At 43.9% G+C, this 142807-nt stretch overlaps 9 protein-coding genes across 9 annotated transcripts in view; 6 read left to right on the top strand and 3 right to left on the bottom strand.

Moving 5' to 3' along the window:
* Positions 1-12218: 12218 nt before the first annotated feature.
* Positions 12219-23748, bottom strand: pip4p1a (phosphatidylinositol-4,5-bisphosphate 4-phosphatase 1a). The gene is made up of 7 exons (XM_053438568.1): positions 23624-23748; positions 22403-22596; positions 20409-20515; positions 18087-18192; positions 16054-16106; positions 14868-14958; positions 12219-12362 (listed from the first exon to the last, which is right to left on the bottom strand). The coding sequence occupies exons 1-7, from the start codon at positions 23739-23741 to the stop codon at positions 12219-12221; spliced, it is 813 nt and encodes a 270-aa protein (XP_053294543.1). The 5' UTR covers positions 23742-23748.
* A 1618-nt stretch (positions 23749-25366) lies between these two features.
* Positions 25367-27518, bottom strand: dnaaf6 (dynein axonemal assembly factor 6). The gene is made up of 6 exons (XM_053438569.1): positions 27321-27518; positions 26713-26779; positions 26522-26627; positions 26303-26399; positions 25801-25886; positions 25367-25585 (listed from the first exon to the last, which is right to left on the bottom strand). Exons 1-6 carry the CDS (start codon positions 27417-27419, stop codon positions 25456-25458), a joined length of 585 nt encoding a protein of 194 aa, XP_053294544.1. The 5' UTR covers positions 27420-27518; the 3' UTR covers positions 25367-25455.
* Positions 27519-28343: 825 nt separating this feature from the next.
* LOC128454957 (MICOS complex subunit MIC26) lies at positions 28344-29210 on the top strand. The gene has a single exon (XM_053438570.1). The coding sequence runs from the start codon at positions 28350-28352 to the stop codon at positions 28956-28958; it is 609 nt and encodes a 202-aa protein (XP_053294545.1). The 5' UTR covers positions 28344-28349; the 3' UTR covers positions 28959-29210.
* Positions 29097-32520, bottom strand: eif3f (eukaryotic translation initiation factor 3, subunit F). The gene is made up of 8 exons (XM_053438566.1): positions 32364-32520; positions 31899-31969; positions 31275-31354; positions 31054-31191; positions 30867-30958; positions 30540-30676; positions 30204-30317; positions 29097-29807 (listed from the first exon to the last, which is right to left on the bottom strand). Exons 1-8 carry the CDS (start codon positions 32473-32475, stop codon positions 29730-29732), a joined length of 822 nt encoding a protein of 273 aa, XP_053294541.1. The 5' UTR covers positions 32476-32520; the 3' UTR covers positions 29097-29729.
* A 2380-nt stretch (positions 32521-34900) lies between these two features.
* On the top strand, positions 34901-43451 carry kcnj9 (potassium inwardly rectifying channel subfamily J member 9). Its single transcript, XM_053438564.1, has 7 exons — positions 34901-35198; positions 36427-36640; positions 37821-38022; positions 39738-39930; positions 40374-40571; positions 42117-42247; positions 42591-43451. The coding sequence occupies exons 1-7, from the start codon at positions 34901-34903 to the stop codon at positions 42855-42857; spliced, it is 1503 nt and encodes a 500-aa protein (XP_053294539.1). The 3' UTR covers positions 42858-43451.
* An 11493-nt stretch (positions 43452-54944) lies between these two features.
* Positions 54945-61277, top strand: LOC128454949 (junctional cadherin 5-associated protein). The gene is made up of 3 exons (XM_053438560.1): positions 54945-55270; positions 57011-60921; positions 61243-61277. The coding sequence occupies exons 1-3, from the start codon at positions 54945-54947 to the stop codon at positions 61275-61277; spliced, it is 4272 nt and encodes a 1423-aa protein (XP_053294535.1).
* A 7365-nt stretch (positions 61278-68642) lies between these two features.
* On the top strand, positions 68643-103332 carry LOC128454948 (supervillin). Its single transcript, XM_053438558.1, has 37 exons — positions 68643-69195; positions 76044-76107; positions 76936-77024; positions 77116-77173; positions 77246-77394; positions 77913-78747; positions 83108-83278; positions 83451-83488; positions 83605-83666; positions 83760-83896; positions 84108-84203; positions 85399-85684; positions 87226-87937; positions 89264-89780; positions 90820-90976; positions 91630-91686; positions 93027-93174; positions 93452-93547; positions 93702-93782; positions 94000-94177; positions 94676-94848; positions 95150-95305; positions 95533-95669; positions 96092-96239; positions 96334-96479; positions 96968-97143; positions 97336-97483; positions 97792-98071; positions 98214-98365; positions 98466-98571; positions 98922-99129; positions 99214-99347; positions 99474-99629; positions 99732-99875; positions 100127-100248; positions 100366-100521; positions 102342-103332. Exons 4-37 carry the CDS (start codon positions 77166-77168, stop codon positions 102426-102428), a joined length of 6357 nt encoding a protein of 2118 aa, XP_053294533.1. The 5' UTR covers positions 68643-69195; positions 76044-76107; positions 76936-77024; positions 77116-77165; the 3' UTR covers positions 102429-103332.
* A 1273-nt stretch (positions 103333-104605) lies between these two features.
* On the top strand, positions 104606-107286 carry LOC128454953 (acyl-coenzyme A thioesterase 1). Its single transcript, XM_053438565.1, has 3 exons — positions 104606-105068; positions 105213-105415; positions 105506-107286. Exons 1-3 carry the CDS (start codon positions 104606-104608, stop codon positions 106115-106117), a joined length of 1278 nt encoding a protein of 425 aa, XP_053294540.1. The 3' UTR covers positions 106118-107286.
* Positions 107287-131449: 24163 nt separating this feature from the next.
* Positions 131450-142807, top strand: part of zeb1a (zinc finger E-box binding homeobox 1a) — a 48780-nt gene continuing 37422 nt past the window's right edge. The window contains exon 1 of the mRNA XM_053438561.1: positions 131450-131566. Coding sequence (XP_053294536.1) covers positions 131509-131566 — 58 coding nt within the window. The 5' untranslated portion in view covers positions 131450-131508. The remainder of the gene's footprint in view (positions 131567-142807) is intronic.

Genomic DNA, 142807 nt, shown 5'->3' with positions numbered 1-142807 from the left:
AACGTCTCCCAGTGCGTCGTGTGCTCGGATTTACATTCACCAGCACAGCAGCTGATGTGATTAGAGCAAATCCCAGTTGTGTGTGGAAAAAGCAAATGTGAGAAAAGCTTTGTACTCCCGACAGAGCGTTTAGAATTTATGTATTTTCTTTTTTTTGTAATCCTGCAAACACACAAACCAGCACACACACATACACACACAAACACAAACACACACACAAACACACACACACACACGAACACACACACACATTGTCCGCCCCCACAGACGCGATGACCTTCCCAGGAAACTGGAAGCAGCAGAGACACCCACCATCTTCCCTGGGAGGCTGAAAACTCATCTCTTGAAAAACTACTTCGTATAACCCCCCCCCCCCCCCCCCCCCCCCCCCCAACTGAATGATGCCCTCTTCCTCAAGCTGTAATGTCCTCTTATCTGGGAGCTAAAAAAAAAGTCTCCTATTTTATTTCCTTCACACACTCACACAGACACACTCACACAGACACACACATTATCCCCAACCAGCTGAGACTAAACTTGTTTTTCTGTTTGTTTATTTGACTCAAGAACCTGATCACAGGGAATCGAACCTGTAACGTCTGAAAAGCCTCGTGTGTCCTTCAAGGCCAAACTGTCTCATCGAATTCTGCATCAAATAGAGACAAATATAAATATTCATTGATTCTCTCAGCGACACATTAGTGGTAGTTACACATTTTTTGTTACTGTGCAGCAGCTGAAAAAAACACAAACACCCTCTGACACCAACGTTAAATCAACTAGATGCAGATTTTTAATTGGAATCTGAACCACAATACACACACACACACACACACAGAGAAATCAGTCCCTTTAATAGGCCTCAGCAAGATCCATGAAACAGAAAACAATAGAAAGCGATAAAAGAAATTCCAAATCCACAAAACACCAACAAACTAATAAACTTAAAGGGATGAAGGCAGAGACTCCTTGATGGGAGGGAGAAGAAAACAACGACTAGAGGACATTCTTCAGAAAGCCGCCTGGTTCTCGACTCATCATTCTGCTCTAACGATATAAACCTGAGAGCAGACGACTGGTTTAACAGATGATTCTCTCTCTCTCTCTCTCTCTCTGTGTTTATTACTCGTCTCTCGATCGATTGTCACCACGAAAGTTTCTCGTCCTTTAGTTTCTGTCCAAATCCTCCAATGACCTCAGAGGCTCCGATTTGTTCTCGAGGCTCAAATCAAAAGGTTTAAATGTGATAAGTGTCAGCTCATCGTGTTTTAAAGTACAAGTCACATTGACCTGTTCATTCTCTGCCTCTCTCTCTTCATACAGGAAGTTCTCTGCTCACACATCCCATCATTTAGCCCGAGGACACTCGGACAAGCTGGAGCCGGGGGATCGAAATGCAGACCTTTTGATTGGTGGAGCACCCGCTGGGCCACAGCCGCCCCCCCCCCCACCCATGCAGCCGGGAGCCAGTTAAAGATCTAAATCCTGCAGGAACAGGACACTTCTCCACCTCCACAACCTGCGAGAGCCTCGGTGACACGTGGTGCAGCTGTAACATGGATTCCTGAGGCTGAACAAGTATTTGCACATTATTCCACTGAGTTCAGTTTGTTTTCCTCCTCTCAGCCCCCCCCCCCCCCCAGTGACCAGTAATTCACTCTGTAACTCAGCCACAGGGTGTTTGTCCCAGTTCCCCACAGCCCGGGCTGTCATCTTAACTTTACTTAGGGAAAACATACAGAGCAGCAAACACAGGCTCCTAATGCCTGTTCTGTCAAAAGAGGAAAAAACAGAATTAAAACATGTGTGCAGAGAAAAACTGACTTCTTCCCTTTTTTGTTTAATGCAAACTTTGGCTCTGTGTGAACTCCTCCCTTCTCCTTTGTTATAAGTTTAACTGCAAATTAAAGTTCACGACCTCAACATGCAAATAACCAGAAGGAGAGAAAAACACTGAACGCTAATGAAACATGGAAAATCAGGATGTGAAGGGTCGACAGAGCGGTGGTTTCTAAAAGGTCGACTCTTTCTTTTTGAACTAATCAGTTAAAATACAGAGCGGCCTGATGAGCGGCTCCTGAGCAAAGTGGAATGAGAATGAAATGTGTCCCGTTACCTTTTCTGGAGCAGGAAGCGTCTTCGTTGGGTGAATCTCAACCATCAGCTCGTCTGTCGGCTGCAGTGAGGGACGGACGCTGGACCGAATCTTAAACCCTCTATCTCATCTCACCCCCCCCCCCCCCACCACCACCACCACCCCCCCTCAAACCACACACTCACCCTCCTACCTCCCTTCTCCTGTGACACCCCCCCCCCCTCCCTCATCCCAGAATTAAGGAGACTAGGTCAAAACTAAAGGATCTTGTACTGATTATGATTTTAACAGGAAAAAGTTTTTGTATAATTGATGAACCAAAGGGCTGCAGCTCCCAAGTATTTTAATCACTGATAAGTGAGTCCATTCATTTCATGATTAACTTATTCACAGTTTATAAAAGCAGCAAATTATTTTTGAATTCGCATTTTAAACTTAAATCATGGACTAATTATGAAAATATTAGTTTTTGTCTCTATGTTTCACTGAAGTCATTAATTAAGAAAAAGGCTCTTGGAGAATCTGTGGTCGTAGTTTTTCAAATCTGCTCTTCTCACTTGATTTCTGTCACTTTTAATTCAATAATTGGACATTTTTTTAACTGTTTGTCAGATAAAAACAAGAAATTTGATGAATTTGAGTTTGAATTTGTGATGATTCCCCTTCAGCCGTGAAGAGTCCGGGTTCAACTGACCATCGTTACAAGTGAGAGATGAAGGGTTTGAAATGAAAAGAGGAAAAGAGGTGAAGTCTTTTGTCCTCTTGTCAGAACAGGAGTGAATCAGAGTCGAGAGGAACAGATGTGATTGAGTGGACTGAAGGTGACGGGAGGTTTTCTGTTGAACTCAACACCGGAGCCGCTCTGTGCTCCTCTCCAGCTGCTGCTCTCCGGACGAGGAGTGACCTTCTCCAAGGTCAACAGGCTGTTCACGGCTCGGCCACACGGGGCTCAGGAGGCCGGCAGAGGTGGAGGGGACGCCGGGGACACGGGGACACGGGGACACGGGGGACAAGGGGGACATGTCCTGCTCCAGCTGACGTCCTCCTGAACTCAGCTCCTCCAGGATTAACCACCTGTGAACTCCTGCAGCCGAGCAGAAGAGCAACACAGCGGCGAACAGTCGTGAAATCAAATCATTTTCATAAATTCTGCCCATTTAAATGAGATGAGTTGAGTGTGTTCATCCTTTGGTGGTGATTTAAACTCACACACACATTCTGTTTGTGCGTTTAATGGCACAATAAATCTTCTTTGAGAGGGACGTTTGGCGATGGAAGCTGAGAATTAACATTTTTTTTTAATGGTTTTAAAATGTCCCGTCCAGAAGAATCATTTGCCTTGATAAACTAATCCCACGTGAACATATGAGCACCTGAATGAGGTTTGAAGTGTAAACACAGATTCTACTTCTCCTCAGAAATAAGACCGGGTATCAAATCTGCAATAGAGGAGCCGGTGCTCATCGTCAAGAGAAGTGAGAACTGTCCGGTAGAGAAAGTTGGCATTTAATGAGGCTGTGTGTGTGTGTGTGTGTGTGTGTGTGTGTGTGTGTGTGTGTGTGTGTGTGTCGGTGGATTAGCAAGTGATTAAGTTTTTCTCTGCAGCCGAAGAGGAGACAAAGAAAAGCTGCAGCAATCCATTTAAGGCTTATGATATGGCTGCGTGTATCTCCCTATACATTCCTGCCTTGCTCACAATCACTTACGCACATGCACACACACACACACACAGACACACACACAGACACACACACTTCTCGTCCCTCAGATGTGATAGCTGACACCGGAGGCTTTTAATTCCAGTGTAAATACAAATACCCTCCCAGACAGCCATCAATTATGGATGCCGCTAATTGAGTTGAATGTTGTGCTTTTAGCAGACCAGGGAGCCAGGGACCCTCGTGCTGGGAGCCTGAAACCAAACACACACACACACACACACACACACACATATATATATACAAACATATTCATATAGTTAGATATTCACACTTAGAAATTCATATTTATTGCACAGACTATTTTCGAACCAAAAAGCAGCCAAACACTTTCCACACTATTGGAGTAAAAGCTCTGGAACCTTGTGTGTAAGATCATTGTGTCAGTTGTTGAGGGGATTCAACACAAAAACCTCCTCTAAAGCAGCGAAGACACACAAAATATTCCCACACAATCACCACACAAGAGAAACTGGTCGTGAAAGATCCAAGAAGTTACACACGATAAAAAAGAGACTTCCGCTTCTCGTGCTGGCTTTAAAGAGTCGTATCTTTTTACACACACACACGACACAGACACACACGACACAGACACACACAACAAAGGAAGAGGCCTCGCAGTGAGTATAAAAGCTGACAGTTTGGAAACTGAGCCCTCGGACTGATGGAGCCGCCCGTGCAGCTTCCAGGACCCGATGACAGAGAGACAGATTTAAACATTCAGGGGAATATTACAGTAAAGATGTAATATAAACACAGAAGTGTGAGAGGAAGAGGAGGAAGAGGAAGAGGAAGAGGAAGAGGAGCCCCCCCCTCCCGCTCTCCCCTGGCCTTATTTACTCCTCAGTGTTCTCCAGATATTAGCCCAGTCTATCACCAGGAGAAGCAGAGGAAGGAGGAGAAGAAGACAAATATAATGAAGGACTTGTGTCTGGGTGTAATAAGACTTCACTTTCCCCCGAGGGGCAATTTAAGAAGCAGTGTATGAAAACAGGCCGAGGGACGGGAAGCTGCTTTCCTCCCAGATCCTCATCCTCTCCTCTGTTTCTCTTTTTTTTCTCCTTTCCTCCTCGTCTCCTTCAGCGAGGGGAATTATCTCCTCTGTGACAAACTGTGTGCATGCAATGAGGAGGATGAGGAGGGAGTGGTGGTGGAAGAGGATGAGGAGGATGAGGAGGAGGAGGAGGAGGGGGGGGTTAAGTCTGGATTTGATCCCCGCTAAAAGGACTGTTTGTTTTACAGCTGACGACCCCGGAGTTTAATCTGGTGCTTAGCCGCCCGCTCAATCTCTCCTCTCCTCCGTCTCCCCTCGTCCTCCGTGCCTCTCTCCTTCATCTCTCGTTCTCACTCACTCAATCGTATCATCCACTCAGAGCGAGCTAAGCCCCCCCACCACCTCTCCATCCTCCTCCCTCTCTCTCTCTCTCTCCATCCTCCATCCCTTGTCATCTCCTTACTTCTCTCCTCTCTCTTTTTATTTGGAGCGCCGGGAGCGGTTGTGCGCAATTTACATTTAACTGGATCCACCAGGTTGTGTGCTAGGCGTAAAATTAAGCAGTGTTACATCACCCAGTACAGTGAGTGCATGTGTGTGTGTGTGTATTGATGTGTGTGTGGTTGTGTGTGGGAGGATGGAGGTTTCAGGCCCTAAAATGTCTCCACACATGTGTGTGTCCGTGTGTGTGTGTGTGTGAGAGAGAGAGACAGGAGAACAATAGTGAGAGTGTATGTTAAACAGGATGATGGAATTGCAGCAGATGAGGGTCATGCTCCAGGTCTTAAGGGTCAAATCCTGTTACAAGTAAGAGGGATCAAGGCTTTAGTGAGGCGCTGACTTTTTATTTTTTTATTATTGCTGCAATATTCACTGACAGTGTGCAAGAGGAGCGTGTGTGTGTGTGTGTGTGTGTGTGTGTGTGTGTGTGTGTGTGTGTGTGTGTGTGTGTGTGTGTGTGTGTGTGCGCTGCTGTGGAATAACTTCAACCTGCTTAGTCAGATTTGGTTGAACCCAGTTAACACACTGGTTGAGCCAGTGAGATAAAAGAATAACCAGTAAAAAAACAAACTTCTCATCATAACCTGCAGACGACCGACCCGCCCAGTTTACCCTCAGTGTGTAAAACCACTTTATTCCTCAGTCGGACACAAAGTGTGTTTGTTTATAATGGGCACACTTAGTCTTTTATTCAAAACCAACAATTGTTTGTGAGACAACAGAAATGTTCTGGATCCAGTGAGAATCATTTGGTTCATTTGATATCTGAGGAAATGGCAGGAAGGCTCAAAGTGAATAATGTTTAGAGAAACAAAAGGAGTTTGCTCCACGACACGTCTCCACTTCCTCTCACTGTCTCTAAAGTGAAGCCAATATTCCAGATGCAGGCGTCGCCATCTTGTTGGTCACATTCCAGAGGCTCCTTTAAATGAACCCGACACGAGGAACCAAGGCTCCATCGGGCGGAACCCTTTAGGAGCCAATGCCGGCCACCAGGGGGCCATCCAGATGTTTGGGTTCCACTTTCCGGGGGCGCTGCCATGTCGTCCATCTTCCTTCACAGTTATTTACCGTGTGACCCACCCACTGTCGGGCTGCTTCTCCGGCTCTGCAGCATTTCATAAGCAGAATAATGGAGGATTTTAAACTTTTCATTGGATGTAATCACGAGACCAAACATCACCGCAGAAGATTGACGACCCGAGCAGAGCCGCAGCAGCTGCTCATAAATCTGTCTCCGAGTCGGGAGGTCCCCCCGAAGTTTTCATATCTGCTTTCACACCAGTGACTGATTCCAATAAATCACATTTCACTATGAAAACAAGACGTCATGAGTCACATGTGAAGATTTACGTCTTTAAACTGGAGAGTAAACATGTAAACAGGAAGTTACAGTTTCATCACAAACTGAGCTAATTTCCCAGATAAGTACAAAACAGGAAACATATATAGATTTTAATATAGTTCACAGTTTGGAACAAGAGGAAACATCTGACTGAACTAATCTATCTCACGCTATTAAGAGATTTGTCATATAAAAGGTTTTATATTATATTAAATGTGATTGAAAATCTCCGAGCTTATTGAGCCCTAATTAAAAAATATATCATTAGCATGAATTCTAATATCGTCATATATTAAAATGGATATTTGAGATAATCCAATAAACTGGAATCGACTCATGATGACGTTTCATCATCATTCAGTCGCTTGGCAGACGCTGCTGCTCAGATCAGCCAATCAGGAGCAAGGATGAGTTCGGTGTCTTTCTGAAGGACGAATGATAAACGACCAGTTCGACCGCCTGAGAAACAAAACCCATCGTAGAGCAAATACATGAGGATTTAATGTTGTCGTCCAAATTACTGATTTGCAGCCAATTTCAATAAATAAAACACATTTTAGTGATTACATAATTTTTCAGACATCGCGCTGGACATTGATTTTAAGAAATCGATTCATAATTTTGTGAAATACATTGAGATATGATGAAAGGAGGAAACAGAGATTATGAAGAGCTTTGTGTTTGTTGAGAGGTTTGAGGGAATTTACAGATAACTACAAAAAGGTGGACGGAATAAACTGAAAAACTAATATTCTTAACATTGTGATTTAACATTAACCACAATGAGAAGCTCTAATTCAACCTCACTCATCTCATTAGGCAGCGTTTTGTCTTCACTTAATTTAAATCCTCTTGGACATTTGTCCTGAAAGTGACTCGATGCATTCAGAATGAAAAAAGCAGCTTTTGTGAAAACGTCGATCACAGAGAAGCCGTTTACCCGTAATGTGTTTACTGAGCTGCTGCGTCCTCACGTCATGCTGTTAGCAGAATAATCATCATCAAAAAGAGCACGTCTCCTAATGACTGGATCAGTCAAACAGAGAGGAACCCGAATTATTCTCAACTGTGAAGTGATTTGCAAAATAATAATAATAAAAAAAAAATGCTTCGGTACATTTCTGCACTTGGCGTTTGTACAAAGGAGAAAGAAATGTAGCACAAATAAAAATATAACAGACAAAGATTTACAGTGTAGGAGATTTCCCCTCCTCCTCCTCCTCCACCTCCTCCTCCCCTCTCCTCCTCCTCCTTCTCCTCCTCCAGTCTTACGAGTCCCACATCAGCCAAACTGTCACCGCAGCGTCTCACCGGGGGAAAACTGTGAAGACGGCACAGAGCGAACGGAAAGGGAGCAGAGACAGCCGCTCTCCCAGAGGAGCTGCTGCTCTATAATATCATGAATGAAAAATTGACTCAATAAAACGACAAAACAATGGACCTGAAGCACTTGGACGGGGGGGGGTTCTGTGTCCGTGTGTGTGTGTGTGTTGTGTTGTGTTACACAATGAAAGGAGGCTAATGCTCCCTCACTTAAAACCAGGAGGTTATGGGACCAATTGTCTTTCTCTTTTTTTTCCCCACCTCCTTCCCTCTCTGGTCTCTCCTCCTCCCTGGTCCACGCTGCCCCCCCCCGGGGAGCTGTGGGTTCTGAAAGGTTTCTCAGTGTCTTTAATCCTTCCATCTCTTTGTGTCCAGGAAAAAATATATCCGCATGAAACTCAAGAGGCCGACAGGGGCTGAGTCGTGTGAGAAAAGAAAGACAGAGAGAAAGACAGGATGAGCTTCTCTCCGGCAGTTTAGTGGAATAATAAAAATAGAAAGTAGAGGTGCTCATTAAAAAAGATAAAAGCTCATTTGGCTTCTTCTGGGCGAGCAGCACCGAGCTTTAAATTAGTGGGTCTATGATTGGAGTCTTCCAGGTTCAGCTGAAAAACTGGAATGGCTCGATTTCTCTCATTTTAATAATTAGGAAACTTCCCCAGTTCAGAGAATGGATCACAGCTTTAATCACAGGGTTCAGCTCCTCACATTATAATAAACCCGCTCTTTAGACATGATGGGTTTTCTGTTTTAAAATCAAGGACATACCTGAGAACCATCACAGAGCGACACTCAGGAGCGGGACATCACACGTTCAGCTGAAGGTCTTCACAGAGCGACTAGAGGAACTCTGATTTGATTTTAAACTTCATCACATCTTTTAATCTGGTGCTCGGGGGGGTGATTCATAAACGAGGTACAGACGACTCCGGCATTAGATGAATGTTCAAACACACGTAATGCTCATTGTGATTGTGTGTTTTTACAATAACCAGTAAAGAGCTACCTAATGGAGATTTTAATAAATAGCTTATAATAGCTAAAAGTAGGTTAACGCATCAGCTGGACTAGCTAAAGATTAAATGGTTTAAATTGTAATGGATACTAGTTTGAAAAGTCAAGATTTGTTTTTATTAAAATGTATTAATTGATCTTATTTGATTGGGAAAATAACTAATATTATAAAGCATCTGCCTCAACAGTAATAACCTGAATACTGACATTTCAACTATAGAAGGTCGGAGCTTCAGGACAGAAGCAGGATACAAAGTACTGAGAAGTAAGTTTGTCCGCACAATGAATTTTGTAACTTTTCCCAAAATATTTATGATTCAACATTTGAGTCGACCTTATTGATCTCTGTCTGTTTTCTTTGAACCGTTGCATCATAGATGTGTTGAGGTAGATTCCTTCTCTACTCTTTAAAACTTTCCTCTATGATAAAGCTTATTTTTTATTTCTCTTTATATTTAGAGTTTAATTTATTTGTTGTAATTTGAATTGACAGTGGTTGTGGCTATAATAATAGAAATGCAGTGGATCTTGTTTGTTGTGGAATAATAAAAAACTCACATCGGCTGTTTTTCACATCATCATCATCATGTCTTTATTTGTGTGTAAACAAACTCTGAAAAGAGAATCAGCCAGGGTCTTGATTATTGGCAATAACATGATGGATTTCTTTTTGCAGTCATGGATAAAACATGATCACTGCAACAAAAAACAAAAAGAAGCTCTTCAACAAGTTGTGTAGCATTGATTCTAACCTAAAATCTGTTGTTACTAGTTTCCCACTTCTTAAAAACGAATGCGCAGAACACAACTTTAAACTGGTGAATCGTCAATTGAGAAAACGAAATGCCCTTTGGTGAAATCATCTCACTGCAGATCAGACTTCATCCACAATAAACACAATTCTTGGGAAATGACACAACTGTTGAAGTGATTCTTTGTTTTTTTGTTGCAGCGTTTATAATAAATAACATGACACTTCCATGTGAACTGCCTGTGAGCTCAGTTCAGTGTAACTTCAGCTCCTCTAACTCGGTGTATGCAGTGTTTCCTCTCTACTGTATAAGGTGCTGTGTGTGTGTGTGTGTCTGTGTGCACGAGCGCCAGAAAGGTCATGGCCTGGGAGCGGGATCCCGTCAGGATGCTTCGTGGGTGCGGTTATGTTGATGTGTTTTTTAAGATGTGGACACGCCCGGGCGTCCAGAGGCTTATTAGGTTAGTAGTTTGTCAAATCATTAAATACGTAACAGGTGAAGAGTTGCAAAAATAACCTTCTTAAAAATAAAACACAAAAAAAAAAAAAAAAACACGTCGGCAGCGATCACAGCAGTTGTGTTAAGCTCGGAGTGCAACGCAATTTCGCTGAGTCACGTCCATCGTACATAAACAACAAATATATTTACAATCAGAACAAAAAAAAATATAGAATTCATAAGAAAAGGAAAATGTCACCACATTCAGAACTACAGATGAGTCATCACGGGAGATATGCAGCGTGAGAATGTAACGTGTAGTGTGTGTGTGTGTGTGTGTTCATGTTACTGACCCACTCTCACTTTGAGCGTTTCCTCTTTTACTTTTGTCAGAGGCCTTTAGGTGAAACACTCAATCTTCAGCCAACCAATCAGAAACCTCGGGACCAGTCTCCGTCTTCAGGGACAATATCAAGACAGATTCTCACTATAGACGTTCCCAGAGACAAACAAAACACTAAAATAATTCAGAGAAAAGGGTATTTTCGTGCCAATTTGAGGAAGTTTGATACATTTTTATGTAAAATCCAAAGTTTTAGGACAGTATAGAAGTACTGGTTCTGTAACATATTCAACCTCGACCAGCAAAACACACAGACAGGCCTGAAAAGGTCTGATCCGAAACAGACAGAGCTGCCAATCTGGAACCCTCCTTATACTCACAGGGTGTGGGAGTATGGGGGGCAGATATCCAATAGCTCTTTGTGATCCGTTTCATGTTTTGCTCTTTTTTCCGAAAATGAAAAACGTGTCTCTCGTGTCAATTCAGGTAGTGAAAATATAAAAATTTAAAATAAAAGGAATCAGAAAAGGTTATTTTTTTTTTTTTTAAGTTTACTTGTTGGGTGAATTTTGGATCAAAGAAAAAGCCGCTGTAGATTCTGTTGCACTCAAACAGGACCAGAATGCAAAGTGGCGTGCATGTCACTTTTTTGTCCTTTTACTGAAATAGGGGGACGCATCGACACGGAGGAAATCTGTTCACTGGTTTGTCTTTGAAGACGGAGGCTGGGACGTCTCCTCTGAAACTGGTTTTCGGAGCTGCTGCAACTCTAAAACACCGTCCTCTTTTTGATGTGTAGAATATGTGTTCAGGTAGCTGCGTGCGTGTGTGTGTGTGTGTGTGTGTGTGTGTGAGCGTGTTGAATCTTCCTATCACACCTCCGTTTAAGGCTTTCAAGCTGCTTTGGATCAAAGTCAGTCCCGGGGGATAATTCAGCATAAACACTGAGTTCAGACACATCAGACGCTACCTTCACATACGGCTGAATTCAATTTTTCAGACACATTTCAACACCTACTTGATCTTTTGATTCACAATAGGAGGCTGATGTCCCGTCAGTTACTCCAGACGTCTGCTGCTGGCGTGGATGTACTTTCTTTTCCCCACAGCTTCATCTGACTTTGCCACGTTTCAGAAAATGTTTTTTCTTTTGTTTAAAAAAATTGCTAAATGCTGGAATATTAAACCAAATGTCAAATCAGGACTGAAAAAAAAAAAAATCGACAGTTGCCTCCTCCCAAAAAACACAAAAGGAGCGGGTTGTTCACGTCTAAGACTTGAACGTGAAGCGTTCCTGGTCTTAGAGGTCGGGAGAGCAACCGATGAGCCACAGACTGAAGCCAAAAGGAATCAACAGCGCCGGGGAAGAGGGAGGAGAAGTGTTAAAAACGCTAAAATGAACCCCACACTGGCCACGAGATTAGAATAGATCGACAGAACATTAGGCTATACGCGTCATCATGATTACCGATGGATACAGCCACCTTTAGAAACACATCTGACTAAAAGGGAGGGAACAGGAGGACAAGATCATTCTCTTTTCCGGAGTTGGATTTAAATAAATATTCTGTTTTTGCAGATTTCTTTTTTTTTTTTAAAGCCATCTTTTTTCCTCCTGCCTGGCGGGTTGAGACGAGGGGGGCCACAGAGTCGGAGGTGGGGGGGGGGGGGGGGGGGGGGGGGGGGGGGGGGCCTCTATGTGAAGTTCTGGAGGGGCTGACTGACCCTCATGCAGGCCCAGTAAAAGGCCCGGGCTAAGGTGATGAGAACCAGGAGCAGCAGCACGGCCCACGAGGCGTAGATCCCCTGGAAGGTCTGAGCCTTCACCCACGTCCCGGCCTGAGGAAGACACAGGAAGACACAGGAGGACACAGGAGGACACAGGAGGACATATTCAGAAGACACTCTTTAAGACTTTTAAAAGACATGAAGGCACATTATGATTTGTTATGAAGCTATAACCAGCACAAATCCAACCAGAAAGACGTGCTTATGTTTGAAAATGTCTTTAAATGTGTTATCAGAGCCATTCATCATGATTTCAACAGCATCATATAACAGCAAATAAGAACAACAATGCAGAAAAGGTGACTGTTTACATTTTACATTATATAATTGTGTTTTATTTTTTATTTATGGTCGTTAACGATAAAGTTTAAGGTTTTTTGTAACTTCCTAATATCAATATCAGCAAAGATAAATGTAAAACAAGGAAACGCAGCCATTCAAACATTTGAGAAGCTGAAACGTTTATATAAAATGATTATTAATTGATCTGCAAAATATTTCTATACAACTCTTAATCCAACACAAAGCACTTAACAAGACAACAGTCCCTCTCCCACATGGATCCACAGAGTGAGATTAATCCACCTGATGAGATGACAGCTCATCTCACGTCTCTAAAGCACATTTTTCATAAGAGAGCTCATCGTCAACACTTAACAGCGAGTGGCTAAGAGAGGAAGCGTCTCTCCCATCAAGTATTAAGTGTGCAGCTGCTCAGAACAAAATTATTTAATGAAGATGGCGAGAATGACTTTGAGAGAACCCACGGGGATTTTCGTGACAATATGGAAATACGAGTTGGAACGGTTTGAAAGTCACAGCACTGGAGCAAAGCTAATACGGATATAAAACATCAGAAGAGTTAATGAACCTTGTTGGATTGAACATATTGTTGCACTGCTCGTATACTGAATATATATTTGGTCCTGTGTTGACAAACAACAGATTATGGTAATATACAGAATGAAACAACAGGCAGGGGATTTAGGGCGAGAGGCAGAGAAGGTTCTGTTGGATTGATGCTTTAAGGTAAAAGACAGACAAAACTAAACAGTGGATTAATTATATATACACGTACAAATACATACATGCTTTATACCATATGTATGTGTATATTTGTAAACACCAAGGTGTCAACCCACAGTGTCGCCCTTTGGTTTGTGAGTTTCTGTTTGGAAGCCTTAGCACCATCTTATTTTTTTTTTTAAAACAGAAGTAACCATATTTGGTGGAGCAAGGGGGTGGAGCCTGACTGAGAGGCCACGCCCTCATACACCACCCGTCGAACCTGCACCTATCGGATGTATCCATGACGTGAAACTAGAGGTTGAGACCATTAACTTCTTAGGAAAATGTTTGACTTTATAAATCAAGTGAGAAGTTGAGTTTTCTCAAATTGTGGAGTCGCCCCCTGCTGGTCATTTCAGAGAATACAGGTTTCACCGGTTTGCACAGCTGTCCTTATAGGGACTGTAAAACCAAAACTTTATTCCTAATCTTCGTTATGTGTTAATGTTAATTTTGTCAATGTGACCTTGGATCAACAGTTTCTATTCAAGGCCGAATCTCATTTTCCCTCCGTGCTTCTGTCTCCTCTAAAAGGTTGAGACATTCAAATTCTTTGGTTATTCAGTTTTGGGTTTGACATTCATCCATTTACTCTCTCTTTGATTTCTGATTTCCTCCCCCCCCCCCCCGGTTCAGGTCAACTGGACTCAACAAAGTCCAGTTGACCTGTTTTTAACACTTGGATTCATTCATGTTTTCCCATTTTTGAACAAAGGTTGAGCAGCTTTTTGTTTGATGAGTTCCGAAAGGCCGTATTTTCAGTTCTACAGTGAGAGAGAAACTGGACGCTCTCCAACACTTCAATTCTGTCGATTTTATGAATTTTGAATATTAAGTTCAACCCTCCCTGTTTGATCCACCTTCATTTAAACCCACTGCTTTCTCATTCCTGATTAAATTCAGCGTGGGGAAGAAGTTTCACCTGTTGAAACATGTAAATCTCTGAGGATTAATCTGTCAGACGCCGGCTCTTGAACCATTCTTATAATTGAAACCTTTTCGTGCCAGGTTGAGATATATATATATTTTTTTTAACCACCGTTATGCAACGTTGTCGACAGCAGCAGATTTATTGTCTTCACAATAAAGGTCACTGTTGTCTCTGCTGGCAGACACGTATCCTGTCATCACTGATTTACGTTGTTTGCTGCTCATCTTGCGCCCTCTGCTGGTCAAAAGCTACTTTTAGACTCTTGCACTCCCCACTTACTCTTTCTGGTGTCTAAAAACAGATCTACTGTAATTTAGATAAGAGCAACAACTATAACAGAAAATATAAAGGGTTCTGACAGGTTGTGTGCATATGAAAGTGGAGAGTACGAGGTGACATATGGCAAAACTGTAGAAGAAGTAAAAAGGGGAGGACAGATTCAGAGTAATTGATGGATATCAGTTGTATTTTCTTCTGTCAGCTTCTGACAGTTATTGATAATCTCTTTTAAAGGCTGAACAGGTCTTAATCTCTCAGATGTCAGTGTGTTGTCTCACCATCAGCCCGGCGGTGGAAATGCTAAAAAGCAAGCAGAGTAGAAAACACCACAAGCTCCGCCTCCGGGGGTACCTCTGACCAATGGAGGAGCTGCAGGACCAAGAGAGAGGAGAGAACTTTATTAGGAGATGAAATTCAAATGAAACTCAAAAGACAGGACCCAAGCGTCCCATTAGACAGGACACTGAGCCAGCATCATAACACAAGGACCCTGAAACTATTATTTACATCTTTGATTTTCTAACTGGGACGTCTGAATTGTGGTTAAAAATTTAACTTGGACCCTTTTTTTTTTTAAAGCACAAAAGTTTCTCCAGGACCAGCGAGTGTGTATATGTTATGGATCTATATTCAGCCTAAAGGAAAGAGCAGGACTGAAAAGACAAACGACGGATGATCGCGATGCACCTGCAGAAATTCAAATTCAAGCCGCACCTGTCGGGGCTCAATCCATCTTGAGGCTATTTTGGATGTGACGAGCTGAAATCTCCTGACTGAAGCTGTTTGTAGAAACTGCTTACGGTCACCTTGTTGCAGGGACACAACTAACACACTGGCACATTTCACTTTGCAGCCATTTTGCTCGTGACGTTAAGAAGCTTATGGAACCGGTGGTTTCGGGGAATGTGATTAGTAGAAGTTAGTTCAAAGACAATTCCTGAGGCGCAAAATATAAATGGAGCTAAATCCTACAGATCAGAAACCTCATGATGTTATAGTCTGGTTGTTGTTGTTGTTTTTTCACATGAACTCCGGCAAATTGGCTCTTGATATTTTGTGGAGTTTGCCTTTCATATATTAAAAATGCAGCAGTTCAGGCGAGAGGTGGTTTCTGGGTAAAGCAGCAGGAGGCAGGACATGATATTTAAATTACGCTGTGATGAAGGTCAATGTTTCATTTACAGCACATTGACACAAAGTTGACGTCTTCATTGGGATCTTCAACATGTATGAGATGTCTTTTTCATCATGAAATGTTTGTAATGTAACAAAAGGATGCCACAGGTTTGATTCCCAAAAAAACGGTGTGTCCTGTCCTTGAGACAACCCGAGGACACTACCTGCTCACTCTTAGGTTTTTCTATTTAAAAAGCTTGAGATAAAAAGTAAAAGACAAAAATCCAATTTATTTAAGTACAGTGAGCATGATGTGGTGAAAGGGATTTATTGCTTATGGCTACTTACACTTTCCTGCAGTGTGGGCATCTGGCCAGCGTCCGGTCTGTGAACTCTGTCCACTGAGAATCACAAAGAGAAAAGATGAGGGATCATTGAAGATGATGATGATGATAACAAAACTTAAACTCTCAGTATCACATTAAATGTAAATGTCAATATCCAGTGTTTCTGCGTCAAACGAGAGAAAGGCAACAACCCTCACGTTTGAGAAGCTGGAACCAAACAATACTAGATAAGTGACTTAAATAATCAAATTGATCAAATGAATAACAACATGTCTCCACTATAAGCCAGTTCAAGGCAAATCTGCACTGATGTGTCTGATACTTTGACTGCACGTACACATGATGCGCAGCCAATACAAATCTTATTTACCTTATTCAAATTCGCCTGCAGCTGCACTTGGATTGATGACACACTTTCAGAAATTTAATACAACTATCCCAGTTCTTGCCAACAGGTGCTGCTTACCATACAAAAAAAAACATGATAAAGAAAAATGGCTTTCTCTCAGGGTGTAGACATTTAGCTCCCTCCCTGACGCTCAGGTGTGTTTATGAGAACACAATCCACGGTGCGTGCTGTACATTCTTCTTATTCTGATGGAGACGCCGTGTGAGGAGCACGGAGAACCTAATCACTAAATCTGTGACAAAGGGTTCAGTGCGACGCCACCCGGGGAGCAGATCTGTATTTTCATTCAGCCACCGTATCTCTGAGCAGGAGGGGAAGGTCCAGCTGAATGCTAAACACTCTGAACCATCTATCTCACATCTGTTTACAGCCCATCTCTTCCCTTTCTCTGGCCTCGCCGCCCTCCTCTCCTTTCAGCAGATATACCAAACCATCTTTATCTGTCCCACACATTGTTAAAGAGGAGTAAGTTAAGACTTTAACTTTCCCTTTAGCACAAAGTGGCCAGAGTATATCAGCTGAGGGTTTATAGGATTATTGATCTCGACCAATAACTCAACATTTATTTACTTGGCCTGGTGCAACGGGGGTTTTTGGCTTTTCAGTTGTGCAGCAAAACATTTAACAACACACACGTCCTGAAACTGTCACAGCATCTTTCAGCTGCTGATAGAAGCCAAAATGTCAAAGCAGTTTTTTATTATTCAGCTACTTTGCACAACGATTCATCAACTCTTCAAAAACACTTCTTATTTGATTTGGGCTTCCTACAGTGAAAGTGATTTTGTTGGTTGTGTCTTTTATAGGTTGTTGTCATTGAGACAGAGGAGGTGGAGACTTGTGCCAGAGACTTTAACTGAGGCTGCACTGATGCCGGAGTTCCTACTGATTGCCAAAGTGGTTGATAATGGTAATCAATTGCTGTCAGTTTAAATAAAAGCAATACTACAAACGCTGAAGTTAGTAATTAGAGTCAATTGTTTTTTTAAACCTACGCTCATTTGCTCTTCTGTATATTAACGATATATCTAAGGTCTTATCTCATAGCGTTTTTTTAACAGCTACCATCTGTCGCTCCAGAGAAAAGGATATCACATTGCTCTAATGTAATATGTTGACTGTCAGAGAAACTAATTATGCGAGTGGATCGAGAGTGAGTCAGGGACCTAGTCAGCTGACGAGCGGCCACTGGGACAGGGAGCCGTCTGCACTTCATCAGTGAAGCACATGCATTTCACCTTCTTTCTAAAGTCTCAAGTCTTTACACGGCTCTAAATCTCAGGGCTGTGAAAAGCATAAGTCTCAAAAGGAAGAAAAGCTCAGACGTGGACATTTGAGCTCAAAGGATTTTGGACCATGTGCTGAACTCTGAGGTCAAGAAGGATTTGGTCTGTGATCCAGATTTGAGATTTTCACCTTCAGGGGATATTTGTTTTGGTTTAGTCTTACAATAAGTTGGGACATTTCTAAGCATTAAATTAAAAAGGACCTGTGCGTCTCTCATTTGTGCAAATTATGCATCAATCTTCCAGCCAATCTGCAAATTTCCCCCAAAATCAAACAATTCCATTAACTCTAGTTTAATTATGTCGAAAAATGTTAAAAACAAAGAAAAGTTGAGTTACCAGGAAGGTGTTGCTGCAGTGTCCACAGGAGACGCGGGCCCCGGCTGGCTGGGGATCAGGACTGGCAGGACCAGGATGAACTGGACCCAGATTTATTATCCTCTTACTGTGAAGAGACAGACACACATTCAGTCGGCGTCCACACCACCGATGAGTCAAGATATTATTCAGTGTTTGACGTGAGCAGCTTCACTCTGCTGATGTGGAAACGACAGCAGCAACAGATCATGCTCATCCTCATCATTACCACTAACGCTGCTTTACTACAACCGACCACAACAGACAACAGACAACCACTCAGCGTCAGTGATCAGGCCACAGCACGTCGATGTGTCTGGTTTAGTCTGACTGACCCGGACTGAATGCAAAACAGTGAAAATGAATTCTACAGAGCAGTTTAAATTGGGAAAGGGGGCCTTTGGGGATTATTTACAGCTTTTAAGGACGTCTTTATTAAAATGGACAACCTGTGGTCGGATGAAGTAAAAACCAGAGCGGGGACAGCTGCATCAGAGTCAAGATAAATCCCACTTCTCAGCTATGAAAGCACAAGTGTGTTTGTCAGATCCAGTGATTTAAAGGAAAGATTAAACAGAAATAAGTGATAAGAACAAGATTCGCACTTTGTTTGAAAGGCATTAAATGTACAATAACATCAAAGAAATGACTGGTTTAAGAGTATAAGTAATATCTTTGTTAAAAATGGCACATTTCATGAAATAATGTCTTGCCACTGATTAACATGCAGACCTCAATTAGCCTCGAGTCCAACCCTGTGATCAGCACTGACGCTGACAGATAAATTATAGATTTCAGATATTTACAATTTACAGTTTAACATGACACAAATTTCAATAGCAGCCGAAGATTAAAGAAAGAAAAAAACAAAAAAGAGAGATGGCTAAAAATGTTGCTCTTGCTCATTTTATGCCTCGAGCATAAACAAGGGAATCTTATCTTTCTGAGCAATTACACCCGACTGCGGCAGCGTGACGTTCAGATGAGCTGCCAGAGCCGAGCATTTCTCTGTGACATCAGCCGTGTGTTTGTGATGATAAAAAACACAACACATTGGCATCTCTTTGACCTGGAAGAATTGATGTGCTGCTTTTCACTCAGCAAGTTTCCCGACAGAGGACAAAGGAAATCTCCCTTTTCTTTCTCAAACTAGATGTGAACTTGTCATCAGCCCTGTGATGTTTTATTTATGTCCCGGAATAATAAAAACAAAACGCTACACAACTGATCTATAGCACGACTTTGGAACTTTCCTGGTTTACTGTGATCTGTGGCTTCTGTGCTCATTCTGCCCTCTGATATGATAATGTGAATGGATTTGCTAAATGTGCATATGGCTGGTAGCTACACAGCAGGAATTTAAAGAATAATTAAAGCAGAACGATACTGAATTAATTACCTCCGCTTAGGAGGTTATGTTTTTGTTTGTTTGTCAGCAGGATTACACAAAATCTACACGACCGATTTCCGTGGAATTTTGTGAAGGGGTGAGGCGTGACCCAAGGAAGAATCTGTTAAATTTGGGAGCGGGTCGGAAACATATAATGGATTTTTATCCCCAACTTACTTTGTCATTATGTTGTTTTTCCACATTTTCGCTGATTTCCCCATGAATAATTCATGGTTCCTGATGAAAATCAGTCAAGTTCTGGGGACTGATATCTGAGTGCGTGCAATTTGGAGAATCAATAAAAATCCAGATCTAGTGAATCAAACCCCTTTAGACCAGATACAAAGCTCAGTCAGATTTTCTCTTTCATGTGTCTATCTGCTTCGGAGGTTGACAAATTAATGTTTTTGTGAACATTGGACGTTCTGTCAGCTCAGGCTTAAGGTGGTTGTTTTAAAACAGTGTTTAGGTTTTACACTGGGTTTTTGAATGTGGGGCTTCAGGTCTTAATGGGAAACTGTTGGGTATGAACTCTACTGAGTGCCCGTTTACTTTTGTGTTTTTTCTGTGTTGACTGTAAATTAAATCTAAATAATTTCCATTTGTGAATAAAATATGGGTGTGAAAAACACACACACAGTGTGTGAACCAGAAAGCTACACCTCTCATAATATGAAGGACATGCAGAAGTGAAACCCATGATGCAGCTGTTCTAATGAGGCTGTTATTTCCTCGTCCCGCTCACTGAGCACTGCATGTAAGCTGCGCAGGGAGCAGAGTCTTAATTGAGGTACTGTTACTCCCACTGCACCTTGTTTCCTCTGCTACACTTCTCTCTCTCTCACACATAGACACACTAATACACAGCATGTACACACACACACGCACACATAGGTTGAGTATGAATTTCCCACCAGTATGGTCGGGGACAGGCGATCCTCTGGGAAGTGACTTTGCAGATGAGCAGACAGTTGCAAGGGCAGCGAACGTACTTCTTCCCTGCTGGGGCGTTCTTAATGGGCTGCAGAGGGAGGCAGAGACACACAAGACAGTAGAGGTGAGACGACAAATACAAAATAGGGGTAAATAACAACCCAATTATTCTTGATAGACCAGAATTATGTGATACGACATGAGGGAGTATGTATCTTAGAGAAACAGCTGTAATGTAGTTGTAGGTTAGGAACAGAGGGATGGGAGTAAAGTACAAGGATACCTAAGTTTCTGCTTGTTACTCCACAAGTGGCCTAGAAGATCTAATTTAACAGCTCCTCCTGAGTCATGGTAGTAGATGAGGTAAAGAAAAGAGGTAAACAGGGATTCTGGAGCTTTCACAGGTTAGATTGAAGACTTTTCAAGACCATAATGGATGGAGGATAAGAAGAAATATCAGAGTCCCAGAATTACTGACACCTTCCTATATTTGAAGATAAGGTGAAGTAGCCGAGTGGAGAATAACCTTCAAAATGAAACATTATCTCTCAGACTACAGACAGAGACAGTTGGTATCCACAGTCTTTCCCACAGCCAAGTGTAGCGAGATAAATTATAACCGGCGTGTTTGTAGACAATCGGTTGTCAGTTCCACAAATTCTGGTAAAATAGCCGTTAGAAAAGTGCTTTGATGCTTCTAATTTCAATAATCACAATAACAACAGAGAGAGAAACAAAGACAAAAGGCTTCAGAAATGTTTAAGCTACCAACTTGGATTTGATAAGGAGAAACTTGTACATTTGAAATCTGCTGTTGCCGTTTGGAATTAAATTTAAAATTCACTACACGAGTTTCACAGGGACTCGAAACAGCTGCTACACCTTCTGTTCAATTTGACAATTCTATTCTTTACAAGGTTTGTGGCCGTTTACAACTGTTGGGGCAACTTTCTCTGTATCACCTCATTAGCTCACATAACACTGCAGGCCAGAGTCGTTTGTAGAGCCCATTGTTCGCTGAGAGAGAATCCGTGTTTTAACATCATACACGTTGCTACTTCCACTGGGCTTTAGATAAGACTGCTGTCTGTCTGGTGATGGGTGTCTCTCCACTGCATCAGTAAACTCTCAGGAACCAGATCTGCTCTGTTATGGACATCACATAAATCTGCTGTGGGAGTGAAAGCTAATATTATGAGTTGGACTGTATTCGATTTTCATTTCATGATTAGCTTTTCACAACATCACCTTCATAATATCTATACTCAAATATCCATTAAATCAAATTTAAACTTTGTTTAGTGTAAATTAGAAATCCAATTAGTTCTGCCATTAATTAGTAAAGTAATTACACGTGCTTCTCCTCTATATGTTGTCTAAGAAAATCTGGAATGAATTTTGCCTTTAAAGTTATAGAAATGTTAATGCAATCATATTATGTGAAGGAGGACCAATAAACCAAATCAGAGCAGTGATTAGTGTCTGTGATGGAAAATCAGCTCTTTGTTTTCAGTCATCAAATGAGCCACTTGATTTCCAACATGGTGGAAACTGACAGAATCCCAATCGCACTAATTACATTGAAGTTCCCCTCACGTTTAAACACTATGCACTGATTATTCAAAGGGTTGGTTAATGAGAACTGTTTTATTGGAACAACTTTTCAAGACAAAGTTTCACAGGGATTACAGAGACCATTAGTGACCTCACTGTGAGCTCTGGGGATTATCCAAAGTAATGTTGATACTGAATCTGTTGGATTTTATTAAAAATGTCAGTCTCCATTACTTTGAGTCATTTATAGCATCATTTGTGACAAGATGGAGGTGGAAGTATTAGAGGATTAACCTAACACACCCTGTGCGACGTTGAAAATGGAAGATACTGGACATGTTTATTTTCCAATACGAGTGTGTTGCATGCAGTATACATGTAGGCTGTGTATGTGTTATACATATTCCATTAAAAAACGTACCGTGGCTTCATTGCAGACCCCACACTTCACCACGTGTTGGTGGATCTTGCCCTCCACGGAGATCAGGCTCTGACACACCCTGCAGTTGATAACAGGGGCACTGCCGCTCTCCGGGGAGGTGAGCGGGGAGTAGGGTGGAGGATCCTCCCCGAGGAGCAACGAGGGCTGAGTTGGGCTGGGGAACGGGGGAAAGCCTGGATGGGACAGGGGACAGGGGACGGGGGACAAGGGAGGAGAAAGACAGTGAATAAAACAGCAGCAGGAGCAGTGAGTGACAAATGAAGGATTGTTGAGAAGGAACCAGCAGTCACAAAGAGTTGCCTCAACTCCCATGACGAGTAACTTCTTACGATACGATTAACTGGGTAATACGATTTCACCTCGAGTTGTACTGAAAGGAGCTTTGGAGGGAAAACACTCCAGGAATGCTGAGCCGTGTTTAGTCTCAACACAAACAGGAGTCTGTGTGTTTGTCAGAGTCAGAGGGAAACTGAGCTGGTCACACTTCTGTCAGCAAATCTGATGCAACACAGAGTCTGATCCCTGCACAGGACACACCAGGCCAGCAGATCTCAGAGCAGCTTGAGGGGGCAAAACATAATTAAGAGTCATATCTCAGGCTTCTTCCATTAACGACACAGTCCCTCCCTCTTTGAGCGGCCATTGGTCGCAGCTGCGTCCTGCAGCCTTCAGCAGCAGCCTCCATCACGGCTCTCATCCCTGTCAATCACATCAGGTGTTTCTGGGATGCTAGCTGCCTGAGCGCTGCACTGAGCTAGCTTGTGTGCACAGTGGGAACCAGCCAGCTGCTGCAAAACGTGCAATGAGTTAAATGTTTGTGAATAAAATACAGTTTAGAGATGATATATCTGAGCTGCTAACCTGAAAGCTGTGCCGGAGATCAGCACAGCTAGCTGGCAAGCTACTAGCTAAGAGCGGCTGCTAGGTTAGCTAGCTAGTTAGCTCAGGGCTGATTCCCTTCAGCATCATTATGATATAAAAACAGTTTATTAAATACACCGGGAGTTGTTCATAAAAACAACCCGACAGCTGGCATCACATCCTGCACGTACACGGACACACGCAGGCGGTTCTTTGTGGCTGTCACAGCTGAGCTAGCCGGGTACCCAGAATGCCCAGTCAGTGCTAGGCTAGGCTAGCTGCAGCTAGGCTAGCTCCGGCTGGGAGTCGGGCGGAGCGCCGGGCACCGGGGATACTCACTCAGGGGTTTGGTGGGCACACCGTAGGGCGCCGCGCCGGGAGACACTCCGCCGTTACCGCTGCCGAGAGCTCCATCTCCCAGGTCGGATAGTAACGGGGACCGCTCGCCGTCCGCCATACCGAGAGCGAGGCGCTGGGGAGGGGGAGCGAGCGAGTGGGAGCGTGGACGCGGACCGACTCGGTGTTTGTATTGTTGTGTCGGAAACGCAGGCGTCACATGATCACACCACCGCCTCGGCGGCTGCTGCTGCTGCTGCTGCGGTAACGGCGCTCCGGGGGGGGGGGCGGCGGCTCCTCTCACTGGTCTGCCCCCCCCCCCAGTCCTCATCGCCAGACTCAACTTTATGCATGTTTAATCAAATGTGTTTTAATGATTTTCACTAAGTCAACAACTGTAGAGTCTTGTTTTACTTGGTGGAAAAGTTTGGTCTTTTCCAGGAAAATTACATATTTTGGAGAGTTTGAAGTGAAAATTCACATTAACTTTAACAATAGGTGAACAAAATGATAATTATGGGATTACACATGTTTAAGATTCACCCACAGAGTTGAGATAATATCAGATAAGATATAGATGTATAGGAAATAGTGAAATAGGTAATAAATATGTAATAAAATACAAACACAAGGAACTAAGCTAATTATGGAATGATACATGTTTAAGATCCACCCACAGAGTTAAGATATAGATAAGATCAGATAGTACTTTATTAATCCCAATATATGGACATTAACCAGGTTATAGCAGCAAAGTTAAATATGTAATACATGTGTAAAAAATACAATACAGACACTAGGAACTATAAGACAAATAAATATGTTCACCATATACCAAATTCATACAGTGCAACAGTATTATATCTGATGTGATATAGAGATGAGTAGAAAATGATTATTAAACTGTTGATTTAGTTAAAATGCAGAGTGAGATATGGTGCACGTGGTCGACTGGGAGCAGAACTGGTTGAGCAGCAGCAGGAGGAGGGATCCACCTGTGATACTGTTACTGGTGCCCAGTGCTGTGATGGTGTCCTGCAGGAGGACTGGTTCTCCAAAAGAAAACCACTCAGCTCTCATTCTCCTCCTCTGGGTCTGTCCAGTCTCTTCCTGTCAGCTGTGGAGATGCTTGTGACTAGAGAAGATATTTACCACCACAGAGTCACAGAGAAGGTCTTCAGGAGCTTGTAGGAGAAGTGATGTTCAGGTCAGGGGTCAGTGAAGACATCAGTGTGTGCATCATCAGGTAGTTTGAGCTTTGATAATAAGAAACTTTCACTTTAACATTCTTGTTTGACTTCAGGACATTTGAATTCAGAGTCTGCAGATATTTAGTGAAAGTTATTCCTGCCTCTATCTGTGCAGTGTTTCCTGAGCCAACTAAAACCACAATTCAGTTTCATCCTGGAATTTAAACACATTTCAAGGTGAAATTATGCAAAAATTTAATTTCAGTATTTATTTAAAAACTGGAGTTGGAAGTTACTTTGCAGATTAAAAGTTATCATGCGTCCATTATATCAGCTGACACAGCCAGCGTATTGCAGGGGAGACAAACACACATAGAGACAAATAACCATTCACTCTCAGTTTAGAAAACTCACTCAGACACAGGGAGAGCATTTTTAATATTTATTGGAAAAACCATCATATAAATATTTCCTACAATCAGTGGTGATACACGTAATAACAGCCTGAACTCAACATTTACATGTGAGACTTTCAGGAATCATACAGGATCTACACTGATCATTTCTCTTCACATAGACAGTTTATGTCTCCATCACTTATTTTCTGTTTCCTCTGAATACTCATGGGGACATTCTCATTCTGTCTTATTGCATGTTGATAAAATCCATGGGCCGTTTCACCATCAGCGTCACCTGCAGCTCCTCTCGCTCGCTGAAGAATTGAGCTTTGCCCTCGTGTCTGTGGACGGCGTTTGGGAGATGGAGACCCAGTTTGCTGGAGGGGGGGGGGTGAGAAGACAAGCAGGTTAATGAGGACGAGAGAGAAAGAGGTTCAGAGCTGAGCAGAGCACCAATCAAAGCTCTAATCAGAATATGTGAAGCTCTGATTAAAAGGAAACGTCTGGGAACTGGAGCGTTTGGTCTGAACTGCAGTTGCCTCCTCTCGGGGGGATTCAAAATTAAAGAGAACATTTTCAAAGCGTCTCTTACTGCTTTGGCGTCCGCAGATCAAGGAACTTCTCTTGTACGTCCAGGACCACATCTGTTGCTTTAGTGTCTGGCAGTTTGATTTTCACCTGCGGGGAGGAAAGAAGTCAGCCTCTTTAATATTTCACACAGCGCAGACTAACTCTAAAGGAGTTCCACATATTACTGGGGTTAAATATCCAAGCAATTCAAATTTGCAAGGTCTGATAAAGAGAATGAAAAACTAGTTAAGGATGAAAACTATAGGGAAACATTTTTTAGTCTTTATTCAATCAGATTTTTAAACAATTAATCTTTCTGTATTTCCCTTCATAATTCTGTTAAAGTTGTTTTTTTGTCTATTTAACATTTTTATACTGTTTATTACTTTTATTTCGCCTATTGGAGAATGAAAGTGAACTTTTTAAATGAATCCACTGAATCCATATTCATGTTATGTCATTCCAGCTTCTCAATCATGTCTCTGCTCCTTTCATTGTAGGTTTTTGTGTTTAGTTTGAAGTACCAGTATGGCTTCACAGCACATGGACGATGGATCCTTTCCACTCAAGCCCAAGAAGACATCCTCTGTCCCCACGCTCTGCTTCAGGATTATTTCATACCTGGACACCAAGGGTACAAGAAAACTATAAGTTCAGGATCCACTTCATTAGAATCCCTCCAGATCGGATAGAACACAAAGAAGAAGCTCAAACAAGCAAACAGAGGAAAGTGATGGTCTCACTCAGGCTGCGGCCGCAGGTCGGTCAGATCATCGAACTGGGAGCCGTCAGCGACCTCCTCCTCGCTCCAGATATCTTTACTGTTCCTCGTCACACAGGCAGTGGTCACTGAATAAACACCAGCACACACATCAATAAACAGTTTGTAACTTGACTCTGTGTTTCTATAACAATACAAATTCAGATGTATTACCTTCTTTATGTTTTGTGGGTGGGGGACCAATGCTTCCAGGACCCAGCTTTGCGAGGGCTGTCCCCTTCTGTGGAGATGAACAGATGATGTCAATTAATCACTGTGTGCAAATTCAAATCCCAATACATGGCATCCAGTCATTCTGGAACTAGAGAGTTCTATAGAGGAAAACTATACTTATTCATCTATTTGAGACGTACACATAATAAATATGAACAACATATCCAGTGGTGTGATGTAGATTTAAACAAGTACATAACTTAATAAGTACTTTAGGACACTTTACTTGAGTATTTTTATTTTCTAGTGGGAGCTTTTACTTATTTTACATTTTTAGTTTTTACTTTGCAGATTAATTATGATGCATCTCTATAAAATAACTACAAGTGTAATAAGTAAATATGAGCTTTGCTTCAACCAACTGTGATGATACAATTCTGCTTGTGTTCATCAGTGATAATAATCCAATAATAATAATGCATCTAAAAGAAGCTGCATTTCACTGATAATACTTTCACCTACATTTAGAATGAAGAAATGTACTTAAAACACAATATTTACACAAATTGGAAACGAGAAGTGACTGATTCTTCCACCACTGAACTTACTCTGCCCTCTTCTTCTTCATCTTCCTCTTCCTCCTGCCCAGTGGATAACAGAGCAGACAGAGCCTGTAAACTCTGAGCGGAGGAAACAAAACCCTCCATTTACAAAACTTCCTTAATCCCAGAAAAATCAATTGACGCTGTTTTAATCCCGGATGAGGAACAGACGCAGAAACGCGTCAGAGCTGTTGACGTTCTCCGTTCCCCTGGCGACGAGCAGGCTCTGGAGTTGTCACGTGAACCAGTGACGTCACAGACCAGAAGAAATGCCCTTCCAAAAAAATTGAAATAAAAACAAAACACTAACATTGGAAATAATGCACTGCGTAGTAAAAATAAATTCTTTAATTAATATATAATAACATGGAATATAAATAAATAAACATAAATAACAAAGTGCTCTTACTCACACACTATACTCAGTATAATTAAATAACTTTAAGAGATAAATAACCGTGTTATACTTATAATTATGTCTTAATTAAGTCTTTTATAAAAATGTAAAAACTATATGGTGACAATTTTATGTAAATCGAAATAATGTTGTAAAATGAAGCTTACCTCCTTCTGGCAGTAGGTGGTGCTATCACTATCACTATCACTACATACACACTTATAGATCTGTTCAGGTCAAACACGTGTCTTTCTCTTCAAATCTTATTAATATTTATCAGAAGACATCAAAGGAATATATGACCACTTACACTGTGACATAAAAGCAGATTGAAAAATAATTATTTGCCCAATTAATGTGTTATTTTATATAAATCATGGTTGAAATTAAATATTAATTAATATTAATATTGTTATTCTTTCACCTGAACAACTAAACTAAATATAATTATTATAGTAACTGTTATAAATTGTCCGGTTCTGTGCTCAGGCCCTAATAACAAGCCCAGACATAATGTTAAGGTCAATGGATGATAAACATTATAAATATCTTTGTGGGACGTGCTCACAGATGAAAGGCGGAGTGATTAGTAGTGACTCCTGCCGGACACCGTAGTGCACGCACGGCCGTGGGGGATCATGTTGAAGGTGACAGGTAGCGGTGTCATGCCGGGGACTCTGGGTCTGTTACCGGTCACCGTCCGTGCTGCTGCCGCCGGGGACCGAGAGAATGAGGCGGAGAGCTGCTCCGTGTTGAACCGGGACGAGCTGTCTCTGTACGCGGATCCCCCGCAGCGACCCGGGTACGAGGAGCCCGAGGCGGGTCAGCTGGAGCAGAGCGTGGCCTCCCTCAGGAAGCTGCTGGAGCCGCACGCCGCCTGGTGGCAGGGCACGTACAGCAGAATCCAGCCCAGAGTTCACAGCGTGTTCCGGCGAGGACACGACGCCTACTCCTACCTGAATGACCCACCGAAGGGCTTCTACCCCCGGGCAGGGGTCATCGGATTGACCGGTGTCCTGGGGCTGCTGCTCGCCCGAGGATCCAGGACCAAGAGGCTCCTGTACCCGGCCGGCCTGGTGACCCTGAGCACCTCCCTCTACTACCCGGAGCGAGCGGCCGCCATCGCCAGGTCCGCCGGGGACTCGGTATACGACCGGGCCGTTCAGGGGTACGCGGCCGTGGAGAAGATGGTGAAGCCGCAGAGCAAAGGGGCGAAGGCCGCAGACTCCGAAGCGAAGCCCCGATGAGCGCAGGACGACCCCGCAGCGTCTCAGCAATCAGAAGCCGGAGAGCAGCTCCTCGCACCGGCTCTAAACTCTGACTCTCATGCCCACTCTTTGCACTAAGCCTCACCGGGGGTTTGCCATCAAATGAGAAACTTCTGCCACTGATTTGAATGTATATTTATGTAAAGAATAAATAGTCTTACAATAAAATGTTGCTGCTCTTAATTCTGTCAAAGGTCACATGTCAATCAAGATTAAAGTGAATCAACTATCTACACCAGTTTCCTATATTACTTGATAGTTTAAAAACCATTTTGCCAGCATTTCTGCCTTAACTTAAAACATTTAGCAGTTCAAGCTTAACAGCAAAAAATTGCAGCTAAATTAAACAATCATCTCTTGATCTGACGAAACAAAAGAAACGGTCAATTTGTTTATACTTTCTGCTTATTGTGATGTTTTACAGTCCAAATAATCCATGAATAGAGAAAAAGTAGAGGCTGAACACCACAGTCAGCAATACATAGAGTTAACAGTGTTCAATATGAGCTGTCTCAAACTGAAATCAGTAACATTCATTCAACGAGCCAGATCAAATTAGCAATATATCCCTTCCTGTAAAGTTCATTAGCCCTTTGTGGAGACTAAACTGTGTTAGTTGTAATAACATTATGATTAAAACAATACCTGGAACCCAGAGGGAAATAGAACGTTATGACTGTTTAACATCTTTATTCTTCATCTCAGTCAAAAAAAAAAAAAAGTGTACAAAAATTAAATTAAGCAATCCCCTCAGAGCAGCACCAGCTTCTCGTTCAGGGCAATCTGTGCCTGGGTCAGATTCGACAGGTAGGTCACCATCAACAGGTCCTGCAATGACAAAACAGAGCATTGGCATTTTGTTATTAAGAAATATGGGTAAAAGAGTAAAATATCCTAACAGCATTGCAAGGAGACACAAGTTAAAGATCACATGGTGACTACAAGTGTCCTAACAACAGCTTTAACAACCACTGCTCCTGCTATTCAAACACAAGTGCTGGGTAAAGTGGGTCGAGAGACAAAGCGCCAGTTGAGCACCGGCGCCCTAAATGCTTCCTGATTAAATGCTTTCTGTAATCAGTGGGAGTGCCACTGTACAAAGAACAAGCCTGAGTGCAGCGATTAAAGAAAAACTGAAGGCTGACGGAGATGCTCTAAATCCAACGAGGAAAAACAACCAGCAGCAACAGCAGCAGGTTTTTCCGGCCGGTGAAAAGAACTTACGTTGATGTTGGAGTTGAGCATGTTCTCAAAGTCCTCCGCTGGGATGGTGGGAACCTTGTTGACCAGGTCCATCAGGAAACGGCCCACACTGTTATCTGCCGCCACCTTACCAGACTGAGACAGATCGAACAACAGTTAAAGCAGCGGTTAGAGTTAAAACTTGAGTACTTCACACAGATCTCCACAGAGACGTCGTATTACTAAATAATTTAACAGCTGGAGTCCGACCAGGAAAACCAACAGCAGCAGGTAACGTCTCATCGTTGGGATTGTGTTATATACATGGGGAGGGTTTGTGTTCTCCCTTACAGACCATACAGGAACTTTAATGCTCACCATCACATCATCGATGTACGCAAGCATGGTGGTCAGCATGTCCTGCACCCGTGAAGCGGACCCAGCGACCTGGGACAGATCGGAGGTCAGCCCCTTGGTGCGACTGGGAGCCAAACGAGTCCTCTGGAGAAGGTCCACTGCAACAGAGAAGGACCGTTAAGACTACTGAACTACTCAGAGCAAAGAAAAAGCTAAAACTCAAGGATGGCTCATAGCATGAAACCACATGACAAGTTGGACAAGGAGTCATTTGAAGATCACAGATATCTCATCAGGAAAGATTTTGTGCTTCAAACTGTGATCCCAATTTATTCGGTGTATTCTTACCGCCTATCCTCTCGGTGTCAAACTGGACGTACTTCACAGAAAGTGGGGTGAACATCACACCAACGGTCTTTCCTGGCACACCCATCTGCGCACTGTACGAGGGAGAACGATGCTGTCAGATTCACCATCAGTGGTAAAAGCAGTGGAGCATTCAAACAAAGAGCCACAGACAGGAAGATCAACCAACCTGACATAGGCGCGGACGTTCATCTTGCCGCTCTGCAGCGCGGTGTCCACGGTCATGTGGATGGGGTTGGTGGCCTCACGGCTGTAGTACTCATGGATGAGCACTGAGTGTTCTGTGATGTCAAAGCCTGTGGCGTACCTGTGAGGAAAGATGTCTCTGTTAGAAAAGCTTTTTCCTCTTAATACACTCTTTGGAATTCCAGATGTGGTTTAGCGACGCACCAGCCGATGATGACCTCAGTGGGTGACACCCTCTTGTGGAGCTCGTACATGTTCTTGGCGAACTCCATGTCCACGGCCACCTGTTGACAAGGAGGATTCAGTTTAAGCATGTGTCATTTAGTGGCAAAGATCTGAACATTTAACGAGTTCAACCACATTTATAATCATCACAACCTGTCTGAACAAAGTATATTTTCTGTTTTTCTTTTGTTTAGATATTGTAGCTACAACTTCTTTTAAAAAGTACGAGAAGAAGAGACCCTGGGGTAATTATACAGGTATTATGGAATCAATGAAAAATGTCAACAAGTCACGATCATCCATGACACTTTGGTTTGTCCATAGTAGAAATCCACTGTCTTACAACTCATCCAGTACAGTCATTCTAGATGTTTATATATTCTTCTCCTAAATGGACAGAATAACTGAATTGTTCTCAAAGGGTTTGGGACATTCCAACTCAATTAACTTGATAACGAACCTCCTGCTGCATAACAACATTTACTGTTTAAACCATGTGCAGATTACCATCAGTGACTTTCCACTGGCGTTCACTACATGTTGAACATGGTAAACAGTATAAAACTCACAACATCACACAGAAGGATTGACTACACAACGCACCTCATCCTCGGACTCATTGTGGGGAACAGAGAAGCAGTTGGTCACTTCGATCGTGTGTTTGTCAACAGTTCCTGAGGAGCAGAAGAGACGCAGGTTAGCACGAGCGCTGTTTGTATTTAGTCATCTTAGCCTGGTTAGCTTCCTAGCTAGGCAACAGACTAAAATCATGACGAACTATCACTGACGGCGATGATAACAACGTCCGGTCCCGGTTGCTTCGTGTTCTAACAACACATGAGTGATGGAAACATATTTAATAAACATAACCAGTTTGATTTTAACCACAGAACAGACATCCAGCTGTTAGCGGGTGGAGCTGCTAGCTGTTTGGCTAGCTGCGCGCGGCTAATGCCAAGGCCAGCGTGCGTTAGCAGCCGAGCTAAAAGATGCTAGCTGCGCATCACCGGGTCCTGACCGAGACGGCCTCACCCACCGGCGGGGTGGAGGTTTGAACGCTCCGCTTACCCAGCAGGGTCCCGATCACACGGCTCGCTCCCTCATTTCTCCGCTCGTACGAGTCGCAGATAGAAGCGAGGACGACGGGGTGAATTTTCACCACTGGCCCGTAAACCGACATCTTGGAAAGGAGGAAGGGACACCGGCTTCACCCGTGACATATACCACCCCCTGGTGGCCGGAGGGAGAATAACGGGTTTTTAATTTAAAGGTCCAGTGTGTAAACTGTAGGTGAAATTAACTAGTGTCAGAAATATAATTAAAAACATGCCGACTGATGTTTTTAATAATCATCTAAATTGTACAAACGGTTGTATTATTGACCTTAGACAGGGGTCTTTATCTTTAAATATACTTTAAATGAACTTCTGGAGCAGGTCCACACTGAACCTTAACATATATATTTTATCACGTAACTGATTCTAATGAGACAATGTGATCAGCAGAAGTTGATGTATCAGTGAATAATATAACTATAAATTACTCTAATCACCATCATTAATATTTATTATTATTCTTTTTATATGTATTCTAATCTTTAATGTGTTGTGTTTTATCTGGACCCTCAGTCTGAATTTTACAAGTAGTCATCACCTAAGCAGCAACACATGATGACTTTGTTAATGAAGAATCCAAACACATCAGTGATGATATTTATTATCCAGCCTCAGGCTCCAGATAAAACACAACAAAACAGATTCAAATACATACAAAGAACAAATATATAAATACTCATGTCTAACATAAAGTAATACATGTTCCAATGCCCTAACATGAATGATGATGCACATTAAAAGAAAACCACATAACAGCAATAACAATAATTGAGGTTTATATCAAAGCTTTAGTCACATTGAGCACAGATTGAATAATTAAAGTGTAATTGCATCATAAGGCCCATTTCCTCCTGGCTGACCTGTGAGCAGCTGCAGAGGAGGGACAGCAGGGAGAGGAGGGAGAGGAGGGTCTGCTCTATGGTGGAGCTGAGGGGAGTGTGAGAGGAGGCAGGGCCGGTAGGGGCTGTTAGGGGCTGGGCTGATGACAGCAGCATCCTCCGCCGCACGGTGGCTTCACACCTGACCGATGATGATGGAGCTCTCCGCGCCGCCGCCGGCTCTCCCTCCCGCCGCCACCATTTCGAACGTCCATCGCCCGACACATGCTCCTCACACGCCGCGGTCGTCGTGATGCTCCATCTCGCACCGGAGCGGGTTTTCGTTCTCAGCGCCTGAAGCCGAGCGGCCGGATCGAGGTGCTCTTTGTTTTTCCTGGAGAAGGAGAGGAAGGAGGAGAAGAAGGAGCAGGGAGCAGGAGCGGGCTGACGCTGCGTCGCTGCTGGCGAACACAAGACATGGGTGGCATCGAACCAAGGCTGCAAACCCCGGGTCGCTCATGGACCACATTTTGGTTTTCCTCCTGATACAACATCTGGTTTGATGCGTCTACAAGTCGCTTCGGTGCGCAGGTAAGATTTGGTTCTTTCTCAGCTGCCGGACATTAATCCACAGACCTGGAGCTTATTGGCTGCTGGCCCCTGATGGAGGCTATTTGTGATCCATCCATCAGTGCGTCATCTTGATTGTCCCCATCAGTCTCCTCTCCCACACCATCCCGGGCTTCAGAGCACCACGACTCCATTTTACTGTGCAAACATTTCCCACAGCCTGTCTCACTGCCCACATGCAGCACATATTCACCCCAGCTCCTCAGACTTGTGTGGGACTTATGTAAGGAACCTCAGCAGGCCTGTAGTGTAAATCCACTACGTTCAGTATAGCTGTTAGAGCACTTACACAACACACATCACACAACACACACACACAGACCACACGCACCTACCCCAAGGCCTCTAATGAAACCATGCAAAGCAGTGAACGTGGCTGTAATGTGCATATGGCCCACAGGGGCTGCAGGGTTAGGTTTCCGTTCAAAGATAAATCACAGATGTATAAATAGTTAATAAACTACGACAGATGACATTTATGAGTTTCTTTTTTCATGATGTAGTCAGTTTGTTTGTAATGGGGGGGGGGGGGGGGCTGAAAATCTCCCCATGTATTTTTCTGTTTTCTTTTTCAAAACACAGGGAAGTGTAAGATTCCTGTGACCCTTTGGCTCATAAAGGATGTTTGCATATTTTTTAAATATCTTTGTCAGACATCATATTTAGTTTCAAAGAGCACTAAAAGAACAATGACTTTTCATTTTCAATATCCTGTAGTTGAACCTAAATGTGGTGATACAGCAAGAAGAGAACCAGAGAAAAACATTAAGTGCTTGGTTGTTGAATCAGATCCAGAATCTCCTGAAGTGTTTTGTGTTTTCTTTTTCAAAACGTGTGTGTCAGAGAATTTTGGTGACGGCAAACCAGTTGAGTTGTTTCATGACTGTGTTGCGTCCTTGTGTTCTTCTCTATTCCAGGTTTCACTCAAACAAACAAATGGTTGCATCAATAGCCACTGGACTGAGACTGCCGTAGGGAGGATAAACAAAAACACACCGACACGCTTGATACACACTCACACACACACACACACACATACACCATGGCGTTGGAGAACTCTGTCTTCACCTCCCGCCCAGAATCCCTCTCGCTCCCCGTGGAGGAGAAGGGGGAAGGGGAAGAGGTGGAGGTGGCCACCGAGGCCGTCGCCTCCACGGAGGACTTCAACCTGTCGGAGGAGCTGGGCCACGTGGTCACCACCGAGACGCCGCTGTACCCCCCGGTCCTGGCCAGGGTCCACAGGTCCTTCCAGAACAAGCTGGCCGAGCGGGAGGCCAAAGCCAACGAGCCCAGGAAGAAGACGCAGGGGGCGGAGAAGGAGAGGGGACGATTCGGGTGGGGTGAGTGACTCTGAATGGGACCTCCTGTCCTGGATGATGAACAGGGAACCTATTAAATGACAGTGAATGTTGCACATGCATCATTATTGGTGTGTTTGAGTTCTCTAGAGACTGGGAGGTATTGATGGACGCTGTGGTGTGGAGAGACCTTTTCTTTCTCGTCCTCCATCAGTAGTGAATCTCCTGAACCTGACTCAGGCTGCGGTGTTTCACTCTTCAAGGTTTTCAGCAGCCTTGCACATTTTGTCTTTATCATTTGTCTTCTCCACTTTTTCAAACATCTTTTTGAAGGAGTAAACAAATCAAGCATAAAGCTAAACACAAAGGGAAAAGTAGGATTTCTCAGGTCTGTTTTTGCATCTGTTTCCCCCAAACAACACGAAACTCCTCTTCTCTGAAACCTCTTTGGCAAACATAAGGTTTTAGTGTCAGTGACTCAAAGAGCAGGAAAGGAACAAGGACGCTTTTTGGGGACAATTCAGTTTGAATCATAATCATTTGAAACGTTTCATATAACAGACACAAACACGGACATTCAGGGACAAACCACCTCCTTTGTCCATGTTAGTGACAAAACACCAGAAGGAAAGTAAATCGTCCTGAATTCCCTCAGGGTCCAACAATAACTAAAGTCCAATGTTGTAGATTGTCTCCGTGTGTTTGAGGATGTTGTCCTGTCGAACTTCATCTGCTCTCTTTACCTCACCTGTCTCTTTTCATTTCTTCTTCTTCTTCTTCTTCTTCTTCTGATTCTTCTTCTTCTTCTGATTCTTCTTCTTCTTCTTCTTCTTCTTCTTCTTCCTTTGAGCCCCTCTGCGTCTCTCTAAGTTCTCCTGTCCCCTGGCACCTCCCTGTGTTTATCCTCCCTTCTCTCTGTGTGCCTTCATTCAACTCACATCCTCTCACTGCCGTCGGAGTTGCGGCTTCAAAGAGCAGAACTTTGCAGAAGTGTAGATGGGCGGCCTTGTGTGTGTTTTTGAAGTTTTTCGCGGGGGGGGGGGGGGGGGGGTTTCAAAGGCTTCTCTGAAACCTCGGGTTGTGAAACTGAGACAGATGAAGATTTGTCTTCGACCTTGTTTTCAGAATAAAAGTACCAAAGCTCAAGCTGCAGGTGTTTCCCACAAGAGCAAGACATTATTCATACGCCTCCGCCTGGCATGTTCCTGTGTTTCTAACTCAATCTATCCCCCCCCCCCCCCCCCCACACACCCACCTGTCATGTCACCAGCTCGGACTCGGCGTAAGAGGCAACGCTACGTGGAGAAAAACGGTCGATGCAACGTGCAGCACGGGAACATGCGGGAGACTTACCGCTACCTGACGGACATCTTCACCACGCTGGTGGACCTGAACTGGCGCTGCTCGCTCTTCGTCTTCGTCATGGCCTATGCCGTAACATGGCTCTTCTTCGGGGCCATCTGGTACCTCATCGCCTACTGCAGGTGAGAATCATGTGCAAAGGATAGAAGTGTGTTGACCTGGATTCGTTTGGGTCTTGAACCGTGTACGACCATGTGGACTCTTACCTCGGCTAATGAAGTTGTGTTTTCATCTTGCTTGTACGTCTTTTAGCAGGATTACACAAAAACTACAGATAAGATGTTACTGAAACTTTGTGGAAGGATGGATTATGGCCCAAGGATGGAACCAAGAACTTTAGACCCTTCCATTAAGGGGGCGGAGCCAGGAATCCTTTTGGGATTTTTTTTTTTAAACATAGCACGTTTTTGAACAAGGGTTAGGGTTAGATTGTGAAACCATACATACTAAAACCTGTTTTACACTAAGGTAAGCAGGTATACACAGGTTAGTTATACATGGGTTTACTCCTTTCCTCTTGCTAGTGGAGGAGTTTTCCTTCTTACCTTAGTTCCTCAACTCAGACGGGAGATGATGCTGCTCACGACGTTTCTGCAACGAAGGAAAAACGCCCCATGTGTTAGCCGGACAGGCAGATGACAAAGCAGTATTAATATTACACTGTATTTTACCACGACGTGCTCCCTCTTCACTTGATGATGTGTCTGCTGGATCCTCACTCTAATTAGCTAACGTATTCTTCTCGTAAAATCCTGACCTTTTTATATCAATTACAAGCCATTAGTGGTGCCAGGGAGCTGTCGCTGCTGCCGCATTCCTTGGTCACCAACACGGGTCAATAAAAGTTATAGATTATATAAAATACTTAACACCACTTTCAGTAATTAGCCCTCGCTGTGCGCATGAAGCCGTGTTAAACGGGGAACATTAGTTCCGCAGACGCTAAGTGGAACAGGACTTAACATCCAGCAGATAAAGTCCAGATATTGCATGTGATGATATATAATGGAAACTGTGGAGTTATACTGCACCGGGAAGAAGTGACAGCTTAAAAGTAACGTTAACCATCAAGCTGAAAAGTGATGAGTCGGGTTACAGCTTGTTCATTACAAGAATTAGCTGAAAGCAGACCGTAAATATAAATGGAAAGATGAGTCATCTGTAAACTTCTCCACCTTCATTCTAAAAATATAAATCTTCTCACTCTTTTTATCCCACTTAACACCCACCCCCCACTCCCCCCCACTCCCCCACCCCCCTCTCTCCTTCCCCTTTCTCTCACCTTCTCCTTTTCGTCCCAAGGGGCGATCTGGACCATCTGGAGGACGATAATTGGACGCCGTGTGTCAACAATGTCAACGGCTTCATCTCGGCCTTCCTCTTCTCCATCGAGACAGAGACCACCATTGGCTACGGCCACCGGGTCATCACTGACCAGTGTCCTGTGGGAACCATGCTGCTGCTGCTGCAAGCCATACTGGGATCAATGGTCAACGCCTTCATGGTGAGCACTGGGGGTTGGTAGGAAACTGAGGGATGGAGAAATCTAATTTAGAAAAACACAAATGTTTAACAGACAAAGAGGATCAGTATGTTTTATTGTGAAAATACAATATGGCCGTTAGCTTCCTGCAGCTGACATCAGACTTAAGTCTTAAGAATTTAAAATGTGAATCAAATGTTTCATTATTCTCTTAGCCTTAGTATTAGTCAGACTAGAGACCAGCTTGCACTGGGATCACACCAGCTGTGATGTTTTCTCACCACTTAGTGCTCAGTAGTTATTAATACACCTGCTATAGTACTCAAAACCACCTGATCACATGATGGTTCCTGCTCCAGTTTGTCTCTGGGACCAGATTTTGCAATGATAACAGTCAGTTGTATTTACTGAATCCTGTTAAATAACTAACAAACAATTGGTGATGAAAACATCCACTGAAAAGGTTGAAAAGGCTGAAAACACAAAACATCAAACCTGCATCAGGAGCTCAGCTCAGTCAGATACGTCTCCGTTTAGATACTGAGTCTTTCTCCCGTTGGTTCAGCTTAATCCAATAAAAAAATGAATATACACACGTTTTCTTTATCAAGCAGAGAGAGAGAGAGAGAGAGGGACAGAGAGCGAGAGGGACAGAAAGAGAGAGGGACAGACAGAGAGAGAGGGACAGACAGAGAGAGAGAGGGACAGACAGAGAGAGAGGGACAGAGAGAGAGAGAGGGACAGAGAGAGAGAGAGGGACAGAGAGAGAGAGGGACAGACAGAGAGAGAGAAAGAGAGAGAGAGAGAGGGACAGACAGAGAGAGAGAAAGAGAGAGAGAGGGACAGAGAGAGAGAGAGAGAGAGAGGGACAGACAGAGAGAGAGAGGGACAGAGAGAGAGAGAGAGAGAGGGACAGACAGAGAGAGAGAGGGACAGAGAGAGAGAGAGAGACAGACAGAGAGAGAGAGGGACAGACAGAGAGAGAGGGACAGAGAGAGAGAGGGACAGACAGAGAGGGACAGAAAGAGAGAGAGAGAGAGAGAGACAGAGAGAGAGAGAGACAGAGAGAGAGGGACAGAAAGAGAGAGAGGGACAGACAGAGAGAGAGAGGGACAGACAGAGAGAGAGAGAGAGAGAGGGACAGAAAGAGAGAGAGGGACAGACAGAGAGAGAGAGGGACAGACAGAGAGAGAGAGAGAGAGAGTGAATGCATGAATGCCACGCAGGCAAACTGACACTAATTCTGTGCAGATGAAAAATAAAAAGCTAATGCAGCCGGACTTCCCGCACCATGTAAGCACTCTTTCTGATGAGGATGAATCCGCACATTGACGTCCATGCAGAATCATGTTTATGCATGTGTGTGAGCTGGAAACATGTCGTATTAGCACCTCATGCATACTGTGTGTGGGCTGTTTAACTATGCATGTTCACAAAATGACGAAGAGTACGAGGGAAATTCAAGTGCAAGTTTTTTAAATCACTGAAAACCAGAACTAGATATTTTTAGTTGCAGCCTGTTTTCAGTCGTCCCAGTGATTTTGTCCCAGCTGTTTGTTTATCTACTCTTCAGGACCATTCGGTTGTTAAGCTGATGTTTTAATCATGAATTCTGAAAAACAAGAGATGTCATTCATTTTTCATAAATCCTCTGCTCTTCCAGATAGTGTGAATATCTCATGAGTTCTCAGCAGAGCCTCACATTGCCCCCCCCCCCCCCCCTCTCTCATGTCCAGGTGGGCTGCATGTTCGTGAAGATCTCGCAGCCCAACAAACGAGCCGAGACGCTGGTGTTCTCCAAGCACGCCGTCATCTCTCTGAGGGACGACAAGCTGTGTCTGATGTTCCGAGTCGGGGACCTGCGCAGCTCCCACATCGTCGGAGCCAACATGAGGGCCAAGCTCATCAAGTCCAAACAGACTCAGGAAGGTGAGACTGAGACATCTGGGATCTCACAGTTGTCGTATGAAGTGGAGGGCGTCTCGCCTCCGGAGTTTCCTGGTGGACAAGACAGCGGTTTCGACCAGCTCAGGACTTCCACCCTCCTCAGTCCCAGTTGTCCCAGCACCAGACGCCTGTGCCCACGGGTCAAATGGTTGTGGTCGGCCGTGGTCTTGGCCTTCAGGAAACTCTAGAGGAGAGAAACCTCCACTTCCAACAACACACAACATCACAAAAGTGTGTGTGCTGCTAATGGGAGTCTTCACTCATAGCTAAACAACGTAGATAATTTGAATCTTAATAATAATTGATTCGTCTTTTACCTACAACCAATGATGACGTGATTTATGTGATTGTTGTTTTAATCTGTCCAAAAAACATTCTGATCTTCCTCCTTCCCTTTCCTCGCCTCCTTTCCTTGTGACCTTCAGGTGAGTTCATCCCTCTGGACCAGACGGACATCAGCGTGGGCTTCGAGACCGGAGACGACCGCCTCTTCCTCGTCTCGCCACTGGTCATCTCCCACGAGATCGACACACATTCGCCTTTCTGGGACATGTCCCAGTCCCAGCTGGAGAAGGAGGACTTTGAGATTGTGGTCATCCTGGAGGGGATGGTGGAGGCCACTGGTGAGGACTGGGTTTTACATTGTTGTTAAGGGATGAGAATACAAACCATTTGTCTCTGGTCAATCATTGTCCTCTATGCCTCATGCTAACACAAGTTATTATAATTTAAGAACTGAGATCAAGAAGAACCTTTAGGTTTTCTACACGTGAGTCATTTTAAAATACAGTTCATACATATGTGGTAGATTTGTGCCCAAATAATCATTAAATGCAGCATTAAAAAAGACACAGAAGGAATTCATTTCCACGTTTGTATAAGAAATGATATAAAATATCATAAAAACACGACTGAAAATCACTGAACTGAATAATCATAGTTACTCACTGAAGAAGATAAATGTTGAGCTCACTATGATTTCATTTCAAAATGTAAGATGCTACAAAAATAATACCATCAACAATATCTTTATTATGTTAGGGATTTATATCTTTTTTGTATTCAATATCAAAAAAATAAATAATATTACATATAAGGCATTCTATTGTATGATAAGTAATACCCTGCAATTCAATTTCACTGTGAAGTTACAATGGCCTCTATATTTCTGAATGCATGTTTTACTGCAACACGTAGGAATGAGCATTAGGGAATTAATCTTGCAGAGATTGTAGTAATACCATCACGGTTTGTTTTTGTGAGTGCAGCCATTTAAAACTGTCCATTAGAAAAATGAAATTCCTCTTTTAGGATGTCTGAGGTTGAAGCTGCAGTTGTTTCAGAGCGTCTCATAAAAATATACACGCCTCTGAAACGGGAACAGCCAGTGGCGTTAAGGATTCAGTCTGTACTTAAGAATCCTTTCATATTCGGTACTAATGTTCACTTTGAGTCAACGATGACAAGATTCGAATTTGGTGGTCAAAGGTCAAAGTCCTGATGAGCTAAAAGAACTTTGGTCTTGTGAAAGCTTCATCTCAGAAACACCTTGAGGAGAATTTCTTCAAATTTGGTTCAAATGTTCACTTGGACTTCAACAGTTTTCTTGGTTTCTCAGAGAACTATGTGCATCTTTAAATTGAGTTTTTATTTGACTAGACACACAATCACTGTACATTTAAAACAGAGCATACTGCGCTTCATGCATATTAGACAGTAGTAGACAAAGGATCTTTAGAGATTCAATGGGAAGTTCACAATCCTCAAAAAACGTGGGAAAGTTTCTCCACAGCTCATGAGATTTAGTTGAATTCTTTTTCTTCTACCTTCCCTCTCATATTCCCTCGTGTCAAATTCATCCTGAGAGGATGATTCACTCACCTGCTCCTCATGTTTGGCAAGAAGTCAGTTAATCAGAGCTCATCATGATGCGTCTCCACGAGGTGAAGGTGGCCTCTTCGCCGACTCCGCATATTGATTCCCTCAGTGCTGTGGAGAGTTCCAAAGAAAAGGCTGACGGCCATAACTCCGCTGCAGAGAATATTCATTTAACGACAGCTCGTCAATGAAATGTGACTAAAAACATCGAGCAGACATCATAGTTCATACAGACAATCCCACTTGTATCACTTCTTGGTTCCCGTGTGTGTGTGTGTGTGTGTGTGCAGGGATGACGTGCCAGGCGAGGAGCTCCTACCTGGCGGAGGAGGTGCAGTGGGGTCACAGGTTCAGCCCCATGATGTCTCTGGCAGAGGGATTCTTTGATGTCGACTACGGAGCTTTTCATCACACGTTCGAGGTAAAGTGTGATAAATGTCGACTTAAAGCCAATCACAGGGGAGTTGGATTTTTGCAACCTGGGTGATCCGTCCAATAGGGAATAAGAATCAAGAAATTGGGCCTAAATTTGGGCCAGTAACAGATATATAAGTATTTTCAGACTGGTTTGAATCTTCTTTACTATTTCTACCATATAAAGCAACAGTTGAGTTTGTGTATGAAGAATTTAATCGTTTTTATGACCCTTTGTTTTAAAGGAATCTGCTTTTGAACAGCTGTCATGTCATTGTCTTCATCATCTAAAATTATGTTTCTGTGATTTTACCCACTCCAATGTTTCCCCCCCTCCCCCCCCCCTCAAGGTGAACACGCCCTCCTGCTCAGCGCAAGAGATCTCATTGGCTACGGCCCGACTCGACGCCCATCTGTACTGGTCCATCTCCAGCAGGCTGGATGAGGAGCCCACGCTGACCAACGAGGCGGCCAAGCAGCCGGACAGCCGCTCGGCCAGCAGCAAAGGAGGCGAGCCCACCTTCATTATCGGGGAGATGACGGACATTCAGGAGCAAACAGGACTGGGCGAGCTGAACGGCAGCGTCGCCACCGACCAATCGGAATCAGAGGCCTAGAGCAGAGAATGTTTACATAGACCTTCAGTATATCGCCACCACAGTTAGTGTTCGCAGGTCTTTTGATTTCAAGGCAAAACGAGGAGTTTAGACTCAGTTCTGCGGTAAACGCCATATCTTACGTTACCACATATGATTTTTGTTTCTCGATACTTTTGTCTCTTATTTCTATGTTGATCTTTGTTACAAGTGTATTGTACGTGTGCTCTTTTCAATTTGTTGTGTTAGCTGAAATCACCCTTGCCTATATAATACATTTAAATGACAATACTATGCTTCAGGTGGGGTCAACAGTAGTAAATCCAGAGGACCGTAATATTTTAAACAGATAGAGGTCAGACCAAAAAGACAAAGTGGGTCATATCCGCAGAATTAAATATAAGGATTGTTTAAATATAATCATATTTAAAGTAGGAGCAGTGCAAAGACACATTATTTTCACCTAAGCACAAATACCACTTGATAGTATTGAGATATAAAGTGGTATTGTAGAGAACTCAGCTTTGTTTAGATGCAACGGTTGTTCATAGTCTTATTCCATAGATTGTGTATAAAGATGGACGACGTGTCACAGAAATTAAGCCAAAAATATCTTGCAGGCAAGCGCCACCATTGTGCGCTTTTGTCGCCATTTGTCGTCCCGTCGATACACAAGCTCAACAGGTTGTGAGTCAGTCTCAGCTGTCAATCATCACCCAGTTTATAAAGCCTAAAATCAAAGTCTAAATATATAATAATATCCCTGATACAGCCTACATGCAGTGAACCGACTTAGAAACAAACACGTAAAAAAATATGTGCGATAAGAACGACCTACAATAACAGAAACCATCTTTGGGGAAAATGTATTTTGACTTTTAAGTTTGGTCCATGTCCCATCCACTAACATGGAGGAGACTGGGTTTATGAACTATACTGCAGCCAGCCACCGGGGGGCGATCAAAATGAATCGGCTTTACTTCTGCTGAGCTGTCATGTTGTCCATGTTTATATACAGTGTATGATTTATTCTACATTAATCCGGTGTTAAGGGGGGGGAGGGGGGGGCACTAGCCCAGAAGTGTCAACTATGCGAGAATATTATTTGAGCCGCAAAAAAAACATTTGGCCGACAAAACAGAAACCGAATCCAGTGAGAAGCGGCCGGTTCCCTGCCCGGAGTATAAACACGTCTTATCATCAGGAGACACCGAGTATTATGTTTGTTAATAACACGTATATATATATAGATTTGCTGACACTCCTCCCTGCACACAGCACATTATGGTGAGTAGGATCTAAAACCTTTAACATAGAGACGAGTGTGTCTGTGGCTTTGTTTCACGTAGGATGTGTGTAGCACAAGGATTATCTATCTTTTGTCCCCCAGCCAAGTAGAAATTAAAAGCACAACAGTGTCCCGCTCAAACGCCTGCTTCTGCTGCTGTGTATATATACATGTGGCCATTTTTACTTGATGTTTTTAATATTATAAATATAATACATTGATTAGAATTAATAAACTATAATATATTCCAGAGCAACTGTCTCAGATTGTGTGTGGTGTTCTGAGGGGGGGCAACGTGGATACATTTATGCATGTTTACACAATTGATACGAGTTGTTACACATTCTGACGCCGTGTGATGAAGATATAAAAGTTTTACAGCCTGTGGAAGTGCAGATAGGGAACCCTGGGGTTTTCCTGCTTATCATATCCAAAGGACCCCAATTAAATATTCAGATCATGTATAAATACTAAATAAAAGTCTTAATTAAAACTTGAAATAGAACTACAGAGGTACTGACAACCGTGTTAAGGTAAGAGTCCTTATATGGGGAAATGTTACAGCAGCGAAAGCTCCAGTAAATAAGTCATGAATAAATAAACATGCATGTATAAAAATAAGGAGATAAAAAAGAATGGCCATGTCAGCTTTATGTAGTTGTATTGGATTATAGCTGCATTACGTATATGAGCGTCCAGTTTTTATTTAGATGGGTAGTTTATAATGGTGATATCATTTTCATAGAAAATCTAAAAATGAAAAGTAACTATCGTCAAGTAAAAAGCAGAATATTTACTCCTGAAATGTTTTAGTATAAAGTAGCCTCTACAAGTATCTGATAATTGTACTGTACAGTAGTAAATGTACTTAGTAATTGTGCACAACTTGCAATTTGCACGCCCCATCAATCTCTCCCTCTCTTTTACCTGTAATAATCTGCACAGGCACTTTCTTAATTGGCTTTCGCTGCATTTGAAAACACACATTTCCACATCACATCCACGATCATCAATCACTAACCATACATGTAAGCTCACAGTTTGACTTACAGCCCACATTAAACTTTTTATCTACACCAGGTCTGATGTGAAGCCTCGCAGCGCCACGAGTAGAAGTCAGCACATTGGGTTACCAGGCAGAATGTTGGCTTTCGAAAAAACCAAAGGTCCTTCTCTGTTCTGGCCTCTAGATGGCGATAGAGATCCCACTCTGCCTCCTCCTCCAGCCAGTCACACGGTCCTACTGGTTTGTAATGAGATGGGGTCCCCGGCTCAGCTGTCTCCTAGGCAACCAGGGCTGGGGACAGGGAGAGGGCACAGTGTGTGTGTGTGTGTGTGTGTGTGTGTGTGTGTGTGTGTGTGTGTGTGTGTATGCATGTGTGTTAATGTGTGTTTGAACTGGACTTTCACGGCTGATGGGGGAGTTTATGAGGATTGTCAGAGAGAGAGAGACGTTTGAGTTTGATATCCGTGTGAGAGCCGGTGATGATGCTGGTGATGCTCGGCGCTGCAGCTGGAGAGGAACCGATGCCCTTGACACCGAAACACCAGTCACAGCATCTACTGACATTTTGGTTTTGTTTTTTTACCCCGTCACAATAAAACCGGCCCAAATATCATAAAGATCTACGAGGGGTGTTGTCTAAATATATCTTTTTTGGGTCAATAAAAAGGATGAAGAATAAAAGCGTATTTCTAGAGTTAACTACAAATACACGGATTTAATAAGAAACTCAATCTAATGCTGGAAACATTCAGCTTCAGCAGACTTGATGTTGCTTTTAGCTCTTCACCTCACGTTGCATGAGATCTCACGACCGGCAGCAGCAGACATGTTTTTTGGGGGGGTTGGGAGTTTCCAGTGTTTTTTTCAGTTTGCCACAGAGTTGAACCCCATGTGCCATTTCCAAGTTCTAATTATGATTTTAATGAGAGGCTGTTTTTGCACGATCCCCTGCTGAGTCGAAATCAATGCTTCTCCCAATGGAAGGAAGTCATGTCAGTTTAGTTTCAGTCTGGGAGGCAGGTGGAACGAGGAGGAGGAGAGGAAGATTTTAAAAATAGAAAAAGGAAAGAAGAACGTGCACCGTACACGGCAAAAAGCAAAACTGATGGCACCGGCAGTTTAGAGAAACATCGGATCAATGGTGGTTCAATGGTGACTAGTGATGTTACAGTCACTAGTCACCAATTTCCTTTAGTAGCTCAGGTCTATAACAAATCGGGAAGTCATTACAATAATGTGCTTTACGGCTGTTAGTGCAAAACATTGTTAGTTACAGTTGCATTTATCCACATTTGTAAACATCTAAACATTTATAATTTATAATATATTCACTTAAAAATCTAGCAACATGTTGAAAAACGTCCTTTTCACAATGTTGAAAAGTGAAACAACTATTTCTGGATCCACACTCCTGATCCAGATCTGCAAATTCAATGGACTCTTCCCTGAATCTGTCCAGTAGTTTTTGTGCAATGCTGGTAACTAACCGACAAACCAACAAAACGCAGATACACAATATTTATCTATGTTCAGTGCATCTCAAAGGCTCCTGGGTGCTGTGGTTGTAGAATACTAATACTGTTTAGCATTCTGTTAAGAGTATGAGCTGAACAGCCCAATGTGGAAACATAGAGAGACCTTCATCCAGCCTCAAACAACGTCACCTCAGATCTTTCCTCCTGCTGAACTGCTGATGTGAAAAACATGCAGCAACACCTCGTGTACGTGTAATGAGTTCAATCTACAGGGAGAGAGTCACCTCTGGGTAACAGCTGCTCCGAGAAGAAGCACAATCCATGCACAACATTCAGTCAATGTAGAGATTGTTCATCGTGAAAATCTCATAACCTTCTATTTATTAATAGGGGGAAGCAGGACAGTGTTTAATCAAAGTTTACATCCTTTGCTTTCGTCTTGTGGCTTTTTCTGTCACAAGCTCCTTAGTCGATCACTTAAAAAGCAGTGAATTAGAAGCAGAAGCCTCTAATTTGAAAGTAAAAGTCAGTCGGCCATGGGAAGTAGAGCAGAGCTGATAAAGGTGTTAGACCACACGCTGTAACACGCAGCAGGACACGAGTAGGGCTTCAGAAATGGTCAAGTCATCACCCGTCGGCCAAATGGCACGATCCCACACCAGGCTGCCACAGCGGGCCGATATAAACCACAGGTGATTTCTGAGTAAATCTCAAGACCGAGTCCCGTCGGGGGGATCGAGATCAGGTCCTGACTGGAGGTGAGAAAGATATAGTTCTACTCCAGAGCAAGACCGAGTTTCAAAGACACACATATCACAACTTAAACTTAATATAGTCCTTCAGATTTCAATCTTTCAACCTTTATATTCCTAAGAAAACTAGACAGAGCAGCGTAAAAGCTCATTCATGCTTAATAATAGATACGTATACATAAACAAACATGGCCGTCTGTACGCACGCTGCACTTACCCTCGTCTATATGGACAAGTGAGACAATCATAATCCTTACTTGGCTTTGAAGTTGAGTGTCCACTTGCCCGTGCCTCTCAAGTCACGTGAACACTTCCTGCTGAGGTCCAGCAGCTCTGTTTTCATCTGATCACAATCTTTACACTGTCAAAGTTTAAAAGGTCTCAGGTAAAACACACCTGTACTGACTGAGTCCGGCCTCCACCCATTATGTGCTCAGGAACTGGGACTTATGAGCTTTGACCAAATAGTTCCCATGTTCCCATAGTTCCATGTTCTGGTGTCTCGACAGGATGACAGGCAGCAGGAGAAGAGCTGATACACATGTTTGTGTTCAGCACCTCTTCTTGACTGACAGCTTCTAAAAGGACCAGACATCCGACACCAGTATATATAAATATACTGTATATCAATATACAATAAAACCAGACTCTTTTCTACCATATGCATCCTTATATAAATGTATTTTCCTTTAAAAAAGCAAGTGAGCATTGCACAGTATAAGTTTAAGGGATAACAGAAAGTGGGAATCTAATGAAAGACGCTGAAACAGAACCAATAACTGTCAAAGCTCCGCAGTTCTGCTCAGGAAAGAAATAGTTTTCTTTCAGGGAAAGTGAAGCTGTGATCTTCCACTTGACTCTTGAACTGTCAACGGAGACTTAGGGTCTACGAGAATAATCACAGATCCATGGAAACAGCTGACTCATGAAGGATTCTCACCAATTTCTGTGTTATGGGCTCTGCAAAGACATGTGTTCACTTAACATCACGTTTAGAGCATGTTGTATTCAACATATATAAGTGCTAAACATGTAGATTAAGATTTATGTCTTGACAATTCTTGGAAAAACCTCAGCTCAAGATCCACTTACTACTTTTCTAAGCGTCCACTCTCATCTCATGCTCATCTACACCAACTTGCTTGGCTGAAAATAGCCTAAATAAGCTTGTAAACGAACCTTATGTATAACACAATTATTACTTATAACTTGACAGGAGTTCAGACCACTCCACTGTCAGAGTGAAGTCATTATTGGCTGCACCTTGTAGTTGATATAAAAGAATGTGTGGGCATTTCAAAGTTGGAGTGAAAAACCAAATGTTCTATATCTTAATCACATGATCACAGGGGCGTCCTTTTAGGCTAATTCGTTTTTTTTAAGCAATTATTTGGTTTGAACAGAATCACAATAAAAAGGGCATCGGCTTTTTAAATGAATGTTTCTTTCCTCATGCCGGGAATCATGTTTAAACTGCGGAGAGGACAAGGTGCAGTCGGCTGAACATAGTGTCCATTGCTGAGTTTGATGTTAATGATGTGCAGTGTCTTCTGCCTGGTCAGCAGATTTGTTGCTCACCCAGCTTCGCACTGAAGACGCGGACTTGGACCAATCAGGTGCAGCTGGCTGCAGTCGGGTTATAGCTCCAGGCCATGTGTCAACCAGGTGCATCATTTATCCTCAGGGTGACAAGGTGTCCTAGAATAAGGCCTACGATGAGGAGGTATGAGCAACGGTGAGCGCTGTGCGTCTCACAGCAAGAAGGTTGTTGGTTTGAATCCCCATTCGGTCAGGGCCTTTCTGTTTATAAAGAAAGGGCGAGATATTTTGGGGGTATAAGAGGGAAAGAGAGAATGGAGGAAGACACCCGGCAAAGGGCGAGGTGGGAATCGAACCCTGGGCCGCCGCAGGAGGAGTTAACCCTCTGTGTGCTAGCTGCCTGGGCCCGTTGGATCAGTGACCTGTCCAGGGTCATTTCACCTATCCTCACTTCTTATCTGTTTTTATAATATCCCAATAACAACAATAAAACTATTCATAAATCCATGAAGGGCACCATCTTACGCTTGTTGACCCACAGGCCACATGGCACTGGTTGTACTGGGCAGCTTGTAGACGTGGCGGCAGGTCAATGAATCCTCCTTTTCTGGGTTAGTGAAAACAGGGAGAGGATTGTATGGTGTCCGAGTCTGGCAGAGGCCCCCCCCACCCCCCAACGCTTCCTCCTCAATGAGTGGATCTCTGTGAAGTGCATGTTACCAGTCGCTCCTCTGAACGAGGCATCCCTCAGAGTGCAGCATGTCACAGTTGGCACGCGAAGGCCTGAGCCCAGCACATTTAATTAGCCAAGCTGTCTTGGCATTGGACGGGAGTTGGGGGGACACACACACGGTGACGATTCATCAACATCACCCGGGGTGCGGTTCTGCTCACAACCCGTACACACAATGCACATCCCCAAAACTTAGTAGGATGGGGACAGAGATTTGTAAACAGGGGACATGAAAGCTTATTAATATTTCGAGGGCGTAATGAAAGCAGGAGCACAAACAGCCGCTGACCTTTCCCGTGCAAATACAAACGCTCTGTGCTCCTGTCAGCTTCTTATCTGCCAAACCGGTGACAGAGATACAGAGACCTCACCGCTCCATCCACACCACTGTATTTATCATTCAAGTCAATATGCCACATTGAAATAGGGGAGGAGGGGAGGAGAGGGAGTAGGGGAGAGGAGGGGGATGACTGTTGCTATGAAAAAAAAGCAAAGTTAGGAGAAACAGTTTGGAAGAAACCATTTTGACATCCCTCTCTGTAGCTCGGCTGCATGCGAGGAGCCCACCCCACCTCAGCTGTGGTGAGGGGAGCCCAGTCCAGGCAGCCAGCAACCAGCGCGTCTCTGCCTACCAATGGGCAGGCTCGGCTCTGTGCAGCAGTGCTCAGTCTCAGCAGCTGAAGCTGGGCGCAGGGGAACTGCGACGGCCGCGCCAAGCATCTTCCCAGGTATGCGTCTCCGCGCCGCTACGCCCTTATTTGCTTTGCATGGCTGCGGCGTCCTTCTGGCTGCATGCTGCCCGGAGCCCGGGGGCTTGTTCCCGGGGAGGGGTCGCCTGGTCTGTGTGTTATTATATTATATCTAATATTTTTCTTGGGGGTACGGCTCACGTAGCCTGCACGGTAGCGCAGGAGCCGCGCATCTTTGGGGTAAACACTCAGTCAGACGCATCTGCAAAACAGCCGCTGCTCGTTCACCGCGCGTCAACTTGCACACACCTCAGGATGTTCGCCCTTCGACGGAGCAGCGCCGCGCGGCCGCCGCTGGGCGCGAGGCGGGGACCGGGGACCGGGGACCGGGCTCCGGGCTCCTGCCGCCGGGCTGCGTGCGCTTCTCGGGGGAAAAATGTAGCAGAGAGATCCTGATTTGGTGAAGCGGCGTTTTTCTCCGTCAAAACACAACCGCTGACTTCAACTTAGGGTGCGTGCAGGTGGAGGAGGGCAGTATCCCCCATCCTGGTACTTGCGGCACAGGGCGAAGCAGGTACTGGGGGGAGCTGATATAGAAAAAAAATCATTTTCCATATAGCAGTGAATTCCATGTAGGCTGAGCCATATAACACTGCAGCAGGCTACAGTGGGTCACTCTGTATCCATGCATGCACACATATCCCTTCAACTGTGATTCATTATTGATGGATGTGTGTTGTGATACGAGGGGATCTATTTCACATCATTATTCATTCATACGGAGAGTTATCATTCGGGGGGGGGGGGGGGGTTATGATTTTAAGGGATTGAACAGAAAAATCTGAGTTAAACACAAAGTGTCCCTGATTCGCCAACGTGCTGGACTCGTGCTGGAGATGAGTTTGCATGCGCAGCTCTTGTCATGATGAGCCTGATCTCCGGTGCTCTTGTTTTTCCCTATCACTAGGTAAGATGTAGGTGCACTCCCTCAGCAGTTAGGGTGGTGCTGCCTGCCAGTGCTGATGTGTTACAGTGGCCACTACCTGTGCATGAGGTCTGCTATAGAGGCCTGGCTGCACATTGCCCCCCCCCCTTGAGCTCCTGGGTGGGTGGTGGTCAGCAAAACTACATTTTTAAAAGTAAATTTAGACCCAACCTTCAAAATAAAGTTGTGTTTTGTAGGGATGCTCGGGGGAACACATTAGTCACAGCTCCTAGTGCAATAACTGATGTGTCCAAATAAAAGCAGTGATTGCTAATGAATAACACCAACTGCAACTTTTGCACCACATCACACTGTCACATCCCATTACATATCCATAACGTGCATGGAAAATATACGTGTGTTGCAATACCGGATGGTAGCTCTGTTGTTGCTATGCAAAAAAAGGGCCCATGTGCCATATTTCCACTGCAATCACTTGAAGCTGTGACCTTGTCGAAAAGGGCCACTGAGTGTCGGGGTCACTCTGGAGCTCGTTCACACTCTGTCAGAGGAAGTGACTTTTCCTCCTCGAGTCGTTACTGTACTTCTGGATCTGGCTCGCTCGGGGAGCCCCGTTAGTTTGCTGCATTCACCAGGATATACACTCGGCCCCACCGGGGAGCACGAGGAGAACCTGGAGGAGTCGCATCAGACGCTCTCTGCTTTGTTTCGTGTTGTTCTCGACTCGGCTACAGCTCGTCCAGTCAGTAAAGTTCCTATGACAGTAGTGTGTTGGCTGATCCATTTTTCACATGTGGTGTCCTTGAAAGTATGAGTGGTCCTGAGGTGGAGATGTTCAGCTTGAGCCTCTATACGTCCGGATGGTATTAATTGTCTCCAGACTATAGACTGATCCGAGGTGTTACAGCCAATCACACGGTTTGAAATGAGCTCCCAGGACAGACACGACCCCGCGATGCAAAGGGCACAAAGTTGTGAAGGGAGAAATGTTAAGGTCACATTAAGGTCAAAGGAGGGAAGGGGATTTTTTTAACACCATTTGAATTAAACTATATTTTATACAATGAATATTTTAAATTTATGAAAAAATAAGCAAATTAAGTCATTAATTTAACAAAACATTGTCAGTTTAGTTAAGTTTTAACTATTTTTCTCCTTGTTTTTTAAAGCTCTAGTGGTCTTTGAATTACTTGATTCATCAACTGAAAGAAAATTAATCATCAAATTTGGTGGAAGGCAAATATTTCCTGGTTCCATCTTTTCATTATACAGTGTTTTTTTCTACAGTTTTTTCTTATATGATTATTGCTTGAACAAAACAAGCAGTTGCTATCTTGGGACATTTTATTTACTTTTCATTTACTAAATGATTTATCCATAAATCAACAACTGATAGCAAGTTACTATCAAGGTTATTGTAAAACTTTATTTGTATTTACTGATTTCAGAATGATTTAAGACATTCTGTTGAAGTCATTATGTGTAATTCAAAGCCATTTTTACATGATCACTTTTATTGAAATTTAAAATCTATGGAAAGTAATTCATGAACATTATTTAAGTTTATTTAAATGTACTGATTTGTTACTCACACTGTTGTTCAATATGAAAACTTGTTTATCTTGCACACACACTGCGACAACAGCCACTGATGTAAACTTCCTGGAAACTTCTGGAGAACACGTAGTTGATGTAGCCTGGTACATGTGCTCACTCTGTTGTCTTACATGATGGGTTTGCATATGTTTGGATGATCACATGACACATAACCTCCTTTTAGTAACAGAGGTGGAGTAGTTTGAATAATAATAATAAATAAATAATAATCTAAATGTGTTTTGAGGTGACACCTTCATAATGGAAATTGAAGTGAAGCCACGATTAGAGTTGAAATACGAGGAGCTGAAATGCTAATGCGTGCAAAGCCTTTGATCGCCGTGTTACTGTTTTACAACCAGGCAGGACAGACTGCTAATTAATACAGGAGACAGGCAGTTGTGCATTCACACACGTGCACACACGTAAACACAAAAGGTAGTGGAACTCTGCAGAATGTGCTTCATATTTACGTTTTTGTCCATTATCAAGCAGTAATTTCTTATTTTTTACACATTATATTTGTTTCCTTATGTTTACACCTCAAATTAACGGTTGATTGAATGATCAGAGAATTAAGCAAACTATTTTCAACATTCCTTTCAGAAATGTTCACGGCTCTTTTTAATCACTCTCTGACTTTACGCAGACAAAACAATCAATTGCTTATTGCAAACCAATATTAGTTTTTGCCAAACACCGACAGTAAGTGTGAAATATCTGCTAAGTTTTACAGACACTGACTTCTGTCTCAGAGAAATGCAAGAAACCTTCGTTGGTGTTTTGTTGTTGAAGGAATTTCTGTGGTGGTCTACAAAGTTGGAGGTTTGGTTGAAAAAGTTTTGTCATTAAGTAAATGAGGTGATACAGTACATATAATATGATGCATCCATCGTTCTGTGCTTCTACAGAGGGTTTAAAAACATGATTTCCATTAAGATGAAATGTATGATTTCTACATGTACAGTGAAACATGAAATTCTCAACTAAAGAAGAAATTTAACGAGATTCATGTCAATTGAATATTTTTAATTTGTTATATTAACTTCCACAGCTTTCTGTTAGACTTTGAACTGGTTAATGTGAAGCAGGGGCTCAGTCACTTTAATTACATGTAATAAATGTACCATATTTTCCTTGATGCCGTTAAGACACAAAAAATATTGGCAACTTACCAACTTTCCCCACACATGCTGACACAGCACAGAGACAAAGGGCAGTCTACATTATATTTAGTGATTTATATTGAATATTCAATTCCCTGTATGTGGGATCTCTGCAGAGTCGGACACAGATTGATAGTATGCTGAGGTATTTAATATCTTATTTCTTTACTTAATGTAGGAGAATCTCCTTGCAGTGTCTTTTAGCATGCACAGTTTTTTTTGTGTATTGAAAGTACAGCATTTAATATCCGCATGCGTAGAATAGGGGCGATGTCCAGATGCTGCTCTGAGCTTCTGGAGAAGAACAAAGGTGATTCTATTGACGGATGACAAAGGTTCCTATAGAACCTGGAGGAGACATTCATCACTGTATAGATCCCAAACAATGTGCAGAGAAATCAGTATTTAGGCAGTGATTTCATTTCTTATTATATAGATTTGTTTTAGACTCTTATGTCTGTAGGAAGAACGAAGGGTGTGGTTACATGTTCTGTTATTCTTATTCGGAGAGACTTAGAAACTGTTTTGAAAATTAAAATGGACCGTGCAGACCAAGAATAACGAAAAGGGATGTTAAATTTGTCTGTGTGCACCTTTAGGTCTTTATTTATACATTTCAAAGTTGCCTTTGGAGACAATAATGTGTGCACAAACGGCTGAGTTATGTTTAGCACATGTGTATTTAACTTGGGAAAGCAGTCGTTGATTGTCAGCACACACATAGCGCATGGTGGGAAAAAAAAAAAAAAATGACACATCCTCGTTTTAGGTGCACCCAGAAATAATCTGTTCACACTATCCTGTCCTCTCCGCAGTGATGGCCTCTGCTGAGCAAACGTGCTCCAGCTTCCACCAGCAGCACTGCGCATAAGGCAACACACCCACCTTTGCCCTCCTACCCAGAAGTGAGACACCACCATGTACAGTGTGGAGGACCTTCTCATTTCGCACGGATACAAATTGCCCAAGAGCGGCCCTCCTTCTGCCACGCCTTATGACAAGCGTCCTGCTGATTGCCAGCGTGAACTTGTGGACAACAGGGCCGGCCGGGGGACGCTGAACGGGTATGAGGCAGACCGGGGGGCATCTATCACAGGCATCTACGCCAGCAGGCAGGCGCTGGTGAAGTGCTTCCCCGCCACAGACAACGAGAGCGGGGAAAGGTTCCAACGGAGGAAAGAAGCCGGCATCGGTATCCTAGGTGACGCTCAGCCCTTGGGTGATTCTCTCGCCACGGATAGTGGGTGAGTGGTTTTTTTCTTCCTCCCTCCCTTTTGCAATCCCCCACACCCTTTTCCCCTTTTTCCCTCTCCCCCCTCTTACTGGGGCCCTTCGGTATTGCATGCAAAACTGAGTCTGCACTGCGCAGGTTTTTCCTTCTCCTCCTTCCACAGCTGCAGAACAGTGTGGCTGCAGCAGCGCCACTGACATATAGATATGAGGAAATATGGAAGGTGCCTTTTGCGCTCCGAGTTGTTTACATGGCTGCACAGAGAGGTGACTTGTGTCTCTGTGGAGCCCAAACATGCGCTGGTATCTTCTCTGCAGCCTCGACGAAGGCAGGCAGATGTAAATAGCAGCAATAGACAGCGAGCAAACTGAGGAGGACTGAACATGCCTCAAGACAGGCGCGTAATCACTCCACTGTAAACACTGGCACACTGAATCACGCCCAGCCCGTGCTTTGTGATGTAAGCATGTTGCTGGGCAAGTGTGCACAGCATGGCTCCCCTCAGCCATACAGTAGCATATGCTGCTGAGGATGATCCATTGACTTTGCTGCTTGAACGTATGAGTACAGTGAGCACGGTGATTTAGTGCAGTGCAGATATGAGACGGAGCTCCTAAAAGGCTAATTGTTATTCATCCAGTTTTTGACTACTCGTTTTTATTCATTAGACTTGATATTTTCAAACATATACTGTAATATGTATATATTATATAGATTTATGGTTATATTTCTATTAGTTTTGAGCTTCTTGCTAGCTGCAAATCATGGTTGTATGTAGCTATTAAATAAACTACCCTGAGGGATTAATCAATTATTGATTTATTTCATTTGAAGTTATATTTGAATTTCAACAAGAATTTCAAATCTAAACTCTCTCGTTCGTTATTACTGACAAACATGCAAGGATGTGACTGATGACCTGGGGATATTCAGATATTTCAGTGCTGCTCCACAACAGCAAGAAAATTACCACAACTGCTTGAGGAAATTAGAAATTACCGTGTATTTTAACAAATGACCATATTTAACACAGAGAAGTGAAGCTCGGATTTTTAGATTTAATCCGTTATGATATATTATGCTACTTCAGCAGTGCAGCTATATCCTGCACTTAGGTAAATATGGATCTGTGACTAAAATTGCATCCAGGCAGGAGTGGAACCACAGTATTGAACCGTCACTCGTCACACAGTCGCCTTTCCATGTTAGTTTAATAATGCATAATGCTTGTGATATATAGGGACAATAAAAAAGACCCACTTCTTTTTTTACCTTATGTTTTGCATTGATTGGCCTCCCATTAAAGTTGTACGCTGTTTTTCCTAAAATTACAGTTTGATATTACTAATTTAGTTATGTGATCAATTGAAGAGAGGGAAAAAGTACTTTTTTGTCAGATCAGGTAATTGGCCACAGTCACTCTCCAAAATGACAAGCTTCTTAGAAAAGGTCAGCACAATTTAATATACAGATCATATTGCAGTAGCATCACCATTTCATGGCGTCTTCTAGGGACCAGGGAGCAGCTGACTCAAGCAGTTTTGTCGAGTGTGTGTGCCGTCGCTCCTCGATTGAGTTGCGCATGGAAAAAGCCAAACACATGCATGGACATCTTACTTCTAATATTAAGTGATCATTAAATCTCAAATTGCTTTTTAAAAGATTCAATGTTAACCTAAAGTCAAAGTCACCTCACTACCTGTCTGTAACAGTGTGGCGGTCCTAGTAACACTGAACATTTCTGTCTTTGCAGGTTCTACGATGTTCCCAGTTTGACTTATTCAGAGCCACTGAGCCATGACGAAAGGGACGTTTCCTACTGGCGGAGGCGAGGCCAGGACTTCAGCATCCTCCTGGACTATGCTGATGGCAGGGAGCTGAGGGCCTCTGCTGGAGCATGGAGGCCACAGGCCCTGATCGCAGCTGAGGAGCACAGGGCAGAGAGGCGAGCGCAGCAGCTATGGGAGGATATTTCCTGGCTAAGGGATCCAGATGCAGCCCCTTGTCAGCTAAGGGTGACTGGGGAGAGGAAGTGCCAGAGCCTTGGTACAGAAGAGTGGAGGCCTGCTGTGGGCCTGGGAAGGCAGCTGTCAGATGGGGATGGGGACAGATGGGCTCAGGACCACTATCGTTTGAGGACACCTGAGGGTTTTTTTCACCCTAGAACTAAAGCAAAGTCTCAATCTCTCCCAAGAGTTTTGTCACCTGATAGAATTGATGGCAGAGAGCTAATTCCATCCAGACCTAGCCTACCCGATAGACAACAGAGGATAAACAGCACTGTCTTCTCTGGGCCCTATAGTAGGTATATCTATAGTGGTCTTGGCAGGGAGCGTTGGGGTAGGAATGCTGGGCCAAGCAGCCATGTTGCACTTTTACCAAAGCCCAGGTTCAGCAGGCCTTTAAAGCCGCCATCATATGAGATTCACCAGCAGACTAGGGGTAGCGCAGAAATGCTTGCTATAGAGCAGGGTGCCAAACAAAAAGATAGGTCTCTCTATTTTCCAAGGGGCGGGGAGCTCAGACAAGACTATTTCGCACAACACTCTGCCATCACTGGAATGGAGCCCCCTGGCTACATCCCACCCCCATCTTATAGAAGACCCCCACTCCCAAGAGCAGTTTCAATCAACCGCAATGAGATGGCAAACCTAAGATGGAGGGCGGAAGCTCTGCAGATGCATAGTTCAGATCCTGGAAGATGGTTTTCCAGACAGGCAGGTGGTTCTTGGCTAGAGTATTACGGAGATCGTGGGGCATCCTATCGAAAACTGGTGCATTCTGGACATGAAGAACAACCAGGTCCTGCCCGTCAATTACCCACTGAAGACCCAAGAGCGAAGCAGATTTCAGGAGGGCCTGGGGGAAATTCTCTCACTGACTCAGACAAGATCCGTAACATCAGCAAAGAGATTCCACCCACGATTCCTTCAGCGATTCCACCCGCGATTGCGCCCCCGATTCCACCCAAGATTTTAGGACAATCTACACATGATAGTGCCTTTCCTCCCCAACAGGGGCCATCTCTCAATACTGATGGCCGCAAAACATCTCTTATAGAAAATGACAGCATTAATCGATGGTCTAACAGGGGATTAAACAAAAAAAGTGACAGTGTAGGTCCTGAACAAAACCGTACTCAGTTCTTTCCTTCATCTATTCTGGGTAAACCACCACCTCCCCCATGCAAGCCGGTTGATCAGGGTGTCTCTGAAATTGTGGCTGAGGTCAAAAAGGTGGAGGTACCTGATCCACCAGAAAAAGACAAAAACAAGAATCTAAAAAAGAGACTTAGTGAGACAATTTTTTGTTTGGTGTCTGTCCCTCCTACTCCACAACTCTGTGGGACGATCCGTGATCAGAATAACAACAATGAGAAGTCACCAGACCCAGCAGACAGTCCAAGTGATAATAAAACTGGCCACTTAACAAACCAAAGTCTCCAAAGCACATCTTCAGCTGAAGCTGAGCTGCAAGCACTTACTGGTAGCATAGCAAGCAGCAAAACAAGCAGTAGAGCAAGCAGCAAAATGTTTAAAAAAGTACCCTGTAGACCCCCTAAAATAAACCATTACAAGGAGCTGAAACTGTCTGGATCCTGGCCTTCAAACCAGTATCGAGACCAGGAGACACAAACAAGTCCAGAGGCCCAAAAACCTGCCCCTGAAAACAAGGAAGCACAACAAGAACCTGTCCCTCCAGACACTGAGGACCCTCCTGACAGCATAGGTGTAGCGGGATCTTCCTTCACTTTTCCTATTAAGGGAGTGAAGAGCCTGAAACTGTCAAGCAACAGCGCCTTCTCCCTGACATCCACCTTCTCCAACCAGCTGAACAAGAGCACAGCTCCGCAGCCAGCAGTACCACCCTCAGGAAATGTGGAGGAGAACAAACCAGCAACAAACACTGGGCCAGAGGCATTGCCACAGTTGCTACTGAAACCGACTGTCCAGCGGCCATGGGATGCTGTCAAAGAGCTTGAGACCATCAAAAAGGAAGTCCAGGATCAACAGCAGCAGCAGAATAGCAAACAGCCCAGCGTTGACAAGTGCATAGAAGACCTCAATGAGGCTTACAAAGACATCTTGGAGCTAGGCACTGCCAGCAATAAAGTCCCAGATGGTTCTGTACAAATCCCTGAGCGTATCAAAATTCGGTTGACATCAGAACCTCTCAACAAGCCCAGCAGCCTTAGGCGCAGTGCAGTAAGCTGGTCAGTTGACCCAGAATACAGGGAAGTCAAGAGCGCCTTCTCCAGGCCTGCAACAAAATCAGTGACTTTCAGCAAGCAGCTTCGGGAGGAACTGCCCGTCCCCCCCAGGGAGACAGGCTTCCGAGAATACAGGGTTCTTTCGCACCTTTCGCGCCGACGGAGCACTGATGGCAGGACAGTAAAACTAGATCTGCCAGATGAGCCCATCGAGACACCGCTTTGTGACTTCAGTCCAACAACGCACACCACATCAGCTGAGGTACCCTGGGCAGACAGACAGCCCATGCAGGACGCCTCTACACTCACTAGTCCTCCAGATTACGAAGACATATGCCTGACTTTGCGTCATACTAAAGACCCATCGGATGTCAATAAAGCATCTACAGGCAATTCTAACCCGAATGACCCTGAGACTCTTCAAGATCTCAGTGGTGAATCAGAGGAGGACTGCCCTATTTGTAAAAGAGAGCTTGAGAATCAGATGAGACAGGGTCCATTGCCTCCACTTCATGAGGAGAACAGCTCGGACAGCTCAGCCACTCAAAATGGCAGTCCACCACAATGTGCTGCCTTAGAAAGTCCAGCAGATGATTCCCTAACTGAGGAGCCAAAAGACTCAAGTTTGAAACAGTCTGGGTCTGATCTGTGTGGTGAAACAAGGGAACAGAGTACTTTGACACGGGGAGGGAATGAAATAACAGACAATGCTCAAGCAGACAACTTGGACAATATTGGTGCAGTTAATCCTGCTGAGAGCTTATTAATGAATGACGCTACAAAGGAGAGCGCATCCATAATATTAGCAAATGATGTGCCTGCAGACCCCCAAGTCACAGAGGAACAGAGAGCTAAGGAAGTAGAAGCGAAGGAAGCCAGTATAGGAGAAATACCTGAAGGCAGTGCAGACAAACAGTCAGCTGAAGGGAAATTTGAGAATGAGATACAAGACAGTGCAGCGCCTGACGACAAGCAGGCGCAGGAGAAGAATCCTTTTGCCGTCCCAGAGCAGAGAGTGGTTCTACGGACTCATTTGGGCCGAGACCACGCAGGCTTACCTGAGTTTCCACCAGATAGACTGCCCCTTTCAGTTCCCCCTAATCCGGACCGCAGACTGTCTCTTAGCTTGGAGGGGGAGAGGAGGAGCCGGGGACCAGCTCACCGAATGGAAGTGCTGCAGAACAAGCTGGCTATTTCTCCAGGACGGGTGGCAGTTGAGCGTCTGGCCCGGATGAGGGATGTGGACGTTATGTATCGTATGAGACGCCTGAGCATCAGGAGCAATGACTCTGGGGAAGGGGATGCTGAGGGGGAGGGGGAGGGAAAGGAGGAACAAGTTGAGGAAAGCCACTGTTTGCCTCAGAGAAATAAGGAGAATGACCAAGAGGTCACCAATTCACAGCAGGTCTCTGATGAGACAGTGTTACAAAACGAGGAGGAGTCATCTCTCTCAGGTAAGATAAAAACAATGAGAGGGAAATAAGGATCTTTCTGGTTGTCGAGTTCTGAGGACTGAAGAGAAATCATAGTCCCGTGTTAGCAAATGTTAAAAACAATATTGTTTATTTAACTCAAGTTATCCAACTTGAAGAAACTGTCAGTGGACCTTGCTGTTAAAGACAATTCCACAAGATGGTCTCACTGTCCACATTCTGCTTCTCTGGTTTAGATATTTTAGTAGAAAAATAATACAGTATAGATAAAATTGATATACAATTTGATAAAGACAAAAATACACATTTTCTAAATTCACATTTCTCTTCTTTATATCTTAGAACCCCATGATCCCAGCCGAGTGGAGACATTGTAGAGAGACTACGACCATCATGTCCATCTGAGGTTATTAGCTCCAACACTGTGACCTGGCTGCCTACTAGAATGCCTTCATCTCATTTTGACACTGAAATGGCCTTCTTGTCCGACAAGAGCATTGTGTACACCCTCACCCTCGGCGCTGCGTTGACTTCTGAGTGCTGTTCCACTGCCAAAGGGAGGTGCCCCCTTAACATTAGGGGCAACTTCCACCCCCAGAATCCTTCCCCAGCTTTCCCAGACTGACTTCCCCCTACCCCAACTTATCCTCCATCCCCAAGCCCATCCTCTTATAGGGTTTCTACTAGTTAGTCTTCTTGTAGCGGCTTGTCCTTTCTATTCTATCCTCCCTACGCTTTTCTCATTGGCAGACATTATGCAATTCTGTCGCACATACTACAACTTCTGAAATGTCCATAGTGAATACAGTTGAGACATTTTTCGCATTGAGAACAATTCTGTTAGTTTACAGGCGAGTCGTGAAGGATATGAATGTAAGCATTTATGTTTAACCTAATGTAGAGATAGAAGGGTTACTGTCACAAACCTGTTCTGTTGCATTTACACCAAAATAAACTGCTCATCTTATTGTTATGGTGAGGAAAACAGCTGTTTTAGAACTGGACATCACTGTCTCTGGCTCAAGAACTGTTTTGATTTTCAGATGAGATAAATCAGCCTTCTGTTTTTAGAATTTCAACGACATTGAACCCTTTTTTCATTGCTTTTGTACACACTACAACCATAACCATAACACAAAGAGCTCTTCAATGAAGAGTGAGTCTATACCACATGACATGATAGATCAGTGACCTATTATACGATATACTGGTTCTACACTGGAGGAGGAGAGTTGCCTTCTTTTACCAGATGAGTGTTCCCTTGTTGGATCAGGTGAAGTCTCTGGTTATTTGCCTGGTCAATCTGGCCTGATCTGATGTATAACTCCCATTTCCAGGTAATTTCAGGAAGCAATAAAGGCACAGATAGAGATAAAATGGTGGTCAGCAAAATTGATAAGCATTAAAGTTGGATATTACTGTTGTACTATTGGCTCAGTGGTGCAGTGGAGCGATGTGTAGGAACCATGGTCAGGAGTTTTAATGTGAACGTGTCATTCAAATTATACTACAGGGATATGGAATTGTGTCAGGGTATATGGGCAATTAACAGGGGGTGGGTGTTACTTCATGATATATAGTATATCTTTGTTCAAACATCTGTAAGCAAGACGACATTTCACGGAATATTTATTTTTTTTATCATCAAAATGTTAATGAGTTTGCATAATGTACAAAATAAAGTATATTTTAAATATTTTAAGAGATATTTTGTATTCAACCATGAAATTTTTATTTCTCCACGCTTAAATCAAGTTGAAAGTATCATGTGTCTGTAAAGTATCATATTAAGAGTACACATACTTTTCTAGTGCTTTAAAACAGAGTGGTATAGGAAGGGATGACCCGGTGGTGTGCCTTGATCACACGATGTCGGTTTCAGTGAGCGATGGGGTTCATCCATGCGAGTGTTTGACGTGAGGGAAGCTTTTTGATTGTGCCATGATTTCCTATTTGATAGTGCTTTTTCACACGCTAACAGAGTCAATGTTTGACGCTCCACGCGATGTTTGATACATAAATCCATCTCCATTTTGTTGAACTGTGTCTTGTTTATTTCCTTTTGTGTGTCTTCCAGTTCAGATCATGTACTGTTCTGTTATTGGTTCTTGGAAATATGTTTAGAAATAAAAGTGGGATGTTTTTTCTTTTCTCTTCCTTCTGTCTTTCTCTCCTGAACCCAAATCCCTCTTTATCTTAATGTGTTTCTTTCATTCAACAGCGTGTTCATTTTGTGTAAATTGTTCTGCTGTCTCTAACATTTATTGCACTAAAGGATACAATGTGCTCTGTTCTTCTTGGCTTAAAACCATGTATTTGCGAAAAGTATGACAATTGTTTTTTAAATACAGGAATTTTTGATAAATTTTCAAATCTAAATCTAATGGCTAAAAACTTGATGTAAACAGTTTTGCTTTTACATGGTTTTCCAAGCCAGCAGTGTTGCATTGCTGTAATGTATCAACAACAGATCTGTAGGAAACCATCACTGTTTAATCATTCATCAAGTATCACTTAATTGTTATGTAGCATTTTACAGTTGTAGCATTTTATCAACTCAGAACTTTGTCTTAGAATTTCAAACATTTCTTGTAAATCTGGATCATGTCGCCTTATTATGTGTGCATTACATTATACTCCAGGCAATGCCAAATATTAATGTACGAAGCACTGTTTCATACCTTAGGTTTTTACAACTTGCTGTTCTGCCATCCCTCTAGCTGGAGAGGTACAGTAGCATTGTGGATAGTTTCTGCTCTTCATGCTGTTTATCCGTAGAAATATTGAATCAAAGCTGTGAACTTCAAATAAGACAAAAAAGCATAATCGTAAAAAGTACAGGATGAGATTCAGTGTTTCAAGACAAGCCCATTGTCGGCATCACAGGGAGGACAAGCTGACACGCCCGTAATTACTAACATCTCATTTTCAATTCATTTTGAAGACTGAAAGGCTTTGCCTCTGTCTTGTGTGTAAACTGCCCCTAACAACATTTAAATAACTATTTCAGTACATATGACCCCCTCCCCCTCCCCTCTAATAATTGGCATGTCAGGTACACTTGAACATAGTGTCATTAGACTCTTTGTACGGCAGGTTATGTGCAACATGAAGTAATTATGCACACTTGTAATATTTTATATTTTCATATGAGATTTAAGTGCTTTTTGTACTCACTGACATCTTTTTTTCTTCCTTGCATGAAATGCAAGAGAGAGGAGGAAAAAAAAGTTTTTCATAAAGTATATTTACATTTGGTACTCCAACAGTAAAAACCAGTGGGCAAGACATTACGTTTCATAATTTAATTTACAAAACTATGCCAAGTATTTAGAAGCTATTTTTAGAGTAATTCAAAAGAGAACTCATTCATTTTCTTTCCTTTAACACATGCCTTTATCTTTGTATCTATAAATATGAGCATAATCCATAGTCATATGATTGTGCTACTGTTGTATGATACTGCAGTCTGATTCATAAATAAACTCTTTGCATGAACGTTGTTTGTGATCAATTGCTCAAAAGGGGAATACACATGAATTCACATCTACAGGGATTGTTTTGTGTCCTACTAACTTTACAGATCCACTGGAGACAATAATACCTCTGTTGTTATTGACAGAATACTCTGGAAATATAACTTCCTTTTTATGTAAATTGTATAGTATCATACGGGCACAGCAAAAGGAAGAAATACAAACGAAAGCTGTCAAAACAGGTCTAGAATTTTTCAAATCACAGATATTTCATTTCTGAAAAAGCTAACTTATTTTCTTAAAGTAAAATTAAGGCAATAGAAACAGAATGAAAGTGTATGTCCACAAGTATGTGTGTCTTTTCACATATGTAGATTTGTATACCAGCAATTTCAGCCCAATTACCCTGCCAGGCTGTCACACTGAGCTCCACTTGCTGGATTAAAGCGTTGGCAAAGACTATACTTAGGCCGGACCTTGTAAAAACCTCTCAGCACGCTCTCTGGGACTTGGAGGGCGTCCATCCTCAGACACCGCGCTGTTCCATCTTTCTAAAAGGAAAGTGAAAAGTCTGATCAGTGCTTCCTCTTTATGTGATACCTCCTTTATTACAGTGTGCCCCTGGTTTCACTCTCATCCCATTGTTGTGTGAGGTGACAAAGAGAAGTGGGATCTGGACATTGTTCACAAACATTGGTCAGTGCAAGTGAAGCAGTGTTTTAAAAACTTTAACACATTTTTAACACCATAAGGATACTGGTCAGAGAATGCAAAAACAAAAACTGTTGTGATAAGGCTGAGAATTATTTACTAAGTACATTACAATTATTTAATCAAGCGTCAATAAATTAACTGAAGAATAATTCAATTTAAGCTAAGTAATGTACGTTTTTTTGACGGTTGCTCATAATGAGGTGATGACTTTTCGAGACGCAAGCAGCCATACTACTGAATGAAACAACAAAATCATATAATTCAAAACTCTTCCAAAGCCAAAACTTACATCCAAAAGAATAATAATTTGACTTTAACATCCTTTTAACTGAATTGTGCTTTTTAAGACTGTCAAGAGTCAAGAGTAATATGCAGATATTATGTTCATTACAGTGACAAGGCAAATAAACTTATATACACAGATGAATTCACAACATTACTCTTGTGTTGTTTAAGTTGAGTTGTTTTAATAATAGTTAATTTAGTGTTGGTGAAGTCAAAGCCACACACACACACACACACACATTCTTTTAAAGAACAATTAAAGGTGTATTAACAAACCTGAACAACTTTACATTGGTGACATTATGACCCCTGCTGTGATTATATCATCTATTAATGCTACTTTTACAGAACTACAGATAATTTCTCAGTTGAATAAATTGAACAGATGATTTCCTCAGGATTATTATTATTGATCTGATCTAATATCAAATAGTAAAACGTGCATTTACTAACATTTTCCACTCAGGTGTGTTGAATCTTCAGCACCTGTTAGCTAAACTCACTGTTAGCTAGCTTGAAGGTGTTAGCTCCCTGATAGCCTATTGCATTCACTTATTGTTAACATAATAAGTAAACAAAATAAATAAAGTAAAATAAGAAACCGAGTTTTAAAACATCAAAAGGTGAGTTTTATTCCACGTGCTTACCTCAGTCCTGCTGCCGCCTTTCTCTTAAGCTAGTTAAGCTAGTCATGCTAGTTAAGCTAGTCATGCTAACGGTGGGACACTGGTTTGTGGACATGTCCTGACTGTTTGGTTCTGGTTCTGTTGATCTCTGACCTCAACACGATCCAGAGAAGTTTGTTTTCTCAACCTGAAAGTTCTTCAAGTTCCTGCTTTGCGGCTTAACTTAAAATGGGAGCTACACGTCTGCTAATGCTAATGCTAATGCTAATGCTAACGGTCTGCTCGTAAACTTGCTAACCAGCTTCTTCAGGTGTTCACGCGTAGCGGTGTCATTTTTACTTTTTAATAAACCAACAGATAAAAGTGAAATAACTTCTAAACGCAGGTATTAATAATTTCCATATAATATATAGTTTATCAAGAACATACTTATGCTTAAGTTACATTAATATCATTTTAAGCTAATTTTCTTGAATCTTACAAACATTTACTTTTGTAATATTGTCAACACATACTTATACTTCAAGTTACATCAAAATACTTTGATCTAATTTCCCTGAATCTTACAAACTTTTACCTCTTCAATTGTAATATTGTTGCATTGTGGTATAAATACTTTAAACCAAAATAATGGTCCACCACAGTTACACCTGAGGACATGTGTTGTCTTCTGTATATCATATCATATTTCATATTTAATTGTGGATATGCAGTGTTCTCTAAAGGACACAGTATGTCACCGTTGGTCCTCTCTGGCATCCGTCCCTCCAGCTGCCCCCCCCCCCCCACCACAGCTGCCTCAGAGTGAGTACAATACATGTCTGTCGTTACTGTACGCCTGTCGAACAAGCTGCTGCTCGTGGAAATTAGTGAGTCCATTAATGTCAGTGTCAGTTGTCCTCCTTCTCTCCTCCAGTCCTCACGCACGGGCCACATTCCCCCCTGTGCCACACCCCAACCGTGATGGAGAAGGTCCAACTGTGTGAATGGTGCATGAACCTGGTCAATGGAACTACAAGAATCAGATGGTTGATAAGATCCTATATTAGTCCTGTTACAAGGAATTAAGCTGTGTTAGAGCAGAGTAGTAACTTTTAACTAATGGATAGTCAAAATAGGAAGCATCAGTTAAAAAGTAAATATGTAAATAAACATGAACAACAATGCTCATACTGTATACAATGTGAACAATGTATAAAATAATCAAATCCAGAACAAGATATATAAGTAGTCATGTTAGATTACGGCAAATTTACAAATAACAACAACTAACAAATATGGATTCATAAATGTAACAGCTCTGTAGTATTTGTTTTGAGATCAAATATTTAATTGCAATTTGAAGACTAGTAGAGGAGAGAAAGTGTTTTCCGATGAATTTTATAAAGTGATTCTTGTAAAGTAAGATTAATTCAGTTAGATTCAAGATAAGATAAAATAATATATTCCTTTATTAGTCCCATAACCGCTGAGGGTTAATTTGCACCTTTCCCCACTGGGTTTCAACATGCAGTAGTTTATCCTCAGTCTCTCTCCTCTCCACCCAACTCCTTCTCTCTCTCTCTCCTTCTCACTCCCTGCTTCTCTTTCGTCTTTACTCTGCTGCTATAGCGAGCCAAGTCCACAAGATGGAGACAAACAACAGTTAAACAGAAATAGGAACCAATACCCAGTTCCTTTAGGCTACAGTTCCTTCTCTTTCATTGGAAGACCTGCGGAGAGTGAAACTTGTGACCTGTTTATTATAACAGATAAAGCATATATCCAGTATCCTGATATGTGCTTGTTAAGGAAATGCTCACATGAAAGTGAAAAACTGATTTTACTGTTGTCGTCGTTGTGTTATGTTAAAGGAACTTTACAAATTCATTTGTGTTTTTTGTGTAATCCTGATGACAAACTAACAAAAAACTAACAAAAGTAAACAAATATTTGTGTGCATGCTGCTCTCTCTTCCCTTTTTGATAATTATCACAATAGCTGCATAACTTTTCATAAATATGAACACTTTGCCTCTCATGTGTATTTTCTGAAGGTGAAGACATCGACCTGAGTGCAGTGCAGAAGACACCATGTTGTGTGCAACTCACAGATGTCCTGTCGTAAGTACTTTGGCAACAATCACGGTCATGTGGCCTTAAATCATGAGGGGTGATATATTATATGGAGGCTCCACGCTTTGTCTTTAATTTTAGATTCAATGAAGCACCTGTTACTTGTGGCCTTTTAGAACCACGGAGCGTGACTCTCTGATGATGCTCAACTTTAGATGTATGAATTTGTGTAGATGCAGATGTAATAAATATGACATTGCTGGTTTAAGGAAGAATGCTTCGCTATTAAAGGTTCTAATTAACTTAGGTGCCCCTCTGTTGCGGTCAGACCCAGTGTTGTGGTATCGTGGCCCCTGCAGCGTCTGGATCACACCACACTGGTGGATTGTAGTTTTAACAGCTGATTCGATCCCTGTGCGCTGGGAGCCTGAGGCTTCCTGTCTATTTATGGCCGATGCCCCTCTATCGAGGCTGCTCTCTTCAGCCCATACATGGCTGTTGTGGGATGAGGTTACCACGCCGGTTTTGGCCCGCACGCCCCAAACCCTTTGGAAGCTGTGTTGTGTCGCCTCTCACCGTCAGTCCAAACTCTGTCAGACAAGGGTCCCAAACCTCCTCCACAAGAATGGACATTTTGGGGAAACCACAGTCTTGACTCATGGAATAGTTTGAAGAAGCATTTGCTGTAGGGGCTTTAGGAGTATCAGCCTGCAGTAGCACACCTCTTCTCTATTTTTTTTTCTGTCTTTCACCCCAGTTTCACCTCAGTCTCTCCCGCACACCCTTCTCTCTCTCCCTCCCCCTCTCTCCCTCTCCCTGCCTCTCTTTCCTCTTTACTCTGCTGTTCTTGGACTCATTTATTTGACCCTGGTGCAGCAGAGCTGGTGGGAAAGCACCAGGCTATATCTGTCGGCTGCTGAGGTTGGACCTGCTTCATGGTGGATGACTTTGGATCATTTGTTGGGTTTACCTAATCCCCCCCACCCCTGCTCCTCCTGCCTCCTCAGCACCTCTGCGCTGAACAAGGTTCCAGTGAAACCTTTTGTCTGGTTTCATTTGCCTGAGCTCTCAACAAAAAGAAACATGGACTTCACCTGCAGAACAACTCTCTCAGTCTTGTTTTATTGGAGTTAAAGAATTGTAAGTATTGTTTTTCTGTTGCTTAGTTTAATCTCATTCATGCTAATATATATATTATGTCAAGCAACAAGTCGAGTGGCCAAAGCATAAATGATGTGAATGGTAAACTAAGAGACTGTTTTAGCTGTACACGTAAACAATATGATATAATTCGATATCTGCCACGGCCCGGGGAAAAATAATAAGGGATTTAATAGCCTCAATGATTTGGCAGCCTTGGCCTTGTCAGTCAATGAAAGGACAGGAATTTAGCTTTTGCTGGTAAACATAAATAAGCTAAATGTGATGTTGTTAAAGTGACAGACGCTATTTAAAACCATTGCAAAGTTTCCTTGAACACAACTTGCCTTTATCCTTGTGCAGTTACATTGCAGCAGAATCTCAGACAAGGTATTTTCTCCTGTGCAAGTCTCCTGCTCGACTTCACAGTCTGGAGATCGCTCCCTCTCAGGTGTCTTCAAGGTTCAGGAAGTCACTCATTGTTTTCATCTTTGGCAAACTTCCTGGTAGAAGAAGGCAAAACATTAAAACTCAGCAATACTTCACTGAATGTAATGTCCGAGCTGAGCCCCCCCCCCCCCCCCCCCCCCCTTTCATGTTATGTGCCTTCTCAAGTAACCACATGGGTATTAGCATTCCAAGCTCCAGATTATGGCTGTACGTTGGCATGTGTGTGCAGCTGATCTACCGGCTGTGTGTCTGGAGCTGGTGTGTTGTTCCAACTCGGGACAGGCGTTGTTTCTCCACAGTTTTGTTTTAACAGTGTGTGTTTGTGTGTGTGTGTGTGTGTGTGTGTGTGTGTGTGAGACTGAGACAGGGTTCGTGTGTGAATACACCAAGCGGCAGTTGCTTGGAGTTCGGCACCTGCTGCACCCGTCAATAGGAACAGACAGGTTTACTGACTGGCCTCATTGTTGAGCCGCTGCCACTTGATTCTACTCATCTGCATATCTACAGTCTTACTCACATTATCACCCATGTGACATGTCTATTCATTTGATGGTTGTGATTTAAATGCAGAAATGTACGTTTTGCTTTGTCCTCTTGGTGGCACCACTAAGTTTTTATACAAAATAGTTTAAAGTGTGATTCCCTTTTAGAAAAAAAGTGCACTTGAAACATAGAGTTACTGCTCTTTTTTTTAGTTCTGCTATTATCGGAGATTATAAAGATTTTTTTGTAGGTGGAGGAGCAGAGATTTAGTTCAGAGAACCTGCTGAGTGTCTTGTGGATGTGTCATGCACTTGTTATTCCTAGAGCTTGTTTCCTCAGCACCGTCTTTTATTGTCTCCACCATCTGTTTCCGTCAGCACCTTGTATGTCAGAAGGCAGAACGCTGGCTCAGGCTCCCACTGGCCTGCAAACACGCTGCTGCCTTTTTCAATATGTGATTGCTGCTTGGATTATATGTGGCATGAATCAGGTCTAGAATGTTCCCAGTTACTCACTATGACATAAATCTATACAACTCCGCTAACCGAGAGTAAAATAATATGTGGTTGAGTAAGTTTTTGCGTAATCCTGCAAACTAACCAGCAGCACACAATGAAAACATTGGTTTTGATGGGATTCTGCATCAGTGGGCCAGTGGACCCATAATTACTGTGGTTATTCCACCATCTTTGCTTTCCACTACCAGGGGAAAGCCACTATAGCTACTTGGTTGCACTGTGACAGACGCTTTTCCTTTCAGGACTAAATGGAACCCATATTCTTTTTCTACAAATGTCTAGTTTAATGCTCAGCGTCGGATAGAACTCTGTTGTGAAATCGATGCTTGTAAGGAACCAATCTAAATGCAGATGGGGGCGTTTTTTCAGTAGCCATTACTTTTGCAATCAACATTTTGCTTCATAGCATGTTGGTAGTATTTTGTTACTGGCAATGTTTCTGGATGTTGTTTGGATATTTCAGAAGAAATTAAATATAGTCAATTCAAGTCACACCACAAACAACAGTAAACATGCATGGCACAGTATGAAGGGATTTGGTTGCAGGAGGATTCAGCTGAGTCATAATGGTGATAATGTCCAAAGCACACGTGATAAGAAATGGTTTGGTGATTTTAGTTCTTTGGAAGAACGTGTAGAAATGACCTCTGCTCCACTGGGACACAGTATACTTATACTTTTGTCTGGTCTTGAGTTACTTTTTGTTACCTCGTCCAGTTACATAACGTGAAGATGTTCCTGGACAATGTAGCATCTAAGAAAGTGCAGCCAAATCCTCCAGCTCCCGATCTGTCTTTGTCTCTCGTCCCCATTTCCCTCCCTGTCTCCTGCTCTGGCCTAAGAGCTGCAGAGCTTCTTCAGTGTCGTCCCTCTGCACCCCCGGCTCGGTGCTCATCGATATCCATATAAGAGCAGAGGAGGCAGGTTTCTGTGCCGAGTGTCCGGCAGAGTGGACGCAAGGCAACGGAGAGGAATGCAGATGCGGATCTAAAGATGGAATGCCAGAGTCAATGTTTAAGAAAAGGAGGGAGGACAAAGGTTCCTGGTCTGCTGCCTCATGCTCTCACTTGACATGCGTTTGTGTGTGAGTGAGTGAGAGAGAGAGAGGGGCCATTTAAATCATGCACTTCTTCGGCATGTGTTGACATCAGTATGTGTGTGTCTGTGGCTCCTTCATCACTGAGACAAATCTGCTGTTTGGCATATGGTTAACATTGTCAGCACCAAGGATGGTCAGTAGCTTGTGGGATTCAAACAGAGGTTCGTGGTTGAACTTCAGTTATTCTACTGAACCCAGTTAATCTCAGTGTGTTTAAAGACAGCAGACTGAAGCAAGCGATGTCCTCCACTGAGAAGTTTTTCTTCTGAGCTTCACATCTTAAAGATTTACTGCGAGATGCTCTGACGCTGAGTCACCCGGCGATTTGTTGAGGCCTCATCTCGTGGTGTTTACATGTTTTCCCGGGTGTTGAGTTTTGTGGACTGTTTTGTACACTGACTGTGTTGCAAGATAATACCGTTGAGTTGAGTTTCACATTTCTATAAACCACCTCTCTGTGACCTCATGAGATCAGAGAGCAGGTGGTCCCTAAATATCCACTGGGTGGAAACATCGAGATCCGAAAACCAATTCATCCTCTCACAGAGAGATTGACTGGGTTCAGGAGAAGAGGCTGCAGGCGTGGTTCATGAACAGAAAGGTGTCTGTAGTTTTATTAAGATATTTTTTCCTTTTTTAATAATTGAAAGACTGATGAAGGGGTTTAAATTAAACTGCTTGATTGCAAATGACTGTTACATTAAGGAATGAGGCTGCAACTTGTTGTCAACGACTCTGTGTTCAGAGTCCACCTCAGGGTTCTTACTTGGTCGTGTTATATGTGATGCCAGTAAAGTTTTCAACTAAGAAAAGCCTCAGGGCGATCAAATGGAGAGCAAGTGACTGAGGGTGTATCATGAGTTGTTATTGTTGTTGTTTTTGATTTGGCAACAAGAGAAGAAGAAACATATGAGGAAACATGGAGATAAAGAAATCAAAGAAAAAAGAGAAAGTGAAAAGGAGTTGAGGAATGAGGAGGAGTGATCGGAAGGAGCAGGAAGGGTCAGAGGAGAAAGACGGAGACGGATGGTGAGTGTGACAAATCTGGGGAAGGAGAGGGAGTGAGAAAGAAAACAAGGCCGAGCGGCGTGCAGACGTGGAGACGGTCCCCTGGTAAACACGGGCCGGCGGCTGACAGGGTGACCTCGCTCCCTGAGGCAGCCACTCACAACACATGTTGCCTTATTAGGGGCGTCTACAGGCAATGTGGGCAGACCGGGGAAGGTGGTGGTGGGGGGGGGGGTTTGTGTGTGAAAGGGAGAAAAAGCATCACACAGAGGAGGTGAGTTAACGTGCAGGCAAGAGTGTTTGTAATGAGAGTAAAGAGCCTGCAACAATATGCACAAACACTTTGCACATCCATGCATATTATCATATTATATTAAGAAATATAATCTGTTCTCTTTCATTCTGGACTGAAATATCTCCTTTTGTTGTCAATCTCTAAAGAGCTTGTTTGTGTTGGGGAGTGTGTGTGTAAATGTACTCGTGCACTCAAGTTTCATCAAGTCATTAAAATGTTAAAAAAAAAATCACCATATTCTAAGCAAGTAAGAGACTCGGCCATGATGTGTTATTTAACTGTTGAACAGAGTATTCTATCTAAACTGGCATCAAGACAAGGATGTCAGGAAAAGCCTTACAAACATAAAGAATTGTATTTCCAGGGGTAACCTGAATTTTTATAATCTTCGAACCCCCATGCTTCTCGAGCTAGAAGGTTCCTGGTTTGGATCCCAGTCGGTGATGTTCTCCCCGTGTCTCCATGGGTTTTCTCATGGAACTCGGGCTTCCCCCCTTAGTCCCAAATCATGCAGATTGGGATTAGGTTGATTGGAGACTCCAAATTGACCGTAGGTGTAAAAGTGATGTGAATGGTTGTTTGGCCTTGTGATACGCTGGTGGCCGGTCCAGGATGTGCCCCGCCTCTTACTCAATGCCAAGTAGGTTTGGCTCCAGCCCACCGCGACCCTCAAATGATGGCCGATAAAGATAATAGATTGATGGGTGGACACATTTAAAAACAGAAAAGGGAAGATTTCACAGCCAAACTATCTGAAAACTTCATAGTAATTTTCTATTTAATACAGTTTTTGGACACTTTCTTGCACTCAGCCGTCTTGACTGAAGCACACCTGATGGCTTGTGTGCTTTAAGGATCCCGTCTGACTCCCAGTAGCCCTGGACCCCATACCAGCCCTGCTGCCCTGCTGCCCTGCTGGCACCCTCCTCCAATCCTGTTCCAGAGTTTTTATCATCAAGGCTAATTTCTGCCTGTAATCTGATTAGGGCTCTGAGCTGCTTTAGCACCCTGCTGTGCTGTCTCTCTCTCTCTCTCTCTCCCCTCCACTCCACTGACACACACACACACACTGTCTGACAGCCAGACTGTGCAGGCTGTAGCTCGCTGTGTAGCCGGGGCAGTCACTGCGCTGTGGCTGTGTGCTCTCGTGTGTGTGTGTGTGTGTGCTCGTGTCACCACTTTCCTCCCAGCCTGTCTGCTTGCCGGTAGCAGCCCTCACCTCCGCCGCTGCAACTCCTGCTGTCCAACGTCGTCACCACCGCGGTGACACCGGAGGGGAGTCTAGCAGAGAGGCTGTCTGCTGTGCACCTCCTTAAACATGTTTCGAAACCCATGGATCTCTAGTTACCATGTGGACCATGTCCAGCCCTGTGGCCAAGGTAAGGCCTGTGGAAGGGGAAGGCTTGGTTATAGGTTGACTTTCCTGTCTGCCCCTAGCTCTATAGACTCCCTGGTCAATGCTGTTTAGCTCCTAACTGAAGCTAAAAGACACAGTTTTGGTGGATGTCAGTCATATTGCAGAGGGAGACTTACTAGAAGGCTGTGGAAATGTCTCATTCTGATCATGCCTGTCTAATTCCCCTGAGGGAATTACTATGAGTTTAGATGTTAGCATAGAGTTTGCTTGGAATGAATGTAGCCCCCCTGTTAGTAGTGATACCTCTCTTCTGGTGCTTTAATTTCAACAGGTGGATGCTACTGTGTGCTTCTCTCTGGGCTATTTTACCTTGACAATGCTTTGTGTGCATGGAAGTCTCCTTTACAGCAGCACAAGGCGTATCTCTGCCCCCTGAGGTGGAAGATGGCCGGTCCTGTTCCCCCAACAACCTGTCCACACAGATTGTGTGCAAGCGAGGGCCCTGTTGACTCAGGGCGTCTATTTTGCACCTCTTGAATATTTATAGAAATCCTTCTCCTCACTGCACTCTCTTTGGGACGTCTGGCACTGCCCAGCCTGAGCCTGGTGATGCTTGTTTTGTTGACAACCTGCAGGCGTTTCCTAGGAAAAGCCCGGGTTGACTTCCGCACAAGGGGCTTTCCAACAGAGGAGTCAGACTTGTGAAGTCATAAACAGACAGATACATGAACGCACTCCTCCACAAGAGTCCCATTGACTTTTAAAAGAGATGCTGCTTTTAAAGGTTATGGCATTTATTGATTTTGAGTATGAAAAGAGAGTGGTAAAATTATCCTTTCCATTTCTTCTTCTGGGATGTGATCTTTACAAGACAAGCGTGTGATGGGAAATCACACCCATGGTGCAGAGACTTCAGATTTCTGGCCTCTCCAATGTCTAATCCTGATTTGACTTGCCCTTACATGTCCTTCAATTCCATCAGGTCAGTCACTGAAGCCCCTTGACCTTGATGTCTCGGTGATCACATGGGACTTTACATCCTACACTCTCAGTCGTGTGGATGGTTCTGTGCTGTTGCCACATCGTCTTTAGTGGCCAAAATAAGTCAGAGGTGTCTGAACCAGTAACACGATCTGTCTCATATACTGGAATCCAACTTTACAACACGCCGCTGTGACCCGAGAGTTAGAGGGTCAGCGGTCAGCAGGGAACTGGGACTTTCTGAGTAAACTTTTTTGTCAACTGACTCACACTGAGCTGTAACGTTTCTGTCCCAGTGCTGTTTTTGATCTCGGATCTTATTTCAGATCTACATGCTGTGGCTGCAGTGGATTGATGATAGTCATTACGTGTGGAGCTAATGACAAAAATAGCAACCATTATAAATTATTTTGATAATCACGCTATTATGAGCTATACTTACGAGCCCACGTGTAGCGTCTCATTAGAGTTGTGAATGGGCTGAAGTTTATTCTCATCTGCGACACCTGTTGTTTTGTGAATATGCAGGATCACTAGTTCGTACGTTATTTTTATAATATTAGCCTCGGTGGGAACGCAAGAGAAATATATAAAAAAAGCAAGAAAAGGATTTCTTTCATTCAAGTTCTTGACTGAGTCTCGTTTGTTTCCCTCTAGGATCTGGATCCAAAGCTCCGGCCAAACTCTGCAGCTCAGCCTCGTTTCCATCCGAAGCCTTAAGGTAAAACTCTCACACGTAGACGTGGGTCAAATGGCGTGAGTGGAACTACGGAGATGACGCGCACCCTTTTCTAAGAGCATTTGCCATTCCTTTCCTTTGCTTGGTCATCAAGACGGGGATATGCAAGGATATAGGTTTAGTGCTTTAGCCTATCATGCACAATAGGCATTAAAAGCTGAAGATGCCTGGAACAGCTTATCCTAAGACACTTTTTTCTTCAAATGGTATTAGAGCCATAATACCTCTTTCGGGAAACTTTTGCACCGTGCCTCTTTTTGCTTGAATTAAAGGTTTCCTCTGGTAGTTAGTTAGTTAGGTAGTTCAGAATAAGATCTTTATCACATCGGGAAAGTGTAGTTAAAGTGTGTGTTAGTGTGTGTGTGTGTGTGTGTCTGTGACCGGCTGTTGCTGAGACGTAAAGCCCTGATTGTCTGGTTCCATTTGGAGCAGAGTCAGGACTTGATGACCTGGTTTCTAAGCTGGATCCTGATGGAAGTAACAGCAGCTGATCTTCACCTTTACCTGCGTTCACCTCTTAAAGACGAGTCACTTAAGGCTGAGACACAGAGAAGGCTCGTCTGGCTTGTTCTTAGTTTTAGAACCAAATATGAAGTCGTCCACACTAGTCCACTATAACTGGTGGTAATTTTAACTTTCAAAGACATTATATGTTGCAGTTAAAGGTTTCAGAAAGAATCTTACTGCTGCTACCTCTTTTTATTAGAGCAAATTTAAATGAAGTACCTTCACTCATTTATTTTGCTCTCAGTTGGAATCCAGAATGAATCAAGTTGCATGCTCACAACAGGCTTGTGACTTCTCTTTCAGTTTTCAGAGTGACTTCCCCGTTGACAAGACCGCCTTGGTCAAGAGCGTTTCAGATACAGATGCCAAACGTCTGGTCGTCCTCCCCAAGGGTGTGCATTGCTTCTACCATAATAACATCAACAATACTTACTTTTGATAATTTTATAATATTAACTTTGTATTTTCTGATCAAACAATCAGTTTCAGAGTTGAAGAAACACTTTGAGACTCCTGTCACAAAGGATTTGGAGATGAACAGGTAGGCTCAGGGATCATTACATTCCCACACTTTTTTTTAACCTCCCAGATGCTAACCTTCTCCCCTCGACAGGAAGGAGAGGATAGCCCGGCGTCTGGAGGGGATGGAAAGCGATGCTCCTCCTGCTCTGGTACCCGGTGGTTTGGTAGCCAACAGGATGCTGGAGGAGGATCCGCCGCGGTACACCCGCGCCTCAGACCCCTGTGAGCCTTGTGTGATGGGTAAGCATGGCACGCCGCACGGCAGAAAGATATGGTGATGCACTTTGTGGAATTGGATTGACGTTCCTGAAATGCATCTCATCATATTTGAAAAAGAACCAGTTAATTGTTTGTTAGTTGGTTTTTGTAACCCTTAGCTTGAGTTGTTTGCTGAATTACTTTCACTGCTGTTGTAACATATTTGTGGCCTCGTTCCTTCAGTGGAGCTGCTCAGTGACCAACTGTGCATCTGTCTTGTAGGTTTAATGCATTTGACATTGAAAATAAAGCACAAACAAATCTGACAGTTTTAGCATGGTGTTCATTTTGTAAGACATGGACTAACTCACATTAATGTGTGCGATGTGTTTTGTTAGATTAATGCCCCATTTTTCTCAATACCTTCCAATGGAGGTTTGTGTGAATGATATAACAAATTGGTTCCTTCAGTAACTCCCATGTGACACAAGTTTGCCACAATTCTTGATTGTCTAAAAAAGTTGTTCACAAATATTGAGTATTTTCCCTTTTTACCACAGTGAGGCGCTACAGTCGAGAGGATTTTGATTCTCCCCAGAAGAAGATGTCATCTTCAGACAGATCACCTCAGGTCAAAGGTGGAGTTGGCAGTGGACGTCCAGACCCAAAGTTGGTGTATGTCGACCCAGTAACGTTGTCCACCTCCTCTACATCCAAATCTGGTCCCGCAGACCCCTCCAGCCTCAGTTCCAAGGCTGAGCGCATAGCCCGCTACAAAGCAGAGCGCCGCCGCCAGCTGTCAGAGCGCTATGGCATCCTCCTGGATCAGGAGGCGGACATCGACCTCACACCAAGCCACAGGTCCCGCCGAGAGCCTGAGACCTCTGGTCGACAGACAACTGCCAGGCGAGACAGAGACGGACAGGAATCAGAAGAAGTGGGACGGGACCCCAGGGTGCCATACCGCTCTGGAGTGGGCAAGGTTTACATGAGGACTCATCCAGACGCTGCACCTGTTAACACATCAAACCCCGCCCACTCAACCCCAGCTCCTCCCCCCACACAGGAAAGACAGAGCAGATATTCTGAGCGGGAAAGAGCGATGAACATGGAGAACTACCGGCGTGGGGGAGCCCAAGAGCGCAGAACCGCTTCAAGATCCAGAACCCAGGAAGCGCATCCGCCCCAGCCCCAAAAACCACAGAACCCCGCACACCATCAAGACGCTGCCCACCAGGAGTCAAGCTCCGCCTCCACAAGGGATTACAGCATCGCAGCAGTGCCCAACTCTCCTCGCAGCGCCCGCCGGGCATCCCTGCCCTCCACCCGCTACGGCATATCACCTGGGGATTTATTCATAGAGCAGCAGGCCCAGAGCATCCTAAACAGACAGGGGTGAGTTTATAAAAACATTCACGTTCACAAAACACATCATGTCGGAAGGTTGTATGGTCATCAAGTCTTTTATACGTTATCGAGAGCAGGTATTTGAAAAAGTACATTTACAACAATACAAAACATGAAGTAAAATCTTAATTGTCAGAATAGAGTTGAGAAAACACTAGAATATACAAATCGCAAATTTAATGCAGCTTGGGAAGTCCAGTTGCTGCTGAGCTAGCTAGCGGCTACTTTTACCCACGGACTATAGCTTTCTAGCTGTGTCATGCTTGTCCTGCTCCAGTTTCACACGGTTAGATGCTCTGGGGAGCTCATCAAGGAAAGGCTATAGGGCGAGGAGGAAAATGGCAGGATATGCTTTTGGAGGGGATATGATTTCCCAACTTGTCCCAAGGGGTAACTATGACCTAACAGCAGCTTGGTTAATTAGCTAAGTGCTACATCTCACTTTCTATAATAAACTTGAATATGCTACCAGAAAAGGAAATAGGAATTGTATTGGTTCTTAAGTAGAGCAAATTACTACGACTTTTACTTGATGGCATTAAGGCAGGGACAACTGTTGAATTGGACGATGAGCTAAAGGCCATAATTAATGTTGTTCATATTTATGAACATTGACGTGACATCTCCAACATAGATATGCAAATGTCTTCAGCTTGTCCTCGAGGAACTGTCCACTCGAGAACATCAGCCTCTTTTAAGCTGGAAGCGCTCAGACACTCAGGGAAGCCCTGGTCATGCTGCACTGATCTGTTCTTAACAGGGTAGTCATGTGTCTAGAATTAAAGATTTGGTAATGTATTAAATGTGATGATAAATATTTGTCAAAGTTAAAACAATTTGAATTCCAATCAACTACAGGAAAGACTTTCAGTAAAGCACAGACCTCTACCAAGTCCTTACAGTCACTTTAAATTCAATCCATCTGCACCAAGTTTTACACACTTGTAGATGTTATTATTATTTGAAATTTTAGGCCTCTGACGCTGTCCTGTTTGACCTCTTAAAACATGGCACCATCTTTTTTAGCCACAAATCAGAACATCAATATCTGCGAACACATTACTTTATGCCTAAAACACTTCTTGAACAACTTTATGACACAAACATGACCATACCCAGAACTCTGTAAAACTGACCCTCTGCCCATCATCCCCAGGAACTACATTCTTGTTGAATTAGTGTGACTGTGTGTGGCCTGGGTTCCGTCAGCACATGAGTGGTGAACCAGAGTTGATGGGCTGACAACACTTGTCAGCTTCAGACCCTGACTCAGTCAGTTGCAGACATCAGCACTTGTGAGGAGAGGCTCTATTCACATCTCTGCAAACTCTGGCCTATTATCCCTATGAAATTACATCTGAGTCCTGAACCCTGTTAGTGATTTGGATAATGTCATGGCCTACAACATGCTTCTCCCCTTGAGAGCTGCAGGAGAGCTCTTTGCATGTATGGATTTTACATTAATTTTACTAGTAGTTTTGTGCAGCTTTGTAGAATGTAGATTGAAACACATTACTCATAATCTTTGATTGATTTATCTCTGTATTCCTGGAAGATCTGCCATCACAATTGTAGGTCCTTGGTTGTTTATTTCTGGACCAGACAGTGGCCGTGATGAATGGCATAGTTGGCTTGCAGAAAGAATGAAGGTCCGTGGCCTGTCTTTGAGCTCTATGGACAGGTGGACGTCATGAAGACATGGATTGCTTAGTGAAGCTTGAGTTGTTTCATTGGTTCACATAAGTAATAGCTTTTCATTGCAGGTTTACTTGCAAGACGTAAGTTTATTCCAAAGAAATCAAATCCAACACTCTTTATGTATATTCAATTTGTTTTCAACAGCTATTTTATCTCAAATTATGTTATTCAGATTACACTATTTTCAGGTCAATTGTATTCCACCGGCACAGACAGCCTTTGTGACCTTATCAGCTGCTTATGCTAGCTAGTATTAGTGTGTACTTGTGTAGCACACAGTTTAAGTCCTTCATGCCATGTCAGATAAACCAGAGGCCCATCAATTATGTCTGGCTTAGTGGTCTACAATGAGATTAGAGCAACCTTTGGCCACCAGAGGTCAGAAGGTTATAGATGAAAATAGTTTGGCTTACTTTTTGGCACAGTGACATTAGAGCGAGCGAGAGAGAGAGAGAGTGAGAGAGAGCGAGAGAGTTGTTTGAACTAAGTCTAAAATCTAAACCCAGAGCATGCTGCTTCTTGACCTTGTTGCAAAGCTATTGTAGGATTTGGGAGATCAAGTTGGTCTCATGACAGTCTCAGGTCTTAAACTTTTATTTCACAAGAACACATCACAAAGGAAATTGTGTAATGCCAGAAAATTTCAATCTGTCAAATATTTTACATTTTTAACCTTTTTTTATTGTCTGTCCTACCAGAATTTAAGGCACCTACTCAGTTCAAATTATGTAAGATTATTAATTAAATTACGTGCCCTTGTATCCCAAGGAGGAAATTAACATTTGGAATATGTCTTTTAGATCACCTCTTGTTTGAGTTTGGAGAGTTTCATAGCTTTTTACTTGAGCTGGAATCTCAGTGTCCCTTATCCATTCCTTTCCCCAAGAATCCGAGCAAGGGAACGGTTGTCCAGAGATGAAACTGCCCAGAGGCCCCCTGACTGGAGTCCAGACATGAATCAGGTTAACAGACACCGTACTCAAAGCAACACTGCTCAGTTTACGCCACAGCACGCAGAATCCACCCAGCAAAGGACTGTTCACCAGCCTCAGCCCAGCCCTGGCCACCATCCTTCTCATGGGCAGACAGCCTACCCTTCCACTCCTCCGGAGTACCGACATTCTGGTCCTGCTGTTGACTCACAGCCCTATTTGGGTATGCCTGCCCCAGCTGCCACTGCCAAACTTCCTGGACCTCCTGAGGTACTACCACGAAGGAGAGTGAGTGCCGACCAAATCCATGCCGCTCACAAGGAGGCAAGATTAGAGGCCAGGCAGGCCCTGAAAGAAGAGGCCCACACAGAGGGCCTGCTTAAGAGTAGGAAAGCTGTGCTGCCTTCGGAGATCCGCCGGAGAGAAAAGAGTGTGGATGATCCTCACAGAGGCCGGCATGAGGATATGGACTGGCAAAACTACAGCCCAGAACAGAGGAGGATGAGTCAAGGCGAGGAAGACTGGGATTGGGATAAAACGAGGGAGAGGGGGAGAGAGAGAAATGTTGAGAGGATGAGGGAAAGGGGGAGACAGAATCTTGACAGCCAAGAGGACATAATATTTAAATCTTTGCAGCCTTCCCACTCACCTGTACGGCAGCAGCCCAGGGAGCATCGATCCTCAGAAACTATGTTCCTTCAAGAGCCCCAAATTCCATATGAAGAGCCCCCAATGCAGCAACAGTTTGAACCCAGTATGAGGCAACATGTTGCTCAAATTCAGCAGTCAGACCCACAAAGGCAGCACCAGTATGACCAGTCGAGACAGCCGCAAGAGCCTCAAAGACAACAACCCTTTCAAATAAGGCAGGAGTACATGCTCCAACAACAAGAACCTCCAAGTCAGCAACAAGACCTTGAGAAAAGAACAGATCCAAGACTAGATAAAGAGTTTGAGCCTCAGAGGTCGCAGCAGCAGGATCCTTCAGAGCAACAGAGGTTTGACTCGGCTGCCTACCACCAGAAGGCATCTTCTTTGCCTCAGGTCAAAAGCAGAAGCATGGAGCTCGGTGGAGGGCCCAAACCAAAGACTCGAACACGCTCCATGTCAGATATAGGTATAAGCGAGCATTCTGCTATGTATCGTATGGAGAGGGCAGCAGCCAGTCGGGACGCATCCAGAGCCATTCCATCTGCAGGGGTGGCTAACGGGGATTTGGGCACGCTGGACACCAGGGTGTCGGTAGCACAGCTGCGACACTCCTATCTGGAAAATGCCAACCGGAAACCTGAGTTGTACGTCCAATAGCATGGGCACTGTGTGGCATTGCTGAATAACTCTCTAACTCTGCATTATTGAGCTGTTGCAGACAAATAATCCAATGGTGATCCAGGAAAATAATGCAGATAGAACATGAGGCATGAAATCTTAGGTTCAATTTAGCTTAACTTACTTGCGCAAATTCGCATCAGGTCTTGCAAGTTACCTTTGGCAGTTTTCTGCATGTTAACCTCGGGTCATGGCTGTTCACAGTTGAGTTGCAGCTAAGTTTTTGCAGCTGTATAAGTGTGTGAGGCCCTGTTCTTCTAATTCGAGTGGAGTTTCTGGTGCACTGTTAATCCACTAAAACAAAATCAAAACCAACCATTAGTAACATTCTTTTGTCCCTTTTTTGTTGTCTTTGTCCGTCTGTCCTCATTGACCCTCGACTCCAAAAGCGAGGCCACTAAAGTAGATCTGTCAGCAGTGGAGGTAGATCCAGCTAGTGGCAGTGATCGAGACAGGCCTGCTCGGAGGCCTCGTCGCTACATCACTCCAGGAGACAGTCGCCTGTCGGAGAGGTTTAGGACCCAGCCCATCACCTCTGCAGAGCGTTTGGAGTCTGATAGGTACAGGAGAAGCTCACTGATCTGCAGGAGCTCTTCAGAATAATTTTATTTACAATGAACAAAACACTACATGGAGTGGCAGGGCATGGTTCAAGTGTGGCATGCAGATCACGATCATATCCAGTGGTTCCTGAAATCACTAAATACTGACGCATTCATTTGTTCTCTGCAGGTCACGTCTCAGCCCATCACAGCTACAGGATCCTGATGGTAAGTTCAGTGTACTGCACACATAACAGTATGTGTGTTTGTGTATGGATGTGATTTTCTGTGATTCCACATATTTAAGTACAGTAAAAGACAAGTAACATAACTTATTTCGGTAGATGAAGAGAAGCTTGACGACAGAGCCAAGATGAGCGTGGCTGCCAAGAGGTCTCTCTTCAGGGTACAACTCCTTTTAATGAATTATCTTTAATTATATATCCTCAACCTCAGCTGGACCAAACAATCCTCATGTTTTCTTGACATCTTCCTTCAGGACTTGGAGAGGACATCAGACGGGAGCGTTCCCAAACCACGTTCCCGAAATGCCGCTGTGGAAAGACGTCTAAGAAGAGTTCAAGACCGATCACAAACGCAGCCTGTCACCAACATGGAGGTGGTCAATGCCTCAAGGTAGCTCCTATATATTGCTGGTATAGCTGTAGTTTGAATCATATAATTAAAAATAAACCATGAACAGTATGTTCTGTTCTCTCGTCTTTTCAATTGTCTGCCTTTTTGCTGATGCTTCAGAAAACCCTGTCAACTTCTTTCAAGGCTTTCACAGATTAAGTGATGTATATCTAACTCTTTCCACTTCTACCCCCCTCTCTTCAATTTAAAGTGACGATGCCACGTTGCCACAAGCTGTGCACACTCACACAGCTGTAGCTCACATTCCCAGCTCCACTGTCTTCAACACAAGTGTGACAAACAACAGGTACAGTCGCACTGAGCTGCTTTGTATCTGTGTGCGTTTGACAGTGTTGTCTACTTACTTAGATAACATGTGTGCTCTTTGCAGCACTGTTGTGTATATATTTGGTTCTGTTATAATTTAAACTACAAAATGTTTCTAATGCATGAAAACCACCTCAGTCTCAATGATTTTTAAGATTTCAAATCAATAAAACAATTAGATGGACTTCACTGGGATTATAAACTACCTGTTAATGAGCTCGAATCTCATATTTATTGAATCAAAATAATTTTTAAGGACATAATTTGACCTGTTAAATCTTATAAACTTAATTTCTCACCTGTTCTGATTATGAACAATGTGCTACACAGATACATTTAACTCTCCATCTCCCTCTCCTGGTTGCAGTGGAGATCTGTTCATCCAGTTCCCTCTATCTAGTTATTTCTCCCCTCTTTAAAGTGCTGCTCCTGAGCCGGGTGCACCTTATACGGGAAGGAAGGAAGTGTTTACACAATAACTCATTCAATATTTTCCATGCACGGTTTCCACGCATTCCTTCTGCAGTGATTCCCACTTGCCGGTCACACATGCCAGTGAAGAGATAGGTTCCAAAGATCAGAGGTTGAGTCTGTTAAAGCTCTTTGCGAGTCGGGGGTTCACGTGTCCTGCGTGTTTGTTTACCAACCCCAGGTTTAACTTAGCACACTGCGGGGAGATCATCATAACACCCTGCACACATATGAGTGCATTATATGATTATCTGGCATATGTGCGCTGATCTGCTTATGTCTTTGTTGCTGTGATTATAATCTGACACGCCTCTCAAGAGATAGTTACCTGCCTGGTATTTTCATGCAGGTTCAACTGTTTAATATTTAGGGGAGGAACACATTAGCTTATAAAACCTACAACACCTCCAATAAAAACTTTAGGTAATAATAAATGTGTTTGTTTGAAGAGAGACAGGTTATAGTTATATTCTTAATAAAACGATTTTAATTAAATAATTCACAAAGACTCTATATCCTATTTAGTCCTCCTGTTTTAATGGTCAGATAAGATCTTTTATCACTTGCAAAAATATTTTTTTCATTACTCATTTATTTATCTTTTTGATGATATTTAAACACGTCTCTGTCTAGAGGTGGACTTAGGGGTGACGTTTTACATAAGGTTGCTATTTGAAAACTGACACCCCCCGTGACTCCCTCAGCATGCAGGCCTCCTCCCAGCCGGTCTCAGCAGTGAAGGAGAAGGATGTGGAGGAGCACCAGAAACCAGCTCATGCTCCTCGTGTCGGGGGGGAGGGCGATGGCCAGGAACTCGTCTCAGATGAGCCTGACCTGTCCAGCCTCACCCTGGCGGAGAAGATGGCCCTCTTCAACCGCCTTGCTCACATTACAGACAAGCCCAGTGAAGGGGCCCATGGGGACACCCGCCAGCGCAGGGCCAACGCCCGCTTTCAGACCCAGCCTATCACTCAAGGAGAAGTGCGGCAGGTACACACATTTCACTTAAAGAAGTTCAGACAATGCTGAAGATCAAGGATGATATTAAATGCTGTATTTGTACATATGTGGGGATTTATTTCTGTGAGTTATATTGACCACCTATTAGAAAGATATGTTCAGCCATCATAAGTGAAATCAATAACCATGATGCATCTCAGCATAACTTGTATCTAAGATCCTCTCATCAGCCCAGGAGACAACTTCCAGGTCATTTACTCTGAGTCAGTGATTTGCAGTGTTCCAGTTTCCCTTTGACACTTTGTGGATGGATTACACGAGTCTCTGTGCTCTAGATATGAGCAGATGAACAGAGGACACAGATTCTATATATATACAGTATATAAATCGTTTCCATCTACATGGTTAAAACATCACTCAATATGTCACTGCTCCAGCCCATTGTCCTTAAGAGACAGTATCAGATACTGCAGAGTGGGTGGATCTCACCTCCACCATATTGTCAGCCTGATCATGGTCAGAGACATAGTCAATCACTGGTGTCCACACAGGAAGCTGAGCGACCTGTCACCTTTGCAGCGGGTAACGACGACTTAAGGGCCAATCAGAGAGACCATGTAAGACGCCTGCTGCCCGTACAGCTTCTGATTGGTTTCATTGATTGATTGAGTTTTTGAAGTAGACGTAATTTGGCATTTATTTAAAGTTCAAGTTGCTTTGCTGATCTTCTGCTGCTTACTTTTCTGTGACATGCTTGTTTGTTGCATAACAAGCATGGGGATATTTGAAGGAAAATGCTGCAGGCTACTTTATTCAGGCCTCCTCCCAACCTGAATAGACTAGCAAAGAAAATGCTTATCCAGGGAATGAGTGTGGGTGGATCTGGCCTGGAATTGAAACCAAAAGATCAGTTGATATTTTGGTGTTGAGTTTGAGCATCTTACAAACGGCTGCGTTTTGCGAACCTTTTGGTTGTTGCACTGAAATATGACAACAACTCTTTGATTTGTACAGTAACTAAAGGAGATGAGAAATATGGGTCACATTTAATTTTGCAGTAAAATAATATGAAAGCTTATAGTTATGCAGCTTTAACGTTGCATGTTCTGCGCTTCAAGGCTGAATTACAGGTAAGTAATTCAATATTGTGAACAAACAGACATTACTGATGTCTCTCTTTGTCTCACAGATCGGATTATTAATCATTCTGTTTGAATATTGTCTGAAAGTGGCAAAAGTAACTTTCTCTGTCACTATATCAGTACAATAGTAATTTATAGTGTGATACCACACAGTCCCAGTTTAAATGTAGCTACTGTTCCTTTCACAGGGACACAGCAACAGTATGTGTTTCTGTGACTGTTACTTATTTATTCATTTTATAAACTTAGTTCATTCAGGCATTCCAGCTCTTGTGATTAAAATAGTTTATGAATGATATAGCTTACATATTTACAAGTGTCTGTGCGCCTTGCTGCCATTTTGTGAATGACAGCTTTGCTATGGAGACGCTCCTCATTGTGATTCTATCCGTCCTGACTTCTCTGACATGTCTCCTGCTGCTCCCACAGCTGAAGCATGGAGGTGAGATCAGAGTGGAGCCTTTGTCGGCGTCTCTGGTTCGATCGGTGGCAGCAGTCACCTCCCAAGCGGCTGTCGCTCCAGTAACCATTAAGCGAGGCAGCAGCAGTGTTTGTGACGATGACGGCCTCCGTCCAGGGAAGTCCGCCGCCTTCCCCTACATCCCTGCCCAACAACAGGCTTCCAGCAACACCAGCAGCCACCAGGAGAGAGCGCTAAGGTATTTCTCCATGACCCAGAGCGGGGACCCCGGCCGCCCTGAGCCTGAGCTCACCTCCTCCCCTCTCCTCCCTGAGAGCCAGGAGAGAGTGGGGGCTCCTCCTGCTCCCATCTCCACTGCTGCTCACAGGCAGCAGCGGGAGGCTGTGGAGGAGGGCTGGAGGGAGTATCAAGAGGAGGAGGTTAGGGGTAGACGACAGGGAGGAGCCACAGAAGACAGCCAAGGCGGCAACATTAAGGAGAGGCTGCACTCCCCCGACAAGGACTGGGACGGCAGGCAGCATCAGCATCCCCAGCATCAGCACCCTGCCGAGCCCTCTTTGTGGAGGGGCGAGTCAGAGCCTCTGTCCAGCTGGAGAGCTGCAGACAGAGATCCAGAGGGAGGAGGAAGAGGAGGCTACCTGAGAGAGGCTGCAGCCGTGCACAGCTCCTCCACACGGGAGCAGGAGAGGAGCAGTGGCCGGAGCCAGGCAGGCGTCTCAGGTAGGAGGCTGCACTGATAACTTAGACAGACAACAGATGGAGAGATGGAGAATAGATAATGAATTGAAAGCTCCAGCTGAGGCTGCAAAGAGGTGTGTGATGATTAAAAGAGAGAGGACAGTGAAAGGGAGTGTCAGAAAAGAGGAAGCACTGTCTAGGGAAGGGGCTGCTTTCATTATCCTCGTTGTCTTATGCAGCCGGCTCCCACGCATGATTGCAGACTACACACACACACACTCATATACACACACACACACACTTTTCCCAGCTGGGGGTATTTGATTTGGCTCACACAGTGGGAGAGGGTGTGTGTGTGTGTGTGTGTATAAAGGAGAGAGAGACGTCTCAGCCTGCATCTCATTAGCATATTTTTCCATGCATTTGCCTCGTGGCTCCCTTTGTCTGGAGGAAGCACCAGGGAGCAGTTTCCTGACGTGCTGATGGTCAGTGAACACACAGCAAAGATCTCTCCATTGAGCTGTGTCTGTCGTGGCAGAGGGGGGGCTGCGGTCCCCTTGCACCAGACCACGCTCGTGCTCATAGTACACTATAATGGGCCTGACCTGTTTTTATGTGCTAATGCAGAATGTGTCCAGGGGTGGTCCTTTCCCATGCATGCACACACATAGTACACAGAGATGAGAGCACTCAGCGAGAGAGTCCACAACAATCGGCCGGCACTTATATGAAGCAGGTAGAGGACAGAAAGGACACAATGGAAGCCTTGTCTGCAGGCTGTCCTCTTATTTACTTCTGCATGCGTGGATTTTAACCAAAGTTTAGTCCATTACACTATGAGGTCGGGAGGACTTGCTCTGATTTAAACAGATTCCCTGGCACTCGTCACCTCAGGCCTGACGTCAGCGAAAGAATTACAACTTAGATGAGGATGAAAAGGTTTTTACTTTCTCCCAAATAGAAGAGTCCTCATGTCCACATGCACAGTGTAATTAATGCAGACACATACACAGACACCTGAGCAGTAGGCATGGCTTTAATTACATTTTCCTGTGTATGAATTTGTTTAAGGGATGAGTGCACAGGGGATTTCAGTAATCTGATATCAATCTGTATACATTGGTAAATGTGCACATGTAAGTTAATGTCTCCACACAGCTATACTATATCATTACGGACATGATGAATGGTCATATCACAGGTTTTGCATATTTTTATTTATATAATACATAAAAACAACTGTTTCTGTCTCAACGTGTTTCTAATTTATCCTTTTGATGCGTTAAAATGGAAGCGATCACAATGTGATGCTCAATCAAAATCAATGTTGTGTGTTGATTTTGACCATGTTGCATCCTTTGCTTTCAGATCATTCTGCACCACTGAGGCCACTCGCAACTAAAGTGTCCTCCAGGACAGTGTCTCAAGTGTCCAGCAGCCAGCAGCAGCAGCAAACTGTGAACCAGCCTCCTCTAACTCTTCCGAAACCCTTCACACAGCCGCCTCCTGCGACTCAGCCCAAACCACTGTCCATCATCCAGCCCCAGCCGTACTCCCAGCACTCCCAGCCCCCACCAACATATCCGAAACCTTTCACCCAGTCCCCTCAAACTCAGCCCAAACCTCAGGGATTCGTCCAGCCTCTTCCTAAGCCGTACCCACAGACAGCCCCCCAGCCTCCGCCCAAACCCCAGGTGCCTCCACAGACACCACCCAAGCCCCAGTCCTTCCCCAAGGCCCTGGTCAAGTCCCAGTCCCTGCCCCTGGACAACAGTGAGGACTTCAGCAGGGACAGTGTCCAGTCTGGAGATCTGCTGTCCCCCACAGACTCTGGAGATCTACTGTGTGACGGCATGTCCAGCAAACAGATGTCCATCCGGGAGAGGTGAGTTGTGACTGAAGCTGAGTTACTGTCTGTGTACTGTGGGATTCTCAAGTAAAATCTGGTGCTTCATCAGCAGCTGTATTATATATAGAATCCCTGCGGAGCTCGTCCTCCTACAAGGTGGAAACAGAGACTTCCTCAAAGATCAGAAACCAACAGATTTGTTTTGTTGGCTGAGTCACATTTACACAGTTTGACAGAATCAGGCAGCAACTGCCTGTTCTTCTTTACAGTAGCTTAATGTGGGCTGGTTCCACGCTTTCTTTTGTGGAGGTGAGAGAGATTCATTTTTAGCATCACTACCGGAACAGACCTGTACAGACTGGAGAAATCCTCTGTGATTTAGTGGGAGCGTCTTTATGTCCTCATTTCTGCTCTGTCCACAGTCTCCACACTGAAGCAGCGGACATGATGACATACTTTATTTTTACCCCTCAGCCATCAGTTCTCTTCGTGCTGTCTGGACTCCTCTCTTTAATGCAGAGCAGAAATCTGACCTGGTTTTTAAACCCTGAAGGATGTTTTCTTTTGACCTTGATGGAAATAAAGGAAATGTAAACGGCCGGGTGACCACAGTCATATTCAGCCTTTTTTATTTGAAATCTGATATAACAGACAAATTAAAACAAATATCACTGAGCCTGTCGTTGGTTTTCAAACCCATTATATTAAATTGCTGATGTGGCACAATAAACTATTTATTTATCATTACGAATATCTTTCTTTTCATATATTACCAGTTTAAACTAACACAGCTTAAAAACATTGTGAAATAGATTGGACAGTTTGAACCTGACTTTACCAGAGACATTTTCATCTTAAGAAAATGACTTAATACAAAGGAATCTGTTTATTCATCTTACCTTGAGTTCCCTCTAGATTTACATGGCTGTATTATAAGATGAGCAAAGTGTTTACGGAGAAGAATAAATCTCCACCTTGAAAACAAAAGCATGATCATGGTGCAGAAAATTAAAAGAATCAAATCAAGAAGAGGACAACAGGGATTATAATAGGCTTCTATTTTGTCTTGTGTCAGAGTGGCGCTGCTGAAGAAGAGCGGTGAGGAGGACTGGAAGAACAGGATCAACAAGAAGCAGGAAGTGGTGAAGGTAGCGTCCGCTGAGCAGCCGGCGCCGGTCTGGGAGCCGGAGCCGGAGCCGGAGCCAGAGCCGACCCATGAGAGCCATGAGAAGGTCAGTCTCCACACACTGCTTCATCAACAACCACAAGTTTACATAGTCACACACACATTTAATGTGGGGCTTGTGTTGTACAGCCCTGAATAAAAGTTCCCTACACACCACCAGTGCCACCTTTCACCCCCCATCCTCCACGTTTTCCATGCCAGCTCCGGTTCTACTCTCTTTTAGCTAACTGCTCCTTTCATCACCACCCACCCAGTCCAAGTGTGGTTTGAGCCCAGTCCAGCCCCGATAGACTGTAAACACCAAAACATTAAAAAAACTGTTGACTAGTAAAATTCTAAGTTGTTGGGAATAAATTGATAAATTATCTTTTGCGTGAACTTCAGGAGGTAATAACTTTTTGAAGGCATATTTCACTGAGAGAAATTGTTCCAGGAAACCTGTATTTATATAGATCAGTTTTAGTTTTGAGTGAAATGTATGAACTTGGTGAACCTTTAGTTTTAGGATTTTGGGCTCTTTTGTTTATCGCAGCTCATTTACTTCACATTAGTATTCTGTAGGGCGCCACTGCCTGTTTAGAGCCTGGATGGTAATCCTCCAGGCACTCTCACTCCCAAACACATTAGAGCAACAATGGCGCCCGTCCTCCCCCCTCTTCTCCCTCTGACTGAGTACTTCCCCTGTTTTTAACCCCTCAGGAGGAAGAGGTGGTCGTTCAGGACTACTCTGCTGTGTCCGTGTCCGAACAGCTCTGGGTAAGAAATGTGGGCAGCCAAGCACCGACCCCTCAACCAATCAGCTTCACGTGTGTTGTCCAATCACACTTCTGTTTGGATGCTGTGTGGTGCTGCTCTCCGGAGCCGGGGGAGTTGTTTTGATTTATTTAGCTGATTCTGTCTTAAAGGGGCATAAAATAATATTTTCTCAGATAACAATCTAGACAAATGTTATAATTCAGAATTAGTTGATATTTCTCTGTATAATGAGTATCATGTAGCATCAGCAGTTTCTTAATTATTATCATGACGTAGCCATTTTCACATCAGTTAAAGAGAAAATACGGTTTCAGGAAAGAACAAACTCATATTTTTTAATCAAACTTTCTTTGATTTGAGAACAAAAAGTTTAAAAAGAGCAGTTTCCAGATGCACAGACGACTTAGTACATTTCTGAAAGCACTTTATTACCTAATATATTATAGATCTGAAGTGGCATGAAATAATTACTAACAGTTTGCACCTTAGTGGCCATTAACACTTTTAATGGTTCTTTGATATGGTTCCTTTATTTTGAAAAGCTTTTGTGACTTCTTAAAGATACAGTAACACATATATGAACTTATATGATAAACCTTTAGAAGTACAGCGAGTTCCCAGATTCTAGCCTCAGACTTTTCACCTCTGCATCCATCCCTTTTCTTCCATCAACTGCATGTTCATGTTTTTCTTTCTTCCATTTCCCCCTTTTTACTTTCCTGTCTTCCACTTATCCACCTCTGCATCCTCCAGGAACCCGTCTTCTCCTCCACCTATTCTCCTCCTATCTCACTTGGCCAAAAGTGTCAGTATATTGAGCATCCCGGTCAGGTAAGGACGTGCGCCTGACACGCTCCAATGGGCTGCATGTGCTGTCTATTAATTTTTTTCCTGCTTGGTTTGCGCCCCCCCCCGGTGAAGGGCGCTATCTGAGTTGTTGAGATTGATTCGATTTCCAGAGCATGAGTAGAGTTCAGCGTTCAACCATCACTTTTACCGTGGAGTGGTCAGGAATATGGAAGGACTTGTACCCAGCACGCTTCAACGCAGCGAATCACTTTATATCTGCTCGGTTTGATGCTGTTACTACATGAATAATTGCTTCAGAGTGAACGGAGGAGTCACATGAAGTTATAGTGACTGTGTCAGAAGTGATGCACTTCTCTCAGTGTTGTAGAGTCGATGCTGTGCTGTTTGGAAGCTTCTCATTCGGCTCCATGATTTCCTTTTAGGTTTTTAAACCAATCAAATGACTCCAACCGGGAGTCTTGCATGCAGGACAAGGCTCTTTAAATCGCTGATGGTCTGAACATTTGTCTGATCTCCTCTCGTCCATGCAGAAGGTGGGAGAGGACGTTGACGCTCAGATGACCATTGAGGAGAGGAAACTGATGATTTCCACTCGTGAGGATGCCTGGAGGACGAGGGGCAGAGGAGCAGCCAACGACTCCACCCAGTACACGGTGGCTGCTCGGATGGTGAAGAAAGGTCAGTGCACCAACGCTAGTGTGTGTAACGCTGCTTCAAAAGAGACTAAAAACCTTTATTTCTGAGAGTTTAAGGAGCTTATTTTTCAAAAAATAGTAGGTGAACGAATTATGATTTGGTTTGCGATGTAACATCACTAAAAACTGAAATATAAAATGTTAGGTGCATTCATTTTTTCTTTATTTATTAATGTAGCAGCTATTTGATGTAAGAAATTTCTCATATATTGTCGTAGCTTGTCGTATCTCTTGTGAATTTGTGTCCTCTGCGTCCTCAGGCCTCGCAGCCTCCTCCTCGGTTATCAGTCCCATCCTGTCACCAGTGTCCACCAAACTCAAGAGCAGCATGCCGGCTGTCAGCAAACCACAAGAGGGTGAGAATGATCAACTTGTCCGCTGAAGAAATCCCTGTCATTCAAGCTTTGAACTTTCACCATTCTTATACAGATATGGTTAAAGCCAAACAAACTATTTCAATAATAACGTAAGAACCTTAAATGTCAATAAATTGAATTATTTCATCTCCAGAAATTGAGGCTCGGCCCGAAATGGAATCGGATAAGAAGCTTGACAAGTTGGAGAGTTTCTTGGGACGTCTCAATAGCAAAGGTTTGTCCTTCATAATTATCTTAACCTCATATTTCTTTCCAAAAAATTGTCATCCTTACCTGTTGTAGACATGTACAGAGTCTGTAAAGTTTTAATTTATTTATTCAATGAGGGTTTAACTGAGCATTAATTAATCTCATTCTCTGGCCTGTTTCCTTTGTGCACATTGATTTTCTTATTGCATTAGAGTCTCATCTTGTTTCTCTCTGTTGCTCAGTGGCAGGTCTGCAGGAAACAACAATAACAGTGACTGAGAAGGCCGTGAAGGAGGTGATGAAGCTGGACGATGAAATCTTCTCCAAGTTCTACCGACGCGTTGCTGAGTTTCCACGCATGCCCACGAGGATCGAGATCAGTGAGGACTTCGATAGCATCTTCGGCTCTCAGGGGCCCAAGTAAGAAAATAGACAAATCCTCTAATATGTCACATTATGTATTTGTATTGGAAAGATGAGGGGCAGGAAAGTTTTACCTTGATCTCAACAGATATCAATACCATTATTGGAAGGTCAAACATTTCTGCTACGATATATCAGCCAATATATATATATTTTTAAATTTACAATTATTTCCAAGAGGTTTTTTATCAAACCCTTATGACTGTTGTAATTGTTGGTGGATATTTTATAGGTTAACCATAAACCTTATTATATATAACTATAAATAAAACTAATAGAAATAGAACAAAAATATAGAACTTGAATAAAGAAAATAAGTATAAACATAAATATGATTAAATTTGGATTCCAGGTTCTACTAAGCGATCAATTGGTTGAGGTTATCTTAGCAAGTTAGCAAACTTCCTATCAATGTACAGTATTTGCAAGATGCTCAATAATACTGGGACTTAGCATTATCCTCATCCATCTGCTCTGCCTCCCCCCCCCCAACAGGTTGACTTCAGCCATGGTGCAGCACAAGCGGTCGGTGCGTCCGTCCAGGAACGTCCAGTCGTCCAGAAACCCTCTGAAGAGTCTGGCAGCCAGAGAGGACATCAGACACGAGTACACTGAGCAGAGGCTCAACGTAGCTCAGCTGGAGAGCAAGAGGATGAAGGCTGAGAAGAGTGAGTGCAAGGACGACACTGTGTGTTTATGTGTGTGTGTGTGTGTGTGTGTGTGTGTGTGTGTGTGTGTGTGTCTGGGGGGGGGGAGCCAAAAACAGTCCGTGATGCACGATATTAAAAACACTGCTATGTTGGTTTTTTTAGAGATAATAACCATCTCTTTTATTGATATATACATAAACTCATACTGTAGCAGTGTTTACAGTTGGAATCTTATCACATTTATTTCATTCTTCTTGTTTTTTCTTTCTTCCCGATGCAGAACTATATTTTATTAAAACCCTGTCCTCTCTCGTTGCAGTGACTAAAACCTCAGAGTACTCTGAAGCCGCTCTGGCAGGTCTGGCCAGTAAAGAGAACTTCAGCAGCGTGAGTCTCCGCAGCGTCAACATCTCGGAGCAGATGTCCAACAACAGCGCCGTGCCGTACAAGAACCTAATGCTGATGCAGGTTAAAGGTAAACACACAACCTTTGTCGTTTGTGCTGAGCTGCTGTGGATTGCTGGGATGCGTTCATAGAACCTGCTGGAGGCTCCTTTCCCTGCTTATATATCTACATGTGGGATACGACTAATAACTGATAAGTAGATGGTGGATTTTTGCCAGATGTTGTCCATGTTATGTTTTTAAACATGGAAAGAAACTAATAATGGAAAAGAAAACTGATGATGAATTGTGTTCCAGGTCGTCGTCACGTTCAGACCAGATTAGTAGAACCCAGAGCGTCATCGCTGAACAGCGGAGACTGTTTCCTGCTGGTGACTCCGGAGCACTGCTTCGTCTGGATCGGAGAGTTCTCTAATGTGATCGAGAGGGCGAAGGTGAGCGCTGCACCGGTCCTATGACCAACTGTGACAGATAAGATAAGAATCCTTCTTTGTGTTTGTGAAGAACACTGCCGCAATATTTTCATTTGAACAAAGATGATTCATTCGTGATTCCCTGCACACACACACACACACAGGCTGGCACATATGCCCGGGAGTGATCGCCCATCAAACACATGCTTCCCTCCCAGTCCACATAGCTTCTATTTCCCCAAAGGAGGTTTTTACAGCCACTCTATAATAAATATTTATTTTTCCACGCTGTCTGCTCGTTCAGAGACAATTGCAAATATAGTTTTTTCTCTTGACAGCAGTATTTCTTGTCTCCAGGGCTTTTCTCTGTCACTGTTCTTATGTTAATCAAGTAAAATCAAATTTCAGCTTACCCTCTCTGCATCTTTGTTTCTCGTCTGCAGGCGATAGATCTGGCCACTTTCCTCCAAACCAAGAAGGACATGGGCTGCAGGGCCAACCAGGTGCAGACTGTGGAGGAGGGAGTTCACCCACAGGGTCCAGACCACCAGCTCTTCTGGACCATCTTAGGAGGACAGTCGGCTTATCAACGTAAGAACATAAGTTTCAAGCCTTTGCTCCGTAGTCATTATTAATAATTGTGTTTTTCTGATAGTTGCTTCATGCCTTTTTCTTTGTTCCACAGCTGCGGGTCCACCGGAGGAGGATGAGCAGTTTGAAAACGGCATCGTGGAAACCAACTGTATCTTCAGGCTGCTGGACGACAAACTGGTCCCTGATGATGAAGAGTGGGGGAAGGTCCCTCACAACTCGCTGCTGGCTGCCAAAGAGGTCAGTGGGAAAGAGTCTTCTCTTTCTCTGTCAAAAGTTTCAGAAGAAAAGTGATGGATTTCATTATTCCATTGTTATAAAGTGGCAGATTTCATCTTTGCTATAACTCCCACCTGGAGTCGCTCCTCTGTATTTCTATTTTGCTCTATCGCCACTAGAGCCAAATACAATTGAGCATGATTCAGACAGTGTTATTCCCTCAAAGAGTCCAATAAAACCATGTGATGATGGATTTCATCTTTAAGGTAACAGCCTTTAATCATGAGGATATTTCAGAGGAGCTCTGTTCTTGGAGCTGGTTTTAATTTGTTGACGAGCGCCTCCTTCATCCATCTGTTCACAGCTTCTGCTGAGAAACCTGAAAAGAGGCTGAGACCAGGGAATCCACTGCAGAACAGTGTCTACTCTGCATTTAAATTATGGAGTATCACATGCTTTCTGTGTGCCCTTCCTTTGTTGATTGTGTCCCGGTGTTGTTGCGGCTGCAGGTGCTGGTGTTTGACTTTGGCAGTGAGGTGTACGTGTGGCACGGGAAGGAGGTGACCCTGGCCCAGAGGAAAGTGGCCTTCCAGCTCGCCAAGCACCTCTGGAACGGTACGTTTGATTACACCTGCTGTGACGTCAACCCGCTGGACCCCGGCGGCTGCAACACACTCATACCCAGGTGAGAAAACACACACACATGTGCTTTTAATATGTTTCAACACACTGTGTGTTGTATCAAATTACAACAATTCCCTTCCTTAAGTAACCAAACCAAGAGCCCACACTTTGATTTCACCCATCATCCGCTGGAGGAAAGTCAAATCATAATTTCTCTTCTTCTCTGCGTCTGTTTTTGTGTAACTCCCCACAGAAAGGGCCAGGGCCGTCCTGATTGGGCGATATTCGGCCGGCTGACCGAGCACAACGAGACGATCCTGTTCAAGGAGAAGTTCCTGGACTGGACCGAAGCGAAGGCGGTGACTCCAAAGGAAGGCGGCGAGCTGGTACCTGAGCAGAAGGTGCAGATCCAGCGCTGGTATCACAAGAATAATCTATTTAATTACAGAGAGTCACAGACATCACAGACCCATCTGCTTAGTTATTAAACTGTGGCTCAAAGTCAGTGAATGTGGCCAGGACAGTTTGTTTCATCCAGGAACTGGAAACAGAATGAGAGAGCACATGTCTTTGTGTGAACGCTGGACAAAGCTTCATAGAGAAACATGAATCTCCCTGATTCTGCCTGTTGTCTCTGGCTCACAGTTCTATTACCTCTAAATATTCATAATATAATAAATCCTATCTGTGATCTGGCCCTATCTCCCAGGAGGCACCGGGGCGAGAGTGCCAGCCCTACGACGCCACCCTGATGCTTCCCTTCCTCCAGTCGTCCATTTCCACCATCTTGGACGGAGTAAACGTGGGCCGTGGTTATGGCCCGGTGGAGACCGAGGACCACATGAGGATCCAGGAGCTCAGCACGGTGTCGGTGGACGTCTGGCACATCCTGGAGTTCGACTACAGCCGCCTCCCACGCCAGAGCATCGGTCAGTTCCACGAGGGAGACGCCTACGTGGTCAAGTGGAAGCACATGGTCAGCACCTCAGGTTCGTGATGAAGTATTTACGCTCCACCTCTGATTCTTAATGCGATGCTGGAATCAAATAGAAAGTCATTCCTATAAGAGCTACGATTGAGAAACACTCAGTAGAGCACATGTCTTATATCTGTTGTGCTCGTGTGTCCCAGTTGGCCGCCGGCAGAACCCCGAGGCGAGGAGCACCGGACCGGGGAAAGAGAAATGCTGCTACTTCTTCTGGCAGGGCCGTCACTCCACCGTCAGCGAGAAGGGGACGTCAGCCCTGATGACGGTGGAGCTGGATGAGGAGAGGGGGGCACAGGTAAGATAGAGGAGAAAACTCATCATCAGTCAATCAGGAAGCAAAGTGTGCTCATCTATAAACTTATAACCCCCTTCATGATCCATGTCGTGTGTTACAGGTTCAGGTGCAGCAGGGGAAGGAGCCTCCGTGTTTCCTTCAGTGCTTCAACGGGGGGATGATCATCCATGCTGGCAAAAGGGAGGAGGAGGAGGAGAACACTCAGAGTAATTGTTTCAACTCTTGTTTCCTCACGTTATAAATTATTTACAAGTTTTGATTTGGAAGGGAGGGGGCAGGGCAGAGGGCCATTCAGTCCGTAAAATACATTGATTCATTATATTTGAACCAGTTTAGTCATTTTCCCTTTAAAATATATCAGGTGTTCCTGTAAACTAGAGAAACAAGAGGATTTAGGTCATTATAGTTTGAATAAAATGTCTATTTTAAAGAATATGGACCATTAATTAAAACGCTGTAGAAATTGAGCCTATATGAAACAGCAGAGTCAGACATCTTGTATTTAAGTTGTGATCCCAAGTGACTCCACTGATCGGATTCACTGATCTGTGTTCAGGTGATTGGCGTCTGTACTGTGTCCGGGGCGAGGCGCCGGTAGAAGGCCACCTGCTGGAGGTGGCGTGCCACTGCAGCAGCCTGCGCTCCAGGGCCTCCATGATCCTGCTGAACATCAACAAGGCCATCATCTACCTGTGGAACGGCTGCAAGACGCAGCTCCACACTCGCAGCGTGGGAAACACGGCTGCACTCAAAATCAAAGAACAGTGAGTTTCACAATCAGGGACGTTTGGGCTCTGATCACCACTGGGTTCTATGAGACCTCATGTTCTCCATCTTGTTGCTCTCAGGTGCCCTCTGGAAGCAGGTCTCCACAGCAGCAGCAAGGTGACCATCCATGAGTGTGATGAGGGGGTGGAGCCTCCAGGCTTCTGGGAGGCTCTGGGCAGAAAGGACAGGAAGGCGTACGACTGTATGCTACAAGGTGCAGGAAACTCTCTCGACTGTAGAATACTGTACAAACACAACCAAACTGCTCATTCAGATCAGACAATACGTTTTGGAGTAACTATGTGTCTCATATCATGCTGGTTTCTGATTCTCTTTCCAGATCCCGGTAAATTCAACTTCACCCCGAGACTCTTCCAGCTGAGCAGCACATCTGGAGAGTTCGTGGCGACCGAGTTCTTCCACCTGTCCAGAGCTCCGGACCTGGTCAGCTCGCTGCCTTTCCTGCAGGAGGACTTGTACAACGCTCCACAACCTGGTGAGACACAACTAGAGTCTTTAACCTCACTTTCATGATCTTACTTCGTGGATCTTGTGGGGACAATTAAACAAAAAAATTCATTCCCTCCTCCGAACACAGCGTTGTTCCTGGTGGATAACTTCCATGAAGTCTACTTGTGGCAGGGCTGGTGGCCTCAGGACACTGGGAGCACTGGCTCGGCTCGTATCCGCTGGGACTCGGACAGGAAGTGTGCGATGGAGACGGTGCTGCAGTACTGCAAAGGTACGGAAACAGGAAGTGGCTGCATGAAGGTTTCTAATATGATGTAAAATGGTTCATTCTATGTGTGAAGTTGCAGGTTTTCAGTTTGTTAAGATGAGGATTAAGATATTTTATTTATTTATTGTGACCGTCAGATAAAAGTTCACATTCAAACACAACTTTTTATATCTTCCTGTAAATGCTGACATGACAAAAAACTGACTGTTTGGATCTGAGGTCAGAAATATTGATTTAGCTGATTTTTCCTTCAGAGAGAAACGAGAAGAAACCTCAGAAGTCGTATCTGATACACGCCGGTCTGGAGCCGCTCACCTTCACCAACATGTTTCCCAGCTGGGAGCACAGGGAGGACGTGGCTGAGATCACAGAGAGGGTCAGCAACACACACACACACACACAGACACACACAGACACACACACACATTTAATATTTCCACGTGTCGTCTCCCGTGTGGTCTGCTTCATGCGTGTTGTCGTCTTGTGGCTGCAGGAGGCCGAGGTGTGTCACCAGATCATCCTGGTGGAGGACGTGTTGGCCCGGCTCAGTCAGAACACCTTCCCTCTGGATCAGCTCCAGGCCCGGCCGCTCCCTGAGGGGGTCGACCCCCTCCGTCTGGAGCTCTACCTGTCCGACCAGGACTTTCAGGTCAGTACTGAAACCAGAGAACCTCCAATGATCCTGAGATGTTCCTGCTGAATTGTTACTTGGGCTCCCCTGGACCTTCTCCACACAGTTTACCCGTGGTTGGAGAAGTTCTGGATATTGTCTGAACATTTACAGCCTCATATACAATTTGAGTAAATTTGAGTCATTCCCATAATAGGTTATTTTAGTTTTATGTCAAACAAACAGTTTGTATTCTAAGGTGTTTTCTCAATCTTCTCATCTCATTCATATCATCCATGCTAACTCCATTTAACTCTCACTTTTCAGACCAAGTTGTAGGTGGATTCAGGTAAGAGGAGCCACTCGTGTGATTGTATGAACCTCAGCGACCTGTTCTTCTTCTCTCCAGCATGTCAGCACCGTGTCTCTCTCCCTGGCGTGATTTACAAAACACTGTGTAGCTCTCCCGTCTCTGAAGTGTGCTGCTGGTTGTGGAGGGAACGTTTTGTGCTCGACTGAACGGTCACGTCTGAGAACATCATGGTGATGAGTCTGAGGGACGTGACAGTCGGTCGAGTCCCTTCACATCGGCTGCGGCCACAGTTACCAACAGCAGATAGAATAAGGAAAGGACTGAGGGCTCCTGCTAGAAAAAATATATATTTTAAACATAAAAATTTGAATGATTATTTGCACAACACATAAATATAATGTACAAGTTGTTTTTAGTCGCACAAAATGCTCACAACAACATGATTTTATATTCTCTAAATTTTCTCAGAGCTGGAATAATAAGTTGATTATTTGTTTTCTAGCTAGACAGTATATTGATCATCTGTAAATGGTTTAGTCGTTCATCCTTAAGATGTTCTATTGTCACACTGAAGTATAACCGAGTGGCAGTGAAGCTCTAAAGTGACAGAAATTAAGTTGTTAAATATGTTAAATAATAAAATAAGTTGTTTTCACAGGTTGTTGCACAGGGTTTATCTGACCAGGCTATTTATTCAAGAGGATCTCTTCAGAAACGTTGGGCTCTGATTATATTTCATTTAATGGCCAAAACAAATCAGTGACTATTTATGGAATTAATTGAAACATAAGGTTAGAAGAGTTACTGTCATTTAATCATCTCTGAGATCAGCTGTTTCTCATATGAACAACTGAGGCTGTAAATTAGACAAATTAAAAGATAGTTACGATAATCAGGATGTTTTATTGTGCAGCCTTAGTTCCTCTAGTTTCCCTGAGTTGTCTGCACTCCACACCTTCTACTCCACCACCTTCATGTACCTGCACCTCTCTGTTGCTGCTGCTCTTCTCTCTTCACTCACACACACACATCACCTTCCACCCAGTGTTTAAATAAAAGCACTTGTGATTCACCGTCACCTTAGACTGACTCACTCTGTCTGTGCAGCACAAAATGGAGGCATGAGCCCATAACACTGTCCTCACACAGAGGTTTACTGACTGTACACTCGGACATCACACGCTTTGTGTATTAGTACAGAGACAGAAATATGTAGCAGACATGTCGAAGTTCTCATTAAATACCAAACGTTTTCATTTAAATCATATTTTCCAAATCTTCCTCTTACTTTAATATCTATGGTTGTTAATTACCCTGGTAGGAATATAAGAGTTTGTAATTTAAAGTTGTTATTTTTTGCATTCTGGACCTTTTATCAGAAATAAACAAAAATACCACAGATGGTGCAACTAACTGTTTTTTCCATCGTATTCAGTCAAACACTCAAACACCTTCAATGTTTAAACTTCACCCAACAAGGTGTGGATTTCCCTGTTTCCTTTTTTCATTCATGAACTCCTCTGTTCTCTTTCTGTTCGTGTCACAGAAAGCGTTGGAGATGAAGAGAGAGGAATACGAAGGTCTGCCAGGGTGGAAGCAAGTGAACCTGAAGAAAGCCAAAGGACTGTTTTAAGTTTGAACCCAAGATGGCGCGTGAAGAGTGGAGCAGCACAGATGGAGAAACAGGAAGTGTCACATTAACCTTTAAAACTTTGAGTGTTAACTCGTGAGGACGCTGGTGACAGAGAAGGTCACCGAGTCCTGAAGAAGGAAACCGGAACCTGAGGAGAACCGGAACCTGAGGAGAACCTGAACCTGAGGAGAACCAGAACCTAAGGAGAACCAGAACCTGAGGAGAACCTGAACCTGAGGAGAACCGGAACCTGAGGAGAACCTGAACCTGAGGAGAACCTGAACCTGAGGAGAACCTACACGAGCCCGGAGACGCACTCGCCTTGCTTAAAGTCACGTTTTACTTCTCAACTCTGTTATTAAGTAACAAAACTAAAACTCCAGTGGTTTCAACCGAAGGTACAAACATACTGCACACTGCTGTGGTTCTTACGTGGTGTGTGTGTGTCTTTGGAGTCTCCTCCGAACACTTAACGTCACCTCTCGTGGGCGCTCGGTGTCAGAGTGCCATGCTATGATTGTGTACGTACGTGTGTGTGCGACTGTATATAATGTTTGTGAGTGTGCGTACTGTTCATTTGTGTAAATGTGTGTTTAGACGCGTTTTTGTATTTATGTAAGAAAAAAAAAGAACAATCCTGTCGTGTCAGGCGTTGTGTTTTATTTTGTCTACAGTGTCCGGATGCCGTCAGGCCGTGTAGGGAACTTGTGTCTCTCAGACTCAGAGCAGAGTTGTAACTGAACGGTTTAACTTTGACGAGAGGAGAAGCAGCAGCTCGGTGAATCAGAATGTATAGTGCCTTGCTTTTTGTGTACAGTTTATATACAGAAATTTTAGTCTGCATTTTTAAAGACTTTCTTTGTGATATAAGACATAGTGAAATAAAATCACATTAAGGCTCAAATCAAGGACTCTGGGTTTTTTCTGTGTCTCTTCCTACATTCACTGTATTAAAACTGTCCATTCGTCGTGGCACAGTGATAAAGCTGTGGGTTCGAATCCTGCACCACAGGTCGGCTCCCCTCACTCAGGAGGATGGTATTACTCACCAAGGCCACTAGATGGCGATACAGGCTTTGATTGTGTGAGCACAGCTGCACTGGAGCATCTGGGGTCTATTGAATGTACACAGTAAACTAGTTATACACATATACATTATTGTAATTTAATATTCAACACATACTCGTTGATCATTAGTATAAAATGGCAGCTGGAGGAAGTATCACTTCACTCCCAGATTTGTCAGGGACTGACACACAAACCAGAAACATGTTAGAAGTATCCAAATAATTTAATATATGATTCAAAATGGATGAATTAACAGCATTTAGACATTTATACGACATGAACCACTGCAGATGAATTATACTTATAATAAAATAACAAAATAAAGGTTTTCTTCCCATCAACCGCCCTGAGACTTTTATTGTGAAGAGGCGGAAGCTTCTAGTTGGCACGGTGAGGCTGTTAGCATGTAGCCTCCTTTACCCCGGAAGTGAACAGAAATCAGGATCAGCTGTTTGTGCAGGAGCCGTTGTTTTGTTTGCGTGAAGGTAAGAAACGTGTTTGTGAAAAAATTAAAAATGAAATAACTCATAAATAAGAAGCGTTGAGTTTCAGTCTGTGTCTCTGTGCTAATGCTAAGCTAGCGGTTTCCTTGGGTTAGGGTTCTGTGATCGAGTTCATGAGAAGATGTTCAACTTTAACTTTATGACATAAAGTTTGTTATTTCACTTTATATTAAACTCAAACCACAAGTTTACAGATCGTCATGAGAGCCAAGTTAGCATCTCAACAAGCAGCTGACTCAATGTTGTTATTATAAAAACTTAATAACTAGTTTATGCAGATAATAACAAATAAATCTAAAAAAGGAAAAGTATCAGAAAGTTGTTGAAACATAAAAACAGTAAATCATTTATTAATAGATGAACTTTGTACACACTGCACACACCTGCTGTACTGAATGTCCCCGGTGTTGTGTATCAATAAAGTTCCAACAACAAACTCAATAACCTTGAAACACAAACTGCTCCAAACACGTCAACATCCAGTCAGAGCAAGAAACTTATTATTCTTAATCTTTAAGAATTTAAAAGTGTAACTTGTAAAAAGTAAGAAACTTATCTGCATGGTTTTTCTTCTGCCTCAATCCCAGATCTCCACTCCAGAGTAAGATGGCGTCCCAGGTGCGGCTGCGGCTGCTGCCCGGCGCCCGGTGTCTGTTCGACGAGCCGCTCCGGGTGACGGTGGCCGGCCTGAGGTCCCAGCAGGTGGTCGCCCTGAGGGCCCGGTCCACGGACGAGAAGGGGCTGGTGTTCAGCTCCTCGGCCACCTACAGGGCGGACGGGGGGGGGGAGATCGACCTGGGCCGGGACCCCTCGCTCGGCGGCAGCTACGTCGGGGTGGAGCCCATGGGGCTGCTGCGGGCGATGAGGACGGACGCCCCGCACAAGAGGTTTCAGAAGAGCAACTCCTTGAACCCCCACGTGGTGAAGTTCTCTGTGCATGAGGTGGAGGGGGAGGGGGAGGGCAGGATGCTGGCGGAGGTGGCCAATGAGAGGCTTCTGATGGCGGACGGGGTCAGCAGGCGTCCTGTCAGAGAGGGGAACATCCGTGGTGTCCTGTTTACTCCACCTGGTCGGTCCAGTTGTTCTGGTGTCTCCTCTTTCTGTCAGCTTCTTCAAGAAATTTAGCTGAATTCTGATTCTGCTTCTGAAAACACACGTCTTCTCCTCATGGACCCAAAGTGTGTTGAAACCATGTGACGTGTGTGTCCTCCAGGAGAAGGTCCGTTCCCCGCCGTGTTGGACCTGTACACGTTCGGTGGAGGTTTATCAGAGAAGAGGACGTCTCTGCTCGCCAGCCGGGGCTTCGTGGTTCTGACCGTGGCGCTCTACGGACACGACGACATGCCCCGGAGCATCAAAGAGGTTCATCTGGATTATTTTGAAGAAGCAATCGAGGTTTTAAAAAAGCAGGAGAAGGTGAGATCTGTGAGATGATGCTGCTCTCGAAGCCCTGCAGCTAGAAGAACTTTCATTTCATTGCTTCACATGTTTGTTGTGTTTCCCCAGGTGGGCAGTGGAGGAGTCGGGGTGGTGTCCCTTTCCAAAAGTGGAGATCTGGCTCTCTCCATCGCCTCCTACCTGCCGCACGTGGACGCCACCGTGTGGATCAACGGCTGCTCCGCCAACACGGCGTTACCCCTCTACTATCAGAAGAAACTCATCCTCCCTGCGTTGATGTTCGACTTCAAGAAGGTCGTTGTCACCGAGTCGGGCGCCTGCATCACGAAGGGCGCCATGCACAGCCCCTGGGCGGAGGAGAACCAGGCCACCGTCGTCCCCATCGAACGGGCGGAGGGACGTTTCCTGTTCGTGGCCGCGGAGGACGACCTGAACTGGGACAGCAAGGCCTACCTGGACCAGATGGTGGAGAGGCTGAAGAGCCACGGGAAGCAGAACTTTGAAAGCGTCAGTTACCCCGGAGCAGGGCACTACTTGGAGCCCCCTTATGGGCCCTACTGCGCCTCCAGCTTCCACGGGTTGATGGGTAAACCGGTGGCGTGGGGGGGCGAGTCCAGGTCCCACGCGGCCGCTGAGGTTCACCTGTGGAAGAAGATCCAGGAGTTCTTCAGAAGCCACCTGAGCTGTGATGGTGGCACGCAGAATAAAGCCAAGTTGTAGATCGTGGAACATCAAGTGCCTGATTGTGCTTCGACAGTTAATTCACTTCCTGTTGTTTTATCACCTCGTCATCAGCTGGAGACATTCTGCTTCCTGTTTGTCATCCATCCGTCCCTCTATGGTGAACACGATATCTCAAGAACGCCTCAAGATCGTTTCTTCACCTTTGCCACAGACGTTTATTTGGACTCAAAGATGAATTTAGATTTTTGGTTGTTAAAGGTGAAGGCAGCTGTGACCTCAGAAAACACATCCCTGCCTCGTGATACCTCAGGAGCATCTCCACAGAACCTTTAGAATGTGGTTCAAACTTTCACTTGGACTCACAGATGAATTAAGACTTTAGTTTTTTCCGAGGTCAAGCTCCCGGTGACCTCAAAGGATTCTGGGATAAAAGACGTGTGTAGACTGAAACTGCACCAGTTGGCGGACGAGTACCACTGTCTATTTGTTTGTGTTTAAAATTGTGAGATAGTACAAGAGAAATACTTTTAAAAGATGTGTTTAATCACATCTTTTACCAGAAGGAGAAGATCAGAGTAGGCTGAGAGAAGCCCAGTGTTCTGGATGTGCCTGAAATGATCCACATCTGCATCGTGATTGGCTGCAGCAGCAGAAACAAACATCCTATCACCACACGGCTGTTTTCTGACTGAACCAGCATCAGTCCACCTCCGACAGGAAATCCATCGTGACGCCGTGTTGACTGATTGAAGCTGAAGGCTCCTCGAGTACACAGAAACTGCTCTATTTATAATGAGGAAACAGGAAGTGGAAACAAATAGAGCAAACATCCTGACACTGTATATTTTTGATAGAGGATTGATAAACATTTTCCGGCCACGTGGGTTCAAAGTTTCAGACGTTTTTCTCTAATCATCTGCATTTTTGTGTAAAGGAGCCAAGAATCAAAGAAGAAGTATCATGTTGTAGCAGAGAAACTCATGTTTGTATGATTATCTTAAAACGTTGAACAAATTGAAAATGGATATGTGGGTTATCTTTATCATATCCCAAACTTTTTGTCTCCTGATCTCCTTCCTACAACTTGACTGAAGAAGAAGAAGAATGTAACTGAACTTGTATTTTGTTCCTCAATAAGATGTTGATATTGTATTAAATAAAAGTAGTTTCTTTGTGATATGAAATAAAACATTGATTTTACAAGACACAGCTCACTGCTCATGGTTTTTTGAGAATCTATCTCTGTTCACTCGGCTTGTCTGAGGTGAAAGCTCCGTGCATCTACTGCTTCTGTCTGGAGTTTGAGAGATAAACAGTTATTTTCTGCTCGGCTACTTCACCTTATCTTCACTTATGTGGCATTGGAAGTTTCAAGGACTCTGGTTTTCCCTCATCTCTGTCGTACTTAGACCTAGATTTAAAATGTCATAAAGTTTTTAATTGAACTTGTTAAAAGCTGCAGAAACTCTGCTGCTGAGCCTGAACATCTCAACGAGGTGAGATGGGATCTCTGTTTCCAGTTGGTTCAGATGTTTGTATTTATTCTGACAGCATCATGTAGATCTGACTCGGCTGTGAACCAGCACATCCTGACTGTACGTGTCGTTAAAGCATCAGAAGATGAGACACATTAAGACCCTGAAGTGATTTAACTTCAGGCTTCAACTCTCGAAAGCTTCGGCTCTTTTATATTTGACACTTGAGAAGCGTCTCTCGCACTTTGCTCAATAATGCATCGCACACATCAGCCTCCTCTCTTCAGAATCTCTTCAGCTGCTTTGGAAAGAAGAAGGTTTCTAGTGTCTGTTTCCTTGAAGAGAAACTCAGGAGAGACTCCCTCAGATTTAACCATTAATTCATTTTAAATATGTTATTTAAAAGGCTTTATTGTATTTGGCATTTGGCTCATGAAACTTTCCCTGCTTCAAAAGATGATGTGGATTTTTGGGGGTCACTTCAAAAACATGAAAATCCTCCAGTCAAACAATTGAAGCATCATCTTTACTTGATGACACATAATACTACATATATTTATACTTAATGTACTTACTAAATTGTACTTTATTTATTAATACAACATTTATGAATGATGTTTTGACTGTAGACTAAATAAAGATGGACGATGCGTCTCCACTCTCACTATCCAGAAATGATGTGGATTGGGTCGGAGAGGTGGGGTTTATAAACTGTTCTGCAGCCAGCCACCAGGGGGCGATTCTGACGATTTGGCTTCAGTTTTGGAGAAGAGACATCACTTTAATTCTTCAGTGTGTTTTTTCCAATTGACTTTAAAGAATTCACGTTTTAATCTAGTGATTTTAGCCAATAAAATTACACCCGAGTTTTAAAAAATCCCTCAAAATAACAGTGATTGACCTTCGTGTCCTAAATAGTAACTTTTGTTCTGAATGTGCATGAGTGGAGAAAGTGGAACTTTCACTTCAGATCCTTTGTTTTCATCCAGCAACATTAAAACCCTCTTTTCTTTCTATTTACGTCATCAGGAGCGATTGTAAAACTTTTCTATTTTTACTCCTTATTTCTTTTCCTGCGTCATTCGTCCAAAACAAATCTTTTTTTCTTCTTCTCGTTTGACAAAGACATCAGAAAGCAGCCATTCCAGAGACAAGTCTTCCAGCGGCTCAGCGGCCTGTGAGTCTGGCAGCTCTCTCTCCGGCCTCCGCCAGGACCCAGACGAGGAGCCAGGCTTTGAGCAAACACACCATCAAAGAGGTCTGGGGGCCTCTGGTAAAAGCATCGGGTCTGCTGGTTCGTCCCACTGGTTCGGTCGTTTCAACTGGTCCCAGAGAGACGTGCAGAGGGTCACTGAGGCGTCCTCCTCCTCCTGCACACGTCTCCATGTGGGAGAGCTGCACGCCACTGGGCCTCTGCATAGAGCTGTGAGTCATGTCTGCTAAGACCCTGCAGAGTTATGCAGTTATGCAGAAAAAACATTGGAGAACGATAATGAGAAAATCCAAGATTATGCACTTGTGTGTTTTCTCCGTCTCTGATTGGTCCATTTGGGTAGTTGTGATCAGCTTCTGTGTTTCAGCAGGTGTAAAGTGAACCTGCTCACATCAAAGCCTGGACTCTGTCTGCAGCTGATGAGTTCATGTGATGGTTGAGTGAGAGTCTGTCTCCTCATCACGCAGTTCCTCACTCAGCCACAAGGTGGAACTGCAGCTAAGCATTTCAAGCTTTAACGCATCACAGGAAACACTGGTCCAGGTTCACATGGACTTTAAAAAAATTCCTAAATAACTAAATAACAAATAAACTGAACTCATGAGCTAAATTTGATAAAGATTTACTGAATCCAAACTACCTGTGTCTCAAAGTTCCCTGTTCCAGGAAAACTCTCTTCTGTGCGTGCTGCTGAGAATCAAGTTTGAAGACCAGATCTCAGTAGATATTTTTAAATGTGTTTTCCCAAATTAAATAAGCATTAGTGTAAACTAACAGAACCAGGATGGAAGTCAGTAGAGCTCACAGCTCCACGAGGCCCAAGAGTCGCCTCATGAAACATCATCTAAAATCACTAGATCTGGATTTTTATTTGGATCTGCATCAAATTCCTTAGAAATATCCATCCTCTAAACACATGTCATGGAAATGGCTTTTTGTAGTTTTAAGTATAAGCTGTGTTTTAATTAAATGGATGATGAACAAGAACATATTAAACTTCGATGTGTTCGTAATTCTTGCTTTTAAAATCGAGGCTGAGTCGAGTTTCAGAACGTATTATTCATCCTGTGCAGTTACAGCTGAAGCAGATGTGATTAAACTCTGTGCAAATATTCTACTGGAGTTGATCTGTCAAATATCTTTGTATTAAAATACATAACTGTGAGAGTCAGAGGGAAATCAGGACTCATGTCTTCTTGAACGAAGCCACTGAGCTGCTGAGATGTAGATATCAGATCAGACATGTGGATTCTACAGAGTGGGTGGAGCCTGACCTTTTATGCACATTATCCTCTTTTCTTTCTCCATCTAAAGTTCCACAGATGTGACTTTTAAAGGAAGAGATGGAATCAGAGTGCGGCTCCATCTCACACACAGCAGGAGTTCTGTGGCAGTGACAGATCTGTCCTGAGAACAGGAGGTGGAAGGTGTGTTTGTGAAACCTCACGTGAACCCCCGGCCTCATTTGAAGATCCTGCAGTAGCTCGGAGACACGAGTTCAGACGGCAGAGGGAGCACAGCAGTGATATAATGAATCCTATAAGAAGAAAGAGGACGAGGACGCGTCAGGAGGAAAAACATGTCGTTATATTAAAAAAGGAGCAAGAGGACGAACACCTTGAAAAGCTGCTCTGACACCTGGAAGACGTTATCGACCACCTGTGGGAGTGAGGGAACCAATCGAGGTGAAGGACTCACAGCAACCTGAGCACAGAAAAAATGCGTTTCATTCCCACCTCATATTGCAGCTGTTGTGCCCTTGAGCAAGGCACGCACTGCCCAGCTCCACTGGAGCAGGAGGAATCAGCTTGTTGGAGAATGAACCTGGAGAAAGTGAGTTTAGGTGAGTTGAGAGGTGTGATAAGCTCCAGCTCCAACATGATTTGTTCCAAACTGTTTTATCTCTTTTCTTTAATGGCCTAACCCCCCCCCCCCTTTACCTCTCCGTGTCCAGGATAACAAACCATTTAATTGAACGTGTTTGACATTTACTGGGTTTCAGCTAATTGGCCGATTGAAGAGATGAATTATTGATGGTATTTCTTTGCCGTGAGGGAATTTGTCTGGATATGACACATGTAAGCAGGAGAGATAATAAGCCCCGCAGTGTAGGAACATTTCCACTTTAACCTCTTTACTTTCTCATTTTGTTTCCATCAAAGCTCCATTTTGTGTATTTCCTTTGTGTTGTTTTGTTATTTGCCCGCTGCAGCTTAAAAAGCCGATTTCCCCACAGTGACATCATTAAACTTTCATCTGGTGTTATTGCTCCACATTAAGGACCCGCAGAGAGAGAGCGGCTGATGGCGGCCGTTCAGGTGCATTTTATCATTTAGGAAATCAACAGGTAGGAGCAGCCAATCCCAGGATATGGTGCTGCTGAGTGAGGACGCCTGCTGCTGGGAGCCACTTCGCTTAGAGGCTGATGTTCTGGTTACTGGAGGACGTGAGGTTCTGGAGCCGGCGGCCGTCAGAGCTCAGCGGCTGAAACGCTGTGTGTGTGGTCCTGATGGGGGGGGGGGGGGGGGGCAAAGGATGCACATAATCGAATCATTACCAACACACACAGGACCATCACCGTGCAGCCACACACATACACACACACACACACACACATACTTTTGCATTTTTGCTTGAAAGCTGACAATTATCAAATCCCAGCTAAACCTAACCTAACCTAAAACATGTCTTCAAACTCAAATGCAATAATTTACATTATGAAGATATAGTTTTTGTCCCCATAAGGACAATGAGGCCCAAAAGTGTCTCCACAATATGAGAAATACCTGTACCACACACACACACACACACACACACACGCGCACAAACTACACATGTCAAACTGTTTGAGAGAAAGTCTTCAAACATATTATTGCTGAACTTAAACTCTTTTCCAAAATGATTCCTGCAGACGTTCTGTGTTTGGTGTCTTTTGAAACTCTGGGATTTCAACTCGAGTCTAAAATAAAAAGGTGTTGGATCTAATAAAGTTCTAAATGGAACTGGATCATATTAAAGGTTCTGTTTGATTCAGCTGCATTTGAACCAAAAGGAAAGTAAAAGTCTTTTGGCTCCGGTGGGACCCGAGTCTGATAAACTCCCACAGAGGATTCTGATGATGTAACGAAGCCTAAACACTCAAAAATGATATTAATCAATAATCTATCAAATATAACATTTACCTTGAGTCTCCTTATCAGAGGAAGTTCTGTGAGAGAGAAAAATGGCTTAAAACTGTTGACGTGCTGTGAACGTGCACACACGTAAACAAAGACTGAGTCACACAAATGAGCACATAAACAAACAAACAGACACACACACACACACACACACACACACACACACACACACACACACACACACACACAGCTGATAAAATACCAGTGTTGTGTTTACAGGCATTCCTGCTGATGTTAAGTCGGGCCAGGATTTGGTGTGTGTGTGTGTGTGTGTGTGTGTGTGTGTGTGTGTGTGTGTGTGTGTGTGTGTGTGTGTGTGTGTGTGTTGTGTGTGACGTCTGGAAATAATTAAGATAAGGGCCAGAGGGGAGGTGAGTGGGGGAGGGGAGGGGAGCTGATGGACATGCATCTCCTGGCTATATTTAGCTGAGTGAGGTTTTCTCAGGCGGGTCGGCTCCTCGTCCCTGCAGAGCCGGGGTTCTTCTTCTTCTGTGGTTTCTAACCCGAGACTCCTTCAGTCTCCTGAGGACAGATTGTGAGGAACATGAACGACGTCCCTTTGATGATGTCACAGGTTCGGAGATTATTTTGCATTCGTACTTGTACTAATGAGAACTGCAGTAACCAGAGCACTAGAGGATATAATACTTACTTAAGGATAGAGTTTCTACTATGGAATGTAAATAAAGATGGACGACACATCTCGACTTCCTCTCATAACACGGGCGTGTGAGTTATTGACCAAGTTTTGTTTTTATTTACCTTTTACTTTGGTGTTCTTTGAAACCTTTTCAGGATTTGAGAAAAGATGTGTGCACTTTTAGATTTGGTGCATGTCCCATCCATGAACGTGGAGGAGGCAGGGTTTCTACCACCTATCCTGCAGCCAGCCACCAGGGGGAGATCAAGATGATTTGGCTTCATTTCCAGGAAGCGGCTCCATCTTTATATACAGTCTATGTTCGCTAATAGTATCATTAATAATGCATCACTCTTTGTAGACAGATCAGCAACAGAAGCAGATGTAATATTGGTAGAACTAAAAACAGGTGTTTTCCCAGTTGTGTACATCAGTCTGTTTGTTTAATACTTGTGTTGTGAACGATTAATCATAATTTAGGGCTTAATAATCTCACTTCCGTTAATAAAAACCAAGATATTAAACTACACCAGTCTTTTCTTACACCTTTAAACTTTAGAAGAAGTCAACTGAGCTTTTAAAGAAGAATAAAAAAGTTAAGCTGTTGAATTTCCAGCTCGTATCTTCTGAGTGTTTCTGCTGCAGGCATCGAACACTCGCTGTGTGTACGTGCGCGTCCCTTTCTACTGTAGCGCTCTGTACCTGCAGCATGATTCTGCAGACGGGTGGGATTTGAACCAAGTCACTGTAACGCAGCTCAACGCGGAGCCGCTTCGGCCCCGAGGCGTCGAGACGTCGTAAAGACAGACAGCTCCACCTCAGCAGCATCAAACCCACAGAGAGGCCTGAGCTGCAGAAAGAGGAGGAAGAGGAGGAGGAGGAGGAGGAGGAGGAGAGTAGGATGAGGAGGAAGAGAGGAGGAGAAGAGGTGGAGGAAGAGGGGAGAAACACAGCTCAGGAGGCAGAGCGTTTCTTCTGTGAAAGTTTCTGCAGCTTCAGGCCTGAATCCATTCACACAGAAAACATTTAGTCTGATGCTTCACGAGGGTTTTTCAGGCCTATTAGGCCGATTTCCATTTCAGTACAAAAATCAATACACATAAACTGAGCGTGCACGTTTATCTCTATGATGCTGGTGTTACTGTGCATGTCAGAGAATTCATAAAGACGTGATGTTGTGTTGAGGGATCATCTGCAGCAGCGACCAGGGGATGAGGAACATCAGGGTCACAGGGGGAGGAACCAGACAATAATAATAATCATATGATAAGAAACACACACAACATGCCTCACATGATTTGTGTATTGTATATTGTCGTCCTATTGTTATATTATGCAAGTAAATCAATCAACCCAGTAAAGCAATCTGTAGAAAATAGTTAAAGCAAACAATAACAAACAATTTAAAAGCTATTTCCTGTTTCATAAAGTTAAGTTAAAGTTAACTCTGAGGTTTTTGAAAATAAAATAAATTTGTTTGATTGGTTGAAGCCATCAATTATACAACTGGTAACTACTGCTTTGAAAAAGTTGAGAATCTGAACTAAATGTTGAGCTTCTGCACAGTTTTAATAATGAGACATATTTCCTAACACTATATTATTATCGATTTGTTATTAAAGTAAATCATAATGAAAAGAACAATGGTGTTAAACTGGTGCTTTAACAAGGCCAGCAGTGAAATCCCTCTGTATCTGTGATGTAACATACGTAACAGCCATGAACCTGTTTCTGTGCTTGTGTCAGAGAAAAACCTCCCGAGCAGAGAAACTGAAGGAGATTGTGAAAGTCGGAGATTTCTGATTTCCCAGTAACAACACAACACACTCACCTGGGAGCTGCAGGAAACTGGGAACGTTTCACATCAAGACATCAGCCAACAGCCTGGGGAATAGAGCGCAGGAAATATGAAACCCAACCCCTTCCTGTCCAACGCTGAGTGTGTGTGTGTGTGTGTGTAGCTGTGTAGTGTATGTGCAGATGTACAGCAGGGTGGGGCTGATAAAGACTAGACTTACTTTGATAAAAGAGAAAAAAAATAAAATTGGTACGAGCATTAACAAGCATATGTGAAGCTATTTTATTTTATTGTGTCTGTATACATCTCTTTACATGACCACTATAAACCAGTAGAGCCTCATTATCCCTGTGAGAGGCTTTGTTAGAAAGACAATTCAAGAATATAAGAAGTAAAAATTTATAATTTGAATACACATTCAGGACAAAGATGTCAAAGAATGAAACCGTACAAACTGTTCTGATCTGATTCTGTAACTTTCTCCATTTGGACCTACACACGATATGTTCTCTGCTGTCAGGACTCATGGATTCTGTATTTCACACATTTCTGTTGTGAACAATTTTGTGAGTGAAACGCTTCATTAACTTCAAGTAGAAAAGTTCAAACGACCTTGAATCACTTCCTTATTTTCCTCCTGTGCAGCTGTGACTGACTGTCAACGACCTCTGAGTGACACAGTGACACAACAACAGTTTGTGTGTTTAAAATAAAATAACTACTTAAAACCAAACTTACTAAAAAGATGAAGATGTGAATAGACACCAAAACAAAAAAACTTAATCCAATGTCAGAAACCCTCTTTGAGAAAAATGTATTTCACTTTAATTTTGACTAGTTTGGTTCACGTCCCATTCGATAACATGGAGGATGCAAGGTTTATGAGCTACGCTGCAGACAGCCACTAGGGGGCAACCGAGAGAGCTGTCATGTCATCTAATCTATGTAAATGTGAACTGTGAGATAAACTTGCAGAAAATTACAAGCTGTTTGTTTTAGCTTCTTTTAGCTCGTTGTTTTTGCTGAATGTGCAAATATGCTTTGCTATAAAGTGACCTGTGTGTTTCTGCTGCCCCCAAGTGGCCAAAAATAAGTTAACATAGCTTGATTATAGAGGTAATACATCTTTAACCTGTTTTCAGTAGGTTTACATTTTCACTTTGAGTTAAAATGATTTTTTTGGCCCCTGTGATGATTTTTGTGATTTTGTTTCATGTCGAGTTTCCCTTTTGAAATTAAACGAGATTAAATAAAATGAAAAATTACATCCAGTCATTTTTTCCGACCATCAGCTCCTGGTTACTTCAACGCTCCTCTGAGTCATCACACACGTTTCAGGAAAAAGCTCTCATGTTTCTATAAATGTTCCTCAAACCTCCGTGAACCAATTAATCTTTCATTTTGAGTCACATCTCTCCAGCGGGTTTGGAGCCGGGAGGTTCTTCACCTTCACGCGGCCGGCGAGCTGCAGGTAGGACCAGCCTGTAGGAAAGAAAAACAGAGACATGTGGCTTTAATGTGGATTCAGGGCCTGGAGCCGGGACCTCCGTGCAGCCTGGAGACCGTGAAAACACACCTCGGGACGAGAAGCAGCTCGACACACACATTCCTGCAGCCAGATATCTGAAGTATGTGCTGTGGTTCCACTGCAGCTCTCACCTGAAAGACGCTGAGCAGGGCAGGAGAAAACACAAAGGTCTGGAAATCATCACAATGTGGGTTCAGTCTCTCTCTTGGAGAAGTTCAGAGCTGGAGCAAATCAAGTTGGAGAGATGGCACTCCTCTTTCCTGTTTTTATATTTAATCTTATTTCCTTTTCTTTAAATGTTATTTTAACAAGTTTATCTTTAATGTATGTAAAGCACTTTGAGCTGCATTCCTTGTATTAAAGGTGCCGTACAAATACAGTTTATTAATATTATTATTAAATTACAGCCAATGGAGTTAATTTCCATCTGATATTTGATGTGTTTGTTGTTTATCTCAGTTTTTCTTGTCAGATCAAAGCTCCAGAAGCGACAGAACAGAGAAGATGAAACATGCAACTACAGGATCAAAGGAGGAAGTTCCTGCTTGAGAAGAAAGACATTCTAAAGAAAAGGAATTAATAATGTTTCACTTCAGGTCAAATGGGTTTAGCATCGTTTTGGGGCCAGAAGGAAAATGAGTCTTCTACCTTCAATACTTCGATTTGAATTATCAACATCGTGCAGAGTTTAAAACACAACACAATAAAAACAATTAGGAAACAGTTAGCAGATGAAGTCTTATGTCTCATCCACAGTGAACCACCTGCTCCCAGTCGGAGCAGTTACCAGTTTGCTGTAATGTCCCTGTGACCTCAGCTGAGTGTGGATTAAACTGCTGCTCGTATAAAACTAACAACCGACATTCAGATTTTACAGCCGGCTCTCAATCCAACTGCTTCCTTCTTCTTCTCTCCTCCCACTGCAAAGTCTTTACAGGAAAGAAATGGTCCTTAAAACATTTCCGTTTCATGAGAATGTCTGAAATAATCAATTTTTTTTATATTAAATGTAAACTAAACCGTGAAGCGACTTCAGTCTTCAGACTTCTGCACAGTAACAGTAGTAAAAGTATTTCAAGTTTGCGGTTTTGAGTGTAAATCTCAAGTGAGAATAGAAACGACGGATAAAACACAAATCTTGTCTGTTAGAGAGATTTCTTGATCGCCCCCTGGTGGCTGGCTGCAGTGTAGGGAGCTTAATCTTAGCCTCCCCCTGGTTAGTGGCGGGGACATGGAAGAACAATTCCAGTTGCATGTCCAAACATTTTTTCCGTTGAGCTTTTATTAGTTCTTTGATGCTACATGGGGGGGGAAACGTCATGATTGACAGCTGGGACTGACTCATGGTTTTAGACTCTGGCTCCAAAAAGATGGCGGCATCCATATCCGGAATATTTTGGCTTCGTTTCTGGTGAGTGGGAGGAAGTGGTGACATCTTTATTTACAGTCTGTGGTTGAAATGAAGATTATTTTTTCTCTCCACTGTGAGAACTGTTGAGTTTCTCTTTAATATTTCACGGCATCAACCTCACCGGTGCCTTTTGTTTCCAGAAACTCGATTCATCTTCTCCATGACGGAGGCAGAAAGTGTTGATTCTACAATTTGTGATACAGCTGCAGAGTCTCCAGGTCACGTGACAGAGTGACGCTCTACCTGAGAGAGCAGCTTTAGTTCAAATCCCCTCTGGTTCGATTCCTCAGACTCGAAACAGTCAAAACCTCCCGTTCGCTGGGAAAGTCCCAACATCAGGTGAACACAGAAATCCACATGTGTTTAAGTCATCCTCTGACCTCACGTAGGTGTAAAGTTTCCTGCTGTTAGAGGCACGCACGCACACACACACACACACACACAGACACACACACACACACGGTGAAGATCTCTCTGTCCAGCTGGAGACTATTAGTGTTTCTCCGGCCCACAGGAAGTCGGCCATCATTTCAGGCTGACAGGTACATGGAAGGATCTCACCGGCGCTGAGCTCGGCTCCTCTGTTCAGACGTCAGCTCTGTAATTCCTCACAGCGTCCTGGCGTTGGTTCTGATCGGTTCTGATCAGCTGAAGGGAAACATCTCGGTTTATGGACTCGTTTGACAACACGAGACGAGTCCGACTGAGACGCAGCACACATTTATTTCTCCTGCTCTCTTTTTTTGTCTTCACCTGTGTTTGTTCTGGCAGTTTGCTGACAATCATCCTGCTTCACATTCATCCACATTCTAGAACATCAGTAAAACACAATGTTCTCTCATCCAGTCACCGGAGCTGCTGGGGTTGAGTGTGGTGGAGGGAAGAGGACACAAGTTAGAAGAGTCCCTGAGCCGAGCGTCCTGAAGCTGGGCCACAGTTTGAGACTTTACTTTTTATCTCTGCCAAGGAGGATCATGGTTTTCTGATAGTCCCTAAATTGACGAAGGTGTGAGTGTGAGCTGGTTGTGTGTCTCTTTGTGTCGTGCCTGCTCACAAGTGTCCGTCTTCATCACATTAATGGTGATACTATGTTTTTATTGGTTGTGTTCTATGGTCATTAATTTTGTTTCCCTCGGCTGGGGCAGCGATTCAATTTCATGCCAAAAGAGAACCGACTGAACCGAGCTGAGTAAAACGAGACCGAGCCGAACTGACTGACTGAGATAGATCATGTACATCCGTGTGTGTGTGTGTGTGTGTGTGGGTGTGGGTGTGTGTGTGTGTGTGTATGTGTGTGTATGCATGTTACATCATGCTCGAAATGTGCACTTCAAACTTCCAGCATCCTTATAAACATCTGACACCACAGATGGCTGGCACACACACACACACTCACACACACACACACACGCACACACACACGCACACACTCGCACACACACACACACACACACACACACACACACACACACACACACACCTCAGGAGGTCACGGCTGTCTCTTTGTATTAACTTGCCTGTAAATGTCAGTGTGGCTCACCGGTGCTGAGGCGCTCCATTCGTTACAATATGCTAATGAGAAACAATCCATTTACCTCAATTACCTCATTAATCTGATTAATAACAATCTCCACCTTCAGTTCACTGAGACGCTGGTGAGGTGTCGAGTTGTGCGTTTGATCCGGAGTCGCAGGTTTGAATCCCGTCTGTGCTCAGCTGACCAGAGCAGATCACAGATGTGTGCGTGTTGGGTTTCCTCCCTGAGTGCGGTCTTACAGGGATATTGTGTTACATCTATTTTCAGGAGCCACTGTGCTGATCATCTGTGAACCAATTACAAAGTGTGGACGATATTTTATACAGAATCTATTGAAAATAATAAAACCATATCTCTCATGACGCCGAAGCTCTCGTGTGACAAAGACCTGGTTTCTCCTGAATCATTAAAATGGCTGACACAGTCCATTCAGTCACTTTCTTTTCTTTCAGGTTCTTTCTCCTTTTCAGAAAATCTACCTTGAGCTTCTTTAGTGTCGTGAAGGTGACAACAGCCATGATGTGTCCATTTCATTAAAAATGCCAGTGTGAGACGAGCCCCTTGAAAGCCCCCGAAGTGCAATTATCTGCAAATTAAATATGCTGTCATGCTATTATCACAACCGTTTCCTTCTGCCCCGCTGGATCTCCATTTATTATTCAATTTTTTTATGCACTTCCCGTGTCTGGAGGTGTTGCCGGCGCTCCTGGTGAAGGTGGGCAGGAGGAGGGAGGCAGGAGGAGGGAGGCATGAGGAAGGAGGCTGGAGGAAGGAGACAGGAGGAGGGAGACAGGAGGAGGGAGTCAGGAGATGGTAGGCAGGAGGAAGGAGGCAGGTTGAGGGAGACAGGAGAAGGGAGGCAGGAGGAAGGGGGCAGGAGGAGGTAGGCTGGAGGAGGGAGGCAGGAGGAGGGAGGCTGGAGATGGTAGGCTGGAGATGGTAGGCTGGAGGAAGGAGGCAGGAGGAGGGAGGCAGGAGGAGGCAGGCTGGAGATGGTAGGCTGGAGGAAGGAGGCAGGAGGAGGGAGGCAGGAGGAGGCAGGCTGGAGATGGTAGGCTGGAGGAAGGAGGCAGGAGGAGGGAGGCAGGAGGAGGCAGGCTGGAGATGGTAGGCTGGAGGAAGGAGGCAGGAGGAGGCAGGCAGGAGATGGTAGGCAGGAGGAAGGAGGCAGGTTGAGGGAGACAGGAGAAGGGAGGCAGGAGGAAGGGGGCAGGAGGAGGTAGGCTGGAGATGGTAGGCAGGAGGAAGGAGGCAGGTTGAGGGAGACAGGAGAAGGGAGGCAGGAGGAAGGGGGCAGGAGGAGGTAGGCTGGAGGAGGGAGGCAGGAGGAGGGAGGCTGGAGAAGGGAGGCAGGAGGAGGGAGACAGGAGGAGAGAGGCAGGAGGAGGGAGACAGGAGGAGAGAGGCAGGAGGAGGGAGACAGGAGGAGAGAGGCAGGAGGAGGGAGACAGGAGGCGTCCTGCAGGCAGGGAGACGAGCAGCCGGCCCCGCTGTGGGTCAATGATCAGTTGGTGGTGGAGCGTCTGTAGTGCTGTTTACACGAGGGTCAAGACCGAGGGCGGAGGAGACGACTCTGAGAGAGCGAGAGGAGGGAAGAAGGAAGAGGGAGTTTCCTGAACACGTCTAAGTGCTGCGGCTGATTCACCATGTTTACAAATGTGTTTTTTTACAATAAAGTTTAAATCCAATGAGTTGCATCATCACTTTGAGTGCTTTGGCTTTATCATCAGATCCGAACAGACTGTGTTAAATCTGTGTTAAGACTAGGAACTCCTAGTACGGTGGATTTAGAATCTCCATAAAGCAAATCCCACTCTGCATGTTGTAAGACTGCAGGAGGAAGCTGGAGCACCCCCCCCCCCCCTCCACAGTCTTGTTTTTCTAAAGCACATCACAGGAAGCAGGAGATGTGTTGTTCTCCACCTGCATGATCTACATGAATTATCAAACACAGGCCCGTGTTCACAATGAGCTCGTTTGGCAGAACAACACTTGACTGGAGACACACAAACCCAGAGGAGCTCCTGACTGGAGACACATCACTCTCCACTCAAACAGATCATCAGAGGTATTTCTGTAAATTGATGCAAATGATCACAATCCGTCGGTGAAATGATCACAACATTTTAAGACACATTTCACGCTTTACCACAGCTGTTTACACAGATCTGATTTAAGGACGACTTTCATATATTCTTTGCTCGTTAACCCCCCCCCCCCCCCCCCCCATTTTTTCTAATTAACGAACCGGCTCCTCTTCTTTTTGTCTGTGAAGAGAACATCTCCCTCGGTTATAATCACACACAACAACAGAGTCTATCACAGACGATAACTTTCCCAGCCGGTGGATTAACGTGTCACTGAAGTTCAGAGGAGCAGAGCCAGGAGGAAGGTGGCAGGTTGAAGGGAGCGGGGGAAAAAAGAGCTTTTGAATATTAAACCAGGCTTTTATCATATCATCACGCTCGATACCTGTCTGGTGAGGGAGATGTGAAGCCTCAGTGACGGTCGAGTGTCAGAGCGGATTCTGGGGCGAGCAGAGAGAAACACTGTGAGGCTGTTTGATCTCCACTAAGTGCAATTAGTGTCAAAACAGTGAGGAGGGGAGGGAGGATGGATTCTGCTGATGGGAGGACGGGGAGGGGCTGAGGCTGGGGGGGGGGGGGGGGGTACCTGTGTGAGGATGAATGGGGCTCAGAAGATGGAGCAGGTTCATTTTGTGTGTAGGTAGATATCAGGAGCTAACGGCTGGAGGACGAGGGCGATGGTGTGTCGTCCATTATCAGGATCCTCCTGGAGCCAGCTGAGAAATGCATCACTGTCCCCCAGAGAGATCATCATTGGCTTTTTATAAAATCAATGCAATAACAAGGAGCAGTCAGTTAAATGTTTACAACTTTGTCCGAGCTCTTGAATATAGATTTTATGGCATTCTCAACTCTTCTTGTCAAATACTTTGCTTCTGGACAAATATTTTTTGTATATTTGTATATTTCCTTAAATATTTACAAAAGACACACTTTGACTTTAGGAGTGCAAAAAAGTTCTTGAAGCGTGAATTGTTCTTGAGACAAAAATACATATTTTGATACTGGACTTAGTCACAAACTTAATAATCAACGACTATAAATCTCTTGAATCCAGCATAATGTAATATTTGCTTGAAACGATAAATGTTCAATCAGGATGTTGGATTTTATGACACATTTTACTCGTCAAAACTTTGACTCTGGTTCCTCTTATTCTTTAATTTGACAAACTGGTTCCTCCTCTTGTTTTGAAGAGGAAATCTCCATCAGTATCACAAACACTGTTGATTTCTCCTGTCATCAGAATAAAACATGTGACACTCGCTCCTCCTGTAATTCTATGATCTCTCAGAGCATTAATTAAACAGCACAGTGTTTTTCTTTGAACTCATTTCCCCTTTTTTTATTCTCCAGTTGTTATCAGGAGAAGAACGCGACTGACTTTCATCTTGAATAATGTCACTGTGATGAGTCACAGGGACGACAACACGGTGACTTTACCCCTCGACTCAGACACGGAGCGATATCCCATCATACACTGGGGCTGAGGCAAGGGTGATCTCATCTCTGATGGGATGTGAGACTACAGGGAGTGCGTCGAACACCATATCAGATTATGAAGCTCAATCCTGCGATTAAAAGAGGAGTGGGATTTAAGATCAATGGCTTATAAACTGACACAGAAGGTAGAATGGTGCTTGTACCACCAGGTCCTCTCAGAGCTGCAGCACAGTTAATATGCCTGTTTGGTTTTTCATCTTGATCCATGAATCATCCTCTGAATGGAAAACCAGTGAAAAAGTCTCATAAAGTTGAAGAAAGTGGAAGAAAAACCAAAATCCTGGATGAATTAAAAAACCACCAACACCAACTGACATCTGGATTTTGTCTGAAATGGGAGAAGAGACAATCTGCATCCATGACTCTGCAGTAGACACAGGTTCTCATCAGCACTGATGGAAACACTCAGGTGAACGGGTGTCTTTTTAAATCTGGAAGTAAATCACCATGAATGTTCTTGTTGTTGTTTTTCTTCTCTGGAACAATGTGCAATCGCCTAGCTTCTCAGAATTCTGTGTTTGTGACGTCCACCACTGCTCACAGATGGTTTAACCTAATTTAAAAACAGTGTGCACTTTTAAAAGAAGCTGTGGAGATCAGTGTTGAAGAAAGAAAGTAGAGAATATTTGGATTTTCGGCCCATTTGTCTGGATCCTCGCTCGCTTGATGAAAACTTTCTCGGCCCAGGTTCCATCCTTCCATCTGGTTTTGTTGACATCCTTCTGACAGATACAGAAACCAAAAGACACAACTCACCAATGCACTATACTCAGAAATATGACTTTAAAGACTTTGTATTATTCATAGCAGGTGGTTTAATTCAATATATCTGACCTGCCCGTGTGTGAGCAGCATCTCATCTCCCCACTCATGTGCCCACGGAGCCGATCCTCAGAGGTAACACACACTAAGTGGAAGTGTAATCACAGGCGGGCCCCTGGTGTCTGCGTGGACTCTGCTGGATGAAGAGTTTACAACATGATTTAGAATTATGAGTCTGTGTGTCACACGAGTAAACACACACTGACATCCTGTGGGAATAACAGCAGAGCAGCACCGACTACACACACTCTCCTGGAGGTTGTGTGTGGAGCGCTGGGAGCTGGAGGTCAGATTATAGACTTAGAGAACGTGTAGACATAAGTGAAGGCAGATAAAAAGTCATCAATCTTAAAAACAAGTGTATTTTTATTAAATTTGAATTATTTAAGACTTATTTGAAGATGTTTTAATCTCTTTGCAACTACACACAGTAAAGAAATAGACAGGACAATAATATTAAAGTCTTATAATATTTCCTATAGTCCAATTATTTCACTGGCAGAGAGTGATGATCACGAATGTTTGAAATAATCTGAATTGAGACTTATTTAGGCACCATATAAAATCGGTATGTTTTTTTATGAAAATAAATCGGCGTAAACTTAAAAAAAACTTAAATATAAACTCAAATAAAATGGACCTGTGTCCATAAACCTTTTTTTGACTTTGACAAAATGTCCAAAATACCTTAAGATTAATAAAAACAACTGTGTGAGGGGCTCTAAGTTTATTAACAGGATGGAAACAATATCATACACTTTGTTTTCTAAAATGTTCCCAATCTTTGCGTTTATTAAATCCTACAGCAGATTCAATATTTTACATCTAATCTAAATCTTGTTTATTAATTAATTTTCAAGGGTCAGCGTGAAGCTCAAAATGGCTGCTGTGGGAATAAGGTCAGTGGGTGTGATGCAGGAGGCCTTTGTTCCACGAGGAGTGAGGACGGCCCCGTCATGTGACTTCCATGTGTCCGGAGCCGCTGCAACAAATGAGGTCAGCCTTCAGGTATGGGGGGGGAGCGCTTCGTTATACACACACACACAGGCACGCAATAAAAACACACACCCCCAGCGTGTAGAAGGCCTTTCACTGTGGTACCTCACACACACAAACATACACAAACACACACAAACACACACACAAACACTCTGCCTGGTCCCAGTGGAGATGAAGTGATGCACGGTGACATCAGTCGCTCCTGCTCCTGCATGTGACTCATTACGATGGCCACTACGCCGCTGACCATTATCACTGCTGAGCGAACAGGCCTGGTTATCACCGCACACATCACCTGAGCTGCATCTCACCATTGTGATGTGACCACGATGATAATCACCGCACAGGAAATGAAAGTCCTGCAGGAGAGAAGAGGGGCTTTCATCCAGAGGGAGGTGTGGATTCATTCTGAGGATGAACAGTGGACGTGGGGAGGCAGCTGCATCGGGGAGTTCACGTGATTTTGTATGTTTAAAGCTGCCTTTATGTATTTTGGCCACTAGGGGAGCTACATTAAATCCAATAAATCTCTCTACTTCTTCCAACTGTGCAAAAATGAAGCCAAAAGATCTCACATGGCTGCAGCCCTCAAGGAACACGTGAACACGCTTCACTGCCACATCACATTCCAACCTTTTGTCTCGTAAACACAACAATGTCCAAAATTCATGTTCACCGATGGAGAAAAAAACGACATGTGGCACCTTTAAAAACGTGATTGTGTCTTTTTAGGAATCGTGACACAGATTTCTTGTTCCCACCAAATGGGAGATGATTCAATTTGCTCCTCAGACATTGAGGACGTCTCAGAATTACACAAATAGAAGAGAAATATAGAAAAATAGACCAAGGTGGATAAAAATGGATGTGAATGAGCCACGCAGCTCATGTGTCGGCTGTCAAAACAAACCACTGAAAGAAAAGAGGTGTAAAGCTGTAGAGGTGTGTGTCTGTGCGTGTGTCTGTGTGTGTGTGTCTGTGTGTGTGTGTGTGTGTGTGTGTGTGTGTGTGTGTGTGTGTGTGTGTGTGTGTGTGTCATATTACAGTCGATTGAAAAAATGTTAATGCAAGAGTATTGTTTAATCCAGGTTTTATTTAGATTAAGTTGTGACAGACACATAAATGTCCATAAATGATTCTGAATACACCATAACCTTTATTTAGTTATTATTATTTATTTCATAGCAACCCTTTGAGTCCACATGGTGTTTGCTCATGTGACACTGGAGTCCACCTCCTCACTTTACCTATTACCTGCTTTCCGCTTGTGTTCAGACTGTTATCACATGGACAAGCAGACACCCACACACACACACACACACACACACACACACTCACATGTGCACACACACACACCTGTGTGAGTGGTCAGCCAACTGAACCTTGGTTTACCTGTTAGAGCCAAAAACACAGCTCCAGACTTTGTCCTGTCAAACACACGAGCTCTTATCTCAGGTGACCGGATGAGACTGAAACTGTCTCAATCGATGAGAGATCAATAAAAAAAGTGCTGCACCTGATTAGAAACCCAATAATCAGGTTATAGAAATGAGGCTGTCTTTAATTATAACACACACATGGATGAGTCAGAGTTCAGAGGACGATCTAATCTCTGTGTACAGACGTGTTACAGGTAGAAACTGAGCTGAGGCATCAGAACCGACCAACGTTAATCAACCTGGTTGTAAAGTCAACATTTCCCAGCAGAGAGTTTCCTTCCCTCCAGGTTTGTGTCCTTCTCCTGGCTCCTAATGTCACGCAGCTTCACAGACTCCATTGTATTTCATTAACGGAGAGAGAGAGCGAGACAGAGAGAGAGAGAAGCATAAGATGGAGTCACTCCCTCTCTCCCTTGCCTCATGAAGCCAACCTGAGGACTCGCCCCTGCCAGTTCTCCAGCCTCTCATCCAGACAACTGATTTGTTCCCTCATTACTCATCATGTTCCCTCATTACTCATCCTGACATGAGCCCCTTTGTGGAGATGAATAAGTCGAGCTGGAGTTAATAGATTTGATGTTTGGGATGATTTAACATTTTTGAGCGTGGCTCCGTTTCTTTCTTCAAAGCTTCAGCTCATCAGATTAGAACCGAGTTAACAGAGGTTCGATCAGAGAGGACAGCTCTGCTCCGAAGTCCAGATCCAATAGAACTAATACAGCAACGTTAGAATTAAAAGAAGTTTCACATGAGAGAAGAGAAGGTCTAACGGCACCAGGACACTTTTATCACAGCGGTTTGGTTTGTTTCTAATATTTAACAACCTTGATATTTAGGGAGGGAAAGGTATTAAACATTAAAGCTGTAAAACTGATTTTATAATGTTATCAGATAGGTAATGAATTTTAATATATGTCCTGTACAACGTTGGGGACGTTGCAGTGATAACAGGAGCATTTGGTTGGACTTTAATTATTCTCTATTTATTTAGCAGCTTTTCTAGATTGACACTCAAAACACTTCACATTCCAGTTTCACCCGTTCACACTGAATGGAGGAGGAGGAGGAGGAGGAGGAGGAGGAGGAGGAGGAGGAGCCGGGGATCAAACCACCAACATTCTGGTTAGTGGACGACCAGCTCTCTCTCCTTAGCCACAGGCAGCCGCCCACAACTTTGCCAGTAAACAGCTGATAATATGATATTAATGTTAAATGAATCTTTGCAGCTCTGATGCATTCACTGTCAGTTTGAGGCCACACGTGGGACATGTGAGAAGTTTTGGGCAGTTTCTCTTTTTTTGTGATCTAATGTTTATACAAACACATACAAACACACAAATGTCTTTCTCCTCTGAGACTTCTCATAATACCATAACAAAATGAGGCATGAGGACATGTTAGCCAGGTGGGGGTGGGGGTGGGGGGTCTTTAGACGTACATGGTCATTAATAGTTTAACACTAACAGGTTCAGGGGTTAAATTCCCTGTTGTCAGATCCAGCTTCACTCTTAAAGGTAGAACCCCTGCTTCACGCATCACAAAGGAAACTGCTGATGAAGGAATAAAAAAGGAATTCAGCCCGAGGGTGAAGCCGCTCTTCAAAGAACAATACTCACAGTCGATTGGCCGAGTCTCGTCAGAGAGATTTCCAGCAGAAAATACAACTGAAAAGAGGAATAAAGGCCCGGGAGCCCCCTGAGCCTCAATATTCATGTCAATACCAAATTAGCATTGAATAACGGCGTCCATTTCCTCTTTCACTGACGATCACCTGTAGAGACGTTGTCATGTAGCACAGCACTAAAGCCCCCGAGAGGAGAGGAGCCTGTGGCCCTTCATATCCTGTCAGTAGGAGATTCAATTAAAGCATTACTGTTGTGTCGCGGGGGGGGGGGGGGGGGGTCAGGCATTGTCACTGTTCCCTCCATCGGTCACAACTTTCATTTGAGCTAATTCCACAACATTTAACACACAACAAGCAAAACTCTGATATTTGTGACATTACCCTCACAGTATCTCTCTCAGTGTACTTCAAAAGTTTGACCATGTTTATTATAATGGATCTTTGTGTATTCTGTGGGTGACTGGATAATGAAGAAGCACATTTTACCTTATAATGTCTATTGTACTAAGAGCAGTGATCATAATATATAATTTACTTCAATATGAAAACATAAATACCACAATTTAATGTATAACTGCACCTTGGGCCTTGTCTGCTGTAGAATCCAGCCTCTTGTGCTTTGGTCGGTTCATGTGCTGCCATGATAAGAACCTCTGTGCTGGTGGTTCTCTTGATATCAGACACTTCCTCTAATTGTCAGAGGTACAAACTTGTCTATCAATATTTCTACCCCTTCACTACCATGTGCAAACTTCTCATATTGTACAAATATAGCATTTATTTCTGAGGATGTAGAGAACAGACACTCCAGAGACCGACCGGATTCAAAACCTTCACAGACACGGGCCAATATTAAGACTTTTATTTTGACAAAATAAACTAAATATGTGCATTTATTTTAGTTTAGTTGTATTTGTGTGTTTGTAAATTGCCATCATAGTGGGACTAATAAAGGTGTATCTTATCTAATCTTATTTTATTCTATCTAATCTAATCTTATTGTTTATAAATGTGTTTAATCTGTTACATACCAAGCCGCAGTTACATTTCCTTTTTATACGGGTTTGATAACAACATGTTAGGAATAGTTTGTACTCATCATCTCAAATATCACGATCTAAGATTTATTTAATCTCTTATATCATCTGCCCCCAAAATCCCTATAGTATATATAGCTTTCAAAATAACTAGTGTAAATCTTAATACTCTTGTAAGACTTGTTTAAATTCTGGTAAAAGAAATTGTGAAAGTTTCACTTACTTCAAGCTGAATTGCAGAGAAATACTTTATGTTTAGAAATTACCTGCGACTCATCAGAAAACCCACCCCCCCCCGGCTCTAGATATATTTGACTACAACACACATTGTGCTGATCTCAAACATCCAAGCAGCGACCAGATTACCGGCGTGCGATCCACAATGAAACACCCCCCCCCCCCCCCCCCCCCCGTCTCCCTCCTGCATTAAAAACCCACATAATCCAATCCATGCTCATTTATGTTCCCACTGTCGTGTCAGGCGTGTGAAGGCAGCACGGCAACAATGAAACACCTTTGAACAATGCACATAATCTCAGGCTTTCAGTCCCTCCTGTTAATCCTGCAGTCTAATTTCAACATCACCCCCCCCCCCCCCCGCCCCCCCATCTTCCAGTGTCAGAATATGCAGAGGAGGCTTGTTGGTTGCTTGTTGTTGCACCTGGTGCGTCGGAGCTGGAAACCCGATCGGCCGGCAGGTACGAGAATAGCTCGACGGCCGCGTGGAGGCAGCTCCCCTGACCTGAGCTGAACTGTCATTGAACTTCTGTCCCCGCCAAGGACACAACAACAGCCCTGTGTGTGTGTGTGTGTGTGTGTGTGTGTGTGAGTGTGTATTTCTGGCCTCGAGTTTTCTCGGAACTCGCTGCTCACAAGGTCTTGACATTCTGACGCCTGACAGGGTTTTCTTTCTTTTAAAGGATTCACAAGTTGGATTTTAACGCCAAATAAATCATCAAAGGATCAAATAACTTAACAAGGATGTCCATCTTGATTTCTGTCTCTGTAACGTTTATCGGCCTCATGTCATACTCCACCTGTCCAACAGATGTCCCCGGACGTTTGACCTTCAGATCCATCTGCTCACCTGGTTTCCTGTTCCCCTCACTGGAACTTCCACTCCCTCCTGCACACCTGCTCCTGCTGCCTTCATCTGCTGCCCTGTATTTACAGTTCACCCGTTAGATGGTTTACAGAACTCCTTTGTTTCTCTTTGTGCTGCTCGTGCACAGAGTTCAAGTTACATGAAGTGTCTGCACCCGACCTGTTGGCGTGTCTGTGGGCTGACCTCATCATCACTGGAACCAGCCTTCATGTGGCCACGTCCTCAGTGATGTGTGTAATTTTGTACTTTTACTGAACCGGCTGCAGGACTCAACCTTGTGCCCTGCGCTAACAGGGGACCTAACACGCGAGCTAACAGGTGGTCCACTCAAACCTTTGGGAAGGAAGTTCGTCTTGTTCTAGTTTTAAAAGTCTAGTTGAGCAGAATCAGAGTCCTACATGTCTGGAGTCCCTTCTCTTAGAGACTGCCTGCAGTGACCGGTGGTGTCACAGGCCCGTGACCAGGCTCAAAGGCTCTCCTTCAAATCCGTCCTTCCATTCCCGAGCAGCGAAGGATGCGACTGGTAAATCCCTGTCTGTCGGATCTATTCCAGGATTGATAGCATGCTGGTGACGAAGCTAACGAGCTAGCTGCGCAGGCTGCCAAGCTGTAGTGAGTGCAGACGCTCAAAGTAGCTAACGCTGCAACGGAGACAAGAAGCTAGTGACACAAACAGGAAAGTCTCAGGAGACCAGACTGTGGACTAGTCAACTTTTTAGATTAAGACTTATAATAACACAAAAGTCTTATTTCATTCATATAACTCTTTGTTTAACTTATAATTATATTACTCTTTATGTACCTCTGCTTATTTTACAAACAAATACAGGATGAAGTAGTTGTAGAGGAGTTGAAACTATCTCCAGCTTATCAGCTAAAACAATAAACTGTTGTATCAGTAAAAAACAAATATGCAGCGGAGAGGGAAGTACTCAAATGTTTTACTTAACTTCAACAGTACAAATATATACACAAACATTTCCACAAGTAAGAATCAACTAAGCACCACATCAACTTTCCTACTTGAGTATAAGTTATGACATGCTTGCTGTTAACTATACTAAGTATATTTATTGAAGTATTAAAAGTACAAATACTCACATCTGCCTTTTCCCACATATGTTTTCTGCTGATTTAACACATTGGATATTTTTTTAAGAATATTTCTATAAGCTTCTTTCAAAGTACCTAAAAAATAAATTAACTCAAGAACAGTGATGCAGCTAATGTACTTTTGATATTTTGTTCAGAATATTTATATGGGCAACTTTGAATAATACACCAAAATCTATACCAGTTCCACTTCAATGATTTATAAATTTTACTCATATAACTATATAATATTGAAGAATATTGCGGAGTATAAAGTACATATATATATATACGTATATAGTGGAGTAAAAGTTAAAAGTACTCAGTAAAGTACAGATATAAGTAAATTAAACACAGTCATTGCACTATTTCCAATTCCTCAATGAAATAAAATAAAAAATAAATGACTCAACATAGCTGATTAAGTACTTTTGATGTTTTCCTAACATTTCTTCTATAAACTTCTATTTTTCTGACTTTTGTTTTTATTATAGATGTTTCTTTAACATTTATCAAACTGGTTCTTTCTCTTGACAGAGACCCTGAACTCTTCCTCTGCTCCCGGACACGTGTCTCTCTGCTCCTCTCTCCTTCACGTCCACCTGCAGACGAGCACTCGGCCGCGGAGCACCTCCTCATTCCGGGCATCGAGGAGGAGGCATCGAGGAGGAGGCAGCTCGTGCAACATGCGCGAGCACCACAAACAAACCCATGTGCGGCCGGTAGGAGGGGCCACGTGCTGAGGTGTTCCCAGAAGGTGATGCCGTAAAGGCGACCAGTGTGTCGCGAACCAGGTGTTTCCTGCGCGAGGGGGAAGGTGATGTCGTAAAGCGGACGGGGTGAGGAGGGGGTGAGGAAGAGGAGGAGGAGGGAGGGAGGGGAGGAGGAGGGAGGAGGTGACGAGCGAGCGGCTGCGTTTCAGACTCAGCGAGAGGATCATGGCGGATGGCCCCAGGTGTAAGCGCAGAAAACAGGCCAACCCGAAGAGGAGCAGCGGTAAGTCCCAACTCCTCCGCCGCCGCTTCTGAGAGCTCCGGGCCGGCCGCCGGAGCCGAGCCTCCCCGCTGAACTCCTCCCGGAGAGTTACCGGGAGTGAGTTGGGGGACGTTCCGGGGAGTTTGTGCGGACTCTCCGCGTCCCAGGGTTTGGTGGTGGTGGACCGTTATACCTGGCTGGCTCCTCCGCCTAGCGGTGCATGGGGGCCGCCCGGGAGGAGTGAACCGTTATCCTGCTATAATAACCCGAGGAGCGCGTCCCTCTCCTCCGCGGCTTCTTTCCTCAACACTTTTTCTCTCCATCTTTGTTTCTCCACTTTTCTTCCACTTTCCCACGCAGAGCGACTCTTGGCGGCAGGTTGCGGGGCTTTCTCATAACAACGTGGCCCGTTCTGCGCAGTTTGTAGTTCTAATAAGTGGATGGATTTTTTTTTTTTTTTTTTTCAGGGCGAGGTTTTTTGTTGCGGGATTAGTTTTCCCCCACTCGGGCCCGGACGCCTCAGCTTCTCTGTCCCGGTCAGAATAATATCAACTTTAGCTGCTCGTGCTCGGCACCGGACGGGGAAACGGGCTGTGGCCGCTGATCGCAGTGGCTTTGCTGCATGGGGTTTGGTTTTTAATGTGGGGTGCACCGCTGCTCCGGTGATGGGATGTTTATTTTATCTCCACTTCACCCCTCCCTGCTGCGACTGCAACACCACATGTTCCCTTTAGTGAAGGTAAGAGTGTTGATCCTCCACTAGAACCGTTATTTCCACCTTTTATGCGCGTTTCCTTATCATCTGCACCAGTTTAGCTTCTTTTTTTTCCCCACACTGGGTTAATGGTTTTCTGCTCGATTCTCATGCAAACTGCGCACAGTGCACATGCTCGAGGAGCTGCTTGTTGCACATGTGTGAAATGCTGCAGACGAAGGATTGTTTTTTTGGCATCACTGTGGAGGTTCTCAGGAGATCTATTGCCTCTGTTATCTCGCTTGGTGTTTGATTTGTCGCGTTTAATGTGTTATAATCCTCTAATAGGGAGTTTATCCTCGTGATTCCGTTAGAAAGACGTTAGAGAGGGTGCATGTGGGCTGAGGCTACATGTGTTAGAGATAAAGATGATAAGAATAACACTTGGTTGGTGCGATAACTTTTAATTAGGAGAATGTATTTTTCACGGTTGCACCAGTTTGGCTTCGTGAATCCTGCGTATTTTCCTTTTGAACATCATGCAACTCGCTTCTAATTCACATGTTCGACTCTGTGCATCTGTAAAGTCGGGTTAGAAATTAGAAATGTTGTTATTTTAGGGGGGGGGGGGGGGGGGTTCTTTTCGAGGGGAGACACGTGGGCTTGCATTTCTCTGCTATCTTGCCTTCTGTTGTTTGTCTTGTGTTAAATGTGTTATAATCCTCTGATACGTGGAGTTTATCTTCACGATGCCTCTGCAAACATGATGTTTGAGTATAGGTGCGTGTGGGATGAGACTCATCCTGGGTCCATTTGTTATAGATAAAGATTATAAGAATATAATTTCATTTGTGCAATAACTTTAAACTAGGACAAACCCTCTGGGGGATGTATTTTTTCACGTGTGCACCAGTCTAGCTTCGTAAATCCTGCATTTCTCCCGTCTCACTGTGGTTTTCCCTCTTGACCATCGTGCAAACTGCGCAACGTGCACATGTTCGACTGCTGCTCCGTGCACGTGTGAAATCGGCTGGGATATGTTGTCTCTTTTGGGGGGGGCTTCATCGTACTACTTGGTGGTGGTTGTTTTCGTGGTGCTTTGGGTGTAATAACCCTTTAATAACACGGTCCTACGACAGCTGCACGTGGTCTGGCTCTATTTTGAATATGGCAAAATATAACTTTAAACGCAGGTTGGTGCAGTAACTTTAAATTTAGCCGAAGCTTTGCAGGGAGAGTCCCTCATTGGACGCTTTCTTACCTGTACACCCCCCCCCCCCCTCTTACGTGGCATCAGCCTATTAAAAAACAGTGAATCTGCACAGATCTACCGCGATGAGGTGTGTTGCTTGAGTCGAGGGGCTGGAAAGCACCTTACCCCCCCCCCCCCCCCCTTCGCTCTCCTCCTGCTGATGACGACACGACGGTGACTCTGTGCGTCCGTGCAGGAGCCATCATCATCATCCTCATCCTCCTCCTCCTCCTCCTCCTCACCGCCACCATCATCATCCTCATCATCATCATGTTTACCTGCACGCACGGATAACGGGAGGGGGGGGCTGACCAATGGCCTGGACATAATACAAAAAAGAGAAAGAGAAACGCGTAATAACACCTGCGGCTCTCGACCGTGACCGGAACCGCATCCGCCTCCCGAAGCCTCGGTGTCTGCGGAGGAGCAGAGACGCAGCCGCTCCAGATGTCAACTTGTGCAGGTAGAGATGATGATTGTGTAGTTTTTTTTTTTTTTCCGCATGGACGCTCGCCTCCCTTCTTCATTCTCGCGGGATGTATCTCATCGACACGCATTTTCTGACCCACTTGTGCATGTTTCATCTCCCCCCCTTCTATGTGCGGGTTTTTTTTTTATTTGTGCGTGGAGCCGTTTTGGTCGAGCGCGTCCTGCAGCTGTGTGTGTGTGTGTGTGTGTGTGTGTGTGCGGGGAAACGAGCGGTGCACAAGGTGGCTATTCCTCTTTATCCCTCCATCGTGCAGCGAGTCAAAGCCTCTCCATCCATTGTGTTGCGGTAATTCCGGAGACAAACGCACGCTGCGTGCGGGGAGGGGGGGGGAATGGCGGTCAGTACCATTACTGCAGTGAAGGCGGGGTTGCTGCTTTTCTCTGGACCGGAGACAGCCAGGTAGACGCAAGGTGATGCAACACCTATGAAGGTGCATTTTAACTGGTTTCCTCGTGATATCCTCTCCGCTCGGGGCAAACACACACGAGGGGAAGTCATCCTGAGAATCTCATCTGCTGTGATTTCTACTAAATATGATTTTTTAAATGAGATTATATGGTGGGGGGGAAGGTGCGCATCTTGGTCCATGTGATCAGCTGCAAGGGAGAAACTCGTCTGCGTGGTCTTTTCATCTCTTTACAGCCTCGCTCACCTTCTGTGTTGTTTCTCCTGATAGTGATCAGTTTTCAGCCTCGTGACTCAAACCGCTCCTCCACGGACACACTTCACCTCTTTGAATTTCAAAGCGAGCGGATCAGGGCCAAACATTAGCCCGAGCTAATGCACCATGACCGGCAGGCTGCCGTCACCACGATGAGGCTGCTGGTTCACAGGAAGCTCCAATGTGCTCTGATCAATTCAGATGGGTTGATATTTATAATTTGCTCTTATTATGACTCAGACTAGAAAGTGAGAAAACCTTCTATTTGTGGACATGTCTTAAATTACATCCCATAATACTAATGGGACCGTAGATTCACTTCACTTTATATATTTTAATGCTTTTAGGTCATTTCTGAGCCTACTAACAACATTTACATTTATCATTGTCCAAATAAATAAAATCATAATTACCATGTCTACAAATAATCTTTATTGATATTGCATCTTTCAAAACACAATAACAAGGGCCTTCACAAATTCAAGGTAAACAACAAGACACAGTTAAAAAGCAAACAATTAGAAACCAAATAGAGCACAGATATAGAAATGTAACAGAAATATCAGAAAGATAAACATTTAGATTTAAAAGAGGACAAGGAGTTTGCATGAAGGCTCTCCTCAACTTGATCTGTCTAAATAGTGGGAGTCCTCACAGGGAAGTTTATAAATTGTTAGATAATAGTGAAAAGGGCCAATTTAATTCCCCTGCACCTAATATTTAATAAGCTTCCAACATTTCCCAGAGACTTATGTCCTTTCTGGTAACATGTATTTCCCCTCTACTCTGTACTTTACGGTAGAGGGAGTTTCCCCTTTGACCTTATGCCTGGACCACATGAGGTGTGTGTGTGTGTGTGGGGGGGGGGGTGTTGGCAGATATTTAATGGCGGTGGCCGTGTGCTTCAGTTGATGAGTTCAATTAAATAAACTGTTAAAAGTAAATAAACTAAAGTAATTTAAGATAAACATCATCTTTGGTCTTTACTGTTGAAACTTCTCCGGTGATTGAAACTAGTGAGAAACATTTCAGACTCTGACTTCTCCTTGAATATCTGGAGCTTCCCTGGCAGTCAGCTTTTCACCTCCATCTCCTTTAAGCCATAAAAACCTTGTAGTTTGATCTCATCCGTAACGAGCCCCCATTGGAGTTTGTCTGGAGACTCATTTGCTCACGCCCCCCCCCCCCCCCCCCCCCTCACACTGCGCTGTTACGTTGTGCTTCCCAACTTCAAATGTTTCTGCTCTCGCCTGTCTCAACAAACAAAAGCCCTAACCTGCCTGGTATTAATGGTGGTTGACAGTCAGTTGCCCTTGCTCTACTTCTTCTCGGAGATGATTTCCCCTCCAGGCAGCAGCTGTAAACATGTCAGTGTGTAAAAACCCAGCGAACGAGTGTCATCTCACCATCGGCCTGCAGGGACGCCCCTGAACTTTCCCTTCTCCCTCACTGCACTCGCCTCAATCTGAGTCTGCCGTGCATTTAAGGTTAAAGTGAGTGGAGGCAGCGTGCAGGGCTCATAAGATTGTTGTTCCTGTGTTTTTATATGTTGTGCGATAGCTCATAGAGTAGAGTAGAAATATGAAGTCATCTTTGTTTTTGCATGAATCCCCCTGCTGCTTTGATGACCTCATCCTCAGCGCCGCCACATGCCAGGCGTCTGCAGCTCCAGTGTAAATGGCAGGTGTTGGCCCTCGGTGCAGACCAGGGCCTGTTGCTGCTGCTGCTGCTTCAGCCTCGCTCAAGGTTCTGTCATCCAACGCCTTTCCTATCGCGTTTAAGTGCTCCATGTGTGTGTGTGTTTGTGTGTCTGTGTGTGCGTGCCCTCCGCTGGGCTGTAATCTAACACAGCAATTTAGGAACTCCAGGATTGTGGCCTGGTGTTAACATACCTCTGACAGGATAAACACAGCGGCCTGCTCTCCGGCTCCGAGGTAGAAGTTAGCCAGGGCTGGGCCCCTAGCAGCGTCTGCCCGGTGGAGGTCTGTGGAGAAATGGAACATGTGGTACAACCTTCAATTGGACATGTTCAAGTACATGGACTTTACATGTCGGCCTGTACACAGTACAACAACTTGTATAAAGTGTTTTAGCAGCTGTATGCTACTCACCCTGTATGGCCTGGCTCAGGAGAAACCATTTAAAAAACAAATACATGCAGAGAATGAACGTCATAGAACTTCTTGTATCATCTACTCCAGTTTGACAGTCATACCTGAAAAAAGAACCCACGTAAATCGAGGAATTCAAACCAATTACTTACTTAGAATTCAAACCATAGTGTCTGTCAGTGGTAGTGCAGCTCGACTGCTGTTATGGAATAAGGCTGAAGAAGTGATAATAGCTTTATTATCCAAGTGAAACTAATATTCTAATAGATTCTATTGGATCAGTAGATTGAAGCTCATTCCTGACATCTGTACTTATTAAATCAGTTCACGCTGATATTTTAAAGTGAACCCCTCTCTCTGTGGAGCGATGGGCTCTTTGATCCACTTGCTGTTCTCTGATGCTCGGATGTCAAGCGTTTTTTCTTTGTCTCTCCGTTTTAAAGACTGAGATTCGTCTGATCTTACTTCTTCAGATCAGTGTTGAATTCCGGTTTAAGACCATCTCATGTGTTGTGTCTGTGGCAGAGCTCCACAGCCTCGTACAGTGCACTCTCCTAAAGGGAAACAGGGATTCGTGTGAGAGCTGCAGTGTGTTTCGTAGAACTCTTCTGTCTCGGTGTCTGAATGAAGCATTTTTACTTGAGGTCACAGGGAGGTGCTCCAGTTACGCTTGTCTACAGAGCGGAGGAGTCATGTGAGTGTCCTCCTCCCCTGAGTTAATACTGATCTTAATATGATTCACCACAGGCTGGATTCATGCTGCTGAGCTCACACAATCAAACTCATACACGATAATAGATGTTAGGATATTGTTTATCAGGGAAGCCGCACCCTGATTTTTATCTGCACGTTCCTGTGTCTCGAGCTATTGTGATATATTTGTTTAAATAATGTATTTATAACTTCTAACTTCAGTCATGTGCGACTTGAGTGTAATGTGAATATTAATGCACATGTCCAAGGGTCAGAGGGAAGTGGTCCTGAGTGCTGTTAGACGTGGTCCTGGTCAACAGTAGCTGTTAAGTGATCCATGACCACTGGTCATTCATGTTGCTGTGTGTGTGGGTCTGTGTGGGTCTGTGTGTGTGTGTGTGTGTGTGTGTGTGTGTGTTGTTTCCTTTGCCCAAATGGGCCTGTGGCATGACAAAGCACTACAGGATGTCTTTAGCGAGTCAGCGTTAACCCCTCCCATTGCCTTTTATGGTCCAGAGGGGGAGGTGCGTCAGGGCTACTGATGCTGCTGCTGTGACTAATTGAGTAATGTGTGTGTGTGTGTGTGTGTGTGTGTGTGTGTGTGTGTGTGCTAGCATCAAGGTGGGAAACAGCTACTTTCCTCCAGGCTTTGCATAACAACACAGTCCTTCTTGTTTGGATTTACATGCATTAGCACGATGCCTGTGAGGGAGAATCTTCCTGCTGCTGCGTTTCAATTAGGAGACGTCAGCTGATGAAGGAGCCTCGACACATCAGACATGGACGGTTAAAGGCAGGTCGGGCTGGTGCTAATGTTTTTACACTCAAACCAAGTTAAATCAGATGATGTATTCAGAGCCGGATGATGACAACACGGAAGTTGAACTTCCTCAGAGCGAGATGAGAGAAACCAGCACAGCTTGGTGGATATAAATAGTAACGAGTCACTTACACCTCGTTTCAGTGAAAACCTCAAAACCATCAAGTAGGTTATTTGTGTTTTACTGTTTCCTGAGGTGAAGCGTTTGAATCCTGAGTGGCTGATACCGATATAAGGTTGTAGAAAAATGTCCAATAATGATAATTTGGTGGATGATAAATAATTAAAAACAGGGAAATTATATTTTAATTCCCACTTGATATTTTTCTGTTAAATCCATAATCTAAACCCAAATACAATTAAATATATAGAACATCTTTTCTGAATCGATTATGCTGGAAATAATAGGTTTCATATAAACAAATATAAACGCAGATCCTGATGTTTAATGCTCATATCAGCCAATATTTATCAGCTAAATATTAAAGCAGTCAGGTTCTAGTCAGTATAGAAACTTAATGACAGGTTGACGGTGAAGGGATGTTTAGAAGAATCTGAAACTAGGTGAACAGTGTGGTCAGCAGATTGGAAGCCACCCCCCTCCAGCCACCAAGCCAGTTGTCCACATAGAGGTCAGAGGTCAGTGGAGCAGGCCTGGAGCTGTGATCCTCCATAAAAACACAAGAGCCACATGTCCTATATGAGGCTCTGTGGCAGTGAACAGTGTGTGGATGCTGATGGTCAGTGAAGAACCACGTTATGACTTGGATCTGGATCAGGAGGCATAATAGAACTATTCGAGTTATGTGTGCACCAAGAGAGCTGCAGTAAAAACCTACAGGACGATGGATCTTGAGGAAAATATTAAGAAGAATTAATTTGCTGTAGCTGGCTTTATAATCCATAAACTTCCTCTGTATCTAGGACACGTAAATGGCTGTTATGACACATTCAAAACCAAAACATGAATACCAACGTCACAGCACAGAAGGGAGCTGTGTTTGGGTGGTTCTAAAGTTCGTCAGTATAATTAATGTCCTCGAGAGAAATCAAGGATTTTTTTTCTGGTTGATTAAAAAACACATTTGAAGCTGTAATTTTTAATCAGAGATATTGAAAGTTTGAAGCTGCTTTGCTGGTATAAAGATGCGAGACAGATGCCATGTTGAGAAAAAGAGGAAGAAGATCAAATCCAGTGCAGTCTGCTGTGGTAAATCATTTTATTGTGAAGCCAAATCCTGTTTTAAACTTACAACGCTTCTTAAGAGTTGTGTTGTGAAGTTTGCTCGCTGCCGCCTACTCTCAAAAAACAAAAAAACAAATGTGGAACCAGAACTGAAATTTACCTCCAGCGCCACCGGTGCATCAAATCTCAGAGGAACTGCCAAACTTCTTTTCTTTTTAAGGTGGTCTAACCCATTTCCACAAGTAACCTGCTCTGCTGAGGCCTTTCATCGTCCTCATTCAGCCACCTGAATATTCATGTGTTCAAGCAGCTTCCCAGCAGGGAGCAGCTCACATTTTAATCTACACTCCTCTGTTAACCAGAGCTGAGCTGGGACCCGGCCCATTCTGCTGCTGCTGCTGCTGCTTCTGACCAGTATCCACCTCTAATGATGTGCCTGAGAACTCCAATACCAGTTCACCCAGCAGCAGTTTATGCACACGCTCGTCCGTTTGTGAGTTTGTGTGATTGTGGGGGTTCTGCGCTCATGCAGGCCAGTGTGTGTCAAAAGAAAGAGCCTCATTCAAAGTCCTGTGTGTGTGGAAGAGAGAGGCGGGGGGGGGGGGGTTCACTCTTTTCACACTCAGCTGGTGGGAAACTCCTCTCCTTCTCCTTTGGCGGTGGCACAATTTGCATATTCTTCCTTCTCGTCCAGTCTCAGTTTGTGTTCTTCCTCGTGCTTCACCTGAGAGCAGGGCCGAGGCTGGCGGCTCCTGGAGCTCAGTGGAAACCAGTGAGAACCAGTGAGAAGGCAGCCCCGGGGCCCAGTGCTCGCCTTCAGGCACGACACCGAGCGACGGCTGAGGGCGCTGCGCTGCTGAGACTCAGTCCAGGCTGAATCCGCTGAATGGTAGAAATTGAAGAGGAGTGCCGCTTGCCAGTGACGGGCTCCTCACTTTGATTCGCTTCCATTTCAAACTGGGACACATCTCGGAGGTAAACCAGTGGGAAACAGGTGCAGAGCATTTAAAAGAAGAAGAACGTGAAGCTGAGAGGAGAGAAGGAACTGGAAGAATGAAAATAAGGGAAAATACAAGAAAATAGGGAAACAGAACAAAGATGAAGCTCAGTTTATCTGAATTATGGATAACAAGATGTAAGAGTCATTCAGTGATGGAATCAAACATGAATGAAACGATGGGTCAGATCATCGATTAGTCAATGGACAGAAAAATCATTAAAATTAACTGTTTTGATCCACCGTCATTTTTCATCCCTTATAAACAATTCTTTTTTCTGTTTTCTGTTGGTCCAGCTTTTTTCTTTCCAGTGGTGAGAATTTAATGTTTATATTTGGCTTAAGTGAATTCATTTAGTTTGTAGAGCATCAGTCGAACAGTTTTTCTAACATTCCTTCCACAAATTAATCAATTGACAGATAGATGAACTGATATTGGACATAATCAACAAGTAAATTCCTCTATTTGGACAATAGATATGTTCACAGGGGAATTATTTGTTACAGTAATTCTAAAAACCACAGACAGTCATTATAAAGCCACGAGCCATACCACAACATTCTCTGAAGATCCCTGTGATTGAATAGAGCCTTTTAAAAAAAGATAATTGGGGGAGGCCACCTCCCCAGCAGCCCCAGTGGTCTCAGGAGACATAAATCAGGAGTGGTGGGACAGGTGGGTTATGAGGGGCCTGGACCCACTAAAGACACCCCAGGGACCTCGGGGGGGGGGGGGGGGTCCAGCAGCAGCAGGACAGGTGGGAGCTGAATGGAGAATTAGATTAGAAGCACAGTGCAGAGATTTATTTCTCCTCCTCGATGCTTTGTGTCTTCACATGTGTTTCACACGGGAGGAGTCACACAGACATGGAAAAAAGTTTGATGACATTTCTCAAGAATCTTTTTCTATGCTTACTTTAGGGACAAAGTCAAAGTGGACAGAACTGCAGCTGGGACATGTTGCACTGAATGAAGAAGAGGAGGTAGTTTGATGAATATTATAACCTTCTTTGACCGAGTTTCAACAAAAGCGGAACTTTTCACAAAGAGAAGATTTATTGACTTGTTGGATCAGACTATTAACTGAAGTGAGACGTTCCTAATAAACTGACAGCTGAGGGTAAAGGAAGTCGGCTGAAGGAAAGTGTGGGCTTCCTATTCACATGCACTTTCATGTGGTCGAGCTGTTTTTATCCAACACGTATTTAAAGACCAGGTGTGAACAGGGTAACTACATATGACTGTATACCGGGGGTTGTGTGTTTGTGTTTGCGTTGTGTGTTGAGCTTTCTCTTTGTGTATTTTGATGTTATATTGGTTTTAAAGCAGGATGGATGTGGAGCTGCTGTCTCCCAGGTTCCCTCTCCCACCAGGCAGGATGGATGGATCAGAGGATTTGATTAGAGGCCGAGTGCAGAAATGTGGATTCTCTCTTTGTGTCTGTCCTCCACCCTGCGTCCTGTGGGCTTGATTTGTAGCGCGTGGACCCGGAGATATGATATATGGCGCTTGTGAAAACAAAATGAACCCTGTGAGAAAGAAGAGAGAGAGGGGCGAGACACCTCTTGCTTGCAAACAAAGTATGCAGATCTATTCAAACCCCTTAATAACCTGTCAGCGTGCATTTAGATTTGTTTGTTGATGCAGGGGAACATTAGGAGTCATCCTTTTGAAATCATGCAGGCAAATTCACGGTCGGGTGAAAGAGAGAGAGAGAGAGAGAGAGAGAGCTGGAGAGGCGGAGAGAAAGGGAGCGTTGTTATTGAATTACAGGTGATGGTTGCTAATTGGGCCCTCCAGAGGTTGTGTGTTTGTGTGTGTGTGTGTGTGTCTCTGTGTGTGTGTGTGTGTGTGTGTGGCTCAAGGGATGCAGAGTTGATGAAGCTGTTAGGGTAAAGTGCGGGGGCCCCAGTGCGCTCCCTGAGTGCTGCAGAGGCTGTCCTGTCCCCGTGGAGGAGCGCTAATGGAGGCCACCCCGGCCCTGATGAATTACACCCAGTCTGGATGGATGGAGGGATGATGCTGCCGTAATTGAGGCGGCTGCCAGGAGAGAGGAGAGGCTTCTTTCTGATGAGCTGCAGGCCTGAAGCAACACGTTCATACCAGATACTTGACAATAACTGCATCACCCCCCCCCCACACACACACACACACACTGCTTCCTGACAGGGTGTCGTCGGGGCCCGAGCGTCACACTGCACCAGCTTCTCTATCTGAATACATGTTGTTCCTATCTCTTGATTCACGTGACACTGTAGTGACTCAGCCTGCAGCCGCTCCATGAAATTTAAAAAATGTGATGTCAAGGTCCCGGGGGGGGGGGGGGGACATCCTTTGTTGCTCAGGAAGCAACGCTCT

Source organism: Pleuronectes platessa, chromosome 13 (assembly GCF_947347685.1).
Source record: "Pleuronectes platessa chromosome 13, fPlePla1.1, whole genome shotgun sequence".
Lineage (NCBI taxonomy): Eukaryota > Metazoa > Chordata > Actinopteri > Pleuronectiformes > Pleuronectidae > Pleuronectes > Pleuronectes platessa.
Note: the sequence above shows the minus strand (reverse complement) of the source record. Positions and strands in the feature narration are given on the sequence as shown.

Bases quoted from the DNA above. Each gene is read 5' to 3' on its own strand.
- eif3f (XM_053438566.1), bottom strand. From the start codon at position 32,475: ATGTCGGTTTACGGGCCAGTGGTGAAAATTCACCCCGTCGTCCTCGCT. The intron at 31,192-31,274 runs GTGCGTCGCTAA...CTTTCCTCACAG, and splicing joins ACTGAGGTCATCATCGGCTG to GTACGCCACAGGCTTTGACA. The intron at 30,677-30,866 runs GTAAGAATACAC...TCTCTGTTGCAG, and splicing joins TGACACCGAGAGGATAGGCG to TGGACCTTCTCCAGAGGACT.
- LOC128454948 (XM_053438558.1), top strand. The intron at 87,938-89,263 runs GTAGGAGGCTGC...CTTTGCTTTCAG, and splicing joins GAGCCAGGCAGGCGTCTCAG to ATCATTCTGCACCACTGAGG. The intron at 97,144-97,335 runs GTGAGAAAACAC...AACTCCCCACAG, and splicing joins TGCAACACACTCATACCCAG to AAAGGGCCAGGGCCGTCCTG.
- LOC128454949 (XM_053438560.1), top strand. From the start codon at position 54,945: ATGTACAGTGTGGAGGACCTTCTCATTTCGCACGGATACAAATTGCCC. The intron at 55,271-57,010 runs GTGAGTGGTTTT...CTGTCTTTGCAG, and splicing joins TCTCTCGCCACGGATAGTGG to GTTCTACGATGTTCCCAGTT. The intron at 60,922-61,242 runs GTAAGATAAAAA...TTTATATCTTAG, and splicing joins GGAGGAGTCATCTCTCTCAG to AACCCCATGATCCCAGCCGA.
- dnaaf6 (XM_053438569.1), bottom strand. From the start codon at position 27,419: ATGGAGGGTTTTGTTTCCTCCGCTCAGAGTTTACAGGCTCTGTCTGCT. The intron at 26,780-27,320 runs GTAAGTTCAGTG...TCATCTCCACAG, and splicing joins ATGAAGAAGAAGAGGGCAGA to AAGGGGACAGCCCTCGCAAA. The intron at 25,586-25,800 runs GTAAGAGACGCT...CCCCCCCTCCAG, and splicing joins GATCTGCGGACGCCAAAGCA to CAAACTGGGTCTCCATCTCC.
- kcnj9 (XM_053438564.1), top strand. From the start codon at position 34,901: ATGGCGTTGGAGAACTCTGTCTTCACCTCCCGCCCAGAATCCCTCTCG. The intron at 35,199-36,426 runs GTGAGTGACTCT...TCATGTCACCAG, and splicing joins GAGGGGACGATTCGGGTGGG to CTCGGACTCGGCGTAAGAGG. The intron at 40,572-42,116 runs GTGAGGACTGGG...GTGTGTGTGCAG, and splicing joins GGGGATGGTGGAGGCCACTG to GGATGACGTGCCAGGCGAGG.
- LOC128454957 (XM_053438570.1), top strand. From the start codon at position 28,350: ATGTTGAAGGTGACAGGTAGCGGTGTCATGCCGGGGACTCTGGGTCTG.
- LOC128454953 (XM_053438565.1), top strand. From the start codon at position 104,606: ATGGCGTCCCAGGTGCGGCTGCGGCTGCTGCCCGGCGCCCGGTGTCTG. The intron at 105,069-105,212 runs GTCGGTCCAGTT...TGTGTCCTCCAG, and splicing joins TGTCCTGTTTACTCCACCTG to GAGAAGGTCCGTTCCCCGCC. The intron at 105,416-105,505 runs GTGAGATCTGTG...GTGTTTCCCCAG, and splicing joins TTTTAAAAAAGCAGGAGAAG to GTGGGCAGTGGAGGAGTCGG.
- pip4p1a (XM_053438568.1), bottom strand. From the start codon at position 23,741: ATGGCGGACGGCGAGCGGTCCCCGTTACTATCCGACCTGGGAGATGGA. The intron at 18,193-20,408 runs GTGGGAAATTCA...GTCTCTTCACAG, and splicing joins GCCTGTCCCCGACCATACTG to TAAGAGGATAATAAATCTGG. The intron at 14,959-16,053 runs GTAAGTAGCCAT...TTGGTCCTGCAG, and splicing joins TGCCCACACTGCAGGAAAGT to CTCCTCCATTGGTCAGAGGT.